At 61.3% G+C, this 122,864-nt stretch overlaps 5 protein-coding genes and 1 long non-coding RNA gene across 10 annotated transcripts; 2 read left to right on the forward strand and 4 right to left on the reverse strand.

Moving 5' to 3' along the window:
• Window positions 1-16,619: 16,619 nt before the first annotated feature.
• Window positions 16,620-17,922, reverse strand: LOC308653793. Its single transcript, XR_014023113.1, has 3 exons — window positions 17,718-17,922; window positions 17,455-17,638; window positions 16,620-16,800 (listed from the first exon to the last, which is right to left on the reverse strand). It is a non-coding gene; the product is annotated as an uncharacterized lncRNA (long non-coding RNA).
• Window positions 17,923-27,745: 9,823 nt separating this feature from the next.
• ICOSLG (inducible T cell costimulator ligand) lies at window positions 27,746-36,333 on the reverse strand. Of its 3 annotated transcripts, XM_081302681.1 has the most exons (8): window positions 36,219-36,295; window positions 36,163-36,188; window positions 35,251-35,291; window positions 34,158-34,508; window positions 33,043-33,327; window positions 30,864-31,031; window positions 30,082-30,117; window positions 27,746-29,236 (listed from the first exon to the last, which is right to left on the reverse strand). In XM_081302681.1, exons 2-7 carry the CDS (start codon window positions 36,171-36,173, stop codon window positions 30,098-30,100), a joined length of 876 nt encoding a protein of 291 aa, XP_081158807.1. In that variant the 5' UTR covers window positions 36,174-36,188; window positions 36,219-36,295; the 3' UTR covers window positions 27,746-29,236; window positions 30,082-30,097. The 3 variants fall into 3 exon arrangements, with proteins under 3 accessions (XP_081158807.1, XP_081158806.1, XP_081158808.1); XM_081302680.1 differs by having other exon boundaries at window positions 36,163-36,333; XM_081302682.1 differs by lacking the exon at window positions 30,082-30,117 and having other exon boundaries at window positions 36,163-36,332.
• A 4,563-nt stretch (window positions 36,334-40,896) lies between these two features.
• Window positions 40,897-54,999, reverse strand: DNMT3L (DNA methyltransferase 3 like; the record flags this gene model as incomplete). The annotated part of the gene is given in 13 exon segments (XM_081301994.1): window positions 40,897-40,922; window positions 40,925-41,061; window positions 42,970-43,055; window positions 47,139-47,278; window positions 47,755-47,830; window positions 49,084-49,172; window positions 50,223-50,310; window positions 52,549-52,720; window positions 53,281-53,393; window positions 53,466-53,545; window positions 54,096-54,140; window positions 54,414-54,503; window positions 54,903-54,999. Coding segments are annotated over 13 exon segments (1,239 nt in total).
• A 7,300-nt stretch (window positions 55,000-62,299) lies between these two features.
• On the forward strand, window positions 62,300-74,076 carry AIRE (autoimmune regulator; the record flags this gene model as incomplete). Its single annotated transcript, XM_081301995.1, is given in 15 exon segments — window positions 62,300-62,449; window positions 62,739-62,913; window positions 63,156-63,253; window positions 63,257-63,311; window positions 63,672-63,743; window positions 66,097-66,210; window positions 67,322-67,470; window positions 67,680-67,760; window positions 68,711-68,826; window positions 69,802-69,901; window positions 70,491-70,676; window positions 71,295-71,416; window positions 71,534-71,636; window positions 72,817-72,879; window positions 73,848-74,076. Coding segments are annotated over 15 exon segments (1,662 nt in total). The 3' UTR covers window positions 73,926-74,076.
• A 10,284-nt stretch (window positions 74,077-84,360) lies between these two features.
• On the forward strand, window positions 84,361-107,400 carry PFKL (phosphofructokinase, liver type). Its single transcript, XM_081301316.1, has 22 exons — window positions 84,361-84,576; window positions 89,440-89,513; window positions 92,507-92,584; window positions 93,240-93,429; window positions 93,919-94,084; window positions 94,510-94,554; window positions 94,714-94,822; window positions 96,922-97,017; window positions 97,839-97,931; window positions 99,492-99,617; window positions 100,649-100,713; window positions 101,392-101,455; window positions 102,641-102,787; window positions 103,140-103,210; window positions 103,736-103,823; window positions 104,311-104,463; window positions 105,405-105,569; window positions 105,693-105,754; window positions 105,845-105,956; window positions 106,323-106,422; window positions 106,512-106,617; window positions 106,925-107,400. Exons 1-22 carry the CDS (start codon window positions 84,492-84,494, stop codon window positions 107,070-107,072), a joined length of 2,343 nt encoding a protein of 780 aa, XP_081157442.1. The 5' UTR covers window positions 84,361-84,491; the 3' UTR covers window positions 107,073-107,400.
• A 2,836-nt stretch (window positions 107,401-110,236) lies between these two features.
• CFAP410 (cilia and flagella associated protein 410) lies at window positions 110,237-118,606 on the reverse strand. Of its 3 annotated transcripts, none has more exons than XM_081301330.1 (8): window positions 118,394-118,531; window positions 116,883-116,901; window positions 116,009-116,055; window positions 114,940-115,067; window positions 114,591-114,820; window positions 113,729-113,900; window positions 112,969-113,059; window positions 110,237-111,477 (listed from the first exon to the last, which is right to left on the reverse strand). In XM_081301330.1, exons 3-8 carry the CDS (start codon window positions 116,045-116,047, stop codon window positions 111,349-111,351), a joined length of 789 nt encoding a protein of 262 aa, XP_081157456.1. In that variant the 5' UTR covers window positions 116,048-116,055; window positions 116,883-116,901; window positions 118,394-118,531; the 3' UTR covers window positions 110,237-111,348. The 3 variants fall into 3 exon arrangements, with proteins under 3 accessions (XP_081157456.1, XP_081157455.1, XP_081157457.1); XM_081301329.1 differs by having other exon boundaries at window positions 112,969-113,062; XM_081301331.1 differs by lacking the exon at window positions 114,940-115,067 and having other exon boundaries at window positions 110,239-111,477; window positions 112,969-113,062; window positions 118,394-118,606.
• Between the last annotated feature and the right edge of the window lie 4,258 nt (window positions 118,607-122,864).

Below are 122,864 nucleotides of genomic sequence, written 5' to 3' on the forward strand. Positions count from 1 at the left end.
CCTTGGGAAAGAAAGTGACCGGGGGGATTCCTTTTTACTTACATCATCTCGCCAAACTTCAACATCCTGCTTGAACCTCAGGCCGAGGTTGACCTTGGCCTGCCCCACGGCTTGTCCTAGAGAAGCAGAGGGGTTCCGGCTCCGCTGACCTCTGCCGTGAGTCCGCTGATTTGCGACGGGTCTGCCCTCAGCCCTCGCCAGGCCCCTGGCTGCCTCTTGCCGCTCTGTTCTTGGGCCCTGATCTTGAGTCACCTCCTGTTTTCCTGGGGTAGTTAATTTTGAGTTGTCTCCTCAGGAAGGGACGGTCCCTCGGGCAGCTTCTGAGCCACTGTGTAGCTGAGAATGTCTTTCTGTGGCTGGACACACCACAGTGACCCACCGTGACCCAGCAGGAAGCAGAAGTCCCGTGTGCAGGGGTGGGGGGCTGTGGCCTGTAACGGGGGAGCCCCTGGGCCCTCGAGTCCCCTGGGCACTTGTCTGAGGCCCCCACTGGAGGGGGTGAGGGGTCCCGGGCTGGTCCTCCTCACCTTTGCTGAGACCCAGCGAGCCCCATGTCCACTGGAGGTTTCCTCCGTGGCTGAGTGTGGGTGGGCTCGCTTCCGAGTGTTCCTGTCTCCCTGCTGGAGTCCACTCTCTACCCTGCACTGTCCTCACCCGCCAGGGTAGGGGACGGTGGGCTTGGCCATGAGGTGCCATCAGGAGCCTGGTCGCCTAGGCAACTAGTCGTTGGCTCATGGACAGCGAGCAGCCACTTCCTGCCTCGGTCTCCCCACCTCTGTGACAGCCTCCCTCATGGCAGGTGTGAGGAGAAGGCCCCACACACACACGGGCACCTGGTGGGCAGGTGTGAGGAGAAGGCCCCACACACACACGGGCACCTGGTGGGCAGGTGTGAGGAGAAGGCCCCCCACACACACGGGCACCTGGTGGGCAGGTGTGAGGAGAAGGCCCCACACACACATGGGCACCTGGTGGGCAGGTGTGAGGAGAAGGGCCCACACACACACGGGCACCTGGTGGGCAGGTGTGAGGAGAAGGCCCCACACACACACGGGCACCTGGTGGGCAGGTGTGAGGAGAAGGGCCCACACACACACGGGCACCTGGTGGGCAGGTGTGAGGAGAAGGCCCCACACACACACGGGCACCTGGTGGGCAGGTGTGAGGAGAAGGCCCCACACACACACGGGCACCTGGTGGGCAGGTGTGAGGAGAAGGCCCCACACACACACGGGCACCTGGTGGGCAGGTGTGAGGAGAAGGCCCCACACACACACGGGCACCTGGTGGGCAGGTGTGAGGAGAAGGCCCCCCCCACACACGGGCACCTGGTGGGCAGGTGTGAGGAGAAGGGCCCACACACACACGGGCACCTGGTGGGCAGGTGTGAGGAGAAGGCCCCACACACACACGGGCACCTGGTGGGCAGGTGTGAGGAGAAGGCCCCACACACACACGGGCACCTGGTGGGCAGGTGTGAGGAGAAGGCCCCACACACACACGGGCACCTGGTGGGCAGGTGTGAGGAGAAGGCCCCACACACACACGGGCACCTGGTGGGCAGGTGTGAGGAGAAGGGCCCACACACACACGGGCACCTGGTGGGCAGGTGTGAGGAGAAGGCCCCACACACACACGGGCACCTGGTGGGCAGGTGTGAGGAGAAGGCCCCACACACACACGGGCACCTGGTGGGCAGGTGTGAGGAGAAGCCCCCCCCACACACGGGCACCTGGTGGGCAGGTGTGAGGAGAAGGCCCCCCCCACACACGGGCACCTGGTGGGCAGGTGTGAGGAGAAGGGCCCACACACACACGGGCACCTGGTGGGCAGGTGTGAGGAGAAGGCCCCACACACACACGGGCACCTGGTGGGCAGGTGTGAGGAGAAGGCCCCACACACACACGGGCACCTGGTGGGCAGGTGTGAGGAGAAGGCCCCACACACACACGGGCACCTGGTGGGCAGGTGTGAGGAGAAGGCCCCACACACACATGGGCACCTGGTGGGCAGGTGTGAGGAGAAGGCCCACACACACACGGGCACCTGGTGGGCAGGTGTGAGGAGAAGGCCCCACACACACATGGGCACCTGGTGGGCAGGTGTGAGGAGAAGGCCCCACACACACATGGGCACCTGGTGGGCAGGTGTGAGGAGAAGGGCCCACACACACACGGGCACCTGGTGGGCAGGTGTGAGGAGAAGGCCCCACACACACACGGGCACCTGGTGGGCAGGTGTGAGGAGAAGGCCCCACACACACACGGGCACCTGGTGGGCAGGTGTGAGGAGAAGGCCCCACACACACACGGGCACCTGGTGGGCAGGTGTGAGGAGAAGGCCCCACACACACATGGGCACCTGGTGGGCAGGTGTGAGGAGAAGGCCCCACACACACATGGGCACCTGGTGGGCAGGTGTGAGGAGAAGGCCCACACACACACGGGCACCTGGTGGGCAGGTGTGAGGAGAAGGCCCCACACACACACGGGCACCTGGTGGGCAGGTGTGAGGAGAAGGCCCCACACACACACGGGCACCTGGTGGGCAGGTGTGAGGAGAAGGCCCACACACACACGGGCACCTGGTGGGCAGGTGTGAGGAGAAGGGCCCACACACACACGGGCACCTGGTGGGCAGGTGTGAGGAGAAGGCCCCACACACACACGGGCACCTGGTGGGCAGGTGTGAGGAGGAGACCACACACACAAACACACACGGGCACCTTCTGCTCACTTTGCTGGTGGTCATGAATCGAGGACAGCAGACAGTCCTGTGCTGCAGGCCCACCAGGTGTGACGTGCCCGTGTGCTGGGGTGACACTCCCTGCCTCCCCTGAGAGGGGGGCGGATATGGGGAAGAGGGCTGTTCCCTGACCCACGGCTCCTGTCCACAGGATGCCGTCCCTGACCTTGGGCCCGGGTGGGCGCCAGGCCCAGGAAGGCTGGTCGACCCCTTCCTCAGGCTGAGAATCTGCAGCTGAGCCCACCTGCTCCAGGCCTCTGCTGAGGGACTGGAGGTTCCTGGCCACTAGACGGCCTCAGCCCCAGTCCCAGGGACTAGATCAAGGGGACTGGAGGCAACAGGGTGGTGTCCAGTCTCTGGGGAAGCAGGGACAGAGTCCAGGTGGGTGGTTGCTCCTGGCCTGGGCTCCGACATAGGCTCCCTGCTGCCCTCACACCCCAGGACAGGTCTTTCCCTGCCGTGGGAGGCCTCCGACAGCCTGGTGCCCAGACTGTGGCAGCCCACCCTCCTGGCCTGCCAGGCCCGGGCTGTGCAGCAGGCAGCCCACTACCAGAGCCCCTGGACCTTCACTGCTTTGAGAGCACCCAGGTGTCATGAAGGTCCTGCCGTCCGCAGCGTCGGCTCGCCGCCTGCCCCTGGGTTTGGCTTCTGCCTTCGAGCGCCCTGCAGAGCCTGCCCGGCTCACGTGGAAGGGGACGTGCCGCCCAGATCTCTCCAGCTTCCCCAATGGAACCCCGCCCCGGTTAGTCCACCTTACCTCCGCCTCCCTTGGCCCCTGGCACCGTGACCCTGTGCTGTGGCTCCGCCTGCTCGGGACCTGGTAGGTGGTGTCCTGTGCTGCCCTGTGGCTGACTCCCGCTCGGCCTGGGGTCTTCGGGGTTCATCTGCGCAGTAGTGGGCGTTAGGGTCTCCTCCCTCCCGTGTCCCCTCGTGTGTGGCCTGCTGTGTGAGCACGGGGTACCCGTGTCAGCTCCGTCTGTGCCTCCCATCCTCTTAGGTTGGACCCACCCACGTTGGGGAGCTTCTGAGCCCCTTCCCCACGGCCGGCCACGGCACCTCCACGCAGGAGTACAGGGGTGCAGGGCCCTGTCTCCCCACACCCTGGCCAGTGCTGGGTTGTTTTGGTGATCACCCTCCCGGTGGGTGTGTGGTCTTGGTTTGCACTTCCCCAGTGATGAGTGATGCTGAGGGTCTTTTCCTGTGCCTCTTGGCCACGCTGTGTCTCCTCTGGGGCAGTCTCTGTTCAGTTCCTTGGCCCGTTTTAACCCTCATCAGAGATGTGATCGGCAAATACCTTCTCCTCTCTGTGGGTTGCCTGTCCACTCTGCTGAGAGCGTCCTTGGAGGAACAGAAAGCCCGCATTTCCCTGTCGTCCAGTGTTTCTGGTTCTCTCTTTTGTCGCATGGGCTTGGCCTCACATCAAGAAATCTCTGCCAAGCCCGGTGTCAGGAGGTTTCTGCTCCATGTTTCCCAGCCTCCCTTTCCCCCTCGTCCTAAAGAGGGTCTCTGCTCCTCTGGAGTTGGCTTTTGCACTTGGGTGAGGCGGGGGTCCAGCTCCACTCCTCTGCCTACGGGTGGAGAGTTGAAGGGCTTTCGAGGCAGAGCCAGCCATGCCTTGGTCCTGTGGTCTGTGCTTGTCTTGTTCGGCCCTGGCTGGGAGGTGCTGGCGACTGTGCAGACGGAATCCAGCGAAGCGGGAGTGCAGTGCATCTGTCCAGCTTGCCTGCGCCCTCAAGTCAATGCACTTGGAGATGGCCGACGTCCAGACCGCAGAGAACCAACGTCTGACCCATAGAGGGTCCTGCCCCCTGCTCCTCCTCTCCTCAGTAAAGACTGGGGACCTGGGGACAGTGCCTGGGTCCTGACTTTGCTGTTGTCCACAGTCAGGCCGTAGAGCCGTTCCTCCCGCCCTGGCCTGCCTGTCCACGAGCTGACTGAGCTGTGTCCTGCTCTCCCAGGACAGTGGCCTTGGAGCTGCAGTGTCACATGGCTGCAGTCTCCACGGTCACCGTCAAGAGGGGCCTTGTGTCCCTCTGCCCTCTACCTTCTGAGCCTCCCTTGGTGCAACCCCATGTCCAAGTGCGGACGAGGCACCTCCCGCTGGAAACGTCGGGAGGGCTCTACCTGAGGGCGGGGGCTGGAACCCCAAGGCTGTGAGGTGTGGACCTGCACCGGAGTCGACGGAGAAATCCACTTGCCCTGGGTGAGCTGCTGACCTGCTGTTACCCGACGGCTTCCCTGGGGACAGGGGTCTTCCTCAGGCCCCGAACCACGAGTCTGAGGTCAGGGGGAGGCTACGCCCCGATGCCCACCTGACTGCGGCAGAGACCTTGTCACCTCCATCTCTGAGCTCCCTAGCAGCCCGACTGCCCAGGGTGAAGCTGGGTGCCCGTCTCCACACTGCCCCCCAGCCCTGCTCAGGCCCCCAGACTCGGTTCACACACCCCTAACTGAAACCCCGTGGCCCAGGACACTTAATAAGCAGAAGCAAAGACCTGACCAGAGGCTGGTGTGCAGAGCCGCTGGGGAGTGGAAGCTTCCTGGTGGGGAGGCAGAGGCCCAGGTGTGGCTGGTAGAGACTGTGGGCCCGTGACACTGAAGGCTGCTGCTGATCAATTTGAGGGATGTGTCTGGCTCCTTAGAGTCGCCCTAAGATGGAAGTGGGGACAGAAACCAAGAAAGCTAATTAATTGCTTTTATCCATTATTTCATTTACTGATGAAGTGCCTGCAGTTGGGCCCGTTGTGACAGGAGCACATCTTACTGGGCTGGCCGAACGGGGGTTGGAGCTCCTAGGCCTGACTCGGTCGGCAGCCTGGGCTGGAGATGGGCTGGCTTCTGGGCTGGCCAGAGGGGAGGGTGGGCTGCTTCCTGGGCGCATGGGCCAGTGTGGTCGGAAACCGTATTTGTACTTTCAGATTCTCACAGCTGAATTTTCCCATCATCAAGTAGTTGTAAAGGACATAAATTCTGACATCTTGTGAAATTCGGCATTTAAAAAGTGATTGTGATTTCACACTTGTACACGTGTCCCAATGCCTCCGAGGTTTGACACTCAGAAGCCGTGAGCCAAGCTTCCTCGCCCCTCGGGCCTTCTGTCTCTTCCTCTCCTCACCTCATTCTCTCCTCCCAGAGCTAGAGTCACCCTGATATATTCTAGTCTTGAATGTGTTTTCCCGACCGCTGTCTTACTTTTCTGCAACAAATTACACACTAGGAGAACCAGAGCCAGAGACGTTCACTGTCACCACGAGGCTCTGGGTGTAAGATTTTTTCTGAATTATAAGCAGTGCAATAATTAATATGCATTTGATGAGAGCAACCAGCAAATATCAACATTAGATAAATAACCCCCCACAGGGGATTGAGCTCAGAGGTGCTTAACCACTGAGTTGTATACCCATAATACCCAGTCCTTCTTAGTTTTTGAGACAGGGTTTTGGTTGCTTAGGGCCTTAGTTGCTGAGGCTGGACTTGAACTTGTGATCCTCCTGCCTCGGCCTCCCCAGCCCCTGGGATTACAGGTGTGCGCCTCCACCGCTGGCTAATGTCTGAAGGTGAGAGGCAGATTGTTCGGGAAACGTCTCCTAGCAAGGCCTGTTTTCCTTACTGTCTGGACTTGGTTATGGCTAGAATCACCGAGCTCAGCATGGCTGGTCTCTCCTTGGTTCTGCAAATGGAAATGAACGGAGTTCTATGGTAGCAGAAAAAGAAAGAAAGAGAAATCAAGCCTCTGAGTCCTTTCCTAGCCATGTTCCAGACACCCCGTGACAGGTGACAAGGCGGATCTGCCAGGTGGGCTCAGCTGCCCTGTCCTCAGAGTCCCTGGGAAGTTCCTGACACATGTGTGGCCGTGCAGCGGGCGTGGTTTCCGGGAAGCCCTCCAGGAGCCCCCCCCCCCCCAGTGGCCACACTGTTGGGGCCCTGCCCCCGCGGCAGCCGGCTTGCCCTGACTGCTCTGCAGTGCGGGGAAGCTCATGGTTTCCCAGGACGGGCGTCTCCCCTGGCATCGCCGCACAGTGGCACAAGGCCATCCCCTGCCTTGAGTGCTCCAGGTTCCACCGCCTCGCGAGGGGCATGTCACCATGGCACTCACCGACGCGGTGGACACTCAAGGTTTCTCTCAGAGAAGCTGCAGATGGGCTGTCTGCTGTGTTTGCGTGGGAGGTGGATCCCAGGAGCCGTGGCGGGTGTCTGGCAGCACCAGGCGTCACCACGTGGCCAGAGTGAGCGGAGCTGGCGGTGCGCTGTCCCCTGGCTCCCTCCCGTCTTCAGTGGCAGTGCGATGAGTGTCGGGGTCCTGGGGTTCAGTGTGTGAGAGTGTGTACATGTGGAGGGGGGTGTGAGTGGGTGCACTCTGGCACCCTGCTTGGGAACGTTACTAAGACCACGCGCGCAGCCCCATGAGGGCGGGGCTTTCCCAAGTGTCCCCTGAGAGTCTCCCAGCGGGAGGGAAGGGGCTGGCGGGTTTGTTAGTGGACTCTCTGAGTAAGATGTGGGTTTTGTGCTGGGCAGCTTGGGACCTCAGCTGAGCAGGTCACCTTGTCCCCACACCTGTCGGTGCCCGAGCTGCTGGCCTGTGCCGTCCCTCCCTGCCCATCACCCTCAGCTGCAGCACGGTGGAGAGGAGTTGAGGTGGCTCACCTGGTGCGTGGGAGGCGGGGCCGTCACACCCTGCTCACCTGTGGCTCGGGAGCCCCACTGCCCCTCTGCAAAACCCCACCCTGTCACCTGGGAACCCGTGATACCCGCTAGGACCCACAAAGCCCCATCCAGGGTGGACTCATCCTTGATGAGGACGTGTACTGTGGCCAGTGCTGGTCACTGGGGGGACCTAGAGATGGGGCTGGAGCACCGGGTGCCACAGGCTCTTGGCAAGGCCCCTCAGGAAGCTGAGGCTCTGGTGCCTGGTCCCCAGCCTGCCGGGGGGAAGTGCTTGGTACTTCTCTGCCCCCATGTCAAGGCCACCAGCCCAGAGCCCCCTCCAGCCTTGGATTGAGCCCCTCCTCCCCACGCCTCCACTCTGCTCACCTCACCTCAGCACAGCCTGCCGTACGCAGGGTCTCCACATGACAGCCTTTAAACTCAGGCACACCCCCAGAGGGGCCAGGGTCTTGGGCACCTGAGACATTGCAATCTTTTCTTAGTTAATTTAATAAGTTATTTTTTGGTGGCACTTGGGATCGAACCTAGGGGCACTCTTGCACTAACTATGTCCCCAGCTCTTTTTAATTTTGAGAAAGGGTCTTGTTAAGTTATCCAGGCTGGCCTTGAAGTTGCCATCCTCCTGCCTCAGCCTCCAAAGTAGCTGGGCAGGGGTGCACCACCACACCCAGCAGCCGTCTTTTCTTTGTGGTAATCCAATCATTGATTTAATGAACTAGTAATGATAACGGCGATTCGTCTCTAAAGACACGGTGAGGAGCTCATGAAGAAAGCTCTCTGTAGCTGCACCCACTCCGCCCTGAGGGGGCTACTGCCAGGTCCTTGGCTGCGTTGCCACGGGTCACCTCTGCTATTGTTTATTTTCTTTGATTCTCAGATACTTCCCATTCCACTAGAAAACTTTGATATGAGTTAACAAGATCTATGTGTAGTGGGCTGAATCATGGCCCCAAAGAGATCCACGGCTCCATCCTGGAACCTGTGAATATGGGCCCCACACCTTGGGACGTCTTAGCAGGTGGGACTGACTTAGAGACGGAGATGGGGACATTGGCCTGGGTGATCCTGGTGGGCTGAAGTCATCACAGGGTCCCTGTCAGAGACTGGGACTCAGGAAGAAGATGTGAGGCAGGAGCAGAGGCCAGAGAGGGGGAGCCGCACTGCTGCTGTCGTGATCAGGATCCGGAATGTCCTCGGAGTCTCCTGGGTGCAGAGGGGGCTTTGGGGAAGTGACTGGATCGCGGGGCTCTGACCTCAGCAGTGGATTCACCACGGATGGCTGAGAGAGTCCTGGAGCTGGGACCTGGTTGGAGAAGTCAGCCTTGGGAAGCCCTAGGAAGTTCCGTCTTCTCCGCCCTCCCCCACTTCTCTCCTTCCCGCGGCTCTTCACTAGAACCTTCTGCCTCACCTCGGGTTCAAAGCCATGGAGTCATCTGACCAGAACTCTGAAGTCATGAGCCATAATCAATCTTCCCTCCTCCAAGTTGTTTTCATCAAGTCTCTTGGTCACAGTGACCCAGTGTTGACTGATACAGAAAGTTGGCTCCAGAAGTGGGGTCATTGTTGTGACTCTGTGAACCCCTGGCGCTGTGGTTTGGAAGCCTTTGGAACTGGTTTGTAGGAGGAGTTTGGAAAAGTCGGAGATGCAGGCTGGAGATTCTCCTTCGAATGTAAGGAGAACTTAGTGGGTGATTGGACGGGATCCCAGAATCCAGAATGCCAGTGGGAACGCAGACAGTAAGACCATGCTCAGGAACCTTCGGATGGGATGAGGTCTCTGCTGGGAATTGGACCAGAGGCCGTTTGTTACATTCTGGAAAATAACTTCTCTCCATTTTGCCCGTGTTCTGAGACTTCCTGTGAGGCTGAATTTAAGGTGATGGAATCAGTGGAGGAGATTTCAAGGCGGCACCCATTGAGATGTTGGCGTAGATATTGTGGGCAGCTTTGGGCCAGATTCACTATGAGAACTGGAAGCAGAAAACAGAGGGGAAGGTCTTAAAAACTAGCAGTTTGGCCAGAAAAGCATGTAAAGTCAGAGCCAAGGAGAAGGCAGGTGCTCCAGAGAGTAGATTAAAGAGAAGCCGAGAACGTGGCACAGGGACGGTGGGAAAGTGGCCCCGAGGGCAACTCAAACACCAAGGCCACACCCACTGGCTCCAAAGTAGAGAAGGGTCCGCTGGTTTGGAAGGCTCTCTTGGAGAGGAAGCCATCTCCCCAGGCACTCAGAGGCGCTGCAGCCGTGGCCCCAGGGGTGACAGACCTTGGCCTTGCCCATGTGGTGCTGGTTCTGCAAGACGCTGGAGTTCGGGGGTCATGAAGGCTTCCACTGAGATTTTAAAGGAAGGTCCGCAGGGGCAGACACCGTGTTTCAGGGTCCTCGCTGGCAGTCCCTGACAGGGTGACAGGTGAAGCTGAAAACTGAGGCTGGGATGGAGAAGCCAAGAAGTTAGGGGTGCGGGAAGGCCGACTGTTTGCAGAGGAGAACCAGGCAGTGAGCAGAGCCAGCACAAGAGAGCCGCCCAGGCAGGGCTTCCCCAGCCCCGTGGGACCCACACTCCACCTCCCCGGGTCGTGGAGCCGAACGTGGAGCCACAGTGTTTGCCTGCTGAATTTTGGTGTGTTTTGACCCCGCCCTTTCTGACTTGCCTCTATTCCTTCCTTTTGGAATGGGAATGTTCTGTGTGCCGTTTTATGTTGTATCTAAGTAATTTGCTTTGGATTCTGGGGCTCACAGCCAGAAGTTTGCCTTGAGTCTCCGAGGAGACCTTGGACTTGGGTTTTTGAGCAGTGGAGGAATTGTTGAGACTGCGGGGACTCTGTGGATGGACTAGACACATCCTGCACTGTGCGATCGTCGGGAGACTCTGGGGCCAGGGATGGAAGGTTATGGGTTGTATCTGGAATGTCCCCCAGAGTCTCAGGCGTGCTGGGGACGGGGGGAGTAGTGACTGGATCACGAGGCTCTGACCTCAGCAGTTGGCTGAATGGATGACTGAGCCCAAGTGGAGGGAGGATGTCACTGGGTGTGCCTGGGAAGGGTCGTCTTCTCTCAGGCCTCTCTTAAAAGCCCACATTTAAAGAAAGCTAAATAAGAACCAGAGTGATTCGTGATCCAAGTTGTGTCCTAAACCACAGCTTGCAAAACGCATCCTGACAGATGCCATGGCCCCCAGCCAGGGCTTTGAAGCCCATATTCATTTGGTCACTTGAGAGGACAAGAGCCCTCTTTGGCTCCCTGCAGAGGAGGTTTCGACACGGCTCTGCTTTCCTGGCAGCTGTGGAGCGAACCCTCCTAGCCAAGCACTGCAGCCTCTGCTTCCCCGTGGTGATGGCTGCCCTGGGAAGGGCCTGAGACCAGGCAGGGGGCAGGCCCGGGCGCCTTCCACCACATCACTGGGGCTTGTGGAATCCCCGCAAAGGAGACCAAAGCCTTGCAGGATGTGTGTGTGCAGGCGGAGGGAGCCCCGAGAAGCACCTGGGTGTCACAGTCCCCTCCACGCACAGCCTCCCCATGCCCCTCAGGCCTCTCAGCTGCAGGAGTCAGTGGGCAGCCGCAGGCCTGGGTGGAGCTGAGCACTGCTCTGGGTTTGCTCCTTCTCAGCGCAGGTTGGGGTCACTGTTACCATTCTCGCTGCCTCTCACAGCCAAACAAAGTTGACCCATGATGGCCCGGAATAAAAGACTGACATCTCCCACATGGTGTCCGGCGGGAAGGTTCCCAGGCCAGGCCTAGACAGAGCAGCGCCCACGGAATGTCCCTGAGCCTGACGGGGCACTCGGCACCATCCTGAGCGGCTGAGGAGCCAGAGACCCTCAGAGCCACTGACAGCCCCCTTCTGCCCAGGAGCCTGGGGTCATGGGGCCCTTCTCCTGTGGCTGTCTTCTCCTCTTCTGAGGACGCCAGTTGTGTTGGACCAGGGCCACCCTGATCCTATGACAGCGCCTAGGTTGATGGCGTTCCCAAGACTCCACCTTCCAGGAACTCAGCCTCAGGCACGGCATTGGTGACCTCAGCTGATCTCGGGGGGCACAACTCCACCCCAGCATGTCTCTCACTCATTGAGGGTTCCCTCTCCAGAGCCCTCCTGCTGTCCTCTGGGCTGCTGGCTCTCTGCAGCGGTGAAGGGGGCCACCAGGCTTTCTCCCCTCGTCCTGAGAGCTGGAGAGCCTGCTGGGGCCCAACCCCGCTCAGCTCCTCGGGGTCCTCCTCATTTTGCTGAAGCATGTCCTGAAGGAGGCACGAGGGCGTACCTCTCCCAGTCCCCGGGAGCCTGAAGACCTCCATCCACTTCCATGCTTGGTGGACACTTTGGCTGGGGATGAAATCCTCAGCAGAAACCCTTCTGAGGGCACTGCTGGGGCTGCCCACCGGCTCCAGCAGCTCCACCTGCCCGTGGGGGGGCCTGATGGCAACTTCGTTCTCAGGGATGAGGGAGATGTTCCTCAGAAATATTTTAAGAGTCTCCCTTTTTTCCCTTTCATGTTCTGAAATTCACAATATTTTAATTCATTATTACTATTCATGGTTGTGGCTCCTTTTCAACTGGACCTTTTGGCCTGAAAATTCACATCCCTTCAATTCAGAAACTTCGGTTCTCTGGTTATTTCTTCTGTGTCAGGCAGCCTGGTGTTACTATAACAAAACCACCAAGGCAGGCTGTTTTATAAAACGGTTTATTTTGGCTCATGGTTCTGGAGGTCCAAGGTCAAGGGCTTGCCTCTGGTGATGGCTTTCCTGTTGGCAGAGTCCGGAGGCAGCACAGAGAATCCCATTTCGTGTGTGTGTGTGTGTGTGTGTGTGTGTCCGCCCTCTGGTCTCCCTCCCTATTTTATAAAGCCACCAAGACCCAGTCATAGGGGCCCCAGCCTGTGGCCTTGTCTAATCCTGATCCCTCCAAAGGCCCCACACTCAACACCGGGTGGCCTTTCCATCCTCCTGACACCTCACGGTGGTGACTGAATCTCAGCAGGGTGCCATGGGGGACACCCAAGCCCCCCAAACCACAGCGCTCTGCCCCGTCCTGCCTGGGTTCTCTGGCTGGGGTCCCGCTGGCCACACACCCAGCCTCTGCTTGTCTGGCTTCCTGTCCTCTCTGTCAGAGCCCTTGTCCCTACCTTCCCACTGTCCACTGAGTTTCAATGGTGGCTGCACTTGAACCTCCAGCTCTGTCCTGGGCCTGTGCTGCGTGGTGGGGGCAGCCTCTCCTCTGGGCCGGGAGCAGCAGGGGCGCTACGGCCAGCACTGTCCACCCATGACCTGCCTGTTTCTTCCAGGGTCCATAGTTTCCCTCTCGCCCCGTCTGCCTCATGTCACCAGGCACTCACTGGTGGCCTGCTCTCTGGTAACCACCCACGAGGATCTCCTGAGACTTAGGGACACAATGCTGGGGTGCAGGAGAGGCCTCAATTCTAGAACCTGGGTGGCCTCGCAACACGTGTTCCTTCAACTCAGAATCAGAACCCGCCACTATAGACTGAAGGTCTGCATCCCCCGTCCACATACGGGCATCTATGCCCCCAGGGGCTGGTGTTGACGTGGGCCTGCAGGAGGTGACGAGGTCACAAGGTGAAATCCTGATGGGAGACCCAGAGCTGTCCTCTCTCTGCTGAGTCAAGGCACAAGGAGAAAGTGGCCATCCACAATCCTCCCCAGACACGGGCCTGCTGGCACCTCCACCTCGGACGTCCAGTCCAGAACCAGGAGAAACAGTTGCTGGTGTTGAACGGGAGGGGACAGGCGCCGGGGTGGGGGCAGGAGGGAGGGACTCATTCTATGAGTGGCCCTCGTGCTGACCCACACAAGCCTTCTTTGTCAGAAGCACTTCCCTGCAGCCCTGCCTGGCTGGAGTGGACCCATGAGGAGACACAGTCCCCAGCACACTACCTGTTATCTGCCGGAGAAATGCAGGCGCAAAATCATGTCGATAAGCCTACCCTGAAGGGCTTTTGTGACCAGATCTAGGAACTCAGGATATTAAGGATCATTCTTCCTCACCATAAAATCTGAAATGATTTATGTTAAGAATCCAATTAGAGCCAGGGACAGTGGTGCACGCCTGTAATCCCAGTGGCTTGGGAGGCTGAGGTAGGAGGATCACAAATTCAGACCCAGCCTCAGCAAAAGTGAGGCACTTAGCAACTCAGTGAGACCCTGTCTCTAAATAAAATACAAAATAGGGCTGGGGATGCGGCCGAGTGCCCCTGGGTTCAATCCTCAGTACCCCGCCCCAGAAAAGAAATCCAGTTACTACTGGTCAGTGTGAGACAAGGTGACTAGAGTTGTCATGGCAGTGGGGACTTGAAAGTCTGATGTCATCCTGCTGTCAATCAAAAGTCAAGAGGTGGACCTGGGTGGGACTTTCTGGAAACTTCTCTGGACTGCAATAAAACTGGAGTGCAAGAGTGGCATGCTGTCCCTCTCCTCTCTGAGAGGACCCCCTCTCCCTTGAGAGTGTCCCTGCTCCCTTTTTCTGCCCCTTTGATAAACTCATGCCCATTACTCTGAGTGACAAGCCTGAAATCTTTCTGACTTGATCACAAGACTCAGGGTTTGAGGCGGGGCAGGGGACAGTCCTTGAGCTGCCTCAGTGTGTGGAAGACCCCTGCTCTGTACAGAACCACCCACGTCACCATGCTTTGTGACAGCCACCTGAGCCGGGCCAGGACTGTCGCCTCTGTAGCCACCTGCAGAGCCTGACAGAGCAGGCGTCTGGAGAAAAGACCCCAGGCAGAGGGGGGGGGGGGTGTGCCAGAACCCAGAGCGTCCCTGTCCCTTGGCCTCCCACCAGCCCCTTTGCCCTCTGGCCAAGCTAGACACCACCATCTGTGCGGCCAGCACAGGAGGCCAGAACACAGTGTGGGCTCCGGGCCGCAGGAAACGTCAGGTAGGGGTGTGGCGAGGAGCGCTCCCAGTGCCTCTCTGCATTGGCCGGCACAGACACGGCTGTCCAGCTGCCAGGGCTGGAAGTCCTCACTGCGCTCCACCCTGGATCCCTGGCGGCCTCCAGCTGGGCTGCCCTGCCCTCCCTCCTCCCCTCTCCACCAGGGTGACTAATAGCCGCTCCCCTGGGTGTAGGCCCGGTCTGCTCCCAGGCCCTCCTGCCCCTGCACATCTGCATTGAATCCAGCATGACGCAGCGCAAGGGGGGCTGAGGGGGGGGCCGTGGCCGTGGGGGCTGAGGGGGGGGCCGTGGCCGTGGGGGCTGAGGGGGAACATGGGGGCTGAGGGGGCCGTGGCCGTGGGGGCTGAGGGGGAACATGGGGGCTGAGGGGGCTGTGGGGACTGAGGGGGCCGTGGCCGTGGGGGCTGTGAGGGAACATGGGGGCCGTGGAGGCCGTGGGGCCGTGGGAGCCATGGGCGCTGGGTCAGTAGCAGGGGCTCTTCAGCTCATCCTGGGACCCAGCGGCTTCCCTGAACCAGAGGGATGATACACAATCTGCCTCTAGCTCTCCCTGTGGCACATGTAGTAGGTGCCTAATGAATGCTGAGAGATGGATGGCCAAAGCCCTCAGGACCTCGGCTGGCAAGTGCTGGCCAGGTGGACATCCCGTGCCGAGGGGAGGGATTGCTTCTGTTTGCTTCGCTGGGAGCCATGGACACAGGGCTTGACCCCTCAGCCACGGTCAAGAGTGCAGACTTGGAATGTGCTTCTCTGGAAAATAAGCCCCAGCGTTCCCAGCGTCTGGGGCTCCTGCCTGCCTTGCAGATGTTGGGGAAGAAGGAACATACATGGGTGTCCTGAAAATCCCTGGGTTAGAGGTCCCAGTCCACTACAGCCCAGGCCCGAGAGAATGCCCAGCCCCTGGGGCCATGGCCGACCCCAGCCAGACTCTGCTGAGCCCTGAGACCACGTGAGTGCCCAGCAGAGGGCAGGGGCTCCAGCCTGGGCCACGGGGTTTGGGCCAGTGTCAAGACACTGCCCACTGCCCATTGAGGAGGTGCTGCAGGCCCCAGGGCTGCACCAAAGGAGGATGGACTTAAGGACGGGTGGAGAGGAGGCTTGTGGGGCCACCAAGAGGGGCCACACTCCAACCCAGACCTCCAGGCACGTGCACACGCTTGGTCACACACAGCAACTGAGTCAACCACGAGGCCTCACGCCCAGGAGCACAGAGCGACTGTGTGCGCAGAGCAGGACGCATCAGCAATGAGGAAATCAGCCCTGTGGTCAGCCTGCCCAGTCGCAGCCCAGGGGCGGGCTGGAAACACCCCTCCGCCCTCTGTCTGCCAGGCTGATCTGACAGCGCCACGTGCCTGGCCCGCACAGCTCCGCTGCCCGACGCCCACACTGCACCCTCTCAGAGCGGGCTTCCTCTCTCAGGGAGGTCAGCCTGGCCTCGCTTTCACCTGTCCTGAGATTCCTTTCCGAGATGACGTCAAGGACCCTTATGGCCTGAGCTGACCCTTGCCCCTGGGACACAGCTGCTCCTCAACAGCACAGCAGAGGGCTGGGCCCTGCTGCAGAGTGGCCAGGAGGTGGGCACCGGCTGCCCAGCACCACAGGACAGAGGGTACCCAGTGGGGGAGGGCCAGCCCAGCGTACCTGCCCACATCTGCGGGATCCAGCTGCTGCCCTTCCTCTGATGCCATCCTTCTCCATAGGTGACTCCCCCACCACATCACGCCTGCCCGGCCTCCCTCCTGCCCCACCAGGCTGCCCCCACCTCTGCCCTCTACAAACCTGGGGTTGCCCCCGAGCCCGCACCCTGTGGACCTCTGTAAAGTGGGCGGCTCGATGCCATCCCTCAGACCCGGGAGGCCTGCCCTGTGCCGGGCTCTGCACCCCCCACACCCTTGACCCACCGTCCCCAAGGACAGAGTCGTGGGTCTTCGCTGAAGGTGCACGGTGGGGTGGGGGAGGGGCCCCCATCATGGGCACGTCGTGGACAGTGGCGGCTGCAGAGGATACAGGTGCACAGGACAGGTCCTGGCAGTGCAGCACACCACGCCACGGCGGCCACCGAGCAGGAGGGCGTGGTGGGCAGCGGGGACCCCAACGTGAGCAGGCACCCCATCCCTGAGGGGCCATTGCTCCAGGTACGCTCGTGCCTTTTCCTTCTCCCTCGAACCTCACCAACCTCTGACGGATTTCCCCCCAAACACGTGCCATCCTTTTCTCTGTGTGCGACAGTCATGACTTGATCCCTTCACAGGTCACCTTTGAGCATGCGTGACTTGGGACTGCAAAAGCCCCTGGGTATGAGGCGGCCCCTTGGAGCAGATCTGCGCCCTACCCAGTCCTACTTACTCATGATTTCAGAAAGTAGCAAGTCAGAGTGCTCACAGAGGAACAGGCTCAGGTCCCACAAGGCGCGTCAGCGTTAAGCCAAAAGGGAACTGGCCCTGTGAGCAGGCTGGCTCTGGTCTGGGGGCCCCGGATGTGCGGCCTGTGGAGGAGACACACACGGGTGAGCTCAGGAAACAGCCGGCACCGGAAGGCCACTGCAGATGGGGGTCAGTCCGAGTCCCTCCAGGATGTGGCTGTGGGTTTACCCTGCGCCATGGCTGCCCCCCGTTTCCCCCACTGGCTGTAGTCCTGGGCAGTGGCCAGCCGAGGCTCTGCCCCCTGTAGCGGTCATCCCCAGCCCCCCGCCTTGTGCCAGCCGGCACATCCTCACGCCCACAGCCAGCCCCCACCCCTTCCCACCAGCAACAGCAACAACAGCAGTCACCATTCTAGGGTCCAAGTGACAGGCGGGGCTTGGGGGGCCCTGCAGGCCTGCAGAAGCCTCAGCGCCCGGGGCTGTGCCCTTTCCTCTCAAGGTCGCCTGTCCCAGGCTGTCCAACTGACTGCCTCGGTCATCCTTACAGCTGCAGGCCTGGTGTCCTGAGGCCGATGAGCAGTTGCTCACCCTGACCCCTGCCTCCCGAAGCCCCACCGAGCATCCTGGTCAGAAAGGGACTGGCCACCCAAATATCTAGCAGTTGCTGCTCTGAGCCCAGCACCCCTGAGCCTGCAGGGGGTGGCCTAAAGCAGTGTGCGGGTGGCTGGCCAAGCACCTGTGCTGTGGCTGCTGTTTCCCCCTGAGCCGGCCACACACCTGCCCGCTCCGCTCTTCTGGGGGCATCTCCACAGTGGGGCTCCTTCACCCCCAGGAAAGGATGGGGCGGATGGGGCTCTCTGAGCAGGGAGCTGTGGCTGGGGAGGTGTCGCTCCTCCTGTCCTGGGTCAGGCTTAGGCTTGGGAGGCAACGGTAGCCAGGCCACAGGTAGAACAGCCACCACCTGCAGCCCGGGGACAGAGGGCTCAGGCACAGAGTGCATCCAGGGACACAGAGGCATGGCTCAGACCAGGGCTTCTCACCTGCGGTGACTGAATTCCAGAGGATACTTGGCAAACTCCAGAGAACTTCACGTTGTCACTCTAGTCCGGTGGCAGTGGGGACGCTGTTCACACCTGCATGCACTTGTCCTCTGTGCCCCTCCTCCATCCCTGCTCCGTCTCCTGCCCTCCTGTCCTGGCAGGCACAGGTTTGCTCCTGGAGTTTAAGGACGGACCCCAGAGGACACAGTGCTAGTGACCACATCAAGGGTGCACACCCAGCTCAGCGCCACACCTGCTAGCCCTGAGGACCTTAAGGGTGTCAGGCTGGTGACTCATGGGGCTCCCGGAGTCCTGACACCAAGCCTCGGGCCTGGAAGGGCTGGGGCCTCAGGTCAGGTTTGCTGGAGACAAGGGCTTCAAGGGGCCTGAGGCCCTGGGAGCTGGGTGGGTGCCTGAGAGGAGGGGCCACCAAGGCTGGTGAATGGACACTGAGAAGGGCCAGAACAGGGCCTCTCAGAGAGCCAGAGAGGGAGAAGGGAGGGGCCAGGAGGGAGCAGTGGGCATGGACCAGTTGCATGACCTTGACAGACTGGCCTTGTCCTGCCAAGAATGATCCTGGTGGGTTTGGGATGGGCCCATACACAGCTGGACTGAGGAAGGGAGGGATGGGGCCCACCTTGGGCAGCTGACCTGAGGTTGGAGCAGGCAGGTGACGAGGACCTCATCTTGATGAGGTGGCAGCAGAGGACTAGGAATGAGGAAGACAGCTGGGATCCTCAAGATGGAGGCCGGCTGTGGAGGAGGCCCAGCCGTGGGAGGCCGGGGCGTACGGAAGCCCTCCTGCACACCCGGGCTTCCCAGGACGGACAGGCTCTGGCAGGTCGTCTGGAGTTGTGTCCGACCACTCAGGAGTCAGGAGATCGGGGAAGAAGGTTCCCCATCCTGTTCCACCTGCAGGGTCAGCCACCCACTCACCTCCAGGGGAAATGGGCATGACTCAGAGCCCAGGCCTCTGCCCACAGCCTGCAGCTGACAGCTCTCAGACCGCTAAGAATGGAGCCCTTGGCTTGCCCACTGGCTGGGAGTAGTGGTCACTTCAGGAGAGGATCCTGCCCCCAGGCTGCTCCTCAGGACAGCAGGGCTCCGCTTGCCTGGCACCCTGTCCCTTGGCCAACACCCTTCCAGGATACACCCTTGGTGCCCGTGTGGCCTGGGAAGTGGGACCTGTGCAGACAAGTCCGAGGGTGGGGCGAGGCCCGCAGGAGCCAGGGCCTGGCAGCCCACGGCAGCATCCTCACCCGGAGAAAGAGTGTCTCCAGGTGCACCCCCCACCCACAGGAAGTAGAGGACAGGAAGGAGCATTCCTTGGTAATGGGCACCTCCATCAATTCAGGGAGGTTGAGATTTCTTCCTTCCGCTCGTTTACTTATTTGCTTTGGTCGGTGCTTTGCAGATGTGCATGAGGGTGGGCGTCTACACAAGCACAGCCAGGTCTTGTCACGGTCCTCTGCATCTCCTCCCCTCCCCTGCCCTCCACCTCCCTCTGTCCCCATGATCTCCCCTCTACAGTGCCACTCTGCCCACTCTCCCCTTCCCTGGTCAGCCTTCTGCCCGGCCTTGACTCTCCGGGTCTGGCTTATCTCACTCAGCATGACCTTCTCCAGCTCTGTCCATCACCGGCCACAGACCTTAGGAGGAGCCCCTGTCCCCATCTGGGGCATGGTGGATGGGCCCATGTTCCTGCCTGCCATGGGAGACTTCGCCCTGGCTGCCCTCCCACCCTCCTCCATGGGCCTGCCCTGCTCTGGGGAGGAACATTCTGGTGTCTCATCAGCCCCCGGGCCACCTCTTCTGGTGACGACGTCTGACATGCCATGTCCATCTCTCTTGCAGGCGAGGAGTGTGGATGCTGCCGTCACTGTGTTCCCGACCCCAGACGGGGCGTGTGAGTGAACGAGTAGTGAATGAAGGAGGGATGCGGGGGACCTGCGCGCAGCCCGCCAGCTGTCTGTCCTCTTCCAGAGCCTGGTCCCCAACAGCACCTGGTGTGACTGACTGCTGCCTGGCTCGACCCGCCCCCGCCGCCTGCTCGGCATTCTGAGTGAGGGGTGAGCGCTGCATGATGAATGGCTGCAGAGCAAGGGGCACTGGCCAACGAGGGGCAGCCAGGTGCCACGGCAAGATGATCAGAGAAGGGAGGTGTGCCTGGTCCTGGGCCCATGTGACCAATGTGGGGGCCCCAGATGACAGTGTTGACAATAGACACCATTAACAAAGTGTTTTAACCAACCAGGCGAAATTCTCTTTGTTAAAAGGAGCCATGTGATCCAAGCCACAAGATTTACATGTCCAGAGCTGAGGGCTGCTAGGCTCTGGCAGTTCCCTCAGGGGACTGCACAAGGCCAGGGAGCTCTTGGAGGCTGGCTGATGCGGCACAGCTTTGGGGAGCATTTGGAAAACAGTCACTCAACAGCCACTAACACAGAGACTGCCAGGCGCAGTGGTGCACGCCTGTTACCCAGTGGCCTGGGAGTTGGGCCAGCTTCAGCAACTCAGAGCCCCGATCAAATTAGTGAGACCCTGTCTCCAAATTAAAAACAAATAAGGGCTGGGGACGTGGCTTAGTAGTAAAGCACCCTGGGTTCAATCCCCAGTACCAAAAAAAAAAAAAAAATAATCCCACAGATGTGGACACCTCCCTCGCAGACCTTGCCCAGAAGCCACGGCCCTGTGGAAAGTTTGCTGTTCACGGAAAATGCCCTCAGCCGCCTTGTGCTGGGGACTCTGGACAGACAGTGTTCCATGAGGCAGGACTTACTGCAGGTGACCTGGAGAGGTCCAGGGCTCAGAGTGGGGCCTCAAGGCCAGGGTGCAGCCTGTGCTGGACCCTGCTCTCCAAAACCCAACCTAACACTGCACCCTGCTTGCAGGGTCTGCGGGTCTGCCAGCCGCTGTGGGCCCCTCCCCAGGGTCCTGTACTGCATTTGTGAGCTGCCAGCTGTTTCAGGAACACACGGTGTCACCGTGTCACTGCTTGGGCTCTGGGCAGGGCAGGACAAGGTGACACGGGGAGAGCACACCTGGTTTGTAGCAGGCGCAGGCTGAGCATGGCAGGACTCCGGCCTCGCTGGTCTCACACTCTCACCGAGCTCTGGTCTGACCGGATTCGGTTCCTGCTTTGGGTCACAAACGGGTCAGGTGAACTCACTTCTGGTCAGTAAATTCCGGGGTGGGCCTACGCTCGTCGTGGGAAGTGGCCCACATGGTCATGTTGTTCTGGGTCTTCCAGGAGTGGGCACAGCGTACAATTCCAATGCCCGGCTCGCACTCGGGACCTTCAGTATTGTGCAGGGGTGAAACTTTGCTAAGCCCCCAGGTTGTCCTGAAATGACCCCAGTGTGTCCTGGCAATTTCTCCTGCTCAGAGCAGGCGGCACCTGGAGCCAGGCCGAGCAGCAGGTGGACCTAGCAGGGAGAAAGGACTGATCCCACTGTGCCACGGGGCATGGGTGGAGCATTTGCCCTGGTGCCACACCTCTGTGCCTCCCAGCCTGCAGAACAGGACCTGACACCATGCCATGCAAACCAAATGCTCACGTTGGCGTGTGGCTGAAGATCTGGAGGCTCGGTGGAGGAGGCTGGGGCATCCACAGGGACACAGCGGTCAGACTGCGTGGGGAGGAGGGGCCGCCTGCCGCACGGCTGCCCTGGCAGGCCTGGGCACAGTTCTCGAAGGTCCTTCTTACCTGAATAGCTCCGTCTCTTGTGAGAAGGGAGATCATGGTGGGTCTGTGGACATCAGGGGGCCGTCGTGGGGCTGCAGGCTTTTCTGAATTTGATACAAACAATTAAAAAGCCAGTCTGACTGACTCAGCCACATCCTGTGACGGGCCATGGTCTCCTCTAAACCTTAACCCACTGGGCAGCTCTGCTGGGCCCTGGCTGGCGGCCTGCTTGCTAATGCACACGGTCTGTAGGTGACCCTACGGACAGGCTGACCCACCGACCCGCCCTGGGAAGCGGTGTCTCCCCCACACCCCAGAATGTGGCTGGACATCCTGGACAGGCCATCCCTTGGGCCTGTGTGGGCAGCCCCAGGGCATCTGTCCTCTGCAGGCCTCAGTAAGGGATGCAGAGACAGCCGGTGGCTGGGAATGTGGCCACTGCTCGGCCGTCAACCCTCCATAGCCACCGTCACTTTGTAGCACCCCCTCTGGAACCCTCCCTGAGCTGGTCAGTGTGGCCCTGCCTGGTCTGCACAGAGGGGCTCTTCCTCTTGGGGTCGTGGGGTCCCTGTCCCTGCGTGTGGGAACTGGGGCTTGCCTGTCTCCCCCTCTGCTGGCTTTGGGGCCCTCCATGGGAACCTTCTCCACGGGGTCCTGGGGTGAGACCGCTTGGGCACGACCGTGTCGGTTCCTCTTTTAGGCCCCTAAGGCAGACAGGAAGTCAGGACGTCATTTTAACTAACTGTCTGCTGCCTTTTCCTCTCAGAGGTCGGGTTCTGTCGCGGTTCTCCACGGGGCGGCTGGTGGGTGCTTGTCAAGGACCACTCTGGTCCACACGAATGTCCACCAAGGGTAAGGCCCACCCAGAGCAGCCTGTGCCTCCCGGAGGCCCAGGACCCTGCCCCACAGGCAGATGGGTTGGTGCTCGTTCCTGAGTGGACAGCCCAGCTGTGCCGGGGACGAGGCAGCGGCCTGCCTGGAGCAGACCCACGTGAAACGCCAGGCAGGTGCCACGCTCATGGTGCTGAACTTCAGTCCTGACTCTTCATCATGAGAACCCCAGCCAACTCCCTACACAGGGCGTGGTGGCCTCCCTGTGACCCAAGCCTTGGCCCTGCCCCAGCCTGGCCTCCGTGACTGAGGTTCTTCAGTGTGCCTTCGGGGGCTCCTGCTGCCCCAGGGAGGCTCAGCAGGCTGTGACTCCGTCAGGGGTGGCGCCCTGCCAGCCGTCCCCTGGCCGTGTGCTCCGACTGCCCACAGGAAGCTCCAGGCCTGGTGTTCCAGGGCCCAGCTGCACTCCACACACCCACTCTGTCCCCTTCCCTCCTGGTCCCCGCAGAGGACAAATTAAGGTAAAGACTTGGACTCGGTTCCCCTCTTCCTAAACAGGCGCCATGATGCAGGGGAAGCCTTTCTTTTCCTTTCAAATGAGGTAGTTTTACCAGAAAGCGAACAGAGAGGCTAAGCATTCATGAAAGCAAAAGCCCAGCCTTCCGGGTTTGATGAACCCGCAGGTGGAGACCGCAGCGTCACTGGAAGTCTGAGGTGCTGCACCCTGTGCCGATGGCCTGGCGGGACCTTGGCGAGGCAGCAGTGGGGGAGGGCACCATGGGAAAGTCCCCAGTCTCACACAGCAACACAGTAGCATCGAGTGACCCTCTCTCCCATAGCAGGTGGTCATAGCAGCCAGACCTGGACCTCCAGAGCTATGGCCCAGTCCACCAGAGCCACCAACCTGGTAGTCCTGGTTTCGGGTGGTTGCCGTAGCATCCCAGGGTCACAGACCCGACACAGCACACCCCTGCCTTGTGGCCCCTAGGAGTGCAGCTCACAGCCCCAAACACGAAGCCCTCAGGCTCCGGGCCTCCAGGGCCCCGCAGCACACCCGCCCTCCTCCCAGGGGCTCCTCCCCGCACACCCACCCTCCTCCAGCGCCCTGCAGCACACCCACCCTCCTTGCACACCTGTCCTCCTCCAGGGGCTCCTCCCCACACACCCGCCCTCCGCCAGGGGCTCCTCCTTGCACACCTGCCCTCCTCCAGGGGCTCCTCCCCACACACCTACCCTCCTCCAGGGACTCCTCCTTGCACACCCACCCTCCTCCAGGGGCTCCTCCCTGCACACCCACCCTGCTCCAGGGGCTCCTCCTTGCACACCCGCACTCCCCCAGGGGCTCCTCCCCACACACCTGCCCTCCTCCAGGGGCTCCTCCCCACACACCCGCCCTCCTCCAGGGGCTCCTCCCTGCACACCCGCCCTCCTCCAGGGGCTCCTCCTTGCACACCCACACTCCCTCAGGGGCTCCTCCTTGCACACCTGCCCTCCTCCAGGGGCTCCTCCCCGCACACCCGCCCTCCTCCAGGGGCTCCTCCCCGCACATCCGCACTCCCCCAGGGGCTCCTCCCCGCACACCCGCCCTCCTCCAGGGGCTCCTCCTTGCACACCCACACTCCTCCAGGGGCTCCTCCCCGCACACCTGCACTCCCCCAGGGGCTCCTCCCCACACACCTGCCCTCCTCCAGGGGCTCCTCCCCACACACCTGCCCTCCTCCAGGGGCTCCTCCCCGCACACCCGCCCTCCTCCAGGGGCTCCTCCTTGCACACTCGCCCTCCTCCAGGGGCTCCTCCCCGCACACCCGCCCTCCTCCAGGGGCTCCTCCTTGCACACCTGCCCTCCTCCAGGGGCTCCTCCCTGCACACCCGCCCTCCTCCAGGGGCTCCTCCCTGCACACCCACACTCCTCCAGGGACTCCTCCCTGCACACCCACACTCCTCCAGGGACTCCTCCTTGCACACCCACACTCCTCCAGGGGCTCCCCCCCCCGCACACCCGCCCTCCTCCAGGGGCTCCTCCCAGAGCCTGATTCCTAGGGTGCCTGGTACCCGCGTCTGTCCTGACGGTCCTACTTCACTGACAAGAGTGGAGGGATGGTCAAATCAAGGCCCTGTCCTCCTTGAGTCCATGTTGCTCTGACAGTTGGTCTAATTTCCAAAGTGACCTTTTCTCTGAGGTCTACCAGGGGCTCTACGCCTAGGCTCTGCGGTCTGCAATCAAGTCTGCATCAGACTCTCCCTCGGGGCCAGGGCTGCTGACCCCTGTGGCCGGGGTGCAGGTGGCCTAAGGCTCCTTGCTGTTGCTGGTGTGGGGCTGTGGGGGTGGGTGGCCGTGGGTGGGAGGTGGTGGCATCGGACAGAGCAGGGCTGGACGGGGCTGGATGGGCCCTTTGGATCTGAGGCCGGAACCTAGCCGGGGGGCAGAGCTGGGAGCCTGCTGCACGCGGTATTCCCCAGCTGTTTCCTATGGATCGTGCCTGGTCAGCGTTTTTGCTGCTGTGACCAAGAGACCTGACAAGAACAGCTGTGGAGGAGGAAAGGCCCATTTAGGGGCTCAGGGTTTCAGAAGTCTCCGTCCACAGACAGCAGGCTCCATTCCGTGGGGCTCAAGATGAGGGGGACATCGTGGCCGCAGAGTGAGGTGGAGGGAAGGGGCTCACACGATGATCAGGAGCAGAGAGAGGCTCCGCTCGCCAGATACAAATCTATACCCCGTGGCTCCCCGGGCCCTCCTCCTGCAGCCACACCCCTGCTCCAGTGACCACTCAGCGAGTCCCATCAGGGACCAATCACTGGTGGGGTCAGGCCCACAGCCCAGTCATCTCCCCCAGACCCTCCCACGTGTTTCACACACAAGCTTTTGAGGGACCCTCACATCAAACCATAACAGATTGATTGATCATTGATACTGGGAAGTAAGCCTCGGGGTACTTTACCCTGAGCCATGTCCCTCCCCCTGGCCCTTCTCAGTTCTGAGTCAGGGCCTCACTAATTTGCCTCACTCAGTTGCTGAGGCTGGCTTTGCACTCGCGATCCTGCCTCAGCCTCCAGAGCGGCTGGGGTCACAGGTGTGGGCCACAGCACCCGGACGCCATCTGTTTGAGTTGGCTTCTTCATCACGGTGACCCAAAGGCCCAGGAGAGCCCTGAAGGAGGGAGACTCATCTCCGCTCACAGCGTCAGAGGTCTCCATGGTCGGCTGACTCCACGGCTTCGGGCCTGACCTCGTGGCAGAGGGTGCGGTGGGGACAGCAGCTCAGGACATGGCCACAGGGGACAGAGCGCTCTGCCCACCAGGGACAAAATACAAACCCCAGAGCACACCCCAGGGACTCTCCAGGACCCCACCTGCCTGCAGCGCCCACCCAGCAGGTCCTATGGGGTAACCCGGGCGCCCCGCCCTGACGACCTGCCCGGTCTCGCACGGGCTTCCGGGCAGCTCACAGCAGCACCACACGCCTCACGTTGTGTGGCCTTCGTGGCCAGCACTGGTGTAGCAGGCCTCGCTGCCTGTACTTCTCCCGCAGGGACTTTCCTCTGAACCTCAGCTGGCCACGTCCATCTTCCCTGGGATCAAAGAAATCTCCTCACAACTCTGCACTGTGGTTCATGTGCTCAGGTGGAGGCTGGCCCTGCAGGAGGCCTCCCCAGGGTGAGCACTTCCCCTCCCAAGGGGGATGGTGGCAGGAGAACCCCCTCCCAGGACTTGGCCCGCCCGTGGCACTGAAGACAAGCTGACCTGGAGAAGCAGCTGCTGGATTCTCGTACCACAGACCCGCCTCCCCTGGGACGTGGGTCATTCTCCACCACAGCTTCTCACAAGAGCCCAGTCGTCACTCCCCAGATGAAGACCACTGGGAGACTGTCCAGGAGGCGGCCAGCAGGGGCACCTCCACAGCCACCCCAGGGACCCCAGGATTTGAGAGCTCCCTGTGGATGTCTACCCCAGGGGCAGGGCAGCAGGGATTTCTGACCCTTGGAGTTGGCACAGTGCTGACCAGAGTTCCACAAAAGGCCACAACCCTCGGCTCCTGGCATCGCTGGCTGATGGAGGTGGCCGGGGCGGGTACCAGGACAAGATCACTCCCTCATCCAGCAGCGCGGCCGCCTCCTCTTTAGCAGCCCTCTTGTTGAAGGACGGCTGGAGGGAGGTAAGGCAGGCCCAGAGTGATCCCCAGGGAGCCAACTGCGGGAGTCCCAGCCCACCTATGGGCAGAGTCAGGAGGGGCAGAGCCCTCTCTTGAGATGCCAGGCCTGGCCAGTGTACAGAACCACGCGGGGTGCAGCCTCTGTGCCCACACCCAGCTCCAGGACCCTGCTCCATGACACTGGTGGGTGGCACACTCAGGGCCATCAGGGCTGGCTCCGTCTTGCCCTGGGCTGGACCACCCTGGCCCGCCGTGGCGCCACCTTCCTACTGTGTGCTTCTGCACCCCTACTGCGGGCAGGGCAGTGCGGCTGGCGCAGGAACCATGGACGTCCTCCAGGGGTGGGGCTTTCCAAGGTAGAGGGCAGTGGAGGGCCCCGGGGCCAGCTTCTTTCTGAGCTCCACACGATGATGCCAGGGGCCCAGGCTCCAGGTTCCAGGCAGGTCCCAGGACGTTGCCTGTGCTCGGCTGTTAACCATGCCCCCTCCCCAGCCCCAGCGCTGGCTGTGGCAGGTCCTCTCCGCCAGGCCCCTGAGGCCGCAGGGCCTGCCTGCCCTGCCCACCCCGGCAAGGAGACCCGGGGAGCAGGGACTGTGCTGTCAGAGACAGTCGGGCTGCACCCCAGCTGCTGCCTCAGAGGCCAGCGACGTCCCCGTGTGACCACCCACTGTCCCCTGGAGCAGAGCCACAGTGCAGGGGCCAGGCCCTTGGAGCAGTGACAGGGACACAAGGCTGGCCCTGCCCAGATTCAAGACAGCTGGGCTGACAAACGCTGTGGGCGAGGGCACAGTTGGCACCTCGCATCCCTGGTGTGGGGTTTCTGGAGGTCAGGGCACCGGGACCAGCCTGGCGACCCCAGAGGAGGCGCTAACAGCCATGTTGAGGCCGGGAGGGGCAAGGGTGGCCAGTGGCCTCTCACAGAGTGCTGGGCCATCCCCAGGCACCCTGGGGCAGCCCTCGGAAGATGAGAGGAGAGGGAGGGCTCAGGTGGCAGGGCCTGCGGGCAGCAGGGAGACAATGACCACTCTGCCCAGAGCCCAGGGTCCAGGCAGAATTCAGAGGCTCGGGCGAGAGCAGCCATCGGGGCCCAGCTTGCCATGGTGAGGAGGCAGGAACACCCAAAGCCAGACTCAGGCTCCCTGCTGACTGTCACCATCCTGTCCTTGGCCCTCAAGCCTCTCTAGGGACGCCCGGGTCTCCTTCGGAACAGGCCAGCGGGGCTCAAGGCTGAAGGGAGGCCCAGCTTCCCAGAGCCCTCGGTCACGCACGGGCATTGCGCCCAGCTCCCCACAGCCCTTCCACCCCCAGCAGCTCCTGTGCTTCACCCCGGAGTCGACCTGCCATGATGAAGACATCGTCACCTCTTTTTGCAATACTGGGCAGGTGCTCTGCCCCGAGCTGCACCCCAGCCCGTTTTTATTTCATTTTGAGAGAGGGTCTCACTAAGTTTCTGGCCTGGAACTTGGGATCCTCCTGCTTCAGCCTCTGAGTCATGGAGCTCAAGGCGTCCCACCGCACCCGGCTACCTTATTCTTTCACAGTGGACACACACTCCCTAATGCTTCTGGTGAAGTGTGGTGGCTCTGTCACCATGCTCTGTGACAGGCCTGCGAGCACAAGTGTGAGGTCTTGTTCTGCCTGGGTGAGAAGTGCACCCCTCACACACCTGTTAGCACCCGGCGACCGTGGACGTGACACACAGGCCCTGACCATGGGGGCTGTTGGGGGGCTCTGGGCAGGAGAAGGGCAGGCATTTGCCCACAGCCAGGGGTCAGACCTGTGTCTCAGGGGAAGCTACGCCTGGCTCACCTGGAAGGGCACACGCCCCAGCAACAGCGGCCTGCTGTATCCATTCTGGACAGCCACACGGAGGCCGCCCTGGGAGGCTTGGCCAGGGCTGATGCCTGTCAGGCTGCAGAAACTGGCACTGGACAGGAGGCCTCACACTGTGGAGTCCTGGGGGGGGGCGGGGGGACTCTGAGGGGATTGCTGCTGGAATGTGACAGACCTCGTGGCTGGCAGGGGACCTCGGCCTCCACTGGGCAGCCCCTCCTACAGGACTCTGATGGTCACTGGGGTGCAGCCCACATCTGCTGCTCGTGTGTTTTTAGTGCTGAGTGGGGAGAGGAGAGGGACAGGTCCCTGTACCCAGCGTAGCAGCAGGTCCAGGAGGCCCCTCGTCCGGGCAGGTGGGCCCTGGAGCACACCACCTTTGTGTCTCTTGAGGAGGAGGATGGCGCCTTTGACAAAACAGGCCAGAGTCAGTGTGCTTTCTGCAGGGATCCCAGGGGAGAGCGAAGTCCAGTGGGTCTCCCGGGGCTTCCGGCATGGCCACTTTCCGCACGCACACACACAGGTGTGCACACACAACGCACACTACACAGGAGCTCCTGGCAGGGTGGCAGCTGGTAGGCCCTGGGTCAGGTCTCCTGCAAACACCCTCAATGCTCCGGTGGCCACAGAGGTCATCCTGGAAGGGCAGGTGCGCGTTCCTCCTTCCAAACCAAACGCCCTTCCTTGGCTCTCAGGAACTCCTGTGCCCCGCGAGGCCTGTGCCTGGTTCCTGGTTTGGGAGGAGCCTGGTGCTGAAGCGCAGAGGCTCAGTGGGCTCCTGGGCACCTGTGCTGCTGCCCTGTTGGGAAGGACCTCGCTCTGGGTGGGGCAGTGTCTGAGGCGTCTCCCCAGGGTCAGCCTCTTGGGCCCCTCCTGGCCAGGTGGATCCTGTCCTGGCAGACAACATGGGCAGGTGGCTCACTGTCCCCTTTGTCACCAAGCTGTGTATGATGTCCACCCAGTGGCACCTGATAGAAGCCCTGTCCCCGTCCTGGGCAGTGAGTTCCTGTCAAACAGGGTCTTGGAGGGAAAGAGAAGAGAGGGACGTGAGGCGCTGGCACCTCCTTTGGTTTCTCGCAGTGCTGGGGACAGAACCCAGGGCTTCTACGAGCCAGGCAGGCACCCTGCCACCGACCCGGGCCCAGCCTTCCTTCTCCTCCTGGAGGCAAAGAGACCCATGTCCCCAGGACCCAGGAAGACCCTGGAAACTGAGGACGGCTGCTTCAGGAGGCAGCTAACACCACGGGTGGCCCTAGAGTTCTAGCAAGTTCTGTTCCAAGATGACCTGGAGTTGCTTGGCACAGCCTGGGGTTCCCTGCAGAGCCAGCCATCACACAGCTCAGGTCCCTGGGCCCCGGGTAAGAGACCCAGGTCAGGAGACCTGCAGCCACCGCCTCAGGTAGAGCCCTTGGCCCCTGGCCCAAGCTCCTGCCTGGGGCTGTAGCCCACGGCACCGAGCTCTTTCTAAGTCCGGAATCCACCTCTACTGCTGCTCCTGAGACCAGGGTCACCAGGTCCACAGGGCCACAGCGCTGCCTGCAGGCCACGGTCCCAGCTAGGGAGGGGCCAGGGACACACATACTCCAGGCAGTGCAGGGGGTAGGGAAGGACCCAAGGTCATTGGCTGGACCCTGCCGTGTGTAGTTTGGAAGTTTCTGTCACGTGTGGTATCAGGAAGCGCACACAGGGACAGGTCCTGGCGCTGAGGGAGCCAACAGGAAATGCCAGGTGCACCTTTGGGATCTCCCCGCATTTCCAGGACCATCAGGCGCTAGGGCAAACAACTGAGGTTCTGAGTGCGTGAAGGTGCCCCAGCCGTGCCCGCCTGGCGGCCCCTCGAACTGTGTTCTCTGGGGGCAACTCACCTGTGGGCTCTTCCTCCTACTGCACGAACCTTGCACCTGTGGGAGGAGTCAGAGAGACGCAGGTGGCGTGGAGGTCGGGCAGGCACTCTAAAGACCCCCGTGGCCCGAGCGCACAGCAGCCCCACCCTCTGCCCAGACATTGCCCCAGGTCTTGCCCTGGGCAGGGAGTGGACTCCCAGGTGAGGGGCTCCTAGGCCTCCTGCTTTTGAGGGAAGATGCTCTTTCAGGGCACGTGTGTGTCCTGGCTCAGGGGCCCTGTGACAGCCTGCCTGGGACAGCAGGGGGACTGTGGGCATGGAAAGTGTTTCGGGTGGCCACACACTGGGAACTCCTGGAAGCAGCTGCCAGGAGGCTCTGCTATGGGGCTAATACTGGGCTCCACTAACCATCTCCCCTTCCTCTGCCCTCCTGGGCGAGCAGGCAGGGCCTCTACGTGGCCATCGGGGCAGTACTGTGGCCTGCAGCTTCTGCGACTCCATCTCACCCTCGGGATCTCTCCTCCCGCAGCACAGGACCCAGCCAGCCAGCCTGGCCAGTGACTTGGTAGCCGCGGTCAGCCTTCCCAGAAATCAACCCCATCGCACTCTCTAACTTGGAATCCGTCATTCCCCATGCAGCTGGGAGGGGGCGGCTTCCAGGCTGCCCCTGGGGTTGGCCCTATCAGGAACACAGCCCCTGAGAGATGGCCGGCCTCTCACCCACCTCCTGGGGGCTGGGTAATGCTTTTAAATGAAACCCACATTTCCGAATTCTGGAAGTGGACAGCTGGGCCTGGTGCGCACCTGTGTAGCTGCGACGGGGACACCTGGTTCTGCACAGGCAGCCTGTGGCCACAGCCACGATCACCATCACCAGCAGGATGGCAAGGGCGCTGAGGACGGCCGCACTCCCCGCCTGGTGGGGACGCGCTGGGCTGTCTGTCACCATGGCTTCAGGTCCAATGAAGGTTTCTGTGAGGAGGACAGAAACAGCCGTGGCTGGGGGGTCCCAGAGGAGACACTAAGAGTGAGCCCTGCAGGGGAGTGCTCCCAGGGACCGGCACTGGGCGGTCAGCTGTTCCTTACAGTGGGGCTCCCCGGCAGGCCCAGCCCTGACACAGGGCCCTAGAGGGGCTTCTTAAATGGAGGTGAAATTCACGTTTCACGGACCCTTCCACAGTGGGCGGGTCAGTGCTGTCCAGTGCTCATGGCAGGGGGCAGCAGCCTTCCAAGGAAACCTGGTACCCACAGGCAGCCCCTCCTGCTTTCCCCTGTGCCCCACCCCTGGCCCCTCCACTCCCCTGACGGAGCACCGCCTGCTCTGGGTCCTTTCTGTGAACGGACCATACCACGTGTGGCCTCTGCAGACCAGCTTTGGCCACTCGGGCACGATGTCCTCGGGGTTCACCACATGCAGACTGTGTCAGCACCTCATCCTTTTGACAGCTAAGTGACACTCCGTCATGTGATGGCCACAGTGTCGAGCCAGCCATCTGTGGTGGGTGCTTGGGGCCCTGTGGCTGTTGTGAACATGCTGGGCATCCACAGGCACTCGCCTGAGTCCCTGTCCTGGGCAGATAGGAATGGAACCGCTGGCCACCAGTCTGCCTTCGTCAGCAGTGCATGAGGCCCTGCCCGCCGTCCTGGCCCGTCAGAGGGTGGTCCTCACGGGGAAGTCAGCAATGCCATCCAGGGGCGCTGGATACAGATGCCAGTGTGTCTCCAACACCAGAGAACAGTGCCCTCCACCACAGGCTGCCCTGAATGTGACTCGGGGTCACCTAGAAGCTTTGCAACACGGTCTTAGTGGGGTGGCACACTCCTATAATCCTAAAGACTGGAGAGGCTGAGCAGGAGGGTGGCAAGTTTGAAGCCAGCCTGGGCAACACCCTGTCTCACATTAAAAAATAGAGTCTATAGTCCCAGCAGCTCAGGAGGCTGAGGCAGGAAGATCACGAGTTCAAAGCCAGTCTTAGCAACTTACCGAGTCCCTAAGCAACACAGTGAGATCCTGTCTCTAAATAAAATACAAAATAGGGCTGGGGATGGGGCTGGGTGGCAAAGCACCCCTGGGTTCAATGCTCAGGACTATAAACAAAACAAAACAAAAAAACATTGTCCTGCTGCCAGATGCCAGGGTCCGGGCTGGGCTCCAGGTGACCCACTGTGCAGCTGAAACTGAGCTTTCGAGAACCCTGGGCTCCACCTGCCCGGGCTGCCTGGCAGGAGGCAGCGGCCAGAAGCTCTTGGTGCTGCCCTCATCCTGCTCCAGGGGGGCCCAGACCGTGCGCATGAGGCAAGGGGCTGCAGCCGGATTCTGAGGGAGGAAGGAGGAGCCTGCTGGGTGCTGGTGGTCAGGGCCGCTCCACCAGCTTGGGCCTGGGCAGCCCAGGCCCCACTCAGCGGCCTGCACTGCTCTGACATTCACCTGCGTTTCCACTTTCACTGATCCTGCAGGTTACGTAGCAGATCCTGTGGGTGGCACCCCTTTCCTGCAGCTGGCAGGGCCCACAGAGTCTAGGCTGCAGCATCTCCCACCTCCACCTTCTGTGTCCCATCTGACAGTGGTAACAGGGACACAGACTGGGAGAGCCTGCACTCCAAGCACAGGAGGACCTGGCCAGCAGCGAGGCCCAGCCCAATTCCCCGTGTGGAGGCTCATTCTTCTCAGGGGCCTCAGGGGCATGTGCCCGGGGCAGAGCGCTTGGGGCTGCACAGGGGTGGCTCCACCCTGGCCAGCTGCTGCCTAGTTTTGTGGCTACTGAATTGTCACACAGTCCTTTCGGAGCCTCAGTCCCGCTGGCCACGCAGCTCTGCAGGTGAAGCTGAAGCTGGGGAGGACGGGGCAGCGTCCTCTGCTCTGAAACCGTGGGTTTCCCAGTCACCACCACCTGCCCTCACCTTCCTTCCTCTCAGCCACCTTTCTGACGCCACTGCACGGTCCCTGTAGGGCCTCTCCAAAAACCCCCCGCCCGGGCCTCACCTGTCCCCGTGAGGTTCTGGTGCAGAAGCGCATTCTCTATGCAGCAGCCGACGTTCACGCTGGGCGCCCAAGGGATCCTCAGGACGCTGACCACATCGTACAAGCCCCGCTGGTTCAGGGAGACCGTGTCGTTATGCAGGGCCTTGTCCAGCTGGCTGTTGTCCGTCTTGTTGATCCAGTACACGCTGGGCCTCGGGTAGCCGTCTGTAGACACGCAGGTGAAGGTGAGCTCCTGCTCTGCAGAGGGGCGGCTAGGCGTGCTGACCACCGGCATGCTGTAGTTGGCTGCAGGGGAGGGAAGGGGGGTGAGGGAGGCCAGCTTCTGCACCTCAAGATGCGGAGGGTGCAGGTGCCAAGGGCCAGGGCCGGGGAAGGTGGCCCCTGTGGCCCACCCTGGTAGAGCGGCCAGATCAGGGCTGTGGTCTGAGCTGCCAGCACAGGCCTGCATGGACACCCAACTGGGGAGCCACTGAGCCTAGCAGGCAGTATCCTGTACCTAGGGCCAGTTCGTACCCCTCATTGGATCTAGTATTTCTCACAAGTGACACTGCCGTCTCCTTGCTGAGCTGTGCCCTGACCGTGGTTATCTTTAAAATTTCCTTGAATTCTGCTGGACGTAGTGGCACATGTCTATAAGACCAGCAGTTTGGGAGGCTGAGACAGGAGGGTCACGAGTTCAAAACCAGCCTCAGCAACTTAGTGAGGCCCAAAGCAACTCAGTGAGACTGTCTCTAAATTTTATATACATATACAGAGAGTTCAGGGTTGTGACCAGGAGTTAAGCACCCCTGCGTTCAACCCCCAAAATCCTTAAATTCTCATCTCATTTTGTGTTTTATAGCACTGTCTTCTAATTCATTTTGAAAAATCTAGCTCGAGCTGAAGAGTTCAAGGCAGCTGGCAAGGCTGGGGGTTCTGTGAAACCAGGAGGTCTCAGGTTGAAGTCCTAAAACTGACCAAGTTTTCACCCACTGCCTCACAGGTGGGAGAAACCCAGTAACCAAGACAGGACCTTCTTCCCTGAAGGGAGCAGGCTGCTGGGCCAGGGCTGGGTTCTGGGAGCACCTTCTCCAGGACGAGGTGGGTGAGACCTGCGCTCTGCTTTGCAGCCTCACCTGCCACGTGCAGTGTGACCACGGCTTCCAAGATCCTTCCCAGCTCTAAGGACTTCCGAAACACCAGGCACTTGAACTTCTGCTCGTCCTGGGGGGTGACATTGCGCAGGTGCAGGGAGAAGTCCCCCTGCTGCATGCTGTCCAGTGACAGGTGTGCCCTGTTTTTGTAGTGGCTGTCCTCGAGGCCTGTGGAGCTGTTCTCGGGGAGGTAGTAGGTCACCACTGCGTTTGACTCGCTGACTTGCCAGTAGACAAACAGGTCGTCTAGGTCGAAACGATCTGTTCCCGGGTAGACGCAGCTGAGTTTGACGTCACTGCCCACCAGGGCCCTGACTTCCTCTGCTTCAATAACTGCAAGAGTCCAAAGATGAGATGGATATTCTGAGGGTGACTCCCAGCCCATGGAGTCACCCAGACTTCTGGGTTACAAGGCTCAGACACTGATCCTGACACATTCAAGCAGAAAAGGAATGTGTTGATAAGCTCCACCCAGGAGGGCCAGGGGCCCAGGTGGCAGCTCAGATGCTGGCTCCGACAGGGCACAGCTGGCATGCAAAGCCACCACTGGGGGAAGCCAGGAGGGTGCCTGGGCTGCTCTGCACTATTTCTAAAATCTGGCATGCAAAACAGAACGATTTCTCGACATTATAAAGTCATTGTGCTCATGACAAAAGTTCACGAGACATACAGAGGTGCTACCATTTGCACAATCACTTAACTGCCTGGCTTAGACTGGAAGGCTTGGTGGGCCTCGGCTCTCTGCTGCAGGGCCACATCATTGCTTCTGGCTCTTTTCAAACCTCAGAAAGGCTGACTGGGACAGAGAGGCTGGGGGACAAGAAGCCCCTGACTCAAAGGAACTGCATCTACCTACCCTGAGCATGAAATCAAAGAACTATGGCCTTTGGAAAGGCAGTGTCCTCTGTGGCCTTCTGTCCTGCACCAGCCTAGGTGTGAGGCCCAGAGGACCCTGGCAGGAGGTGGTGAGGACCTCCCGAGGCCCTGGGTGTGAGGCTCTCTCAGCTCGACATGAGGTCTGGAGGCTGGGTAAGGCTTGGCTGGGTAGAGCACCCTGCATTAAGCACTGACTCACCAGCTTGCAGGCCACTGAGGAGGAGCAACAGCAGGCCAGGACTGGAACAGAAACGAGGGAAGGCAGGTGAGCTGCAGGTCTCCGCTTCTCCTTCCCAGGAGCAGGGGTCCGCCCCGGGGAGGCCATCACAGAAATGTGAATTCGCTGTCTGGAGAGGTCCTGGGCTTCCCTGCACGGGGAGCTCAGGGAGAGGGGCCTGGACCACACCTCCCTGCCCCGCAGAGCAAGACCTCAGGGCTTCCAGCCCAGATCCCCCAGACCACCATGACAGTGGGTAAAGAAGGCTTGGGAGCCGCGGCCAGGTCCAGGCTTCTGCCTCCGGAGCCGCCTTGCTGGGGAAACCACAAGAAACCGCGGAAGGCCGAGCGAAGCTGCTGCCGTCCCGGCTCCCACCGCCCCCTGCTGCGCGGCTCGCAGCACCCCCTTTTCTGGTTTGGAACTGTTAACGCGGAGGGGGGATCCCAGGTGTGTGGGGAGAGGCCGTGTCACTAAACAGTGGGCACTTGCTGGCCTCCGAGGTGTCACAGGGTGTCACATCCTCCCTCCTTCTGGGAAATCAGCGGAGCAGCGGAGAAGGGCGGCTCGCGGTGCCCGCGCCGGGGTGCGCCTCCCGCTCTGCGCGCAGCCTACTCCGTCCCTGCCTCCGCACAGCCGCCTGGCACGCCCACGCCCCGCCCGCGCGCCGGTGCCCGCCGCCGGCCCAAGCCGCCCCCTGCCGTCTACACCGCAGGTGCCCGCGCTTCCCTCCTGGGCCTGCAGGTGAGCCCGCGAGCCCCGTGGGAGCCGCCCGGAGCTGGGGACGCGCGGGACCGCTGCCTTCGGGGCGCTGTCGGCCCCACTTCGGGCGGGGACACCGCGCCCTGCCCGCGCTCCCTTCCCCGCACCGCAGGGCGCGGCCGTAGGGGGGCTCACCTCAGCAGCATGGTGGGCACCGAGACCTGGGGCGCCGAGACCTCGGGCGCCGAGACCTGGGGCCGCGGAGACCTGGGGCCGCGGAGACCGGCTCTAACTGCGTTCCCAGTTCCCAGGGCGCCGCGGAGGCTCTGAGCGCCAGCGCGCGTCCGCCTGGGTGCAGCCCTGGTCCCCGCCCCCGGCCCGGCCCTCCCGGACCGTGACCGCCCCCGGGAGGAGGCGGGGCGCGGCGGAGAGGAAGGTCGCCCTCTGGCTCCACAAAGTTAATCTCTACCCAGGCCCGCGTTCCAGTCGGCCCCAGTGCTGGACAGGGCCAGGTCCTCCAGGTCACGGGAACACGGGCCAGGGCTGTAGGTGCCCGGGGAAGTCCCGGGAGAGTCCCGGGAGGGTAGCTGGGAAAGAGCGGCCAGAGATGTGGCGGTTGGGCCCTAGGACACCGAGCTTTCCCCACCGCTGCGCTGCCCAGACTGGTCCACACCCTGGCCCCCACCCTGGCCCAATGTTCTAGCCCTGCCTTCCCTGAGGGTGAGTTATGAGAAGCCCCAGATCTGAGCCAGGGGCCCAAAGTAGACTTCTCCAGGTGGACAGTAGGTGAACCACACCCAATGACTGTTTAGGACTGGACCAAAGGTAGGGAGGGCAGGCCTGAACTGACACCCCCTGCACACCCAGTTTGTTCCCCTAACCTTTGTGGGGTCTGATGCGCCCCCTGGTACAGCATCTTTGCATAGGAGAGGCTCTGAGAAGCCCACTGCTTGGACCTGGGTAAACCTTGAACTCCTGTGTTGGCCAGTGTTGTCTGGCACCTGGTCTGCGGGAGACTGTGCTGAGCTCTGGGCTGTGGTGGAGCCCACTTGCTCCCCCCCCCCAACACACAGTACTGGGCCCTCCTCTCTGCTGACTCAGTGCTCCCTCCTCCTTCCCAGGCCAGGTACAGAGGTACTGCCAGACTGGTGAGGAGGTGGGCCAGGAGGGGACAGGGTTCCCTCCCTGTAGGTGGCAGGTCTGAAGGTCCTGATCTCCTGGGAGCAGCCGAGGGCTGTAGCCTCTCTATTCAGTTCTGCCCCACCCCAGGCCTGCTGCCCAGGCTGATGGTGGAGCAGGGGCAGCCTTTGTGAAGGCAGAAAGCTGGGAGCCTGTCCCTGTGCCCAGTCCCCATGCAGATTTCATTCATTCAACGAAGACCCGATGAGCACCCAGCACTGGCTAGTTCTCAGAGAGCACGCGGTAAAGAAGGCTCTAGTCTCTGCCAGCTGGACGAGGACGTCCCCATGCAGCTGTGGGACAACCAAGTGAAGACAGCCAAAAGGTGAGTGCCAGGTGGTGACGGAAGTTCCCGAGGAAAAGAGCAGGGACAGTGAGCATGTGGTCCCGAAGTCCCCAAGTCGGGAGTGGAGTGGGCATTTAGAGGCACTTCTTCAGGGAGGGGCCATCTTCCCTTTTGGTCAGGAAGCTCAGGGACTAGAGGACCCCTGCCCATGTTCAAGGGTCCAATGAAGGGGTCTGCTCTTGGGGTGGGGATGGGGAGCCAGAGAAGTGTCCTGAAGGAAAGGTGAATGTTGTCCCTGGACAGCAGGGTGCCCGCATAAACCAGATCGTGTGCCTCGGGATGGGTCCAGCTCCAGGAGCCAGGAACCAGTGTGGGCTGGAACACACGTGGCCAGGGCCTCTTCAGGGGCACACGGTCCACACACCCAGCATAGAGAGGTACATGATGTTGGTGGCCTCAGTCCCCTCCCCCGCCCCAGCTCGGCTCCAGCTGGCAGAAGACTGAGTTTGGGGAGAACCAGCCCAGCATCACTGGCCGGATGAGCAGAGCGGTCAGCCGGGCTGGGCAGCTGGCACCACCCATGCCTTCTCCTCCCAGGCCAGACTGCTGCCACTCCCCTCCCCTTGGTTAGGTGAGTCCCTGAGGCCCACACAGGGCTGTCTCTGATTGGGCAGGCCTGGGCTGGGTGCCCACCTCTGGGCCTATCACTGAGGCCCAGGGGCCTGCACTGTACTGATTGGCTGATGCCTGGGTTGGGGCAACGCCCCTTTTAGCACTACCCAGATCCCCCTCCACCCTGCAGCTCTCCAAGTCAGGCCTGGGCGCTGTGCTGCCTCACGGCAGTGGGGCAGTGGTAGAAGATGCTCGGGTGGCACAAGCATGGCTGGCAAAGGGGTAGGGGCTAGGGCTCACAGAGGTCTCAGAAACCACTTACTGCTGCTGGACCCACTAAACAGCAGAGACTCTGGATGGAGGGGCCTATTGTTCCTTGGGAACAGTAGGGAAGTGACACGGAATGCAGCTGGACTACAGGGGGCACCGTTGGGCAGCACCCGGGCAGCTGTGGGGGAAGGGAAACAAGACCAGAGATGGTAAGCTCACGATGGGTTGAAATCCCAGCCTTGGAACTGTGCATCACCAGGCAAGTTAGTCAGCCCCTCTGTGCCTGTGTTTCCCATCTGTGAAGTGCAGATAATCACACCCTTGTGGCTCAGTGACCAGGTAATGCCTGCGAGTACAGTTGTGCGACTGTCCTAAATTAATGCACGCCCTACAGGCAAAGGGTTCCAAACCGGACTCTGAGATGAAGGAGGCATAGGAAACCCTTTGGGAGGCTTCCTTCCTGTGGCTGTGGCCCCCTTGACCAGGACTGCAGGCGGGCAGGGAAGCTTGGTGCTGGGGTGGGGCAGGCCCAGGCCATCAGGACTGGGAACCAGAGGAACTGCAGTCCTGCAGCCTGGATCCGAGGTTCCCGGGCAAGGTATGGAATCGCCTGGATGCCCCAACTTGCCCCCTGAACCCCAGCTGCACCCAGGAGCAGCAGGGCTCTGGGCCCCAAGTCCCACTGATGGGGGGCCTGCCGCAACCTAATTTCAGGTCTTTCCCCCACACAGGAAGCACAGTCCCCTGAGAGTCACAGCACAGTGTGCCTCTGACATCCCAGATGACACTCGGAACCTGACTCCGGGCTGGGGAAGCCGATCTTTTCTCTTGGGGGTCTGCTCATTTCCTGAGTCTGCTGCAAGGAGTCAACGCAGACTTGGGGGCTTAAAAACAGCAGGGGCATCGTTTTTCCACAGTCCTGGAGGCCAAAGTCGGAGGTCACTGCTTCACCTGGAGGCTGAAGGGAGACGCCTCCCTGCCTCCACCCCCTGGGGTGCCCCTTAGCTGAGCTGCAGTTCTGGAGCCTCTCTGCCTCTCTGGTCAATGGCCATCCCCTCTGCATGTGGCCAAGACTGCCTCTGCCCCACTCTGATTGCAAATGGGCCCACCTGGGAAACCCAGGAGGCATGTCGACTCAGGCAGTGGGGTCCTTCTCTGCCGTGTGAGGTAACACCCACAGCTCTGGGAGTCGGTCATGGGCATCTTTTGGGAGGTGATTTACAGCCGACTCCAGGGATCATGAATGGGGCCTTTGGGGAGGGTTAGAGTACACAGGAGGAGCTCCAGGTGGGGACGATTCTGTGTGCACGTTTGAGAGTGCGGAGAGGATGCGGAGCGTGTCTGGAGACCTGAAGCCTGGCTCTCCTCCTTGCTCTAAAGCAGGTGGAGAGCAGGCCCTGGTTTTCTCTCTGCCCGTGCCACCAGTTATCTGGGTGGACGCAGCCTGGCCGCTAGCAGCCCTGCACAGTGCTGTCATTCCCCACTGGGCAGCTGTGGTCACAGGTTCATGTGCACGGCTCAGCCAGCTTTCGGGATCAGTGTGGGCTGCAGAGCCTAGGCTACCAGGAGGGGTCTGTCTGCCCCTGGCTGAGCCCAGCTCTGTTCTCCTGCGGTGTCTCTGGCCCTCTAGCCTGGTTCTATCACAGCCCTCCTGAGTCAGCCCTGGACACGATACCAGTGCTGTCCATGTGCAGGGCTGTCCTCCTGGACGGAGAAAGTGCCTTGTTACACTGATCCAAGGGTGACCTCACTCTACTTCAAGGTGTTTCCAAGGATCTTCAACAGGTCCAGTTTGAACCCCCCTTTCTTCCTCAAAGCATTGTACAGACCACGGAAAGCGTCCCCAAGTCCCAGTTGTGGAGCCCAGGACAATCTGACTCTGTTTAGTTGCTGTGTCTGGACTCAGGGGATGGGATGGTTCTAGCTACCTGGGAAACAGTCCTGTGAGATTCCTCACTCGTGTGAGGCTGGGTCCAGTCGATGCCCTCCGTTGGGTTAAACTCCTCTGGGATGGGCACTGCCCAGGGCCCTGGGGAATCCTGCTTCAGCAAGCCATGCCATCTGGGTTAGGAGCCCAAAGGTCACAGACTTTGCAGGTAGATCTGGGTGGGCCCGAGCACCCTTGGCTCCGCTGGCTCTGGCTTTTCTACCAAGTGGGAATGTTCTATACTGGGGCGCTCGGGGCAGCCTGATAGGTGAGTGATTTCAACCATCAAACCAACGAAAATCCCATCTACAGGGGTGCACAGGGTGGGCACCTGGTACCTGGGGGGCTTTGCTTACACACAGAACACCAAAATATGACCAGCAGTCCTCCAGTGACACATCTATTGAACCTCTCAGTGGGAACACAGGTGTGCTCCCGGTGCCCTGTCACATCAGGATCCCATCACCACACAGGGCACCTGGCTCCTCTCCCCAAACCCAGAATGGAGCCCAGGAGAGCCTGCGACTTGAGCCAAACAGGAGGTGGATCTGTAGCATCACAGGACATCCAGAGCCAAGCAAGTGAGAGTAACTGGAGAACACAGGTACAAGAGGGGAGTCCCAGGAGAGCCCTTTGTCGTTGTATAACGGCTCATTTATAAAGAGGAAGTGCGTTCTGAGGGAAATACTTGAAATACTCTCGTAGGGGAAGAAAGCAGCTCTTCACCAGCGCAGATGGGCCCTGGGCGGGCAGTGTCCCTCGCTGTCCATCTTGAGCCAGCAGCAGGAGCTCCTCTTCTGAAGCCAGGGCCGAGTGCCTGCTGCCAGGGAGAGGGGCACAGTGAAGGCCAGACCCAGAGGGGCCCGTGGTGCCTGGCTCAGGAAGGGGCCAGGCTGGGCCCAGGAGGGAGGGAGCTGTGTGTCCATGGCAAAGCCTGGCCGGCGCCTCTGGACAGCTTGGGAAGGGGGCCAAATGCCGCAGGTTGTGGGCCAGGGTCAGGAGCACCTGCCACAGGTTACTTCTGTTTTGTGGCGGGCTGGTTTTCCGTTTGGGTCCTCCTGTGTTCAGTTGGTAGTGGGAGGGACTGAACCAGGCCTCACGCCTGCTGGGAAAGAGCTCCACCCCTGAGCCACATCCCCAGACCTTTCTACTTTTAATATTGAGACAGTGTCTTGCTAAGTTGCCCAGGCTGACCTGGAACTCGCAATCCTCCTGTCTCAGCCTGACTTCCGAGTCACTGGGGCTACGGGCGTGTGCCACCATGCCTGGCCACATGTGACTTCTAAGGTGTCATTCCTACCCCACTGCTGCTCCCTGGGTGAGCGGCTGGCGAGGAGTGCAGCCTGGCTCCCCCTGCAGGCCATTCTGGGCCCGAGCGATGCCTGTGCCCTGCTGCTGGACTTGGACCCACAAAGTCACACAGATACCAGGGAGGGACCTTCTTGGCCACCACCAGATATTGATGTGGTGTGGTGGACGGCATGCAGGCGGGGCTGTAGTCAGCAGGCTCCCGAAGAAAAATTAGTTTAAAAAAGTGGCTCACCTCACTTTGGCACCAAGCCAGGGAGGGCCAGGAGGGCGTGGGGTGGGGAGGGGCCACAAGCACCTCCCTTGACAGGCACGAGCCCTGGGGCTGTGCAGGGGCTGGGAGCCAGGAGAATGCTGAGGCTGGAGGGGAGTGGGGAGAAGTTCCCAGAAACTCACTCCTGGGCAGAGGAGAATGACTTAGCAGTCCTAGGAGGTGTGGTCCCATTGGCTGAGCACGTTTGAGCCTGCGTGAGTGTGCAGGTGTGCAGGCTGGTCCACCAGGAGCACGTGTGAGCCTGAGTGTGCAGGTGTGCAGGCTGGTCCTTCAGGAGCATGTGTGAGCCTGCGTGAGTGTGCAGGTGTGCAGGCCGGTCCACCAGGAGTGTGTGTCTGTGAGCCTGTGTGAGTGTGCAGGTGTGCAGGCCGGTCCACCAGGAGTGTGTGTCTGTGAGCCTGCGTGAGTGTACAGGTGTGCAGGCCGGTCCACCAGGAGCGTGTGTCTGTGAGCCTGTGTGAGTGTGCAGGTGTGCAGGCCGGTCCACCAGGAGTGTGTGTCTGTGAGCCTGCGTGAGTGTACAGGTATGCAGGCTGGTCCACCAGGAACATGTGTCTGTGAGCCTGTGTGAGTGTGCAGGTGTGCAGGCCAGTCCACCAGGAGCGTGTGTCTGTGAGCCTGTGTGAGTGTGCAGGTGTGCAGGCCGGTCCACCAGGAGCGTGTGTCTGTGAGCCTGTGTGAGTGTGCAGGTATGCAGGCTGGTCCACCAGGAGTGCGTGTGAGCCTGTGAGTGTGCAGGTTAATCCCGGAGCGCGTGCCTGTGAGCCTGTGTGAGTGTGCAGGTGTGTGTGTCTGAGCATGCACAGGTGTCCTGGGGGTGGTGCAGGGTGCGGGGCTTCAGAATGCGGGGCCACATGGGGCACATTCTCGAGGATGAAGCAAGTGCTCTGCCCAGTATCAGGCTTTGCTCTGGGGCCTGGGCACCACCTTGAGGTCCTGAGGCAAGACCCTGGGAAGTGCTGGGGTAGAGAGAGACTTCAGCCTGTGGAGACCACCCAGCGGCTTGGGCGTGTGAGGTTTGCGGGTGGCCCCAGGGCTGCTCAGCTTGGCTCTGCTGGTAACCCACTGACTCCAAGCCCGTGTCCCCCGTGAGCCCTGTGCCGGCTGTGTCCCTCCAGCCTGGAAGCCTCACGGCCCAGGAAGTACCTCTTCACAGCGGGGATGTTGGTCCACACACGCACGGCATTCTGCAGGGCGCTCCCGCGGACGTCCTGGAGGATCACGGGCTCTGTCTAAGGGACGGAGGGTGACACCAGTCAGCCTGACAGCCAGTAACCTCCTCCCCGTGGGTCCCCACGGTCTGCAGGTCTAGGCTAGCACGTCTGCCCAGTGCCTCCTCTACCTGACAGACCTTTGTCCTTACAAACTGCCCTCTGAGAAGAGAAGCAGGGTCATCGTGTTCTTAACCGGCAGATGTTTGGTCCCACGGGCCAGTGGCCTGCAGTCCCTCAGGGATCAGGAGGATTTGCTGGCCAACAAGGGCTCCCCAAAGCGTGTCCACCCTCCTATTCTTGGCAGCAGTCCCACAGGCTGTCTCTAAGGCTGGTCACGGTCTCTGCAGAAGCCCAGAGAGGGGGAGGCAGAGCCGGCGTGTGCCACAGTGCGGGGGAGCCAAAGAAGGGAGAATCGGAGGCGGGAGGCCCTTCTGGGTGACCTGACTCCACCCCCCTGATCCGACAGCTCCCCGGGGGAGCAAGCAGCCCACCAGGGTCACCAGGGTGCACAAGCTGGCCAGAGCCACACTTAGGTTTCTTGCCCTCAGCAGAATAAGGCCCACAGCCGGGTGGGGATGGCAGACGACCCAGGACTTTCCTTCCGTGCTACTTTGGAGTTGGGACCAATTAACTCTGAACTCCCAACCTGTGTGCCAAACAAGGGAAAGCGGTATTGTTGCAGCCCTCTGTCTGTCCTGACGGGTGCCTGGCTTAGCAACGTGGTGTTTCAGTTGGGCCCACAATTACTGACGGCAGGAATAGGGATTTTTTTTTTTTGGTAAAACAATGCAATGAACCAATCTGATCCCAACTGCTGATATGTGACATTATGTTGGTGTTTTTTTAAATGCTCAGATTTCCTAATAAAGAAGAAAGCAAGCAACAGGGTCGTGAGGCCACTTTGCTTAACTCTGTAGAAATAACCTAAAAGTTTAAATGGATCATATTCTAGGAAACGTGACGTCCCGACACCGACTGCTGAGACAGGAGATCTCCACGGACCGTTCGCACAGCAGCTGTAGCTGTGGCACAGAACGCCGTCTGCCTCAGTTATTTTAGGGAGCAGGTCCCACATAGAGACCACAGCCCGCCAGGGGCCAGGGGACAAGGGAACCGCCACGACCCCTTTCCCGCTGTGGGTGGAACCCTGACGGCGTGCCCTCCCACAGTGCAGGCGCTCACCACTAGGAGTCTGCTCTACACTGTGTCCTCTCAGTCGCTCTCGAGGATAAGACTCCCCAGGTAACCCACAGACACCCGAGACCACCGTTGATAAAAACGCCTCAACCAGCGAGAGTCAGCAGAAACTCCCCTCAGCCTACAGCACGCTGCGCCTCGGCCTCAGAGCCAGGGTCCCTGCCCTGTGGAGGGCAGGGGGACACGGGGTATCCCCATCACGGCCAAGGTCCCCGAGACTGGCAGCTCCATGAGAGAAGAGAAAGAGATCGCAGGTTTAGGACCAGGAGGAACACTGTCTGAACACACACAGCAAGTCTCCTTGAATCGAATGAAAACCCTCAGCCCACGCGGCCATCCAGCCACCGGGCAGCGGGGGCCATCAGCACAGAGGCCAGTTCCACGTGTATAGACCAAGCCAGTTGGAGGGCCAAGAGGGAGGTGGCCGCCAGGAGCAGCAGGCAGGAGACCCCGGGGTACGCTAAGGACTGCGGGAGCGCTCTCACACCGTGCCCACTGCTGAGGGACCGCTCCACGAGGGTGGTCGGTGACACATGTGGCAGCCACATTCACCCTCTGACCAGAGAGCCCCTCTGGAGTTGGCCACGGACGGCACCTCTGTAAGAGCCAGAGGCAGGAAGTGCCTGGTCACCCACCCACAGGGAGCGGCCACATGCGCCCACCACCCCAGGAATCCACGCAGCACAGGGACAAGACGGAGGAGTGCTGCTGCCAGGGAAGGCCACTGCAGCTGGAGGCCAGGTGCCAGCAGCAGGGCGCTACAGGGGGCTTTTCCTATCGTGTTGGACCTTGGACGAGGGCAGGCGCCCTGTGAGAGGAGCACCAGGCTGGCCAGGCTGACCCGTGAGGAGGGGTCCACGGGAGGGTCCGGGTGTTAAAATCCCCACTAAAGCAACACCTTCAACTTGAGTCTGTGCTTCTGTACATCCTCCCCCTGCCCCAGCCGAAGCCCCAACACTGGGCGCCACTCCCTGCCTGCCTGGCTCACCCTCAAGTCACCCGCGAAACCCCCGGCAGTGGGGGCTGCCCTCGCTGCGCCCGTGGCTGGCCACACTGTCCCCGCCCCATCGCGTCCCTTCTGGGATCGGGAGCATGAACCCCTTCCTGGGTGAGGTCAGGTGGCCGCGACTCCACTGCACTTCCCCTGCCAGAGCCATTCCCAGAGCTCCGCCACGTCTGGCCGCGTGGGCTCGGCCACAGCCCGCGGGGCTGCTCTGGTGGTGCCAATTCAGACGCGTGGACAGAGGAGCAAGGCCGTGGTGCCCCTGCCTGTGTGGGTGTGTGGGGTGAGCACGTGCGTGAGGCACAGAGGGAGCATGCGTGTGGCGTGTAGTATGTGGCACGTGTGAGTCCTGGTGTGTGTGTATGTGTGCAATTGTGTGTGTGAGTCCTGGTGTGTGAGTGTGTTTTTGTGCAGTGTGTGTGTGAGTCCTGCTGTGTGTGCACTGTGTGTGTGTGTGATTCCTGGTGTGTGTGTGTGCAGTGTGTGTGTCTGTGTGAGTTCTGGTGTGTGTGTGTGCACGCAGTGTGTATGCAGTGTGTGTGTCCTGGTGTGTGTGCATGCAGTGTGTGTGTGTGCGTGCTGTGTGTGTGAGTCCTGGTGTGTGTGTGCAATTGTGTGTGTGTGAGTCCTGGTGTGTGTGTAATGTGAGTCCTGGTGTGTGTGTGCAGTGTGTGTGTGTATGAGTCCTGGTGTGTGTGTGTGTAATGTGTGTGAGTTGTGTGTTGTTTTAGTGTGAGTGTGTGAGTCCTGGTGTGTGTGTGTGTGCAGTGTGTGTGTGAGTCCTGGTGTGTGTGTAATGTGTGTGTGTGTGAGTCCTGCTGTGTGTGTTGTTTTAGTGTGAGTGTGTGAGAGTCCTGGTGTGTGTGTGTGCAGTGTGTGTGTGTGTGAGTCCTGGTGTGTGTGTGTGTGTAATGTGTGTGAGTCGTGTGTTGTTTTAGTGTGTGTGAGTGTCCTGGTGTGTGTGTGTGTGCAGTGTGTGTGTGAGTCCTGGTGTGTGTGTGTAATGTGTGTGAGTCCTGCTGTGTGTGTGCAGTGTGTGTGTGTGAGTCCTGGTGTGTGTGTAATGTGTGTGAGTCCTGGTGTGTGTGTGTATGTGCAGTGTGTGTGTGTGTGTGAGTCCTGCTGTGTGTGTGCAGTGTGTGTGTGTGTGAGTCCTGGTGTGTGTGTGTGTAATGTGTGTGAGTCCTGGTGTGTGTGTAATGTGTGTGTGTGTGAGTCCTGCTGTGTGTGTTGTTTTAGTGTGAGTGTGTGAGAGTCCTGGTGTGTGTGTGTGTGTGTGCAGTGTGTGTGTGTGTGAGTCCTGCTGTGTGTGTTGTTTTAGTGTGAGTGTGTGAGTGTCCTGGTGTGTGTGTGTGTAATGTGTGAGAGTCCTGGTGTGTGTGTGTGTAATGTGTGAGAGTCCTGGGGTGTGTGTGTGTGAGTCCTGCTGTGTGTGCAGTGTGTGTGTGTGTGAGTCCTGCTGTGTGTGTTGTTTTAGTGTGAGTGTGTGAGAGTCCTGGTGTGTGTGTGTGTAATGTGTGAGAATCCTGGGGTGTGTGTGTGTGTGCAGTGTGTGTGTGTGTGAGTCCTGCTGTGTGTGTGCAGTGTGTGTGTGTGTGAGTCCTGGTGTGTGTGGAATGTGTGTGAGTCCTGCTGTGTTATTTTAGTGTGAGTGTGTGAGAGTCCTGGTGTGTGTGTGTGTAATGTGTGTGAGTCCTGGTGTGTGTGTGTGTGTAGGTACCAGTGTGTCCCATGTGCCCGCTGGGAGGCAGGGCAGGAGGTGGCACCCCGGGGGCATGTGCGGAGAGCACGGTGGTGGCGTGGGGTGGGGTCCAGCTCCTGTCTGCGCCTCTGTGCGTGGCCCCCGGGGGAGGCCGGGCCGGGAGCTGGGTGGACGTGAGTCCCTGGAAGCCGGCACGTACCTCCAGGAAGCGAGTGGCTATGGCCTGCTCGTCCCCAGTCAGCAGCAGGTTGTCCACAAACATCCAGAAGAAGGTCTGCGCGCTGCCCGGCCGCGGCCGCGCGTACAGCAGGAGGCGGTGGAACTGGAACAGGTACCACCCTGCGGGGGGCGGTTTGGCTGTGAGGTGGGCGAGGGCTGAGGGCCTGGGTGTCCCCACCCCTCACACTCTGTCCCCCTCCCAGGAGCAGCACCTGGCCAGGGCCGCAGAGGCTCACAGGTCCCGACCTTATCCAGAGAGGCCAAGGTTCAGCAAGGACAGGGACAGGGGCCCACACTGACCTCGGACTCCAGAGCCTGCATGACCTGGAGGCCACCTGGTGGGCTGGAGGGCCTAGAGCCGGGCACGAAGCGGCCACTCTCTTGTCATGGCAAGGCAGGTGACCCGCTGTACGTGCTAAGGGACGTGCTATGGGACCTGCCATGCGTCAGTGACAGCCCTCCACTGTTTAAACACACCACAGTTCCCGCCCTCCCTCAGGCGCTGCAGTGGGTGGGAGAGAGGAGAGGTGACAGGGCTGGGCACAGACGCCCTGGTGAGTGGAGCAGACCCAGCCCTTTTCTTGAGGGCATCTTACCAGGAGAGTGGTCACAGGCGTGGCCCAGGGCGGGCGTCGAGCCGTACACGAGGTCGAAGGGGCCCCATTCCTCCACCTACAGGACACGGGCAGGACACGGCTCGCTGGAGAATGTCCTTATTTAGTGGGACGCTGGTCACTGTGAGCCCCAGCGCTCAGCCCTGGGGCCGAGATGCCCTGTCCAATAGGATGTGGTGACCCCTCCCAGGATCCCTGGGGGCAGAGGAGCCCACAGAGCTGAGTCATCAGCAGCCACCATGCCCTCTGGGGCACACCCGGCACAGGGGCCATCTGAGAATGGCCACTGCTCCTGTGTGGAACCTTGGGCCCCTGGGACCATGGACTCCCCGCCACGGGTTGGTGTGCTGCCTGGGAAGCGGCCAGTCCACACAACCCCAGCACCCCGACAGTCAAGCCAGCCACATTCCTGCCCCCTCGGGAACGAAGGAGTTCTTCAACACCCACAGCCCCAGGTGCCTCGGCACCCAGAGGGCCACTCACGGTCAGCGACAACCCAGCCCCGGGTCATTCTCCTAGAAGTTCAAGAGACACCGGATACTGGACCCCACTTTCGATAGCCCAATCCAGAGTGGACCCTGAGCTGGGGCTCAGCTCAGCAGTGAAGCGTTTGGGGCAACAGGTGGGGTTCAATCCCGGCACCCCCAAGCAAACAGGAAGACGCTCCGGCAGCTCTGGGCAGCAGGGAGACCTGAGCCCACCCTCCTGCTCCTCTTGCCTCTGTCCTGGGCCCCGCCTGGTGGCTGGGGTGTGAACAGAGGAGGGCAGGGAGGCGGGACAGCTGGGTCTGCTGTGGCACCCAGCTCTGTGGCAGGAGGCTGTGCCCTGCTTTAACGACCACCCAGCAGGATGGGGTGGAAGGGGACTCAGCTCTGGGGAGCAGCCGCCAGCGCAGAGTGGGACTCACCCGGAGAGAAGCCCCTGCGTGGATGCCCAGGTCCCACCGCCCATGGGAGGTTTTCAAATGATGGGCGGCCGTCGGGTCCCAGACCCTGCCTCTTTATTTTAGAGGGTGGAGAGGGGGTCAGGCCCCCTGGCTGGGCAGCACCCCATCATGGGGCAGAAATGGGCCACTGGATTTCAGGATGTCTGGCCGGCTGCCCGGCTCTGTGCTGAGGGCAGTGCAGGCCCACGGAGCCAGGGAGCACCGTTCACTGGGCCCCACGCCCTCGCTGGCCTGGAGGCCCCAGAGTGGCATCCAGGAGGCTCCCCTGACCCTGGCCTTCCCCACCCCCTACCTGGCCCTGTTGTCCCTGGCCTCAGTCCCCTGTCCTCCCTGAGCCGGGGTCTGGGAGCGCAGGGCCTACTCACATCTCTGCGCACAATGTCGGTGACGTCCTCCAGGTGCCTCAGTCTTCCCGCCTTGGAACCGGGTTCCAGAAACCCCAGACTGGTTAGCTCTGGAGTGGGACAGACAAGGGCACAGAGGAGCTGCAAGGAGCCGAGTGGGCCAAGGTCCCACCCAGGATGTTCCTCTCAGCCCAGCCACGTTGTTTCCATCGGCGGGCACCAGGAGAGGAGGGATCTCTCCTGTCTGGTGACCGCGGAAAACAGGCAGGCCTCAGAGTACCGAGTTCAAGGCCAGTCTGGCGCAGAACCAGGCACTTCTGCCACGCTGTCACTTCCTGGGCAGCGTGTCCACACGGCACCACTAGGCCAGCCAGTAACCCTGGGAGCAGGCCCAGCCCCTGTGGCCCCACCAGCAGCGAGAGCCTGGGCCAGCCAAGCCACTGCTGGTCTGTCTCAGGTGCCTGTCCCCAAGGTCAGTGACAGGATCACCGCCAGGGCACAGGCCCCCGAGGCATCTGTGCTGCTCCTATCCTAGGGGCACCCACCCACCACGACCCGTCTCTGGGGCTCTCCCGCACCTGCCAGGTGGGACTTCCAAGGGCACCCGCTGGGGGGTTGGCAGAGCTGCAGCCAGAGGGGCACACCCTGACGAGGGCGGGCGGGAGGGCTAGGAGGAGAGCGCAGGGAGGGTCCCACGAGGCTGGCTGATGGGTCCTCTGGGTGGCAGGCTGGCCATCTGCCGCTGGGCGCACTGCTCATCACAGCACTGGGCATCCGTCATGCTCTGCCAGCCGCCTCTGTCCCCGCACCCTCCCTCCCCACCTGCCTCCACCTCCTCCTGGGTGGGCGCCCTACCTGGCCCTGCTGTCCCTGGCCTCCTGACCACTGTCTGGCCTCCCTCCTGGCCTCCTGACCCCTGTCTGGCCTCCCTCCTGGCCTCCTGACCCCTGTCTGGCCTCCCTCCTGGCCTCCTGACCCCTGTCTGGCCTCCCACCTGGCCTCCTGACCCCTGTCTGGCCTCCCACCTGGCTTCTTGACCGCTGCCCTCACTGGAGGCCTCCCCCTCCTTTGCTCAGGGCGTCCAGGAATGCGGCAGGCTGGGCGCTGCTGGTCACGCCACCTCCCCCACCTCCCCCACTTCTGCAGGTCAGGGCACTCACCTTTCCCGATGTCCCCAAAGAGGGACAGCACCCGCACTGGCTCCCTTTTCCAGGCTGGCACGGTTTTATAGATCTCCTGGGGACTCGCCTGGTAGAAAGGCCGTCATTCAGCCCCTGGTCCCAGAGCCTTGAGCCACAGGCTCCGGGTGGAGGAGCCCCCTGAGACGCACCTGCCAGGTGGAGGCTGGCCCCAGGAAGGCCTCCTCTGCCGCAGGCCTGGTCCTGCCCCCTCGGTGGGGGAAGCAGGCCTGCGGGGCTGTCCCTACCTCAGAGGAGGGAGCCGGGATCCCAGCAGAGATCGCTCTAACTCTTAGGCTCCAAGACCCGGGAGAGTGCACAGCAGTGGGGACCCCGGGCCAGAAAGCCCTCGGAGGGCTGGGCAGTGTGACAGCTGCCCGAGGTGAGGGGTTCCCCAGGCCCAGACCTGCTGCCTGTGATCTGTGGAGCTGAGAACTGGCACCCTGAGTCCAGACGCAGAAGAGCCATGCTGGGGACCCAGGACACAGACGTCTCTAAACTCTGTGTGTGGTATGTGGGGCACAAGGCCTGCCCACCCCTTCCAGGATGCCGGCCAGAGACGGACAGGGCCAGTGGAGACACCTGGCCAAGGTCAAGTGCACGACTCTCAGGGACAGGATGGAGCAGGGACCAGGGGCTCCTGTTGGGACATCCAGGAATTCGGACATCCGATCAGGCAGGAAGTAGGCAGTGGGGGTCTGGCTGCCCTTGGAGGAGGAAGGGCGGCCAGGGCCAGGGTCCCGGCTCAGCTCTGTGTCTGCGCACACAGCTGTGGCAGCGGCTGGGACCCTGGAGGAAGGGAAGGCCTGGGGGCCTGCCCCCTCTGCCCAGGGTTGACCCCAGGAGCCACCTCCGCCTTTCCCTGGCTCCACGCCCTAGGTGGCATTTTATCACATTTCTCAAGGTCACTTCGTGTGTGTGTGTATGTGTGTGTGTGTGTGTGTGAAATCCCTCCTGCAGCCTTGGAGCCCAGGGGTCTCCATCGTAGGGACAGGAAAGCTTTCTACTCTCAAGGTACCAAAGGGGGGCTCCATAAGGCACACGCTGGCCTTGCTTTCTGAAAAGCACCTAAGACACCTGCTCACCACTACGAGCAAGGCACACCTGCATCCACATGGCGTCTGTGAGACTGGAACATGTGTGCCACTGGTGTGCACGCACGTGGGCACGGCACAGGGCAGCTGGCACCTGCAGAGCCTGGTCTCAGCTGGACAGCTTCAAGACCCTCGCAGAAAAGAGCCCCAAGGCCAGAGTGGCCCCTGAGAGGAGGACCCCAGGGGAGGCAAGGCCACCCCGATTCAGGGTACATCCCTCCTGGCCTATGGCACCCCAGCCCACCAGCGAGCCCGAGGCTGGGCAGGGAGATGGCGGCGCCAGCCTGGGGCTGCTCCCAGGAGCCCCTGCTCCCTGTCGCTTCCATAGGATGCGCCTGGCGGGCAAGCAAAGGCGGCCTCAACCCCGAGGAGCAGGAATGAGGACCCGAGGTCGGTCGAGCAGCTGGACGGCACCCCGCTCTCTGCTGGCTCCCCGCGAGACTTTCGCCCCTTCCAGGGAAGCTTCTGGGGGCCAGCAACAAACCAGGACAGACTGCAGGAACACAGCTCAGCAGGGAGTCCTGCTCAAGGTCCCAGTGGGGCTGGCTCCCCCTGGAGGCTGGAGGGAGGGGCACCGTAGCCCCCACCTCTGCTTCAGGAGGCTGCAGTGGCCCTGGGCACACCTGGGCCACGGACACGGGCACCCGCCTCTGCCTCAACCTCACGGGGCCTCTTCCTGTCTTTTCATCTCTGGAATCTCCCTCCCCTTTAAGACATCATCAGTCTATGCGTTTGGGGCCTCCTTGAATCCACAAGGGTCTCATCCTCAGATCCTTCCCCAGACGTCATGTGCAGAGACCCTATTTCTGAATAAGGCTGCGTTCAAGGCACCCAGTTTAGGACTTTGAGGACATAAGTCTGCACCTTCCATGAGCCCATGGTCCTGTCTGCTTGGTGTCTCTGGCCTCAGCTGTGGGAAGTGCTGTGTCTGACTCGCTGTCCTGGTTGGACCAGGAGCCCACGTTGGCCCAGAGCTGGCAGCCACTGTGGGGCTCAGAGACTGCAGAGGGCTGCCAGTTGGCTCTCTGGGTCCCTCCTTCGTGACTGTTGATGAGCAAGGCTCATCCTTGCTTGTAAGAAACAAAATCACCGTGCTTCACTGATTCTGAAGAAATGGCCCGTCTGGTGGCACAAAGCCTGAGCCCTGTCCCTGTCCCTGTCCCAACCGATGGGCACCGTGGAGCCAGTGGAAGCCACAGCGGCCTGCTCCTTACCACCTCGCGATCCTGGAAGGCCTTCAGCCGCTCACGCCACTTCCTCCTGCGCTGCAGCAGGCCACTGCGCGAGAAGGGCAGGCACAGGAAGCACACCCAGCTGCTCATGGCGTGGATTCTGCCCGCAGTCCCGGGGCCCACCAGGGTGTCCACACACTCCAGACAGTAGCACCTACAGAAAGCAGAAAACCCAGGTGACCCAGGTGACACTGCTCCCGAGGGCCTTGGAGGGACCTCCCTCCACTCATCTGAGAAAACAAACGGCCCTGCCCTTCTGTGCTGCGTGGGGGAGGTGAGGCCACAGGCTAGAAGGGACCCTGGTCCTCTCGGAGGATGGCAAGGTCCAGAGACAATGACAGTTATCTGAGGATCCCCTAAGCCGCCTGGCCTCCCCAAACTCTGCAGGAGCAGCCGCTGGAGCAGAACTCAGGGCCAGGCTGTGAAGAGCACCTCACGGACCCGAGTGGGGAGCAGTGGATGCAGCCCAGGCTGGAAGGGCAGGGGTGAGCGTGCCCCTGTGCGGCCCTGGTCATGACCCTCTAGACGGTCAGTGGAGGAACAGCAGTGTCTTGGCTGGGACAGAGGCCTCCGGACACCAGTCCACGTGCCACGGCTGCTCGCCATGGAGGTGTCTGAGAGGGACATGGAGGGGGGGAAGCATTGTTTTGGGAGGCCCCATCCCCCCACGGGAATAGTGGAGAAGAACAGGTGCCACCCCCGGGCCAGCCTCACCGTGGGCAGTCCGGGTTCTCGCAGATGAGCAGCGTCTCCCCCGAGCCGCAGATGGAGCAGGAGGACTGGTAGCCGTCCTGGTCGTACTGGAACAGGGCCTCCAGGAACCTGTCCTGGGCAGGCAGAGGTGGCTGTTGGCATCCCCCTCCTCCCAGAGGTGGGGCCCCTGCTGGACCCCCGCTTACCTTGCACGGGGCACAGATTCCCCCCTCAAACAGGGGGTGCTGCGTGTGCACCTGGAAGCTTCCACAGCAGAGGCAGATGTCTAAAGAGAAACAGAGCGAGGGGCTCGGCCCTCGGCAGAGTGAGGACTCGACAGGGTAGAGAAAGAGCTGTGGCGCCCGGTCAGGGGGAGAGACGGCAGGCCCGGGGGAGGGCAACCGTGTTCATGGATCGGACGCCTTAAGGTCACAAAGAGGCTAGGTGGGAGCCCGTCTCAAGACCCCAGCTGGCTGCGCCGCAGAGTTTGACCCCTGATCCTGAAATGTGTACAGAAATGCAGGAAATCTGCAATCGGCCAATCCACAAGGCCAGAGGTGCCGGGGACAGGGAGGGGACAGGGAGCGGGGACAGGTTTTCTTTGGGGATGATGAAGATGCTCTAAGATTAGGCAGTGGGGAGGCTGCAGGACCCTGCTCTGTCAGCACCCTCAGAACCACTCCACTGTGCGCCTTCACCAGGCGCAGGAGTTGGGGGGCAGGTGGGGGAAGCACGCAGCACCCGCAGAGCGCCCAGCCTTCTTCCGGAGGCCCCAGAGGCCGAAGCCGCCTTTCTCCATCCTCCCTGCGGCCCGCGGCAGGCATTGGGGAGCTCACCTTCTATGTTTCGCTGGTTCACAGTGATTTCATAGGCAATGAGATCTGCAAAGAAGGCAAGAGTGGCCCCTCCCTCCTCCTATCTCCTATGGGATACCGCCACAAAGGAATGCCACTCATGTGTCTCCTGAAGTCACAGGGGCTGGGGACCTCACCCCCTCCCCTGCCTTACTGTGGCCACCTTGCCCCCCTCCCCTGCCTTACTGTGGCCGGGCCTGCCCAGCTGGGTGGAGGAACCACAAGTGGATATTCCAGATGGTCCAGGCCTGAGGGCAGCACCCTATGGGGAGGGTCCAGTAGGTGGACGAGAGCCCTCACCTCTGCCCAGCTGGACTGAAGAGGGGGATGACTGCCCGCTGGAGCCCACCAGGATGACATCCATGCTGTGCTCAGCCTCCAGGTCCAGGACTGGGGCCACCGTGGGGAGGGACACAGGACGCCAGGCAGAAGGAGAAAGCCATCAGCTGTGAGCCTCTGACGGGAGCCCAGTGGCCCGCCCAGCGGTGGGGAGACAGAGCACCAGCCATGCCAGCCACCCCCACTCCGTGACCCCTACCCACCCAGCCAGCCAGCTGGGTGGCCCCTGGGTGCCCCTCACTGGCCCAGTTGGGCCAATTCCTCACAAGGGACCAAGGGACCAAGGCACCAACGTCCCCTGCAGCCCCGGGCTGCCTCTGACCCCTCAGGGACCCCACGCTCCTGCCTCCCAGTGTCCCCACGCCCCAGCCAGGGGCCCCTGGGACAGTCCTCCCAGCCTGCACCCAGGCCTGATGGCCGCCGGGAGGAAGAAGGGCCCGCTGGTCTCACAGGGCTGCTGCCACTGCGCCCCGTCCAGGAGTCTGTCTGGGTCCAGGTCAGAGCCCAGGCTGTCTGCAGTCAGGGTCCCAGAGGGGGAGAGGGCCATGAGGTGGGGCCACAGCGCCTCCCAGTAAGTGGGGGACTGTCCAGGACCCAGGTCCAGGGGCGGTGGGCAGCTGAGAAGAGGTGTGAGGAGTAGGCTCTGGCCTGATGCGGCTGGGGTATGGGGAGGGGTGAGGGGCTTCTGCAGGGCACAGAGGACCCTGTGGGGAATTAGGGGGCAGGAGAGATTCCTGGGGGGAGGGGTCTCCAGAGTGGGTGGGATTAAGAGCTCAAGAAGAGCGGCTGGAGAATGGGGGTCCCCGGGCAGGATGGGGGTGATGGTGGGGGCGGGGTGCTCAGGGGCGGGGCGCTGGGGGCGGGGCTTGGGCAGCTCAGTGCGTGGGAGTGCTCCAGGGCAGGGTGGGCTGGAGTGGGGGCAGCACGGGGGTGGAGCTCCGGGAGCAGGGCTCAGAGCTGGGTGGAGGTGGGGGGCTAGGGGAGGGGCGGGAGGGGGTCCGCAGTGGGGGCTGTGGAGTGGGGGTTGGAGCTGGGGTGGTGCTGGGGGTGGGTTAAGTTGGACTGGGGCCAGGACAGGGGAGCCAGGGGCGGGGGCTGGGCGAGTGGAGGGAGGCCTTGGGAGGGGCCTCGATGGGTCCCGGTTGGGGGTCAGCGGGCCAGAGCACCACTTGGTGGTAGCCGCAGGTAACTGAAGTGGCCCTGCAGTGGGGGAAGGTCCCGGCAGCCTAGCGCCCACCTGAGGAGGGCTGAGCCGTGACTCCCACCCGGTACCCATGGTGAGAAGGCCTGTGTGGGATGTGAGAGGGGGCCCCTCCCTGGTGGGCCTCCCCACAGCCCTGTCCCCCGCCAGTCCTGAGAAAAGCTCGAAAATCCCAGTGAGGGTCCTTTGAAGCCAAGGTCCCTGACACAAACGTGTCTGAGCAGCAGCCCCAGCCAGGAGCAGCCACACGGAGACCTGGCAGGTCGTGTGGGTCCGGGAGGGGACGTTAGGGGGAACCAGGAAGTCCACGTGAAATCGTGACCGTGACAAAGTGAGTGAAGAGATACTGCTTCCAGAGGGCGTCTCCGACAAGAACCCAGTGCCACCTTCAACGATGTCCCCCTCTCCTGGCTGGAATGGGACTGCTGCCCTGGGCGAGACCCAGGATGCAGCTGTACAAAGGCCCTTCCCACCGCTGGCCACCTGCAGCTGCCCCAGGCTGGGGCGCCATCAGACCAACTGGAGGCGCCTTGCTGAAGCCCCGAGAATCCTGCCACCACCCCTCATGACAGAACCCAACCAGAGCCTACCGGGGCGACCTTCCTGGTACATTTCACCAGCACCAGGTGGGGCTGTTCTATGAAAGGCCAGTTTCATTATTTGAGTTACACCATTCCATAGTCCAATAATCAAAACTGGGAAAGTAGAGCCCTAGAGATGGTGTTGGATTCCAGCCCCCGAGCCTCTGCGCTGTGGAATACAGTCAAGTCTCCAACTAGGTGGTGCCCACCTGCGATCCCAGCTACTGGGAGGCCAAGGGCGGAGGATGCAAGTTCGAGGCAAGCCTGGGCCACGTAGAAAGACCTGTCTCAGGCCAGGCACAGGGGCGCAGCCCTGTAATCCCAGCAGCTCTGGAGCCTGAGGCAGGGGGATGGCGAGTTCAAAGCCAACCTCAGCAAAAGCGAGGCCCTAAGCAACTCAGTGAGACCCTGTCTCTAAATAAAATACAGAATAGGGCTGGGGATGTGGCTCCGTGGTTGAGTGCCCCTGAGTTCAATCCCCAGTACCCCCCCAAAAAATAAAAAATTAAAAGGACTGGGGATCAGTAGAATAAAATGGACAAAACTTTCCTATGTTCATATATGAATACACATTGTGTACAGCGAGAATGGGAAGTTATACTCCAGTACGTATAATAAGTCAAAATATGGGCTGGGCTGGGGCTCAGCGGTAGAGCGCTTGCCTAACATGTGCGAGGCCTTGGGTTCGATCCTCAGCACCACATGAAAGTAAAATAAAAATATTGTGTCCATCTGCAACTAGAAAATAAAATATTTATAAATAATAAGTCAAAATACACTCCACTGTCATGCATATCTAGAAAGAACAAGTAAAAAATAATTTTAAAAAAAGGACTGGGGGTGTAGCTCAGTGGTACAGCACCTCTGGTTCAATACCCGGCAAAAACCAAACACACATAAACTAAGTCTCTCTTCTCTATTTCTTTTTCTTTTTAAGCCCTTGAGTATTTGTCTTTTTTTTTTTATTGATTTGAAAGTGCTCTTTATGTAGTAAAGACACTAAGACATATAGTTCTGACATCCGTGTCACCAATACTTCCTTCAGCTTGTCAGCCCTTTAATGTCTTGTGGTGTTTAAATGGACGTATGCCTCGTGTTGCTCTTTGCTCCCATGGTTTCCACCCTTCCTGTCAGATGGAAGAAGCTTCTCTCCACCCCGAGGTAATGGGCGCACTCACCTTGGGTCAGCTTGGGTCAGAGACCCGTCTCAGCGCCCTTCCCGCTGCGCTTGCCTGCTCTGTGCTGCATCGGGCTATCTGGTGCAGTTTTCCCCAAGAATGAGAGAATCACATGCTAAAGACAAAAGTGTCCTTGTTGATTTGATTGGAATTGCATTTGCTGTTTAGTTAGTTAAGAAATAACCTGTGTTTTGAGAAGCTAAGTCCAGGACTGTGGTATTTCCTTCTTCTTTTATAAAAACGTGAGTGCTTGGCCTGGTGAGGCTTGGGGCTGAGGGCAGGATGGCTTGAGTCCAGGAGTTTAAGACCAGTCTGAGCAACATAGTGCCTTAGACACATCCCAGGGATTCAGGAGGCTGAGAGAGGAGGATGCCAAGTTTGAGGCCAGCCTCACCAACTTAGTGAGACTCTGATTCAAGATAAAATAAAAGCCAAGCACAGTGGCACAAACCTGTAATCCCAGTGGCTTGGGAGGCTGAGGCAGGAGGATCACAAGTTCAAAGCCAGTCTCAACAGTGGCGAGACACTAAGCAACTCAGTGAGACCCTGTCTCTAAATACAATTCCAAATAGGGCTGGGGTGTGGCTCAGTGGTGAGTGCCCCTGAGTTCAATCCCCAGTACCAGGAAGAGAGAGAGGGAGAGGGAGAGGGAGAGGGAGGGAGAGAGAAAGAGGGAGAGGGAGAGATAGAAGGGTTGGGTTGTAGTTTGGTGCCAAAGTCTGCCTGGGTTCAATCCCAGTACTTCAGGAAAAAGAAAAAGAGCCCTGCAGATTTCTTTTTATCTTTATTCCTAGTTATTCTGTTTTGATTGGCATTATAATATTTTCCTTTTTTTTAGTACTTATTTTTCGTTTTAGGTGGACACAATATCTTTATTTTACGTTTATGTGGTACTGAGTTTTGAATCCAGTGCCTCATGCATGGTAGGCGAGCGCTCTACCACTGAGCCACAACCCAACCCTTATTTCCTATTTTTAACCTGAAGTTAGTATACATGTTGTTGACGTTCACACCCTACTTTGTGTACAGATTAAGGTGCCCGTCGTGAGAGAAGAGGCCAACCTGGCCTCCTCCCTGGCCTCCACCCTGGCCTCCACCCTGCCTCCTCTCTGCCTGCTCCCTGCCTGCTCCCTGCCTGCTCCCTGCCTGCTCCCAGGGGTGTTTTGGTGTTTTCCACCCCAACCCTCAGGACCCCAGGGCCTTCCCTTCCAGCCCTGAAGCCCTTCTTTGTTCTCCTGTCTTCATGGGACGAGAGCAGGTGGGACCTCCGGTCCCTTCATGCTGTCCCCTCCCCCAGGTGAGGAAACGGAGGCTCTCATTGCAGCCCACCTGCTCTGGGGCCTCTCAGAAGACCTGAGGCCCCGTCCCACGGAGGCCCCGTCCCACGGAGGCCCCGGGCGTGTGCCGGCTGTGGTCTGGGTCACGAGGCCTCCTCCCCACGGCCTTGGAGGCTTCCAGTCCTGCCGTTGGGGCTGGCGGAAACCCCCACAGGGGAGTGGAAAGTCCAGAATTCTACAGGGGCCGCTTGCTGACCCCCACCGGAGGCCAGGTGGCACCTGCCCACTAAAATAGGCTCCAGGCCCGGCTGCCGCACCTGCGGGGCCAGGGCTTCCCAGAGAGCCAAGGCAGACTGGACTTGCGGCAGTTTCCAGTTCTCCTGTCTGCGCCTCTGGCTGGGGCGTCCTCACCTGGGAGGGAAACTCCACCAGGCTGAAGGGTGGCCTTGGGGGTGCTGGTGCTCGCAGGGGGCCGGGCTGAGCCCGCCGAGTCCCGTGGTGCCTTCCTGTGTGAGGTCTGGGGCCCACGGGCCCAGGGATCCCATTAGTGAGCTTTGCTGTGGCCGGACCTGGGCACACACTCCAGGAAGTGAGCAGAAAGTCCCAGATGGGCAGGAGTCACAGGCCACGGGGGTCTGAGTGGCCTCAGCGCATGCTGGAACCCTTTAACCCAGTGTGCCCAGAGGAGAGGGCAGGAAAGGCCAGCAGGCAGCAGCCTCCGCCCCGGCTGGGGAGGAGAACCTGGCTCTCGGAGGGGCAGCCCAGGTGGGCCACGGCCAAGCGTCCCCGGGTGTCTGCGGCAGGCACAGTGCAGGGTGTCACCCAGCTCCACACCACAACCCAGAGCACTGGCCTTGGGCTCAGAGCCCTGAGGTGGGCGGCAAAGGGCCTGTTCCCAGCCCAGACTCCAGAAGGGTCTCTGGCTCCAGCCCTCCCTCCCTCCTTCCTTCCCTCCTTCTTCCTCCTTCCACCTTCCTTCCTCCCTCCCTCCCTCCTTCCTCCATCCTCCCTCCTCCCTCCTTCCTCCCTCCGTCTCTCCTCCCTCCTCCCTCCCTCCCTTTCTCCCTCCCTCCCTCTCTCCCTCCCTCCCTCCCTCCCTCCCTTTCTCCCTCCTTCCTTCCTCCTCCTCCCTTCCTTCCTCCATCCCCCTCCTCCCTCCTTCCTCCTCCTTCCTCCCCTCCTCCTTCCACCTTCTTCCTCCCTCCCTCCCTCCTTCCTCCATCCTCCCTCCCTCACTCCTTCCTCCCTCCTCCCTCCTTCCTCCCTCCCTCTCTCCTCCCTCCTCCCTCCCTCCCTTTCTCCCTCCTTCCTTCCTCCTCCTCCCTTCCTTCCTCCATCCCCCTCCCTCCCCTCCCTCCCTCCTCCCTTCCTCCCTCCCTCCCTCCTCCCTTCCTCCCTCCCTCACTCCTCCTCCCTCTCTCCCTCCTTCCTCCTCCTCCCTCCCTCCTTCCTTCCTCCTCCCTCCTCCTCCCTCCCTCACTCCTCCTCCCTCTCTCCCTCCTTCCTCCTCCTCCCTCCCTCTTCTTCCTTCCTCCTCCCTCCTCCTCCCTCCTCCTCCCTCCCTCACTCCTCCTTCCTCCTCCCTCCTCCTCCTCCTCCCTCCCCTCCTTCCTTCCTCTTCCCTCCTCCTCCTTCCTCCTCCCTCCCTTCCTTCCTCCCTCCCTCCTCCCTTCTCCCTCCTCCCTTCCTCCTCTCCTCCTCCCTCCTCCCCTCCCTCACTCCTCCTCCCTCTCTCCCTCCCTCCCTCCTCCCTTCCTCCCTCCCTCACTCCTCCTCCCTCTCTCCCTCCTTCCTCCTCCTCCCTCCCTCCTTCCTTCCTCTTCCCTCCTCCTCCTTCCCCTCCCTCCCTCCTTCCTTCCTCCTCCCTCCCTCCTCCCACCTCCTCCCTCCCTCCCTCCTTCCTCCCTCCCTCTCTCCTCCCTCCTCCCTCCCTCCCTTTCTCCCTCCCTCCCTCTCTCCTCCCTCCTCCCTCCCTCCCTTTCTCCCTCCTTCCTTCCTCCTCCTCCCTTCCTTCCTCCATCCCCCTCCCTCCTCCTCCTTCCTCCTCCTCCTCCTCCCTCCTCCTCCCCCTCCTCCCTCCCTCACTCCTCCTTCCTCCCTCCCTCCTTCCTCCTCCTCCCTCCCTCCTTCCTTCCTCTTCCCTCCTCCCTCCTTCCTCCTCCCTCCCTTCCTTCCTCCCTCCCTCCTCCCTTCCTCCCTCCTCCCTTACTCCTCCTCCCCTCCCTCCTCCTCCCTCACTCCTCCTCCCTCTCTCCCTCCCTCCCTCCTCCCTCTCTCCCTCCCTCCCTCCTCCTTCTCCTCTCTCCCTCCTTCCTCCTCCTCCCTCCCTCCTTCCTCTTCCCTCCTCCTCCTCCCTCCTCCCTCCCTCCTCCCTCCTCCTCCCTCCTCCCTCCTCCCCCACTCCCTCCCTCCTTCCTCCCTCCCTCTCTCCTCCCTCCTCCCTCCCTCCTTCCTCCCTCCTTCCTCCTCCTCCCTCCCTCCTCCCTCCTCCCTCCCTCCCTCCTCCCTCCTCCTCCCTCCTCCTCCCTCCCTTCCTTCCTCCCTCCCTCCTCCCTCCTCCCTTCCTCCCTCCTTCCTTCCTCCTCCCTCCCTCCCTCCTCCTCCCCCCTCCTTCCTCCTCCCTCCTCCTCCTCCCCTCCCTCCTCCCCTCCCCCTCCCCTCCCTCCTCCCTCCTCCCCTCCTCCCTCCTCCTTCCTCCTTTGTCCTCTCCCCTTCACTGAGGACAGGAAAACGTCTTCTAACTTGCTGAGGTTCACACTGACGTCAAACCTGCCATCCTCTGGACCCAGCCTCCTGGTCACTGGGATTGCAGGAGGGTGGCCTGTGTCCACCCTCTTGTTTCTTCACTTTTGCTGCTCAGAGAAGGAGTGGACTATGCCTGGAGTCACCCCAGGGAGGGTGAAGCTCAAAAGCCCATCCCACTCCTCCATCAAACTGGGGCCCTCCACCTGATCCCCACAGCCCCAGATCTGGAACACTGAGGAGGGACCCTCCACCAAGTGTGCAGGTCCCCCAGGGGCCAGTGCCCCCATCTAGCACCAACCCCTGTGGACGTTTCTCATTAGTGCCACTTGGAGGTGCCACCATGTCTGGCCAGCTCAGAAGAGGCTAGGGGCACTGTCCTGACTTCTCACCCAGGACAGAAGGGGGAAGCCGGAGCCCTCCCCTGAGCTCCTCTGCTGCACCGGGCCCCAAGGCAGTAGCCCTGAGGGTCAGTAGGTCCAGGGCTTGGCCTGCAGCTCTCCAGGGAGAGGAGGAGGCGGGGCAGGCTGGCTGCCTAGGGCACCTTCCCTTATCACAGGCCAATTTGCAATCCTTGCAGCAAAAGCCCCTGCCCTGATTGGCTCCTGGGCAGCGGCCTTTGCCCTTCCCAGGGTGGGCCAGTATAACAGAGCCCCTGGGCCGGGCCTGCCAGGCTCTCTGGAGCTGGCAGCTCTCCCTGCCTGACCACAGGGGCTTCTCGGCAGGGAGCGCAGGCGGGGCACGCAGACGCCTCTGACAGCCCAGGAGCTCAGAGGGACTCCAAGGCAGAGGGACCCTGAAGTGGAGGGACACTGTGGTGGGGAGCGGGGCTGCCAGCCTCCCAGCCCTGGGACCCCCACCCAGCCCTATGGCCTGCGACACTCGGGCTGCTGGGGACTCGGCGCTGCGCCGCCTCCTGAGACTGTACCGCACCGAGATTGCCGTGGCTGTGGACAGCGCCTTTCCGCTGCTGCATGCGCTGGCCGACCATGACGTGGTCCCTGAGGACAAGTTCCAGGTGGGCCCCGCCCACAGGCCAGCGGATGACCCCAGGACTAGTGGCCAGGATCGCTGTCCCAGCCCTCCCAGCCTCCCCTTCCCCTGCCCACAAGCCAGGCGTGGACCGGCCACAGCCCTCCTGCCACCTCCCCCAGGAGCCGGGAGCTCTCCAGGACTAGGTGCAGGTGGCCCTGCCCCCGGGAACCGGGGGAGGGGCCCAGGGGACCAGGCCTCCTGCAGTCCGCGGCTGCCTCCCAGCTTGGTGGGAGAAGCCACCACTCAGAGGCCCCACCTGGCTGTTGCTGCAGGAGACCCTTCGTCTGAAGGAGAAGGAGGGCTGCTCCCAGGCCTTCCACGCCCTCCTGTCCTGGCTCCTGACCCAGGACACTGCGGCCATCCTGGACTTCTGGAGGGTTCTCTTCAAGGACTACAACCTAGAGCGCTATGGTCGACTGCGGCCCATCCTGGACAGCTTCCCCAAAGGTGTGCCCGGCCCTGGGCTGGGCTCCTGGTTGGGTTCAGCCTTGTTGGGGGATTGGGGCAGCTGGTGTGAGGTGGAAGGTGTGTGTCGGGGCGTCTGGGGAGGCCCCTGGTGACCCCCCAGGACTCTTGGATTCTAAGAGGCAAAGGGCAGAGGACTTGTCCACCTTGCTCTGAGGATGTCCAGTCCTATCCTCCATACCAAGGAAAGGCTCTAAGGCCCTGCTCCTGCCCATGAGCTGCAGATGTGGACCTCAGCCAGCCCCGGAAGGGGAGGAAGCCTCCTGCGAGCCCCAAAGTCTCAGTACTGCCACCCAGAGCCCCCACCAAGAGGAAGGCCCCATAGGAGCCTCGAGCTGCCCCATCAGCAGCCCTGACCCCAAGGGGCACCTCCAGCCCAGGTATCCAGTGGGAGATGGCCATGGTCACAGTCTCCCCTAGGAGTCCCACCCCCCTCCCTTTCTGGCTCCAGGGTGTCTGTCCCACCTGCCTGGGCACAGAAGCAGCCTGTCCAGGCTGCAGAGGCCTCTGGGTGCTGAGAGCGATACCCTGGACAGGTCTGTCTGAGTTTTTAAGTGGTAAAGGGGCAGGAGGGCCCCATTTTCCTTTCTACTGCTGAGGAAACCAGAGCCCAGTACCATGAAGGAGCCCACAGGGAGTCAGGGCCAGCACCTGACTCCACCTGCTGCCCTCCCACCTGGCCACCAGCATTGTCCCCCCCGCCCCTGTGGAAGCCCCCTGCCCCCAGCTCTCCCTTCCAGGTTCCCACGTGAAAGCCAAGCCAAAGAAGGCAGAGGGCCACGTGGAGCCACAGCGCCTCCCGCTGGGGAACGGTGAGAAGGCCGGGCCCAGGGAGCTGGGGACACAGGGAGCTGGGGACACAGGAGCCGGGGACACAGGAGCCGGGGACACAGGGAGCCGGGGACACAGGGAGCCGGGGACACAGGAGCCGGGGACACAGGGGGCCGGGGACACAGGGGGCCGGGGACACAGGGGGCAGGGGACACAGGGGGCAGGGAACACAGGAGCCGGGGACACAGGAGCCGGGGACACAGGGAGCCGGGGACACAGGGAGCCGGGGACACAGGGAGCTGGGGACACAGGAGCCGGGGACACAGGAGCCGGGGACACAGGGAGCTGGGGACACAGGAGCTGGGGACACAGGAGCTGGGGATACAGGGGGCAGGGGACACAGGGAACTGGGGACACAGGAGCCGGGGACACAGGAGCCGGGGACACAGGGAGCCGGGGACACGGGAGCCGGGGACACGGGAGCCGGGGACACGGGAGCCGGGGACACGGGAGCCGGGGACACAGGGAGCCGGGGACACGGGAGCCGGGGACACGGGGGCAGGGGACACAGGGAACTGGGGACACAGGAGCTGGGGACACAGGAGCTGGGGACACAGGGAGCCGGGGACACAGGAGCTGGGGACACAGGGGGCAGGGGACACAGGAGCCGGGGACACAGGAGCCGGGGACACAGGGAGCCGGGGACACAGGAGCCGGGGACACAGGAGCCGGGGACACAGGAGCCGGGGACACAGGGGGCAGGGGACACAGGGAACTGGGGACACAGGAGCCGGGGACACAGGAGCTGGGGACACAGGGGGCAGGGGACACAGGGAACTGGGGACACAGGAGCCGGGGACACAGGAGCTGGGGACACAGGGGGCAGGGGACACAGGGAACTGGGGACACAGGAGCTGGGGACACAGGAGCTGGGGACACAGGGGGCCGGGGACACAGGGAACTGGGGACACAGGAGCCGGGGACACAGGGAACTGGGGACACAGGAGCTGGGGACACAGGAGCTGGGGACACAGGAGCTGGGGACACAGGGGGCAGGGGACACAGGGAGCTGGGGACACAGGAGCTGGGGACACAGGAGCTGGGGACACAGGGAGCTGGGGACACAGGAGCTGGGGACACAGGAGCTGGGGACACAGGGAGATGGGGACACAGGGAGCTGGGGACACAGGAGCTGGAGACACAGGGAGCTGGAGACACAGGAGCTGGGGACACAGGGGGCCGGGGACACAGGGGGCCGGGGACACAGGGAGCTGGGGACACAGGGAGCTGGGGACACAGGGAGCTGGGGACACAGGGAACTGGGGACACGGGAGCTGGGGACACAGGAGCTGGGGACACAGGGAGCTGGGGACACAGGAGCTGGGGACACAGGGGGCAGGGGACACAGGGAGCTGGGGACACAGGAGCTGGGGACACAGGAGCTGGGGACACAGGGAGCTGGGGACACAGGAGCTGGGGACACAGGAGCTGGGGACACAGGGAGCTGGGGACACAGGGAGCTGGGGACACAGGAGCTGGAGACACAGGGAGCTGGAGACACAGGAGCTGGGGACACAGGAGCTGGGGACACAGGGGGCCGGGGACACAGGGAGCTGGGGACACAGGAGCCGGGGACACAGGAGCCGGGGACACAGGGGGCCGGGGACACAGGGAGCTGGAGACACAGGGAGCTGGAGACACAGGAGCTGGGGACACAGGGAGCTGGGGACACAGGAGCTGGGGACACAGGGGGCAGGGGACACAGGGAGCTGGGGACACAGGAGCTGGGGACACAGGAGCTGGGGACACAGGGAGCTGGGGACACAGGAGCCGGGGACACAGGAGCCGGGGACACAGGAGCCGGCGACACAGGAGCTGGAGACACAGGAGCTGGGGACACAGGAGCCGGGGACACAGGGGGCCGGGGACACAGGGAGCTGGGGACACAGGGAACTGGGGACACAGGAGCTGGGGACACAGGGGCTGGGGACACAGGGGGCCGGGGGCCGGGGTTGGATGGAAGGGCTCACACCCGTGGAGGGCTGACTTGGGAGCAGGGCCAGGCTGGCCTGACTTCTCGCCCCACGGGCCAACCTGTGCAGGCACATGTCGAGAGAGGGGATGCCTGGGGTTTTAGTGTGACCTCCAGGGACTCCACACTGTCCTGCACTGGGACCTCTTCAGCCCCCTCTGCCCTCCTGTGATCCCGGCCCCAAGGCCCAGGCCATGTGTGAGGGAAGCATCCTGCTCCTCACTGGCGCAGCCTGCACTGCTCTCCCGCTGCCCAGGACACTGGCCCACAGACGCCCTGTGCTCAGAGCTGCCCAGGACGGAGTGGGGCTCAGGAGCCATCTTCCCAGGCGACAACCCCCATTTGGGTGGTCCCTTCCCCAGGAATTCAGACCCTGTCTGCTTCAGTCCAGAGAACTGTGGCTGTGTCCTCTGGGGACGTCCCAGGAGTCCACGGGGCCATGGAGGGGATCCTCATCCAGCAGGTGTTTGGGTCAGGTAGATGCACGGGGTGGGGAGAGGGTGGCAATGGGGACCCTCCCCTCTGCTCCCTGGTGGTCCCAGAGTGGAGGCAGCCAGCTTCCTGCACTGGCTCCGTGGGCTTTGGAGGGGCTGAGACGCTGAACTTCCCTGAGTGGGAGGGATTTCTGCCCAGCCAGCGGTCCAGGCCACCCCAGCACAGGATGCCCGTCGCCCCAGGTCACCTGCTCTCCACAGATGGGACGGCTGGGACACAGGTCACACCCTCAGTTTACCCTTCTCTCCACTGGGGATGGCCTGCAGCCTCGTGTCCTGCTGCCCCCGGTTCCATCCCTGCTCTGGTGCCGCCGGTGACGAGGTGTCCAGTCCCCCCCCACCCTGGCCAGGCCCTTCTCCTGAGCCCCAGGAAGCTAGCCAGTGACCTACCTACCAGGCAGCCAGTCTCTGACTATCGGGAGCCAGTGTGTCATCTGACCAGGACCCAGCAGGGCCTACTGGTGGCAGACCACCAGCCATCGCATCATCCACTCCACTGTCCCTGCCACAGAGTTCTCTCTGAGCTGGACACGGACTACACCAAGGACGGCCAGAGTGGGCCTGGGAGCAGATGCCAGCCCTGGTCTCCCCATCAGGGGTGGTCCCCAGGGCCCTGTATGAGTGAGCTAGGGCTGTTACCATGACCGCCAGACTGGTGGCCTCAACAGACCCCCAGGGGAGGTGTGGGCAGGGCCATACCCTCTGCGGGCTCTGGGAGGTCCCTCCTGTCTGGGGCTGCCCGTACTCCTGGGCTATGGTGGCCTCACCCCAGGTTTTGCCTGTCTCACATGGCCTCTCCACACCAGTCATTGGGTTTAGGGTCCAGGGTGACCTCATGTTATCAATTACATCTACAAAGACCCTATTTCCAGATGGGGTTCTATTGTGAGGTTCTGGGGGCGAGTGGATTTGGGGGCCTGTCGAGTGTGGCACAGTGCCCGGCACCTGGACCTGCCTTGGCTGGGATGGGAGGGGGGTGACAGAGGGGCAGCAAGTCACAGCTCTGCAGCCCGTCTCTGCCACACACCCCACCCCAGTAGTGGCTGGGGCTGTGGGAGGCTGTGAGCCCAGGACAGCTGGCATCTCCTCCCAGGGGGCTCCAAGAAGTGCATCCAGGTTGGGGGGGAGTTTCACACTCCCAGCAAGTTTGAAGACCCTGGCGGAGGTGGCAAGAGCAAGACGCGCAGCGGTGGGGGTCTGAAGCCTCTGGTCCGAGCCAAGGGAGCCCAGGGCTCTGTCCCAGTAAGCACTGCCTTGACCCCCTGAGGAAGGCTGGGCCCTGGGGAGGCTGGGGTGGAGCCCCTCCCCCTCCCCACCTGGCAATTGTGCTGCCCTGGGCCTGGGCTCTGCTAGGAAGCTGGGGGCTGCTGTCAAGACGCACCTGGTGCCAGTGGCCACAGGTGCCCCTGAGTGCCCAGGGTCCCTCCACTTGGCCCTCTTCTCCCTTGCAGGGTGGAGGTGAGCAGAGGATTATCCAGCAAGACAGGATCCCAGTCCTTCCAGCCCTCCCGGGTGAGCCCCAACTGCACCAGGTAACGCCCTAGGCCGTGAGAGGAGACCACCTCCCCTGGCCCCAGGCAGGTCTTTCTGAGGCCTCTGCGCTTGTCCTGGGCACTTAGGTGCCTGAAGCACAGAGGCCAGAGCTCCTGCCCAGGCCAAGCATCTCCTCCCCCTGCCCCTCCCCTTCCCGGCTGCATGTTTTTCTGATAAAACACAAGTTTCAAATGAGTCTGAAAAGTGAGATCCTCTTGGACTTTTGAAATCAGTGTTGGTCCAGGCTGAGTGAGCGTCTCTCGGCTAGGGGGTGGCGGGGACTGTTGCCAGGCAGAGCTGGAGGATCCTCAGGGATGTCCAGCTGTCCTTGGCTCCCAGCACTACCTCTTGGTGAGGTGGACAGTGTCTGCCATCCTTGGTTACAAATCCCAGCACTTGGTTCCAGGCGCTCTGCTGGCCTTGGGCACCCAGGGTGGATAGTCCTGTCCTGCTCTGTAGCAGTGTCCTGGCTGTCCCATGCCATGAATATTGCCTTGAGTGTGAAGGTCACTGCAGGACCAGCCTGGTGGCCTGGTGCTCCTGGAGGATGTGCTGTCCCGACTCCTGGCTACAGGATGCTCACTACCCAGGCAGAGGCCCGGGAGGGTGGAGGCCCAGGGGAGGGAGCAGCAGGTGCCTGGGGCTGATAGGAGACTCCTGGGGGCCCCTCCTCAGGGGCTGCCTGAGGGTGGAGTACAGGCCAGGGGGCCACCAGGAACCCAGGGGCCACGAGTGAAAGGGCTTCTTCTATGAGGGATGGCCTGGCAGGTCTGTGCCAGAGCTAGAACCCTAGAGGTGGACAGGCTGTGGGCCAGCAAGAAGGCTGGGAGGGCCCTGGGAGTCCAGGTCCCCAGAGATGAGGCGCTGCAGGCGGGGCCATTGCAGGGGAGGGGCTGTCGGGGAGGGTGCCCCCTCCAGGGTCTGCATGGCTCACTCTTGCCTGCGCCAGAAGAACGAGGACGAGTGTGCCATGTGCCGGGACGGCGGGGAGCTCATCTGCTGTGACGGCTGCCCCCGGGCCTTCCACCTGGCCTGCCTGTCCCCTCCACTGCGGGAAATTCCCAGGTGAGCGCGTCGCCTGGCATCATGGAGGCTGCCATCCACTGACCCTGAATGAGAAGACACCCAGAAGACTCTGGATCCAAGGGGGGAGTTGAGGCCCTCCTGGGGGGCTTTGGTTCAGGGGCTGGCTGTGAGCGGGGCCTGGGTTCTCACCCCAGGTCACCTGCCTCCTTGCTTGTCCACATAGTTTACCCAGGTCCACAGGACCCCTGAGGGCAGCAATGCCCCAAGCACAGAGGCCCAAGGCAAAGGTGGCCATCCCATGCCCTCTGGCCTTAGGGACATCCACCCCCTTCCTAGGCACCCCAGAGTCCTGCTCCCAGGTGGGCTGGGGGACACAGAGGCTACAGAGCCCCAGTCCCCAAGGGCTGACACCACCTCCAAGGGCTGGGGTCACTGACCATGCCGTGAGACCCTGACCTTGGTGGGGTGTGAAGCCTTCTCAGTCCACATCTGAGCAGGGCAGTCTGTGGGAGGGGTGGCCGAGGGGACCCAGACCCGTTCTGCCCTGCGCTCCCGCTGGGTCTCATCTCTCTGAGCCCCTCTGACTCTGGAAGGAAGGTCCAGCCAGGCCCTCCCTCCACCCCTCTGGTGCTCACATTCTTCCTCTCCCCTTTGCCCTAACCGTCGCCTAGTCCTGGGCATCATTCCCTTGTGGAAACGTGGGTGGACCAGCTGAGGGGGGCCCACCAGCTGAGCACCCTGTGACAGACAGGCACAGACCACTGCAGGGTACTGGGCACTGGAAAGTATGGGGGTTCATCCGAGAAGCACTCGTAGGGCACCCTGACCACGCTGGCCAAGGCTATCCCACTAGGGGTCAATATCCCACGTCTGGGCTCTCCTGCTCCACTTCCCCACCTAGAAAAGGACATGGTGGCTTGCAGAGGGCCAGGCCTCCCTTGCCTGTGGATCTGGGAGTCCATCTATAGTCTCTGCTTTGTCTTGCATGCTTCTGACTGGTGGCCACACGAGCAGCGGCACCTGGAGATGCGCATGCTGCCTCCAGGGGAGAGTCCAGCAGGGCCTGCCCCAGGCTGAGGAGCCCCGGCCCCCAGAGCCACCTGCAGAGCCCACGGTATGCCCAGGCCTGCCCCCAGGCTGGGTGACCTTCCTGTGTCCTGCCCCTCTGGAGTCCTACCTCCTGGCCACCCCTGCGTTGGGCCTGCCCCAGGGTAGAACTGTGCCCATCCCCTGCCTGATCAATTTGACCCTATAGTCGGAACTCTCCATGAACTTCCTGCAGGGTCCAGGGTGTGGGAAACTACCCTTACCCTGCTCTGACGGGGGGGCCTCAGCTCTGTCCCCCAGCACCCTTGGGGCTTCACTGTGACCACTGATAACACTCTCCAAAGGTGCTCGGAGCCTTCTGTTGCAGCAAAGTCCTGAGGCTATGACCGTGCCCTGTGCATGCCCAGTGTTTTCTCTGGGGCCCTAAGGCTACGGGGCACCCTGTTCTCAGGTGGGGAAAGGGCCAAAGACCTTGTGGAGGGCCCCGGAACCGGGACTTGCATCCAGGTCTCTACATCCCAGAACCCACTATGGGGTTCTTCCCACCACGTCACCCCTTCCCCAGGCCCAAGTTCCAAGATCCCTCTGGTCACTGACTCCAGGAGGGGCTGAGCAGTGTCTTGCAGCCCCTTGGAGTGCTGACTCTTGGGTTCCAGGCCCCCCTGGGACTGCGGCCAGCAGGAGAGGAGGTGAGAGGCCTGCCCAGGGAGCCACTCCCTGCTGTGGACACCACTTTCGCCCACACACACCTGCTTGCCCCGACTCCCATAGTCACCCTGCCAGTGCTGGACCCTCCTGCCCTGTGCCCCTCCCTGATGAGTGCCAACCCAGAGGGGCAGCAGGTGAGTGAGGGGGCAGCACTGGGGGCAGGGCACTGTCTTGGGGGGGCTAGGAACCTTCAGGGCAGTCGGGTGAACCTGAAATAGGAGAGCCGATTATGCCAACAGTGAAGCCAACCCTCCACACCTGAGAGAACTGGAGTAGGAATCAGAGGGGTTCAGGGTTTGGGGAGGAAGGAGGAAGCAGAGCGGCTAGGGGGGGACGATGGAGGAGGCTGCTGGGATGTGGAAGAGGGGGTACAGCAGGGGCGACACATTCCCTGCTTCCAAACACCCAACCCGGGAGCCGGGGCATCACCACCTTGAGCCCTCTGAAGGCAAGACAGTAAGGACCCAATGGCTTCTCCCCGCCATAGCCCCTCTGGCACCCCCCCCCCCTCTGGGCCAGCTCAGGGGCTCTGTCTGCAGGGCACAGCCTGAAGGTGCTGAGGTGTTCCTGCGCTCTGGGGACTTGGGAGCCGCCGAACTCACTATCTTCCAGCTGCCACTCGCAGCCTTGCAGTTTCCCTTGGGTGCCCCGGTCCCCTGGGGACTGACCTGCCATCTAACCCTGAGGTGGTCCCGAGGCAGGGTGCGGAGGGCCCGGGTTCCCAGCCACCCCGCTCTATCGCTCTTGTGCAGGGTCCCGCGCTCGGCGCGCGGTGCGGAGTATGCGGGGACGGGACCGACGCGCTTCGGTGCGCGCACTGCGCCGCCGCCTTCCACTGGCGCTGCCACTTTCCGGCTGGAGCCGCCAGGCCGGGGTGAGTTGGGGTGAGTGGCACGGCCGGCCCGGACGCGAGGGTTGGGGAGGGAGGGCCGGTGTCCCCACCGCAGAGGGAGCTCCGGATTCCACCCAGGCCTCTCCGCCCCTCCGCCAGCACCCGCCTGCACTGCAAATCCTGCTCCGGAGACCCAGGCCCCGCCGCCGGGGAGGGAGCGCCAGCCCCCAGCCCCGCCTGCCAGCCCGCTGGGCCGGCCAAGGTCAGTGGGTACCGGGGCGGGTCTGGGGGGGCGGTACCTTGCGGGGAGCGCATCTCAGCGGAGACGCTGTACCCACTGACCGTGTGTTAAGTTATTTTCATAAAGTATTTTTCATATAAATCGACTCTTTTGATAATTTAAATCTACTTAAAAAGGAAACGTCCTAAAAAATAGCAATTTTGAAGTCCTTGGATGCAGAGCTCGCCCATGGGCCTGAGGAGCCCCCGGCCCCCAGGGCTGCCCGGGGCAGGGGTGAAGGGACAGAGGGAGGAGGTCGTGGGTTGGGGCTGAAACAGGCCGCGAATCCGGTGCTGACCCCGGTCCTCCACGGAATCAGAACGTGGGGCCTTTTGTAGCCAGGGCGCTCAGAGGGCACAGTACCCGAGGTCCCAGCCAGCAGCTCTTTCTTCCAGTCCCCATGCCCGGCGTGATGTCAGACGCACAAGGAGGCCTACACAGGAGCCTGCAGTGCTTCTGCCCTGACCCCCAGGGGCTCCAGTGGAACCCCGGCCTGGGCCAGCTCCCTGCTGTTTTACAAGTCTCTCCTGTCCCACGGGTGGGCACTGGTGTATTCAGGGACACCACAGAGCCTGCTGGGCCCTTGCTTCCTGGTCCTCTCCCACAGGGGAAAGCAGCAGCACCCACAGTCCCCAGGCAGACCCCTGGGTTGCTCCTGCTCCACCACCCAGGGCCAACCCCACCTCTGGGGCCTGTATGCCCAGACCAGACCAGACAGTGTGGAAGACCTGAGATTCAGCGATTTTGAGCTACAAACCCAGCAATTTCATGTGATTCAGCATCATGTGGGGCCCTCTCCTGCCTCACCCATAAGCCTGGGGATGGCTGGGGCCTCATCCCCGCGGGCCTGGCATGCTCGTAGGCCACTGACCGGCTGGCGCCAGACCCCACCTTCTCTCTCTGGGCCTTGGGTCTCCTGGCCACTTCTCAAAGTCCCAGAGGCCTGTGGAACCCTTGGGGGCAGGCAGCCCTGAGCTCACTTCTGCCCACCCTGCCGCATGCTGCTGCCCCAAGGGTTCAGCATTAGAATATGCTCTTGTGCCCGCCGGCGGCAGCGCCCCAGGCCCCCAGGCCTGCCAACTCTCTGAGGAAGCCTGTTTCTGTGTTCCCAGCAAAGCTGCAGGGTGGGGTTGACTCTTCCCTCTCTCGGTTCCAGGCGGGAGATGACTCTGCAGGTCAGGAGCCAGTTCTACACAGGGATGACCTGGAGTCCCTCCTGAGTGAGGTAATGGTCACCTGGCCTGGGAGATGCCCACTCCTCCTCCACTGCCCCCACCTCAGCCAGGACCTCAGTCCCCACGTGGGCAGTAGGAGCATTGCAGGCAACAGGGCTCCTCAGAGGGGAGGTCAGGGCCGTCCCTGCCCCTGCTCCTCCAGGAGGGCGCTGGCCCTGCCATGCCCACACAAGAGCCCCAGGGCTGCCACCCCACACTGAGCCCCTCCCACTTCCAGCAGGCACACTAGGTCATCAGAGCCAGGACCCCAGAGGCCCAGGGCCCACGGGCTCTCAGCACCAGCTCACAGTGCTGCAGCCCACCCTGTTCCCCAGGGGCACTGGGGTAGGTTGGACCCAGCGCCTCTGTCCCTCTCTCTCCCCTCAGCCCGCTGCTCCCTAGGAGGAGCAGGTAGGTTTCCTGGGAAGAGCATCTGTTTTTCAGGTGCCTCATTGTTTTACAGGAGGACAAAGTCCTCTAGTTGCTCCCACGCCACAAGTGGCCAACATGGCCTCCTCAGTGTCAGCCTGGTCCTTCAGGTTTCCACCACCCACCTGCCCTGTGTGGTGGGTCAGATACAGGCAGACCCCCAACACTGCAGATGTCTGGAGACTCCAGGTCCTGAGAGGGACAGGTGACTCAGGCCCTGGGTGAGGGTGTCATAGTTCTGAGGCGGGGCAGGTATTTGGGGCACTGGAGGGCCTCCCCGGACCCCCCAGTCCTGTTGGAGCATCAGACCCCTGAGCGGAATGAGGAGGGACTGGCCCCGCCTCACCACAGGGAAGAAGCCACCCAAGAGGCAGAAGAGCCGGGGAGGCCCTGCTCTGAGCTCAGCGAGGAGCACTGGACAAGGAGTCTCCTGCTGCCAGTGGTCCTCCTCCCTGCCCTTGACCCCGAGGGTCAGAGGGTGTGACTCGGGTGGGGCGGGGCGGGGCGGGCAGTCCTCTCTGAGGACCCACCAGGGCCTGTTGTCTTGCAGCACTCTTTCGAGGGCATCTTGCAGTGGGCCATACAGAGCATGTCCCGCCCGCTGGCCGAGGCGCCCCCGTTCTCCTGATCCAGGGAGGCCCAGGACCCCGAGACCACGTGGCGGATGATCTGAGCCGGCACGCACACCGTGGGGCTCTTCTCAGAGGACAGAGGGGCACATGTGCAGGCCGGGCTGGGGCCAAGAAGAACTGGAGAGCTCCAAGTGCTGGCCGTGCTGGCCTATGGGGGACACAAGACCATCACGTGTCCTGAAATTAAAACCGCTTCTGTGGGGCTTGGAGGTGCTGCCCTGCCTTGGTTTGTGGGGTGGATTCCTGCTCCTGCAGTGCGGGCCCTGCGGCTGGAAAGTCCCAGCAGAAGCCCACAGGGAAGGGAACAGCTCCTGTGTCCCTGCAGCAACGTCAGGCCCTGTGTGGCCCCCGAGGCCCGTCACACCTCTACCTCACCCCCAGCACCCTCCCGGTGCCCCAGGCCTCCCTCCTAAACTCAGATGGCCAAGCTCAGAGCAGCCGGGGAGGGGTGTGTGTGTGTGTGTGTGTGTGTGTGTGTGTGTGTGTGGCGCTGCTCTCCGCAGGGTCTCCTCCCTTGGGGCTTGCTCGCTGGCTCACTCGTGCGAGAGGCCTGTGTGCACACCTTCTATGTGCAGAACACTTCCCAGGCCTTGGGGTCCCAGAGGGGGTTCCGGTGGAGGGCAGTGACCTCACCCGGGGTGACTGCTGTGAAGCACAGACCAGGGCAGGGCCAGAGAGGACGGGGAGCACAGCCAGGAGGGGGCCTGCCCTGCTGGAGCCAGCATGGCCTGTCTGCAGGACAGACACGAGGTCATGGGTTGGGCCCAGCCCGCCACCATGGGGGCGGGGACAAGGGGCCGTGCTGTGCCTTATTTTATCACAGTGCCTGCCCTGGCACTTGACTTCAGTCCTGGTTCTGACTGACTCCTGCTGGGAATGTGGCTTGGGACAGGACCTCGCCCAGTTCCGGGACACATCCCAGGTGGAGGTGATGACAGGACCTTGGTAACATCCCACCTGAAGACCCTGCGACAGGATGCCCAGATGGGGATCAAAGACCCTGGGAGGGACGGGAGGGCCTGCAGGCCTCGCTGTGCATGGCCTGCAGGGCTGGGACACGTGCCCTGACGTGGGCCACACGGCTTGTGTCCTCGTGCCTGCCCTGGAAGGGCTCAGGAAGGGAGCCCCAGCTAGAGGTGAGAGCAAGGACACTCAGTCCCTGAGTGAGCCAGGTCTCTCAGTCCGCCACCCCCAGGGGCCACCTCTCTTCACAAGCCTTGGGGGCGAGATGGAGAGGCCATGGAGAAGGTCGGAGCTATGTAGTCCTGTCCACCAGTGTCCGCACTACCCTCCCTGGCCCAGGAGACCCTCCAGCCCGTTCCCAGGAGTGCCTGGCCCTCCTCTCAGCTCAGGGAGTGCTGGCTCCACTGGGGCTCACTTGGGGGCCCTGGGGACACCAGAGAGCTGGCTCCCCGAGTTCCTCTGTAGGTGGGGGCTAGGTGGGCCTCCCCGGGCCCAGTGCTCCCCTTTCTTGGGGCTGCTGGTTCCGTGCGCCTGCGCTGTCTCCTCCATGCAGTCTGCTGCTCTAGGGGACCAGCAGAGTCCCAGCCTCTCTGAGTCCAGCCGCAGTGGGCTCCGCGGGCCAGCTGGGGTTCCCCACCAGCACTGTTCAGTCCTGTGAGAAACCCCAAGAGTCCTGCTCAGGGTAGGCGTGGGGGGAGGTGCAGGATGACCCCCGCCCCTCTGGATCCTGGGCCAAGGAGGCTGCAGTGGGCCTCTCATGGACTTCGCTGCTCTTGGAAGTTCCCTACTGCTGGTGGCCAGTGTGCCTCATTTCATAATAGTGTCACCTTAGCACTTTAAGAAGAAACAAAAATTGCCAAGCGTCCTGAGGGGGCAGCTCAGCAGCAGAGCACTGGCTAACATCTGCAAGGGCCTGGGTTTCATCCCCAGCACTGGAAAAAGGAAAAGAGAAATCAAAGCCCCCACCCCCAAGCCTCCTGACTCTGAGGCAGGACTGCAGCTGGGCAGCCCTGGCTCGCTCTCCACGCTGCAGCCCCTGGTGTCTGGAGTCTACTTGTCCTGCCTGTCCGTCCACCATCCAGAGCCCAGAAGGAGGTCTGCTCGTGACAGCCCCCGGTGTCTGCGACTGAGCCCGGGGCAGGTGCCGACGTGGTAGAACCAGCTGGACCTGCAGGCTGTCCATCTCAGAGCCACCCCCCACCTGTGGCTGGGCCCACTGTGTTGAGCTGCCCAGGGCCTCAGGGCCTCGGGTCCCAGGTGCCCATCTCTCTCCATTCTGGAGGCTGCACTGGGAAATCAAGGTGGGGGGGCGGCCTCTCTTCCTTGGCTTGGAGATGGCGTTGTCCCCCTGTGCCCCCACAGGATTGTCCTTTCTGTGTCCTGATCTGTTCTTAAAAGGCCTCCGATTGGATTAGGGCTCACCTGGTGACTTCATTTTATCTTACATCTTCCATAGTTGCATTCTGAGGGGCTGCAGGACTCTCTTGGACCACACCTGAGTCAGGTGAGTTCTTGTGAGTTCTTGACTTGGCCTTGATCTTGGGCTCTGTCCTTGGCCCTGTAGTCCAGTTTTAGCGAGAGCTCTGCACAGTCAGTGTGGAGTCTGTCACCAGGAATTTGATCCACGGCTGATCACCAGCTGCCTTCTGCAGGGGCTGTCAAGTGAGCGTGGTCAGAACCCTGCCCTTGAGTCTCTGCTAAGCGAGCTCCCGCCACGCCCCCTGCTGCTGGGCGGAGAGTCCTTGCTGGTCCTTGGTGTTTGGAGCTGAGGGTCCTCCCCTGTCTGTGGCAGACACCACTGCAGTAGTCCCAGGGCTTGCAGCCCTCATCATAGGAGAAATGCCTGATCAGAGCAGCGTAGAAGAGGAAAGATCTGATTTGGGTCAAGGTTCCGTTCATGGTTGGCTGGTGCATTGCTCTGAGGGAGGCAGAGCTTCAGGGTGGAAGGTGCAGAAGGAAGCAGCTCACTGTGGGCTGAAGGGGGTGGGGGGAGGAGGCAGAGGTGAGCTACCTCCAGGTCTCACCTCCACACAGTTTCCACTCCTCCCCAGATGCCATCAAATCATGATCCATCAATGGATCACTCCATCCATGAGGTCGGAGCCTCAAGACCCACACTTCCCAAGAGCCCCCTCTGCACGCTGCTGCCATGGGGACCAGCTTTCGACACACGGGCCTTTGGGGATCTTCCAGACCCCAACCATAGTATCCCTCTAGGAAAAAGTCTGCCTGGTCCAGCACTGTGAGTGCTTGTGTAGCAGTGGACACAGTTCAGCCCACGAGGCCTACAGGACTCCTCTCACCCCAGGAGACCCCTGTGAGCTAGGCCACGGGCCCTCAGCTGTCTCAACCCAGAGGTGTCAGTAATCTATGAGCAATTGTCATCCTGCCCAAGACACCGTGTGGGATCGTCAGGTTCTGGGTTTGGAGAATCTGGAGGATGTCAGCGAGCCCATCGGGCTCAAGGAAACTCACTTATTTCTGGAGATCATTAGAGTCAAGATGGCAAAGCAGGGCTGGACTCTTGGCTAAGAAGGTTGGCTGCACTGAAAGCATCCCTGTCAGCCCCGCCCTGTAACTGAGCTCCCAGATCCTCAGTCTGTTAACCTTAAGGCTGTTTTGAAAGAGGCCTCTGCCAGGTCTGCCCAAGCCTCTCAGGACCAGGGCCCCCAGGGGGCAGACTGAGCCTCAGGTTCTCATGTCCATCTGAGTTTTCCCTACATCTGCCCACCCGCACCCTGGCTCTGAGCTGCAGGGTGGGCAGAGCCACTGGCCCACAGCGAGGCGGCCCAGGTGAAGGTCATCCTTGGCCCTACCCTGAGGAAGTCCCCAACAGGGGACACCCATTCTCTGGACGCTGGCCTGAGGAAGCACTCCCAGGTGACCCCCCGTCCCGCCATCTTTCATAGTGTCCCCCACTGTTGTGGGGTCCTGCAGGGACCTTCACAGGTGCTGGGTGGGGAGGGGCCCTGAGCCCTCTTGGGTCCTGCTCGACTTGGGCACACACGTGACATTCTCCAGAGCAAAAGGAAAGACAGCCAAGAACAAAAACAAACCCGTGTGTGGGCGTTTCCATGTTGCAGGGGGAAGGGCAGAATCCCTAAGGCGCTCACAGCCCCTCCGGCTCCTCCCCTCAGCAGAGCCCTGCCCGACTCTGCCTGTCCTCCAGTGTCCCCACCAGACCACGAGCCAGGGGCATGAGGGCAGGTTATCATGGGCCCCCGCCCGAGAGAGCGTTCCTGGTGAAGCCAGATTTAAAGTTAGGTAGTCAGTGTAGTTAGGTAAATCGGGTCTAATATCAAGTGAAATCTAAAATGGAGGCCATGCTGGGAATGACTCAGGGAAAACACAGGACAACTCGTGGAATGTTAATGAAGTCCCGAAGAGGCCCTAGGCCAAAGTCCACCTCAAAGAAACAGCCCCCAACAGATTTGGAGATGGCCCATCCCAGAGAAGTGATAAGCCCATCCCAAAAGTCCTTCCTGCCCATTTGGCCCACCTGTGTCCTAACCCTTCCCACCTACATTCCATCACCAAAACTACAAAAAGGGGAAACAACCGCACTTCCACGGATTCTACCTCTTGGGTCCCCTTCTTCCTCCGGGAGAAGTCTTTTCTGCTGTCCTTTAATAAACTTCTAATTTCTACTCTGACCTTGCCTCGGCGTGCTTCTTTGGTGTTATTCTTCAACATCGGGGAAGCAAGGACTCGTCACCGGTCAACAGCGGTATCACTGGTGGATGAGAAGCTGGTACACAGGACATGTCCCAGTCGCAGGCCAAGCTGGGTAGAAGGCCGAGGTGCCCAGTCAGCACTGGGAGGCAGACCCCCACATGAGGCACTTGGTTGTGTGCTGCAGTCTGGCTGGGCACAAAATCACGAGCCACTCACACCTTGTAGATTCAAACAGCAACTCTTTATTCTCGAACTGTCACCGGCACTCCACACACAGGTTCTGGGGAAAAATCACGTTCTGCCAAATCCACGTATTCCACCAGGCTTTGAATCCCCAAATACTCTCTGAATCCCACGAGAACTCAACGGGAACTCCAGGATCCGGCGTGCCTGAGGCAGCAGGATGCGCCCTATTCCCAGCAGGGTACACCTTAAACCTGGAACCGCCCTAAACCCAAGGACGGGATACTCCCTAAAACCTGATCCGCCCTAAACCCGGATCCACCCTGGTCCTTGAGCAGGGTCACCTTTCTCAAACATCCATGCAATGTTACAGCAAGTGTCCAAGGCAAGTCCATTTCCATGAGTCCTTCCTCTAAGCAACATGGGGTACGCTGGCGAGGAATCTCGATGCGTCATTCCTACTTGGCTGTGGCCCTCAGCAGTTGTGGGGTTCACACATTCTGAAAAGTTGGTTCTGCCACTTATTGAAAAAAATTTTTTGATACTAGGGATGGCACCCAGGAGCGCTAAACCACTAAGGCACCTCCTCACCCCTTTTTATTTTTTATTTAGAGACCAGGTTTCAGTAGGTTGCTTAAGGACTTGCTAAATTGCTGAGGCTAGCTTTGACCTTGGAATCCTCCTGCCTCAGCCTCCTGAGCTGCTGGGATTACGGGTGTGCACCACTACACCCAGAGGTTCTGCCTCTTTTGGAAAGGAACATCAAGTTGTGTGCCAAAGCCTGGGGATGGCTGTGACTCTCAACAGCAAGACGGCAAGCAAGGGGAGGGAGGCGGAGCCCTCGCCTCTCTGCAGGCCAACATGCCCAACTTGAAGGTCTGCGAGCAAGCATCAGGGTGCAGTCAGGCAGGGTTTTTAAAAAATGCTCCTGCCAGGGGGCTGCTGAGTTGTGCCGGCCAAACCTGGAGCCCTGACTGTGAGCTGCAGGGAGGAAAGGGTGGTGCTAGGGTTCCACAGAGAGGCTGTGCACGCACCGGGCAGGGCCAGGTCCACCCTGGGCAGCAAGCCTCAGGGCACTGAGGTCCAGGGCTCTTCCACATTCCAGCCTTTGTTCTTCTTCTACACCTGAGGTTGGGAGTGGCCCAGATTCTTATCTGACTCTGACAGAAGTTCCTTTTCTACCTGTCCTGCTGTGTGGTGAGGACAGCTGGGCTCTGGCCACCTCCTGGAGCTGGGTGGTCCTTAGCTGCTAGGAAGCTGGAGGTGCAGGACAGCGGCTCCCAAGTGAGCCCACCTGACGCGTGGCCTGCATCTGTGGGGTTGAACCCTAGGAAGGCTGGCTCACAGGCTCTGAAGACAGGGTGACTGCAGGGAAGGACCAAAGGAGGGAGACAGCTCAGCAGGAGCACAGGTCTACAGGACTAAACTGCCTGCCCAGGGGCCCACGAGGCTGAGCCCTCTTCACTTTGTCTCTGGGGTTTAGGCCCGGCTCAGTCAGAGTGACTCTGACGTGACTCTTGTTCTACAATGGAGGACGTGTTTCAGATTGGCATTGCCTGTCAGAATTAATATTGTCCAAATGGCCATACTACCAAAAGCACTATACAGATTTAATGCATTTCCTATAGAGGTTCCAACAATGTTCTTCAGAGAGATAGAAAAAGCCATCATGAAATCCATTTGGAAAAATGAGAGGCCCAGAATAGCCAAAGCAATTCTCAGCAAGAAAAGTGAATCACAAGAACAGACTTTAAACTACACTACAGAGCTATAGTAACAAAAACAGCATGGTATTGGCACCAAGACAGACATGTAGACCAATGGAATAGAAGACACAGAGACAAACTTACACAAATACAGTTATCTCATACTAGACAAAGGTGCCATTAACATACATATGTCACAAAATGAAATCAAACCCCTATCTCTCACTCTGCACAAAAATCAACTCAAAATGGATCAAGGACCTAGGCATTAGACCAGAGACCCTGCACCTACTAGAGGAAAATGCAGGCCCAAATCTCCATAATGTCAGGTTAGGAACTGACTTCCTCCTCAACAAGACTCCTAAAGTGCAAGAAGTAAAATCAAGAATCACTAAACAGGATAGTATCAAACTAAGGAGCTTCACAGTCAAGGAAACAGAGTCTACAAAATGGGAGCACGTCTTTGGCACCTGCACCTCAGATACAGCATTATCTCCAGGAGACATGAAGAACTCGAAAAACTCAACACCAGGGCTGCGGTTGTAGCTCAGTGGTTGAGCGCTTGCCTTGCATGCATGAGGCACTGGGTTTGATGCATAGCACCATAAAAATAAATAAAAATAAAACAAAGATATTGTGTCCATCTACATCGAAAAAAATAAAAATTAAAAAAACCCCCAAAACCCAATCTATAAATGGACTAAGGAATTGAACAAACACGTCACAGAAGAAATATGAATGGTGAACAGATATATGAAAAAGTGTTCAACATCTCCAGCAATCAGAAAAATGCAAATTAAAACCACACTGAGATCCATCTCACTCCAGTCAGAATGGCAACAATCACGCATACAAGTAACAATAAATGCTGGTGAGGACAATAAATGCGGAAAAGGCACACCCATACACTGCTGGTGGGACTGAAAATTGATGCAACCACTCTGGAAAGCAGTATGGAGAGTCCTCAGAAAGCTTGGAATGGAGCCACCATTTGACCCAGTTATCCCACTCCTCAATTTATACATAAACGACTTAAAATCAGCACACTGCAGTGACGCAGCCACATGGATGTTCACAGCAGCTCAGTTCACAGTAGTTAAACTGTGGAACCGACCCAGGTGCCCTTCAACAGATGGCCGGGTGAAGAACATGTGGTGTACCCACGTGATGGGGTGTTACTCAGTGATGATGACTATGACTTTTGCTGGTAAATAGATGGATCTGGAGACAACTATGTTAAGGAAATAAGCCAATCCCCCCAAACCAAAGGCTGAATGTTCTCTCGGATAGGGGCTGCTAACACACAACCGCGGTGGGAGGGGAGATGGAAGTTCAGTGAATTAGACCAAGGGGAATGAAGGGAAGGGAGGTGTTGTGTTACTGAAAGCTCGTCCTGGTCCCTGACGCCAACCCAATAACGAGGACACAGTGTTGAGAAAAGTGAAAAAGAAATCTTTATTGCTTTGCTAGCAAAGGAGAAACACGGGGGACTCCTGACCCATAGGTGGGATTCTGCCCCTCAGCAGGAGCAGGGGCTGTTAGAGAGGTGACTCAGGCTACCTTCCACGCGCTCTCTGTTGGAGTGTGACTCACTCCTTAACTTGGGAAATAGTCTTTTCTGAGATCTTTTGGTGCCATCCCCAAACCTGGATGACTTCAATCTCATGGGGGTGTGTGATCAGGGACAGATATTCTGCCTAGGGTGGGGAAGGTCACCCTGTTTCCCCTGACATCAGGGAGGAGCAGGGAGAGAGGAAGAGGAAGAAATGACCTAGGGATGTGGCTCAGGCGGTAGTGCGCTCGCCTGGCATGCGTGCAGCTGGGGTTGGATCCTCAGCACCACATACCAACAAAGATGTTGTGTCCGCCGAAAACTAAAAAATAAATATTAAAGTTCTCTCTCTCTCTCTCACAAAAAAAAAAAAAAAAGAAAGAAAGAAAAGAAAAAAGTTGCAGTGGCCAAACAGCAAGGGCTAATTCAAAGCCTAAAATAGACCCCTGTTACAGAGGGGGACAGGAATAGGAAGACAGTGGAATGAATGTGACATAAGTTTTCTATGTACATATGTGAATGTACCACAGTGACTCTTCATAGCATGCACAACAAGACTGGGATCCTAATAAAACATATTCCATGTTTGTAAAAAATTTGTCACAATTGGGCTGGGGATGTGGTTCAAGCGGTAGCGCGCTCGCCTGGCATGCGTGCGGCCCAGGTTCGATCCTCAGCACCACATACCAACAAAGATGTTGATGTTGTGTCCGCCGAGAACTAAAAAATAAATATTAAAAATTCTCTCTCTCTCTCTCTCTCTCTCTCTCTCTCTCCCCTCTCTCACTCTCTCTTTAAAAAAAAAAAATTTTGTCAAAATATACTCTATTGTCAGGCTGGGGCTGGGGCTCAGTGGTAGAGCACTCACCTAGCGCGTGTGAGGCCCTGGGTTTGAGCTTCAGCACCACATAAAAATAAATAAAGAAAACAAAGGTACTGTCTCCAATTACAACTAAAAAAAATAGATATTTAAAAAAATATACTCTGTTGTCATGTATAGTTACAAAGAACAAATTTTAAAAGTGAATGCTATCTTCAAAATAACACTGGAAAAGGAAAAACACAAACCAAAACGGCTTGTGTGTGTCAAGTTCTTCATGACGGTAGTGAAAGACCTGGAGAGGGCAGCTGGCCACTTCCTGTGCCTCCAGTCTTTAGGTGGGTCACGGCAGAACATTAAGTAAAAGAATGTGCTGACCAACTGGGCACGGTGGCGCAGGCCTGTGATCCTAGCAACTTAGGAGGCTGAGGAAAGGGGATTGAAGTTTGAGGCTAGACTCAGCAACTTATGATGCCCTATTTAAAAAAGAAAAGAAAAGGGCTGGTAATGCAGCTCCGTGGTGAGTCATTGCCCTGCACGCACCAGGCAAACAGGCTCCAGGACTTCAGAGCTCGGGAGTAAATAAATACATAATAAACAGAAATATGCACCGCACACATTGTAGATCAGCCAACAGTTCTCATTAACGCTACATGTAATCATCACCCAGAGGCAACCCACCGTCCCCAGGGACTCCAGTGGTGTCTGGCCAACTCGCCTGCTGGCCCTGAGCAGGGACTCTCGTGGCATGGCCACCTTTTCTTAGCACCCTGGGTTTGGCTGCAGTTCACAACTCTGAAGGCCCTGAGGGCAGGGGCCTGTCTGCTCTGCCGGTGGCTAGAAGACCCCCTACTCCATGACTGACCTTCCCAGCAGGGCCAGACCTCAGCCAGGAGCTCCCCAGGGGCTGCCTGGTGGGCAAGAGTCCTCCAGGGTCCTGCAAACTCCCTGAGGTCGTGAAGGCTGCTGGTTTTCTTTCAATTCCATTCTGCCACTGCGTCCCCCAGCGGCCAGCTCAGCCACAGCAGGAGGGCCTCTCTGAGCCCACCTCATGGGGGCGGGCAGATCATGGCCACCCCAAAGAATCTGAAAAAACACACTCTTGTCCAGCCCGGTCGGGCAAGTGGAGCCCCGGAATCAGGCTGGGCAGGGAAGCATTTGGGCCCCACTCAGGCCCACTCCGTGCGGCCAAGCCTTTGTAAGACACCGAAGCCTTTGCCACGGGTTTTAAGACACTGGCACAGCAACGCAGGGAGCACTTAAAAGCGCCAGCGTTTGTTAAAGGGCACCGGTTTGGAAACAGGCGGCCCATCGGGCCCTGGTGGGACCCTGAACCCAGCTGCTGTGTGGTCAGGCACCGAGGGCGCGCCAGAGCACCCCAGGGACTCCGGGATCGGACAGGCACTTCCGGAGAGCGGCGCGCTGGGTCCCTGCGCGGGCCGGTTCCCCGGTTGCCGCGCTCCGGGCCCAATCCCGTCGCCCCACCTGCAGAAACTGGGCAGCGGCGTCCCCGCGCCTGTCACTCAGACATAGCGCTGGGGGCGGGGCCGGGGCGGGGCGGGCACCCTGGCGCGGGCGGCGCGGGGCGGGGACCCGGCTACAGCGACCGGGCACGCAGAGCCAGGCGGGAGCGGAGCGCGGGTCCTGCGTCTCGGCCGCCGCCATGGCCACCGTGGACCTGGAGAAGCTGCGGATGTCGGGGGCCGGCAAGGCCATCGGAGTGCTGACCAGCGGCGGCGACGCGCAAGGTGGGCGGCGGAGCGAGGGCCTGTGGCCGGGGGAAGCGGGGTGCCCACCCTCTCCGGGCTCCCCCGGAGCGCCCCCCCTCGCCCCGGGGTCTGGGGACACTGGGCCAGCTTGGCCTCCGCTCCGGGCGCCCGCCTCTGGGTCCCGGTCCCTGGACTCCGCCCCGACGCGCTCTGGGTCGCCCGCGTACGTGCCGCGGGCCACGGGCCTCCTGGCGCCCCGCCCTCGCCCGCCCCGGTCCACTCTGGCCCCGGGGGTGTGTCCGCGCAGCCGGCCGGGCCGGGACCCAGGCGTGGATCGCAGAGCAGTGGCCTTGGCCCCCGGTAGCCACTGGCCCTCAGCGCCTCTTCTGGGCAACACGTGTCAAGACCTCTGTCTCCCAGAAGCCACGTGGAGCGGTGGTCTTTGAGTGGGCAGTGGGACCCAGTCCAGCCTGGAGCCTGAAAGGAGCAGGAACCAGTGTTCCCCAGCCGCTCCCAGCTGCCTTCGCGGGCTGCCACCCTGACAGCACCTCCACCTCCTGGTTCCTCCCCGCTCCTCCCCGGGCCCTTTGACTTGGGGCCTGGCTGGGGAAGAGGGTAGCTGTCCGGAGGGGAGCTTTGGGGGCTTTGGGATGCTTCTTATCCAAGTCCTCTTCTCACCTGCTGGGTTTCAGACAGGCCCCAGATGGTGCCCAGGGTCTGTAGGGTCTGCCTGGCCTGGGAGGGCTCGGTAAGTGCACCCTACTCTTGGCCTGGGGTAGAGGGGGATGTCTGTGTCCCTCAGTCCCTCTCCTGGTGGACTGGTCCTGCTCTGACTTCTGGTTTCCAGTTGTCTAAGTGGCCAGTGTGTCCCCTGTGGAACACGGCCACTTGGCAACACCACCCACCCTAGTCCTCAGGAGAGAGGAGAGGCCTTAAGGAGGTGGTGGGCTGGGCGGGGCTGCAGTGGGCCTGGTCTGTTTCCTTCTGGAGAGTTCAGAAGGGGCAGACCCACACGCCCTCCCTGATGCACAGTCCTGATGTCTGATCCCCCACCAGGAGCTGGGGAAGAGGGGAGAAAACAGATTCTATCAGGACATAGCCCAGGAAGGTGGAAGTCTTGCTGATGAGACAGACTGAGGGTTCAGGTGGAGCTTAGGGCCTGGCCCAGGCTGCCGGTCAGTGTGCCCTTCTGCCTGTGACATGAGGGTGTTTGCTCCTGGGCAGTGGTGGCTTCCTGGGTGAGGAGACCGTGAGCTTGGAGGGGCCCTCGAGAAGCATCATCCCGTGAAGGTCAGCAGTGGGAAAGGCCCAGAGGGCGGTGGACAGACGCACTGTGGTACGGCTGGACTTACCTACCTGTCAGAGAGGCACTTTCTCCCTGAGCCTGGGGAAGCCCCCAGTTCTCCCTGGAGCCTCAGGGTCCCTCAAGCCCAGGAGGTCTCCATGGAGCTTGTCTGCAGGAAGGCCAGCTGGTGGGCGTGCAGGGCCCCTGGGGGTGCCCATCCCTGCACCTTTCCTCAGGAGGGACCTGATGGGCTGGGCCATCCTTAGGGCTGAGAGTGCAGACATGGGGTTTGTGATGCTGGTGAAGGACCCTGAGACCAAGGTCCCCCGGCCCAGCAGGGGTAGGGCAAAGCCGTCTGCACACGTCCGCTGCCCTGCGCGTGCTGCTCGGTGCCTCACCTGGAGTGGGCAGTGCTCTTGGACGTAAGGCAGCGCGCCCGTCAGAGCCCCTGCAAGTGTGTTCCCAAGCCCCGGAAGCCTTGCTCCTCTTAGGTGGGCTCTGGTCTCTGACTTACAGCCTGGGGACCTGCCTTTCTGGTTGGGCTGGCAGTGAGGGGGACTCTACTGCAGGCTCCCCCGGTTCAGAGCTTGGGGCTAATGCCGGGCAGTGGACAGAGATCACTGGATGAGGGGCAGCAGCTGGCATCTGGGCAGAGCAGCGCCTTTTGCTTTGTAAATCCTGAAAAGCCATCTGTCCTGAGGCCCCCCACCCCCCGCTCAGCACTGCTCCTGTGACCTGCCCGACGGTGGCCAGGCTCCATGTTCCCAGTGTGCCCTGTGTCAGCGCTGGGCTCTCGGCTGCTGGAGAATGGGACCCAGAGCCGTCTGGGTGTCAGGATGTGCCAGCAGTGAGTGCCTCGCCGGGGCAGGGCCTGAGTCCTGGCCGCTCTGAGCTCAGTGGCTCTGTGACCTGACCCAGCACTTCCCTCTAGCTGACGGTTTTCCTTATTTTAAAGGGGAAGGGGCCTGCCAGGCTTCTTCCAGCCGGCCAGGAAGTCCTGTCCTCGGCAGCTGTGGGTCTCTCCCTTCCTGTGGGCCGGGAGGCGGCAGCCTCGGGACGGCGGTTGCCCAGGGTGTCTGTCTGTGCAGAGTGAGGGAAGACTTGGAGCAGGCACACCCTGCCTGCCCGCCCGCCCGACCCCGCTGCCGCTTTGCCCTGGCACCTCTCCTTCCCAGGCCCTTCTAGCCCATGCCCAGTGCTGGGGCGCTGCCTTCCCTGTTGGTCAGTGCGGATTGAGTGTCCTGCCCTGCTCGTCTCTCTTCACGTGCTGTGCCTAGAGTTTGGGCAACCTGCTCTGGCTGGCCTGCTGGCCAACCGGGACTCCGTGGCCTCATCCCAGGATCCCTACCTTGTACGGGACCTTGTTTTCCCCGGACATAGCCGTGGTGAAGCCGCTTTAGGAGCAAATGCAAGCTTAGTCCTTGGAGCAGAGGGGGGCTGCTTGTCGGCTGAGGCGGCTCCTGCCTGCCCTTCTGACGGTGGTGGGGGGGTGGGGGGCGGTCTGCTGCCCAAAAGCAGGTTAAAGGGAGTTAAATACGCGTGTTTTTTATCCCCCTCCATGGGTTGAACCCAGGGTGCTTAACCACAGACCCACATCCCCAGCTCTTTCTTTTATTTTGAGATAGGGTCCCGCTAAGTTGCTTAGGGCCTTGCTAAATAGCTGAGGTTGGCCTTGAAGTTGCCATCCTCCTGCCTCAGCCTCCTGAGCCACTGGGATTATGGTCGTGTGCCACCACTCCTGGCTAAGTAGGCCTTTTGAAGAGCCAGCTTCTGTGAGGGTTAGGGATCCCTCGCCCTCAGGTGGCCGGCTCCATGGCAGCAGCCCTGGCGCAGCCTGAGATGAGCCGCACACCACGTGGCTGCCTGCTCCTCTCCCGAGTGTGGAACACAGTCTGGTTTTGGCTGCTGTTGCCTCTGGGTGTCATGAGGGTTTATTTCGCAGTGTCCTGAAGTCACTGCAAGCCAGGGGTACGGTCACACTTTACCCTAGCCTGGGCACTTTGCTGTCCCCAGTGGGCTTCTTGGGAGCTCACTAGGCTGACCAGTGAGCTGCTGACACCAGGCTGGCCTGGCCATAGTGCACGGGTCCCCCCGGAGCTGGGGTTACCTGAGAGAGATCTGCACTGGGCAGTGGGACCTGGCCTCTGCCTCGCTGCAGCCCCCTCGTCCTGTCTGAGCAGCTGGCTCTCTCCTTCTGCTAGAGGAGGGTCTGGACCTCTCTCTGGGGCTGGTGAGGGCTCTGGCTGACCTCCTCTCCCTTGTGTCCCCTGCTCAGTGAGGGCAGAGGGCAGGGGGAACCTGCAGCCCCCTGCCCAGCCTTGGCCCTGACTCCAGGCATTGATCTCCTCAGACAGTGCTCACGTCTGCTGGGGTGCATGGCTTTCTGGGTTTTGGGGTGCTTGCTGTACCCCCTCTTTAACCTTGGTGACCCCACTTCTGTCATCATGGGCTGTGAGACAGTTGATGTGTCTGGCAAGTGTGTAAGCTGGGAGTGCCCGCTGGCCCCTGGGCTCTGCCCACCCTGATGTCTGGGTGCCCCTCCACCAGCAGCCCTGGCACCGGTGTCTGCTGGGTCTGGAGAGGGCTGCTTGCTGTGCCCTGGGTATGTGAGTGGGGTGTCCAGGTGAGTCTGCTGGCCAGGGGCTTGCTCTCCCCCAGGAATGGGTTTCTCATCTCACCCAGGATGGTGGCCAGTGTGCCGCGGGGGGCCATGGACAGGGAGCAGGCGGTGTGCGGCTCTGCCCAGGGGGCTTCCTCGAGGCCTGGGGGGCATTGTCTCAGAACTACTCAGTCCTCCAAGCCCTCAAGCCAAGCTGGGACCTCTGGGGCCCCGGGGTAGGGCCATGGGTCCTCCTGGGGTCACAGTGCAGACCCACTCCATTCGAGGGACCTCCTGGAGCTTTAGAAGGGCACCCAGCAGAGAAGAACCTCAGGCCTCTAGAGGCTGGGGGCATGGCTCCCCCGGGCACAGCTTTCCTGAGGCCTGGGACGGGCGTCTGGGTGTGCATGTGTGCCCGGCTGGTAAGGAGAGGGGCAGAGGCTCCTTGGGGGAGAGCAGCGCCATCCAGCTGTGCGACTGCAGCTCGCTGCCCTCTGGGGCCGGATGGTCTCGCCTGCCCTGCTGTGCTGTGGGTCCGGGCCGCCTTGAGGCGAACCGCAGAGGCCTCCTGTGTGCTGCGTGCTCCACCTGGCCCAGGCCACCTCCCCAGAGGGACTCCTGCAGAGCAGAGGGAACGTGGAGGCAGTCCTGGGAGCCTGCTAGGGGACAGGAAGGAGGGGTGCATCCATGGGTGCTTCTGAGGGCATTCTGCCCATGTCCTGGCCTGAGACTGTACAGCAGGGGACCCTGCCCTTTCATCCTTGGGTCTTCGTGGTCAGCGCCTGGATCTGTGGGCCAATCTTGTCGCCAAGGTTAGGACTGCAGAGGTTGGGGACACAGCAGGTGGACGGAGGCCAGCGACCCTTGAGCAGCTGTCCCCGGCCTGCTGCTCCGTGGGGGTTTCCCTTGTGTCACTCCAGGGCTCTGAAGCCGGCCCCAGGCTGGTCTCATTTCGTGGGCCAGGGTCTCCAGTGTCCTGGAGGCTGGACTGATGCGCTTCGCCTCGACTCCCTTACAGGTATGAATGCTGCCGTCAGGGCTGTGACACGCATGGGCATCTACGTGGGCGCCAAAGTCTTCCTCATCTACGAGGTAGGGCGTGTGCAGGGTGCATGGGTGCAGGGCGGCCAGGTGTGCCCGGGGAAGTAGGGTGGCCCAGGTGTCCCCGGGGAAGCAGGGCGGCCAGGTGTCCCCGGGGAAGCAGGGTGGCCAGGTGTCCCCCGGGAAGCAGGGTGGCCAGGTGTCCCTGGGGAAGCAGGGTGGCCAGGTGTGGCCTGGGGAAGCAGGGCCTCTGCGGTGTGGACTGTGGCCTGCTGTATGTGGTCACCTTGGAAGCCCTCAGGTGGCCTGGGCTGTGGTGGTGGGGGCTGCCCCTGATACAGGGTGAGGGCAGTGTGAGGCAGGAAGTAGGGGCCTGGTCAAGGCATCTGCAGGAAGGAGACCTGCCCGAGGTTGGTGGCCTCCTGGTACCCAGGAACCAGCCCACTCCAGGCTCAGCGGCTGCCAGGGGGCTGCCAGGGGGCTGCGAGGGGTCCTCCCGGGGAGTTGGAGGGGCAGGGGAGCTGGCATTGTTGGTCTTTGTTCAGCCTGGAGGCCTGGCCCTGCCCAGGGGAGTGCTTTCCTGCTGTGAGGCTGCCTCAGTCCCCTTCTGAGGTCCTGTGACCCTGCCCAGTGACCAGCACAGACAGGCCCTGGAGGGTGAAACCAAGCAACGTCCTTGTTTGTTCTGTCACTAACTGTGGGATGTTCCTGTGTCTCACCTCCCAGCTCTGTCCTGGGTTTGGGGCTGATCCTGCAGCGGGTGCTCTGGTGCAGGGATGGGAACACACACACACACACACACACACACACACACACACACACACGGCCCTTGCATGCACACATGCCCTGTCCCTCCCTGCTCACAGATCTCTGGAATTCCCTCGCTGTCCTGTGGTTTGATGTCACCTGTGGTTATTTTGTTTTCACTGTTTACACACAATGTAGCCAAGTCCAGCCTGCCTTCTCCCAGGGCCTCCGCCCCGCCCCTCTCTCTGCCCTCTATTTTTTTTTTTTTTTTGTACTGGGAATTGAACCCAGGGGTGCTTCACCTTGGAGCCACATTCTCATCCCTTTTTTGTATTTTATGTAGAGACAGGGTCTCATTGAGTTGCTGAGGCTGGCTTTGAACTCCTGATCCTCCTGTCTCAGCCTCCCAAGCCACTGGGATCAGAGGCGTGTGCCACTGTGCCCTTGCTCCTGGCCCCAGCTGTGGCAGGCCCACCCCTCTGCTCCACAGGGTGTCTGATGAATGAACACACAGTGAGTGGGAGGAGGAACAGTGAGGGGCAGGCCAACATGGGGCCTGGAGCCTGCATGTCCTGCAGTGGCTTCAGAAGCAGATCTGAGTCCTAGGAATCCAAGAAGCTGGGCGCTGTGGCCCATACCCTGAGGACACAGGGCTCCAGGCAGGGAGGCTGGGTTCAAGTCTGAGTGCAAGTCCCTTCACCTCCTGGACCCTCCGTTTCTTCTATTAAGTGAGAGGTCTGACTCCTTCCTCTCCGGGGTTTAGGGACAGGAGCTAATTCAGAGGCTGCCTGGGGCCGGACCTGCAGGGTAGGGGAGGGCTGGTGAGTGGGGAGTGAGTGGGGCCTGAGAAGGGGCGCCCTCTCTGGGCAGAGACATCTGGGGGGCAGGGGTAGGAGGCCCTACTGGCTGCCTTGGGGTCTGCAGGGCCTGCCTGCGTGTTCCTCCCCACGGGGCGGGGGCCAGGCTGTGGCCCTGCACTGGCTCTGCCTGACCCGGCCCAGCAGGTCTGTGCCTGCAGCAGCGTCCTGGGCAGGGCCTGGCCTTGCTTTTCACACACATGGCTGCCCCCGAGAACCACGTGTGTCAGGCCATGGCAGGGTGGGCAAGTGCCCGCTGACTGGCCTGGCCCACGTGGACTTCAGGGCTGGCGCCAGCTCTCTGCTCTTGCCGTGGTGATCTCTGTGTCCTGAGCTGAACCATCTCTGTGCCCTGCGTGTGAACTGCTCCCCAGGGAGCATTACCTCCCACCCCTTGGCCTCGTCACCCGTCTGGAAAAGCCAGGAGGAGCAGGGGCCACGGCTGAGCTGGGCACCCGAGGCGGGGCTGCGGTGGGCTGCGTCACCCTGGGTCAGGGGTCAGTGGTGGCCCTGGAGGGCCGGGGGGTCACGGGGAGGCCTGCTCTCTCACCCCGTACATTGTGAAGCATACACGCTGCGTCCAGCCCGTACGCGGGACTCCTGCAGACAGAGAAGGGTGGCCGTGGGCAGACTGTGCTTGGCACTCGTCTGTCCAGATGGCCAGTGGCAGACGTCGTCAGGGAAATGCAAGTTGGATCTCCTCTGAGGGCTGGTCCGCGGCCAGCGGGTGCAGGACTGGTGCCCCTAGTGCTGTGGGGAGCTGGAGCCCGAGTTGTCCTCACTGGGGGGGCGAGGGACACTCACTTGGGGCACCACGGAACATGCCCCACGTCTGCCCACATGTTCCCAGACTCACGAGGACCTTCTCAGACACCTGGAGCACATCTCTGGGACCCCTCAGCAGCCTGGTCTCCACCGCCCCTACTGCAGACTTCGCTGTTCCTGGGGGGGGGGGATCTTCACACAGGGGCTGGCCCACTAGGAGGGGAGGACGGGGTGGGGCAGCAGGCAGAGGCCCTCTGCAGGGCCTTCCTACCACGTCCACTCCTGGCAGATCTAATCTGTGCCCCCAGGAGGTGGGGCGGTGGGTTCCCCGGGGTCCTCTGGGTGCTGGTCTCGTCTGTGCCCCTCTGGGTGCAGTGACGAGTGCTTGGCGTTGGGAATGCGCACCAGGTGGGCTCCTGCTCCATGAGCCTTTGCCAAGTGAATGTTCTCTGCACTGAACCGACTCCCTGGCTGTGTAGACGGGGTTCGGAGCCACATGCACAGTCCCACCTTCGTTACCCGAGGCCCTTGGGGTGGCTGGGCCTTGAGGTGGGGACCCTTAGGCTGGCTTCCTGCTGGTGAGGTTTTGGCCATGACCAGTTCCCGTCTCCCAGATGAGGGTGCTGTTGGCTGCTGTGCCACCCTGGTCTCATGCCCGTCCCACTCTGGTTTTAGGGCTACGAGGGCCTCGTGGAAGGAGGTGAGAACATCAAGCCCGCCAACTGGCTCAGCGTCTCCAACATCATCCAGCTGGTGAGGCTTGTGGCGGCCTTTCCTGCCCCGTGAGCACGTTGAGCACGTGGGTGCACTCACCCCATCCTGCAGGTGCCCACTCCAGGCTGCCCAGGCCTCCTGGTTGTGTGGTGCTGCCAGGAGTCTGGCTGGAGTCCAGGCCCACGACAGGGGTCTGGACAGGAGGCTCTGGTGCAGACTGGCGGGTGCTGCTGCAGGGCGTGGACGCAGCCCAGAAGGCCTCAGGAGTAACACAGAGGGGGATGGGTGTGGGGTCCCCACGGCCACGTGGGCAGGGGCACCCTGGCCCCGGAGTGCCGTGCACTGCAGCTGTGTGCCAGGGCTGGGGCCCTGAGGTGGGGGGCAGGCCGAAGCTGCCAGCGGGGGCTGCTGAGGTCTGTTCCTCGTGGGCCCGGCCGGCTCCCTGCAGCAGTGCACTGTGTGTGTGTGCGAGTGTGTGCGAGCGTGTGCAAGTGTGTGCTAGCATGTGCGGTGCTTCCAGTTTCCAGACCCATCATGCTCTGTCCCCTCCTGCTTGAGAAAGGCCTGGGATGTGGGGACCCTGTCCAGGCTTGGAGATGTCCCTGGACTTGCTGCCCAGTACTCTGGTCCCTCTGGTGCCCCCGGGGACCTCCACCACCTGCCAGCCCACCTGAGGCGCTGCTCTCCTCTGCAGGGCGGCACGGTCATCGGCAGCGCCCGCTGCAAGGCCTTCACCACGAGGGAGGGACGCCTGGCAGCAGCCTACAACCTGGTCCAGCGGGGCATCACCAACCTGTGCGTCATCGGGGGGGACGGCAGCCTCACGGGCGCCAACATCTTCCGCAGCGAGTGGGGCAGCCTGCTGGAGGAGCTGGTGGGGGAAGGTGGGTGTGCGCAGGAGCCGGTGGCCTGGCTGCCACCAAGGCAGGACGACCCTAGGTGGTTCCAGATATAGGGCTGCGGCGGCTGGTGGTGAGGGGTCAGAGTGACCTGAGGTGACCTGGCATCCAGGAGCCGGGCAGTGTTGGCTGGCACTCCAGCACGGCCTGGGCTTCATGGCAGTGTGTGATCGGCTCCCGAGAGGTTCTGGCCATGGTGACAGGCTGCCACAGTTGGCAGAAATGCGGTTAGAATTAGGGTGACATTAGACGCAGTGTCCCAGGTTGCTGCCTAGAAAGTAGCCTCTTGGAGCCTCGCCTGTGCCACTTGGGGGCCCTGGAGCGTGGGCATGGCCGCTCCTTACCACAGGGTGTTGGGTGGAGTGTGGTGGGCACCACCCGGTGCAGACAGCCCCGTCACCCCTCATGGTGGCCAAGGGAACCGTACAGACTCAGTACAGACTCAGCCAGGTCTTCCCGCTACTCCTGGCCCAGGTAAGATCTCGGAGACCACGGCCCAGACCTACTCGCACCTGAACATCGCCGGGCTGGTTGGCTCCATCGACAACGACTTCTGCGGCACGGACATGACCATCGGCACCGACTCAGCCCTGCACCGCATCATGGAGGTCATCGACGCCATCACCACCACCGCTCAGAGGTGAGCGAGCCCCACCAGCTAGTCAGCTCCCGGCCTCCCTGCCCCTCCTGGTAAGGCTGGCCTCCTGGAGACAGCAGGAGTCGGCAGGGGTCAGCCGAGGAGCTGGGGGTTGGGTTCCTACCCTGCCAGGTGGATCTGGGGCCTCAGCCATGTGGCCCAGCCCCGGTGGCTGCTGCCCTTGGGGGTCGTGGCACCTGCAGGGGCTCCTTGGGGTCATGTCGGGGACAGCCAGACCCTGGCTTGGCAAGTGGCCTTTGACCTTAGTGTCCATCAGACAACTGGACGGAGGCTGTTGGGGAGCCCGGGGTGTCTCTAGCCCTAGGGATGGGGGCAGGGCAGTGTCCTTTGCCTGTGCCCCTGTCCGTGGGCCAGTCAGCCTGGCACAGCTCTGCGGCCCTGACACACTGCCCCTTCCGTCTCCACAGCCACCAGAGGACCTTCGTGCTGGAGGTGATGGGGCGGCACTGCGGGTGAGGAGGGCTGTCCTGGCCAGCTGGGTGGGGCGGGGACAGCGGGGGTGGGCGTGGCACCTCTGTGGCGTCTGGCATGCCATAGTGCTCATGGAAGGCTGTGAGCTACGAGCGCTGGGGCAGGGGGACAGGAGAAGACGGCTGGACCTACTCCCGCAGGTACCTGGCTCTCGTGTCGGCGCTGGCCTCGGGGGCCGACTGGCTGTTCATCCCCGAGTCGCCCCCTGAGGATGGCTGGGAGAACTTCATGTGCGAGAGGCTGGGTGAGGTGAGCGGCTGAGGGCCCCGCTGCAGCCCTCGATGGCTCTGAGTAGATGTCCTCAGGGGACCCTGGGGAGTGTCCTCTGATTCTGTGGCTGTCCATCATGTCCTACTGGTTCAACAGCAGCTGTCGGCCCCTCTGGCGTGTGGTCACCTGCGTGCACCTGGGGTCCTGCCCCTGGTGGGCAAGGGCTGCAGAGAGGGGCACCCTGGCCGCTGTCCTGGGCTCGGCTCTGTGTGGTCAGCAGGGAACGTGGTGACCTGGCTTCCTGGGACAGTGATCATGGGTCTGAGCCACTGAAGCTGAGGATGCGGGTGCAGGGTGCAGCGCAGTCACCCAGGTGGCAGGCTCAGGGTGGCGAGGGGCTGGGGCTGGCCCCTCATCCCAGGCCTGTTCTCCCTGCTGAGGGCAGCTGGGCACCTGTCGGTGGGTTCTGAGCCAGGGGGATGAATGGCCAGGAGTGCCCAGGGCCAGAGTGGGAGCAGGAGGGGGCAGGGAGGCGAGGCCTCCTGGGAGGGCTGGAGCAGGGTGCCAGGCATGCAGCCCTGAGCTCCTGCTGGAGGGGGTTCTGGGTAGAATGGGCGACTCTGTCCTGCAGACCCTCAGGGCCCCCCACTGGGACGGCTGACTCTAGTCAGGCTGGGGCGCATGGTGGGTGGAAGGCCACGGAGCCCCTCCTGCAGCTTCTGCCCAGGCCTGGTGGAGCATGGTGGGCCCAGGGGCATGGAGGTTCTGGCTTTGGCTCTGGTTTCCGGGGTCCAGAGGGTCTGTATTCTGCGGGGGGCCGGGGGCAGGCTCACAGCTCAGGAGCAGCTGGCTGGCCTGGGGCTGGCACAGGTCCAGTCCCCACGTGAGTGTGGTGGCTTCACCCCCATTCACTGTGGCTCCTCCTCCCTCCGACTGTGCAGCCGCTGAAAGTCATGGTCTGGCTTCTCGAACCTTCCCCAGTGGAGGCAGAGCCCGTGGATGAGGCCGTGCCCCCCCTGGGTGGAGCCCTTCCAGGCTGGCTGCAGTGAGGACAGAGCTGGCCCTTGTGACCACAGCTCCTCTGCTCACTTGGCTCAGTGGCCTGGATCTGGGCTCTGCAGCCTCCTGCCTGGTAGGAGGCACCTGGGCCTCTCGTGGGCACCTGCTCCCCCGAGTGCAGGTGTTTCTCGCCTTGCCCACCACCCGGCCTTAAGGGAGAGAGAGGGAGGCCCCGGCTCTTGGATCTGCTCGCATCCCTGTCCCCTCTGAGCCCCCGGTACCAGCACTGCCTCCTCCGGGCAGCCCTCCCACCTGCGACCCCAGCTGACTGCACCCAGGCCGCACATGAGCTGCTCCGACCTGTCTCCATGTCTGAGGCTCTGGGGGCCCCTGTGGACCTGGGGGTTCCCAGGTCAGAGCGAATCACAGGACATCACTGAGGAGAGAAGGAGCACAGAGCACTTTGAACTTGTCAGGGAGCTGTGTGACCATAAGCACGGCCACTGTCCCATGGAGCAAGGCTCGGTGTGGGGTGTTAGAGGCATCGCGGGCCCCATGTGCCGTCTTTGGCCTGCCCAGTGGCTTCAGGGTGCAGTGTCCAGGGAGCCCTGTCTGGTGTCAGCTCTGTGAGGTCACCCATCTAAGGATGAGAACACAGGCTTAGAGGGGACCTGAGTGTCCCAGGCTAGCTACCGGGGATCTGGCTCAGGGACTGGGGAGGGCACTGTCCCTATGGGTTCCTCTGCCCTCCTTGCAGATGGCCCTGCCCAGGCCCTGGGACTCGAAGGCCTCACCTGTAGCATGTGCTGTGGCCCTGGCCCCAGGTCCTTCCCCACCCCACTTCCGCCCCATGTCCCTCCCCCCAGGAGGTGCTGGGGTCCCCCTCCCCCGCCCCGCCCCCTGCCCCGTGTTCCCTCCCCCCAGGAGGGTGCTGGGGTCCATGGGCCCTGACTCAGCTTTCCCTCTGCACCCTAGGCCTCCTTTCAGGTCCTGCAGAGCTGGGGGAGGTCTGCCCTGGCTCACAGGGGTTGAGGGTACCGTGTCCTGGTCCAGGACCTAGACCCCAGGGCGGCTCCAGGGGCCAGGGCCATGTTCGGTGGCTTTGCCAGTGGGTGAAGCCTGGGGTGTCTCTGACTCAGACTCGGAGCCGGGGGTCCCGGCTGAACATCATCATCATTGCGGAGGGCGCCATCGACCGCAACGGGAAGCCCATCTCGTCCAGCTATGTGAAGGACGTGAGTGTGTGGATGCCCTGGGGTGGGCCCGGCCATGGGGAGGGGAGGGTGGGGACGGGTCACGGGGCAGGGTGCTCCTGCTTCTGCACTCCTCCAGGGCTCTCACTGGGTCCCCGCCCTCGCTCTGTGGGGACAGCTGTCTGGGCCTGGACTGGCTTCCTCCTAGGCATCCTCGTCCCTGGTGATGCCAGGTCAGGATGGCAGCCTGGGCTCTCCCCGAGAAGCCCTGGCCTGACCCTGGGCACTGTCCCTCTCTGTGTTGGAAGCCCCCGTTCTCTGGGTTCCAGTCGTAATCCAGGACGAGCTCTCTTCAGGGCTGGGCCCCCAGCACCCCAGGGACAGCCCAGCTCCACCTCAGGGACAGGGTGCCCCTTGCCCCACGCTGGATCCGCAGCTGGACACCCCTGCCCCATGAGGAGGAGCCTTCCTATGACCCCTGCCCTGGGCTCCCCTTGTTGGAGCATGGTCCTGGCCCTTGTGCCCCCTCCTTGGGCTCCTACTGGGTGACCGTGTCCCCTTGCACTGTACCAGGGGCCCACCTGCTGTAGATTCCTCTGTCCCCATGCCCAGGGCCACAAGTCCAGGGCTGCGGTGTGCAAGCACGTCCCATGAAAGTGCACTCGAACTTCTGTACACACCTACACGCACACCTGGGAAATCTCACCTGTGCACACTCACATGACCCCCAGCTCAGAGGCAAGCCTCCTGGCTGCCCTGCAGGCTCTGAGGCTGGGCAGGGGTGAGCTCCGGGCCAGGCCGGTGGAGCGGAGGGCAGCGGGTGGCACAGGAGCCCATGGCCCCCCATCTCTCCCCACAACCAGCTGGTGGTCCAGAGGCTGGGCTTTGACACACGAGTGACCGTGCTGGGCCATGTGCAGCGAGGAGGGACGCCCTCAGCCTTTGACCGTGTCCTGGTAGGTGGGCGTCGCCCTGGCTGGGTGAGCAGTTGCCCAGGTGTGGGGTGAGTGGTGTGCACGTGACGGTGACGTGTTGGGCATGCAGTCAGCGTCTCTCTGCTGCCGGTCCTCCCTGGGGTGAAGGCTCAGCTCCCTGTCTCTGCAGAACTTGGGCCTGGGGTCCACGAGATCCCACCCTGCCTGTGTCTCCTTGCCAGTGCCCTCTGCACTGCACACATTGGTAGTCGGGGCTGCAGACCCCCTTGGTGGCTGTGGGCAGGTTCCTGGGGGCGGGGGGAGCGGGGAGTGAGCAGAGAGGGGCCTGGCTGGTGGCCTCCTGGCAGTTCTGGGCTCTCTGGGTTTGCTGTCAGTGGTGCTGATTACAGCCAAGTCTCAGCTCCTCCTCTGAGGAGTCATGCTGGAGTCGAGTGGAGCCAGTCCTGGGGCCAGGAAGGCCCATGGGTAGCAAAGAGCCTGCACGTGAGGGCTGGTCACCCTGGCAGGGGACCAGGCAGACAAGACCTAGGCTGGTTCGAGACGGCATGGTGCTGTGGCCTGGTCCAGTGCTGCTCTGAGCCTTCCCAGAAGAATGTCCGTGTGTGGGCTCCGCCTGGGCCTGCCAAAGACCTGGATGGCACTCACTGACCCTTGGAGGGGTCTTGCTGACCTGGCCAGGCCTCCGCTGCCCCCTACACAATACATCAGGTGCACATCCAAGACCCCACAAGGGGCCTGGGACTGGGGCCAAGCCAGCCACCACCCAGCTTGGTGGGGGGTGCAGCACCAAGAATAGGGAGATGCAGGGGTCCCTCCCTATCTGGAGGTCACAGACTAGCTGGCCTGTGTGTGGACACTGGTGGAAGACACTGGGTCAGACAAAGGACAGTGCATCACTCACATCTGTGGCCGCCCCCAGAGTCTCCATGCTTCTGGGCTGGTCCTGAGCCTGTGTCCCCACCGGGTGACATGAGGAGCACCAGGTGACACCTCCATGTAGAGGGAACCTGAATCTCAGCCGTGGCCTGCCAGCTGCTCCTGAGGCAGCCACCATTGCTTTTCTGGGACTGTCCCCTAATGTCCTGGAAAAGACAGTCCAGAGTAATGGCAGGTGGACCTTGCTGGCAACAGGCACAGGAGCCCAGGAGGCTAACTGGCCGCCTCCCTGTGCCTGTAACTGCCCAGGGGGCCATGGAGCAGGTGGTGCCTGCTTGGGCCCTGCATCGCCTGGCTGGCGCTCCTTGGCTGTGCCAGGACCTGCACTTGGGGCTGGCCCCAGCGGGCAGTTCTGGACATTGTATCCCCGTGCTCACCACCTGCACCCGCAGCAGGACGGTGGGCTCAAGGAGTTCTGTGGGGGAGGCACCTGGAGATGCCTTTAGCCCTCCCCTGCTGCCCTCGGGGCGAGGTCAGGCCCTCCTGGCAGGACTGTGGGAGGCCTGTGAAGTGGTGGCCGACAGCTGTTGTGGATGCTGGCCGAGTGGGGCTGAAGCTGAGGTGTGTGCGTCTGCAGAGGGCAGATGGGCAGGGGAGCTGCCGTGAAGGTGGGCTGCGCCAGCCTGAGCACCCCTCTCTGCACAGAGCAGCAAGATGGGTGTGGAGGCCGTGATGGCGCTGCTGGAGGCCACGCCCGACACGCCAGCCTGCGTGGTCAGCCTCTCGGGGAACCAGCCCGTGCGGCTGCCCCTCATGGAGTGTGTGCAGGTGGTGAGTACCAGCCCCTCCCTGCATAACGCCGCCCTCAGGCTGGTGCCACCTGCCCTGCCCTGCCCTGCCCTGCCCTCCTCCGACATGGCTGGTGTGTCGGGTGGGGTGGCTCTGCCATGCTGTCCCCCCAGCGCAGCCCGGGCCTCATGAGGGAGGGCCACAGTGGTGGGGGAGGGGTGTGGGCACAGCCCAGGTGAGACAGCCCAAGAGGGGCGTCAGCTGCAGGGGACCTGGGGGTTGTGAGGAGCCAAAGTCTCTCAGTGGCCTTGGGCTGACCTTAGAAGCCCAGTGGGGTGTGTGTTTGGTTTAGAATGGGAGGGACAGGGACTGAGGAGGAGCTGGGAGGGACAGGGACTGAGGAGGAGCTGGAAGGGATGAGGAGGAGCAGGGAGGGACAGGGACTGAGGAGGAGCTGGGAGGGACGAGGAGGAGCAGGGAGGGACAGGGACTGAGGAGGAGCTGGGAGGGACTGAGGAGGAGCAGGGAGGGACAGGGACTGAGGAGGAGCAGGGAGGGACAGGGACTGAGGAGGAGCAGGGAGGGACAGGGACTGAGGAGGAGCTGGGAGGGACAGGGACTGAGGAGGAGCTGGGAAGGACGAGGAGGAGCAGGGAGGGACAGGGACTGAGGAGGAGCAGGGAGGGATGAGGAGGAGCAGGGATCCAGGAGGGGGTGGGAGGGCTGAGGGGCTGTGAGGTCAGGATTGAGACCGGCTCTGCCCTGGGGCCTGCAGGGAAGGGAGGGCCGCAGGCGGTCATGGGTCTGGGGCTCTGTTCCCAGGGCTCTGGCCCAGGACCCTGGGGTCTGAGGCAGTGCAAGGCCTGGGCTGCCCCTGCTGGGGGGGAGGACAGGTGGCCAGGTCAGGCACCAGGGGAGCTCCCATGGCTGCGATTTTGGCCCCTGCTGAGGGACCTGCCGGACTAGGGCTGGGAGAGGGTGGTGGGTGGATCTCCCCTGCGGGAGCCACGGGGTGGGCTGTGGCCGTGAGGGCGCGCAGGGCCTCCGACAGCCTGTGCTTTTGCTTCTTTAAGACAAAGGAAGTGCAGAAAGCCATGGATGACCGGAGGTTTGACGAGGCCATCCAGCTCCGTGGCAGGTGAGGGTGCTGCCCGCTCGGCCCACGGTTGGGGCCGGCGTGGGCTGTGCTCAGCTGCAGAGGTGGGCTCTGCGGGCGCTCACCTGGGGTCCCCTCAGCATTCTTCAGGGAGCCTAGCTGGGGGAGCTTGGGGGCACTGGGTCTGCAGTGAAGGAGCTGGCTGGGGTGGACGTGGGCCTCGGCGGCCAGGACAGAACCTGTTGGACATACGTAGCCTTGCTGAAGGGCAGACCTGGGGTGGGTAGCACCCAATGCAGAGAGGTTCCAGCTGGTTTAGTACATCATGGCGGGTGGGCTGATGGGACAGCGAAGGCCAGCAGCTGTGTGGACTCCGGTCCTTGGCGGTGTGAATGCCCCCCTCCTGCAGGCGTCCCGGCCACTCTGCCTGGGCAGCTCTGACGGCCCCTTGCTGTGCTCCTGCTCCTGCCGGGGCTGCACAGGCTGGATGCTTTGCTGGTCACAACCCTGTGTGTGCTGGGGACTGAGCCTGCTGTCGAAGGCACCAGCCGGAGTGTGACACCTGGGAAGCCACGCTGCGCAGTCTGGCTGCCTTGTGGCTGTGCCGGGGTCCCCGCAGAGCCCCAGGGCGTGTGCCTGACCAGTTTTGCTGGGCGGAGCATGGCTTGCACTGCGTGGTGGCGTGGCTGGGGCTGAGCTGCATGACCTGCTTCCTTCCAGGAGCTTCGAGAACAATTGGAACATTTACAAACTGCTCGCCCACCAGAAGCTCTCCAAGGAGAAGGTGAGGCGAGGGAGCAGAGCCGGCCATGTTGCTTCAGAGGCCCTCAGCCCACCTGCTGCGTGCCTCCCCGCCCTGCAGCCTGGGGTCCGCGAGCTGGGGCTGGCCAAGCTGACCTGTGGAGCCCTTCTCCGCTGCCTGGGGTCTGAGCAGCAAGGGGTCTTACGTTTGGCTCTGCTTGTGGGCACAAGTGCCAGTTGGACCAGCAGGTCCCACAGCCAAGCCTGGGCCACAGTGCAGAGTCCAGGGACCCCACCAGAGTGGGCTGGTTCTTGTCACTCGGCACAGGGCACGAAGTAGCCCATGATGGAACACTGAGAGGGCAGCACCAGCAGGCAGAGAGCCTCAGGTTAAGGGGTGTTACAGACTCAGGGTGACAAAGGGCTAATTTCTTTGTCCCAGGATCAAGGAGGGGCCACCCACACACTTCACAGTGGGTTCTGGCTCATAGGCCTCTTGGAGGTGGCCACATTGGTGCCAGAGGCTGGGTGGGCTCCAGAGGCTGTGCAGCCTGGCCAGGGTGCCCACTGTCCCACCTCAGCCATCCCTCCAGTGCTCCTGCAGCCTCCTGGTGCCCACAGCATGTCTGGTGGAGCCATGTGGTCTCTCTGCCCCTCCCGGGACCTGGCTGGTGCGTGACCCCTTCTGGGGGCAGCAGGCTGGCTCGGTGGCAGGAACCACAGTTGGGCCATGCTGTCCTTAGGAGTTGGCTGCTGCAGAGCCAGGTATACTGAGGTGCTAGGTGCACGCTGGGTGCAGAGGTGGCGCGGGAGGGCGGTGCAGGCGTGCTGTGTGTAACACTGACCCCCTACTTGCATTTCAGGTGTGCAGGGTTGACTGCAGCAGCCAGTGGAGCTGGTCACTCACTCAGAGTGGCTGCTGGGGGGCAGGACGGCTGCAGCCCCCTTCCCCACACCCCTTGGCCCTGCCCTGAGAATGGGCCATTGCCTGCAACCTTACCTCTGCTTACCCCCCCCCCCATGCTGCCCCAGGAGCCCTGCTGGGTGCCAGCGGCCACTCCCCTTACTGGGGACTGCAGTATGTGCTGGTTGTACCATGTCTCCTGGGGTTTTTCTCAGCAGATGTGTTCTGCTCCAGGGGAGCTGGCGGAGTGGACAGCGCTTGCCTTCGCTCACTCCCTGTCCAGCTTTGTGTCTCATGCTCTGGTCCTGTCCCCTCTCTCTGCAGACCAACTTCTCCCTGGCCATCCTGAATGTGGGGGCCCCGGCAGCCGGCATGAACGCAGCTGTGCGCTCTGCGGTGCGGACTGGCATTTCCCATGGCCACACGGTGTACGTGGTGCATGACGGCTTTGAAGGCCTGGCCAAGGGCCAGGTGGGTGTGTTGCTGAGGGCGGGGGCTGGGGCCCAGCACTGCACCTGCTGTAGTTGGGTCTTGTTTGCCCTTTGGTCCTTTGTGGCCCACCCCTCAATTACTTAGACGGACTTGGGGGGCTCTTGACATGCAAACCTCAGAGTGGCCCAGTACAGGGGCCAGCTGTCGGGTTGAAGCTGAGGGACTGCATCCACTTAGCCTTGCCAGCCAGGCCTGGAGATCCCACCCTGGCTGTGTGGTAGTGGTCAGCGTGGCATGGCCTTTGTTCCTGGGCACAGGCCTGCCTTGCTGAGAAGGAGCTGGGAGACTCCACTCCCCTGAACCTGTACCCCACCCCACCCCCACCTGCCAGGTGCAAGAAGTGGGCTGGCATGATGTGGCTGGCTGGCTGGGACGTGGTGGCTCTATGCTGGGGACCAAGAGGTGAGCTGCCAGCACTGGGCAGTGGGAGGGGAGAGCCAGGGACAGTCTCCAGGGTCACAGAGGACACCAGCCCTGCAGTCCTAGGAGCCAGCCCTGTTGGCAGCTCTGGGTCAGCCGAGCTGACTGGGCCGGGGCCTCCTGGCCTGAGCTCAGCTGTGGCTGGCTGTGCAGAGGAGCTGCAGTGGGCGCTGTGTGGGAGTGGGCTGGAGCAGGGGCGCCTGTGCCTCTTTCTGGGGTCTGGACCTCTTTCTGGGGTCTGGCCTCTCCTGGCCTTATCACCAGGCATGCCAGCTGTGGCTGTGGTCTCCATCCCAGGGTCTGGTGGTCTCAGGATGATAAACGGGTGCACAGGCCACTCGTGGTCACCTTCCACATCTCTGTCCCTGCATGGAGCTCACTGTCTCAGGGAGGGGCGTTTCAGTGACTGATCATGGACTCTGGGATGGCCGAGGCATGAGCTTTCTGGGGTCAGACAGTGTGGACATGAGTCCTTGGACGCACATGTCCACATGGCATCTGCTGCAGGACCCTGCCCAAGGCCCACCTGGAGGCCATTGTGGAGAATCTCCGCACCTACAACATCCATGCCCTGCTGGTCATCGGGGGCTTTGAGGTAAGGGCTGCCCTGCCCAGAGTCCTGAGTGGGGCTCCCCTGTTTCAGGCCACTTGAGCAGCCCTGCCCACACACCTGGTGGAAGTGCGGCCTCAGGTCACCGCGCTGGTGGTGGGAGGTCAGGGTGCTCACTGTGGGGTCGGGGCTGGGGCAGTTATCGACTCCTGAAGACTTCCACAGTTCAGAAGGCCCTGGGCTGGCGAGGAGGAGAGGGGAGCCTGGGGAGCATGCGAGGTGTCCCCAGACGTCCCTGAATGATAAGCCAGCAGCGGGTGGATGTGGGCTTGGCAGCTCCACGGAGCCCTCTGGTCCTCAGCGGAACGCGGCTCCCCTGGAAGCTGCCGCAGGATGAGGCCAGGCAATGGGAGACTGCAGAGGCCCCGGCCTTCCTGGCCTCCGAGCCCAGCCGCATGCAGGTCACGCAGGTCAGGGAGGAGGGTGAGCCCGCACGCAGAGCACCCCTCTCCCCCTCCCGCCTCGCCCGCAGGCCTATGAGGGGGTGCTGCAGCTGGTGGAGGCGCGGGGACGCTACGAGGAGCTGTGCATCGTCATGTGCGTCATCCCCGCCACCATCAGCAACAACGTGCCCGGCACGGACTTCAGCCTGGGCTCCGACACGGCCGTCAACGCCGCCATGGAGGTGCGGGGGCGGGGTCCCGGGGTCCTGCCCACTGTGCCCCTCCTGGGGGTGACGCCCCTCCACTGCGGACCTGCCCTGGCCCTCCTTACCGCCCTCATGCTGTGGGCTGCCGGGCGCTGGGCATGCGTGCCAGTGCTCTGCTGCCCAGCCCCAGCTCCCCGGGCCCCTGGGGATGGGACCTCGCCCTCAGGCCCTGCACAGGGCACCTCCCATTGGCTCTTGATGCACACCTGGGCTTCACCTTGGCCCAGACCCCAAGAAACTTCCTGTATTGTCCCGTCTCCCTTTAAACATTTTTTTTCCTTGAATTTTCCCTTCCTTTCTTTTTTGGTACCAGGGATTGAACCCAGGAGTACTTACCCACTGAGCCATGTTCTCATTCCTTTGTCTTGCTGAGTTGCTTAGGGCCTCACTAAGTTGCTGAGGCTTTGAACTTTCCATCCTCCTGCCTCAGTCTCCCGAGTCACCGAGGATCAGGCGAGCGGCCCAGCGCCTGACCAATCTCCTTTCCGAACTCCGAACTCCTCGTGGTTGGCATTAAGCATCACATATCACTATGCCACCTGTTTCTAGCGTGACCCCGAGTGGCAGATTGTGACCCTGGCCCAACCCTGGGAGTCTGATGCCACATCCCCAACCCCACCCACGGGATGCTGGTGACACTGCCTTCCTGGCACAACCGGAAATGTCCCCAAGCCACTGTCCACTGTCCCTTGAGTGTCAACTCGTCCCAGCTGCCAGTCCCTGATTCTGTGTAGACCAGTGGCAGGCCGCCCAGCCTGCCCCTGCCTGGCTGTGGTGAGGTGCTATGGACACCCTGAGCATGAGCTGCAGAGCTGCTGCCTCCTGGTCCCTGTCCCTAGGGTCCCTTCAGTGTGGCAGCCTGTGGCCCACCAGGGAGGGTGGGGACACAGACCCCAGCAATCCCTTTGATCCCCCAGAGCTGTGATCGCATCAAACAGTCGGCCTCAGGGACCAAGCGCCGCGTGTTCATTGTGGAGACCATGGGGGGCTACTGTGGCTACCTGGCCACCGTGACGGGCATTGCTGTGGGTGCTGATGCTGCCTACGTCTTTGAAGACCCTTTCAACATCCACGACCTGAAGGTGAGCCTGCCCACTGCGGCTGCAGAGTGCCAGGGGTCCACCCAGGCCCTGCTGACCCCTGCCCACGGGCTGGTCTGCAATATCTCCACCCCACCCTGGGCCCATCCCTGTCCTCCTCCCCAGGCCAACGTGGAACACATGACAGAGAAGATGAAGACGGACATCCAGAGGGGCCTGGTGCTACGGTGAGCTGCTCCAGGGCTCTGGGCACCCGCCTGGGGGGCTGTGGACAGGGTGGGGCTGGCAGGACCGACAGCCGCCCTGTGCCCCTCCAGGAATGAGAAGTGCCACGAGCACTACACCACGGAGTTCCTCTACAACCTCTACTCCTCCGAGGGCAAGGGTGTCTTCGACTGCAGGACCAACGTCCTGGGCCACCTGCAGCAGGTCTGTGCGGGGGGGGGGGGGGGGCTGGGAGGACCTGCCCCCGCAGGGCTCAGGTGTGGGGAACCCCATTCCTGCAACTGCTCTGTGCAGGGCTGGGGCTCCCAGAGGACACTGGCATCCCCTCCACTTCACGGTGGCCCTCAGGCCTGTGGATGTGAGGCTTGGGGGCCACCCACTGCCAGCTCCTAGGCTGGACTTTGAGGCCCTCCAGGCAATGGGCACAGGTGTGGACAATGCAGAGGCAGGAGGCTGGGGTGGTCAGGCTCAGCGGGGCATGGTGGCCTGGATGTGTGGAGGCGTGTGCCACCTGGGAACCCAACTGTGGAGTCTCTTCTCCGGCCTGGCCAGCACCTTGTCTGTTTCCAGGGTGGTGCCCCAACCCCCTTTGACCGGAACTATGGGACCAAGCTGGGGGTGAAGGCCATGCTCTGGATGTCAGAGAAGCTGCGCGCTGTTTACCGCAAGGGTAGGTGGGGTGGCCCTGAGGCCCGGCTTTGCCCTTGGAGAGGCCCCGGCTGCACCCAGCCTGCGGCCAGCACATGCCTTTGTCCACAGGACGGGTGTTTGCCAATGCTCCAGACTCAGCCTGTGTGATTGGCCTGCGGAAGAAGGCAGTGGCCTTCAGCCCAGTCACCGAGCTCAAGAAAGACACTGACTTCGAGTGAGTCCCCCAGAACCACGTGGAGAAGGGTGAACTGGGGCCAGACCTTCCTAGGGCAGGTGTGCCAGCCTGGCCCCTGCAAACCCTGACCCTGTGAGCTGCCTCATTCCCACCCAGGTCCTGAGTACAGGCCTCACGTCCAGCACAGAGCAGAGTGGGGAGTGGGAGAGGGCAGGCTGGTCAGGCTGAGGCCTTGGCACCCGACCTCTGCATGTGCCAGCCCCAGATGTCACGTGGGGCAGTGGCCTTTGAGAGGAGGGCAGGGGGGTGGGCCCAGCTCCCTGGTCAACCCTGGCCTCTGACTCAGGCACCGCATGCCGCGGGAACAGTGGTGGCTGAGCCTGCGGCTGATGCTGAAGATGCTGGCGCACTACCGCATCAACATGGCCTCCTACGTGTCGGGGGAGCTGGAGCACGTCACCCGCCGCACCCTGAGCATCGACAAGGGCTTCTGAGGCCTGCCTGCCACCTGATGTGCCCACACAGTTGGGCCCAGTGGGTCTGCTCTGCTGGCTCTGGGGCCCTCTTGGCCTCTCCAGCCCCCGGTCAGGCCTCGGGGCAGGCTGCCTCCAGGACGCAGCACCCTGGCGCCCGCCTCCTCACCCGTGCCAAGTATGCACAGCCAGCCCTCACCCTCGCCAGCCGGCTGGTCACTGGCACCATCTCCCTGCTCCCGTGTATCTCACTGGCCTGCACCTGCCTATGCCACCAGTGTGGCTGAGCAACACTGCCACCTTTTCTAAAAATAAAGTCACCCACTCTGGAGTCTGATCAGCCCCCGGAGAGCATGTCCCACTGAATGTCTGAGGGGGTGGGCAGGACCTGGATAGGCCCCCAAGGTCATGGGGCCCCATAGCCCCAGGGCTGAGCCAGGACCCAGGAACAAGGGCCCCACCCACAGTTTTCTCCAGAATCAGCTGGAGAGTGACTGTCCCCAGGGCCACCATCCCGATCCGAGTTCCTCCCTAGCCCTGCCCCGGGGACAGAAGGGGCTGCAGCCATACCCTGGTCAGCAGTTTCTGATCCATGTAGCCCCCACCCCTGACCTTAAATGGTCCCCTAGACTTGGCCTATGCTCAGGTGCAGCCCTGCAGCTGCTGGGGGCTGGGGCTGGGGTGCCTCACCACTGGGGGCTCAGTAATCCCACCATGAGTCTGCTGCAGCCCTGCCCCTCGTGGACGCTGTGGGGGATACACACTGCACTTGGGGTCACCTGCTAGCCGTGCACAGGGCTGTTCCAGAGCCCAGCTCACTGCACAAGCCACATTTCAGTGCCCTGTGATGACAGGCACCAAGCCACAGACCAGGGCCACTCTGGAGTGCGTGGAGGCTCAGGCTGTGGCTTCCCTTTGGAGGGTCCGAGTGGACAGGGCCTGTGGTGAGGGTGCTGGAACCTTCCCTCAGGCTGCCCTTAGCAGGAGCCCTGGCCCTGTTCCTCCCACAGGGCAGAATGCCTAGTGGGCTGGCCCCATGCTGTGCTCCAGTCGGCCACCCATGTGGTCGCTGGTCTTAAGGGCCCAGGCCTCCTGGCTGCTCATTCCTGGACCTCTGCTGGAGAAGCCCATGCTGGGCCTCTGACTGTTCGAAGTGGGTAATTCAGGGGACAGGCTGGGGAGAGGACATTTGCCTGACCCTGGACCTGACCTGAGCCTGGGGGCCTCAGTGAATGCACAAGCACAAGGCAGGGGTCCCCACTGGCTGGGGACAGTGCTAGGTGGCATGCTGCAGAGCCTTCCTGGCAAACCTCCATCTGTGTGCAGCAGCTCTTCATGGCTGGGGCAAAGTACCTGAGACAATAACAACTCAGGGGACAGATGGCTGGCTCAGGGTTTTAGATGGCTCAGGGTTTTAGAGGGTCCCGTCTATGGGCAGCTGGCTCCATGGCTCCAGGCCTGAGGTGAGGGGGAGGAAAGCCACTCAGCTGGTGGCAGCCAGGAAGCAGAGGAAGGGGCCAGAGTCCCCAAGGCCACACCTCCAAGGACCAGGTCCCTTCAGCTAGGTCCCACCTCCCAGTAATGCTGAGGTCAGGAGCTCACCGACCTGTTGCTTCCCGAGAGCCCACCTGGGCACCAAGTGCACTGGAGACCTCCGGGACACTCCAACTCCCCATGCCCCTGCACACTCGTTCAGAGGTGGCTCGTGACATCAGGAGCAGCCAGAAATGCCTGGCCCTGGCTCCCAGGTTCCCAGGACTGCCTTGGCCTTGCCACTTGGAGCATGGCCTTCTCCCTGTGCTGGCGCAGCTGAGGGGACATCCATAGAGGGGACTCAGCAGGGGCTGAAGCTGAAAACAGGGCCTGCGGATGGACAGCACTGGATGTGACTTGAGGCTACACAGGGGCCACCCACGGGCCCAGCTTTGCTCCTCACAGAGGACCACCCTCCTTCGCGGGGGAGTAGCAGCTGGGTTTTAGAAGGGCCCCACAGGCACAGAATGAGGTGACTTCCCAGGGAACCTCTGAAAGCAGGCCTGCCACCAGGGCAGTGGACACACGGAGACCCGGTTCCACAGCAGGAAGCACAACCAGGAAGCATTTCAGGAGCAGCACCACATGCTCAGGGGTCCTGTGTAGGGTGCAGGTGGGAGGCAGGCGCACAGCCAAGACCATGAAGGCCAGCCCCGAGTGCCACACGGCAAGGCCACTGTGAGCCTCTGCCCCCTCCCAGACTGGCGAAGGGGATTCATCAGGTCTGCATGCCCAGCTGGCGACTTCGGAGCTGCAGGCAGTTCTGAGAGACGGTTCTGCAGCCCGGGGGGGGGGGGGGGCATGTCCTGAGCACGTGGCAGCCCTCACTGCAGCATCCCAGGTGATGGGCTCCAGAGTCCCCACAGATCCCCCGTGTCTTCGTGGAGGATGGCTGTCAGGGAACAAGCACGCACCCTCACCAAGGGCAGCCTGAGGTTTGGGGACAAAGCGGGACATGCCCCACCATCCAGGAATCCTTTCTGCTTCCTGCTTCTCTGGAGAGCTCCCTGTGAGAACAGCAAGAGCACCACAGTCCTGTCCTCCCCTGCTCAGGTGTGGCGTCCTGCCTGGAGGTGGGGGTTTCATGTCCGGACACTGAACCTGCAAGGCTCCGGCGGGAGCACTGGGCACTTGTTCAGGTCAGATGTGGTCAGAGCATTATGGTGGCTTGGTTCCATTAGTGCACGCCACACTCTGGGGTCAGGACTCCATTCTCAGAGTGGACCCCTTAGCTCATCCTGCCAGATGCAGTGTAGAACCTGCCCAAGTGTACAAAATCTTGGTGACCTGCCAGGGCCTTGGGTGATGTCAGATGTGGAGCCTGTCTCCTCCCCAGACAGCGCTCTAGGAGAGCAGTGGCCACCTCTGACTGTGCTGCATACAGATTCTCAGTGAATGGTACATCCTGGGTCACAGCCTTCACCTGCACAGGACACTGTCAGGTCAGTTCCTGCTTTGGGGTCATCTGGAGAGATTAAGTCCCACTGCAGCCTGGGGCCAGGCAATGGTGGAGGGTCTCAAGGGGTAGCGGAGGGGAGGGCGAGCTGGCAGCGGTGTGCAAGGACGTGGGGCAGGAGGAGGCTAGGGCAGGCCCACCCCACAAGGCCCCCGGGTGGCCAGGCGTGCGGGGGTGGGGAGGGCCTCCTTCAGTTCACACGACCCTCTGTTCTAAAGATGGTGCTTTATTGAGAGCCTCCGGCACCTTGGGAAGTCAAGTGTCCACACCAGACGTCCCCACACAGCGACTCCTTGGTTTCCACCCTCAGAGGTCACATCCGTCCTGAAGAATGCACCAGGTCACCCACCCACAAAGGTCCCTGCCTCTGCCCTGGCCCTCCACGAGTCCAGCACAAGGGCCTCTATGAGTTTCCAAGTAATGGCATGGCCATCTGCAAGTCCCCGGCCTTCAGGATGCTGGCCATTGCTGGCCCATGAGCCCAGGTGCTCTCGGTCGTGCAGGGACGGCTGCCTCACGGCTGTGGCCGCAGCCCCAGGCGGGAGACGGGCACACTTGCTCTCCACCCAGCCGCTGTCCCGCCATCTGGGCTGGCTTTCTACCCTGCAGCTCTTTATATGTGGGATGCATCCTGGTCCTGGGGACACCGGGCTGGCCCCAGGCTGTGGCATTCCCACTGGGCCCCCAGCAACCTGTCAGGCCTGGGACCCTTCCAGAGGGAGGCGGGGGTGCAACCTGCACCCACCTGCCCATGGCCACACTGGCCTGAGGCCATGTCCCTCACTCTGGCTCAGCATCTGCTGCCTCCTGCTGCAGGATGCTCAAAGGGGTCACAGAAAGCAAAGCGAAGGCCGTCCTGCCCGTCCTGCCGTGGGAACTTTTGGCCGGCAGTGGTGGCTGTGGTGTGGCGAGGTGCAGGGCAGCTGTCTAGGGGCCGTCACTCTGGAAGTCTCCCTGGGTGGCAGGACCTGCCCGGCGACTGAGGACTGCAGTGGGAAAGGCCCCAGATCGCTCCCTCAGCTGCCGAGACGCACTTACCTCTGAGGTCGAGGTCGCACCTGCCGCTCAGGGGATGCCGCTTCCAGGGCAGCTGGGAACAAGCTTTATTGGTGAGCACAGCCCGCGGAGGCCTCCAGACCCTGAGGCCCCAGAGCAAGTCCTGGACAGTCTGATGCAGCCGGGTCGGCCTGCCTGACCTCGCCTGGTGTGGCGAGCAGAGAAGACTTTCCCGGTGGGGCCAAGCTTGAGGGCAGAGCAGGGTCCAGGGGTGGAGTGCATGGAGGGCCCAAGCTGTGGCCGAGCTGGTGGTCACTCTGTATCCTCCCGCAGCTCCTGCTGGTGAGGGGCCTGGAGCCGGGTGCCCACAGCCTGCTGGATGGTCTCCAGCCCCTCTGTGTCCAGCTCCCGCAGCAGCAACAGGATGGCCGTCAGCACATTCTGGGGGCAGGAGAGTTGCTGACCTGGGGCCTGGCCAGCGGTACCCCTCATGGCTCAGCAGCTTGGGGCAGCTCCCTCCAGGCGGCCAACCGCACAGAGCATGGTGGGGAGAGTCCACAGAGGACACCAACGTGCTGCTGCACCCTGGCCTACCAGCCCTCGGTCTGTGCCCTTGCTTCAGTAGGGGACCAAGGCACAGAGGCTGAGGGTACCCACTGACCCACCCACAGCTGTCTGCATTCCCAAGAGGGGACAGGTCTGACAACAGAGGAGGGAGGTGCCTGCACACAGGGCTGCGTGGGGGCCTGCAGGCACATCCTGGATGAAGGACCTGCGCTGTCCCTGGCACCTGCACCACCCCATGTGGACCTGGGGCCATCTGTGTCCTTGCTGGACATGCTTGCAGGGGCAGGGCCACCTGAGGCAGGCTGGAGAGGATGAGGCCACCCACTTCCTCTCAGGGGCAAGTGTGTGACCCAAGGACCTTGCCATGCACTTGTGGACAGCACTTCTGTCACTGGCCTACATTGCAGGGAGGTCTGTGGGGACAGGCCTGGAATTGTACCCGGTGGCTCCCAGCCACACGTGGGAGATGGAGCTCACACGCAGAGTGGAGGGGGGGGTTCTGAGGGCTGGTGACCTGGGGCTGCCACTGGTCAGAAGGGTGAGTGCAGCTGAGCTTGGGGCCGTGGCCAGGATGACACCCCTGTTTCCCCAACTTTTCTCAAATAAACCAGGCCACAGGCTGGGCTGACCCAGCTGCCCCCCAGGCCTCAGTGTGTGGCCACATCGCTCTGTTACTTGGGGAGTGCTTTCCCAGGTGTGGACAGCGCCGTCGTGATGGTGAGCCCTGCAAGGAGGGGCCCTCGGTCTGTGTCTCTGCTCCTCCCACCAACTGTAGCTTGAGGGGGTCACTGTGACTGAGTGAAAGAGCCCTGATCTGTGATGTCAGGTGCCCTTGCCCTTCAACTGCCGGCCTCCTGGACAGGACATCTGTGAGCCCACAGGCAGACCAGGCCCTGCAGGGCTGACGCTGGGCATGGGGAGCAGTGCTGGCTGTCGCTCCCTCTTGGCCCCAGCTCTGCTCAGGTGTGGCTTCCTCATGACCTAGTTGTAGGCTGGGGCAGGGCCCTGGTCCTGGGCTAATTGCCCAGGGCTGGCTCGGGCTCCGCACACCACACCTCGGGCTGGTGAACAGAGCTGCTGGGGGCAGGGGGACCTGAAAGCTGCCTGTCCCTAATAAAATGACACATGAGGGAAGAAACACCTCTCTCCTCCTCGGAGTGGAGAGGGGAAGGAATCGGAGGAGAAGCCAGATGCCGTGGGTGGCAGGCGGGGACTGGCAGGAGCCCTGGAAGCTGCCTGGACTCTCACCATGTTGCCCACTTGACTTTCTTAGGTCACCAACCCAGGCTCTGTTACTGGAGATCGGGCACTGACACCGCATCCAGCCCCCCATGGGGACAGGCCAGGATGGTCTGTGTCACTCACCCTGTTCTTGTGACTGCTTGAAGTGTCCCTCTGTGAGAAGGAAGGAAACTGGTCCTTGGCAGAGGGCTTCAGGCTGAGGTGGCCCTGGCTGCTGCTGGTGAGAGGGGAGGGGAGGGCCTGAGGGGGTGGCACCTGTCACCTTGGCAAGCGTCCAGGAGACTGAACACAGGAGTGGGAGTCCCTCCGCCATAGCAGGAAGTGGAAGGAAGGCCAACCCCAGTCCGGGGACTTTCCAGGTGGCTCCTGTGCAGCTCCTGAGGTGGCTCTGAGGCAGCCTCATTACTGCACCTGGTCTCCAAACTGCCAGGGCCCAGGGCCGAGAGCCCAAGCCCACTATGACCCTGACCAGGGGTCAAGGCACCAGTGCTGGCCTGCAGCCGTCCACCACAGAGCTCATTCCAAACGCACTCACACAGTGGGGGCAGGGGCCTGGCCTGCTGAGTGGAGCTCAGCCTGGGCCACTCTCATAGGACCACAAGAGCAGCAGGCTGCCCCCCGGAGCCCCTAAGTGCCATAGGTCAGGAGAGCCGTAGGCCAGCAGGCCTCCCAGGAACAGTGGCCTCCTGCCGGGTGGGTGCCTCCCCTCCTGCTCCTGGCATGTGTGAGTTCTATGAGTCAGCACTGGAAGTGACGGGGAGTCACTCCAGAGAAAAGAGAAGCCACCCAGAAAACCCCCTCCCTCACTTTCCAGACAGGAACCACAGCAAGCCCCTGGGACTCCTGAGGACCCGGGAGGAGGCCCACTCCCCTCCAGCCTCACTCTGCCTCCTCGACGTAGCTCAGCAGGTCCTGGCTGGTCTCCTGGCTGGAGCTGATGGAGCTCAGCGTGCAGGGTGGCTCCGGGTGGCCATTGTCCATGCCCTCTCTGTCTGGGGCAGCGGTGATCTCGTCTCCCTCCGTCAGCGCCCGGGCCAGCTCTTCTTCAGTCACTGCTGCGGGATGAAGGACAGGGAAGCAAGGGCATCAGACAGCCCCCTCCCCAGTCACACACACCGCAGGCCCTGGGCCCACTGGGGCCTCCAGCACAGCCTGCTTCTGATGCAGGCAGGCTCTGTCCACTGACGGTCAGCCTTGCCCTCCGCACCTCAGTCAGTGGCCAGGGACTGCTTGTGTCAATTCCAGCATCTGCTGGGAGTAGAAACCCCTATCAAGACAACAGTTTTTTTTTCATTCTTTTTGCGTGTGTGGTGCTGGGAGCTTTGCATGTGCTGAGCAGGGGCTTTGTCAGAGCTGGCCCCCAGCCCAAAAGGCAGGCCTTAAGAAAGAACAGACTGGGCTGGGCACAGTGTGCACACCTGTGACCCCAGCTACCTGGGAGACTGAGGCAGGACGATCAGAAGTTCAAGGCCAACCCGGGCAACTTAGCAAAACTGTCCCAAAACAAAAAATAAAAATGGACGGTGGTGTGGCTCAGTGGTAATGCACCCCAGTTCTCAGATGGGCACCTGTACTGCATCCAGTCAGGTGACACTGACACCTGAGAGGGGCCAAGCAGTGTCAGAGCTGCCGTGTGACAGAGGAGACCAGAGTACCGGGGTTACAGAAGACAGAAGGAGGCAGGCAGACGCCCCCCAGGGTCTGCTTCCTCATGCTGTGTGGCGGCCACAGGGCGGGACACTCACCTTGGTTGTCCAGCTTCTGCAGGCCAGGAAGGTTGCGCAGCACGGTCATACGGTAGAGGTGGGGGCTGGAGCCGCAGCACGGGTTCTCGGCCAGCCACAGCACCCTGAGGTGCGGCAGGCCCTTCAGGTAGAAGAGCTCGTCCAGGCTGGGGATGCGGTTCCGCCTCACGTACAGCTCGCTCAGGCGCCGGCAGCGGCTCACAGGCTCCAGGGTGGAAACGCTGTTGACACTAAGGACCAGGACAGGCAGTGCCCTGAGTGGGCTGGCTTCCAGGCAGGTAGGGGCCTCTGTGGCCATGGGTCCCACCTCGTTCATGAGCACCTCCTGGGGCTGCAGCCACCCACCTACCTTACCCCTGGAGTCAAGGTCAGCGAAGACCCCAGCAGGGAAGAAAGCTTTAGGTACAAGGCCCCTTCGTGGGGGCACAGTGGTGGCTGGCCACGCAGGAACTGCTCCTGCCGCCCTCCTCTGCACTCCTGTGGGAGGAGAAGTGCTTCGCCTTCCTCTATAGGTGAGGACACTAAGTTCCCAAGGGGTCCATCACTTAGTCCCAACGCCAGCAGTGGCCAGAGCTCCTGGCAAAACCTACACATGGGCTCTGAGCCACCCAAAGCTCAGCAATGAACCCCGGATTAAAGGGAACAAAGGCGTGGGCGTAATGTCCATTCCCTCTGGAATGGACACATCAGAGAAGCAGAGAACAGAGCAGACCCCTGAAGGTGTCCACCCCACCTCTACAATTAACAGTGCCTTCGCGCCCAGGTGCTCAGCTAAGGGTGGCTGCGCATCCTCCTGCATCCCGAGCAGGGGCCCAGCCTGATGTGCCAGTCCTACCTGCAGCACTCCTTCCTGGGGGCTGCCCTGTGTGGGGCACACCCCAGGAAAGGGCAGTGGCAACACGCCAATCACAGAACACACCCAGTGTCTGCAGGCAGCCCCTCTAAAGTACCCGAGTGGGCAGGAGGGAGTCAGGGGCCACGAGGAGCTCTGTCCTTCCCTCAAGCACTCCCCTCCCCGACTGCCTGAAATGCCAGCAATGACATTTGGCTTCAAGGTTGTGATAGTCAAGGTTTCCTTACTCAGCTGGAATCCAGTGCCTGGGAAGAGGGAACTCTCACCAGGGAGAGGCCCTGGGATGCAGGGAAACTGGTGAGCTCCTGGAGGTGATTCAACCAGGAAGGCAGAAAAATTGGGACACTAGGTCCCTGGGGGTAGACCTGGCCATGGTGAGGGCAGGCCAGGGCAGGCAGGGCTCATTATCAGGAGGCGCTGGGGGTGCACGGGGAATCTGGCACCCTCCCCTCCAGAAGCCACCCTCCCAGACTGTGCTGAGTTTCCAGGTTGTCCCTCATCACTTGGTCCCACAGGAGGCACATGAAGCCATCCCCAGGGACTAGAGCAACGCAGGGCCAGGTACCTGAGCGTGATCACCTCCAGGCTGGGCATCTCCCGGCATATGGAAATCTAGGGAGGAAATGAACACGGCTGGCGAATAGCACTTGGCACTGGTGCCTGATGTCACTTCTCCCAGGCCAGTGGAGAAATCTGTCAGAGCCTTGGTCTACTGCACTGTGAAACCCAGGGTCCATGACCGGGCCCAGCCAAGCTCTCAAAAGGACTTTATGGGGCATTCTGGGCTCAGTGTCATGCTGTCCTGTGCTGCCCAGACCTTCCTAAAGGGGAAACTTGTGCTGTGACATTTTAGAACAATGTCATTGACATCAAATGCTAATGGCTGTAGAGACAGAACACTACTCATTTACATGCCTCAAAGGTCATCAGGTCAGGGGACCTCAAGATACCTTCTACTGGGTCTGAGGACCTTTCTACTGACTGTCCCTGGGGTAAAAGAAAGGAACGAGCCCCTCCTGTCCCCAGAGCCAGCCCTGAATCTGGGTCTCAGACCACAGCAGCACCATCCACCCCAGGGAACTGGGCAGCTGCTGCTCGGCTATATGCCAGTTGCCACGTTCAGGTCTTCATAGACCCACAAGCTCCAGCTCCCCACCCCTGGCTGCTCTCGGCCTGCTGTGGAGTGGGCTGGGGGCCTGACGCAGGCACTGACCAAGAGGAAGCCATGCATAGAGCCCCTGATGACCATACGTCTCCTCAGAGGAAAACCAGTCCTCCCAGGACTGCTTCCGAAAGTACACTGTGACCGCTCCTCTGATTGGACCAGCAAGGGGTGGGACGGAAGGACAGCCTCAGCTCTGCTGCTTTAACAATTCTCTAGTGGAGAGTTTACAGCTCTGGGGAGGGGACCATTTGGAGACCATCAAAGCAATACTCACATCAGTGAGACGGCTGCCCCTGGGGAAAGAAAAGACATACTTTAATCTTATTGGAGTTGAATATAAAAAACAAGAATTTCAGGCTGGGGTTATGGCTCCATGGTATAATGCTTGCCTAGCATGTGTGAGGCCCTGGGTTCAACTCTCAGCACCTCATGTAAAAAATAAAGGTCCATTGACAACTAAAAATATAAATAAAATAAAATCTGTATTCTGCTCTTTAGAGGCGAACAGTTAGTACCAGGAACCTTCATAGCCTATTCATGGGTTGCTACAGCTAAAATAATCTACATATTTTTTAAAAATCCAAAAATTGATGACCACTAGCCTTAAGATTCTATAATTTTAATGGCACAGTAAAAAAGAAAGTTTACCTAGATAACTGGAAAATGTGTCAAAACGATGAGGTTGGTGCTAGGGAATGTTTTTCAGACTAAGAAGCAGTAGGAGTTGCACCCATTATAAGACACAAAAAGATTTACTTAGTGTTCTCAGTGGCTGAACAGCAGAAGGTTAATGTCCCTCACTGGTGTACACAAGGGAATCTTCATGAAAGGCCACATCTAAAGGCTAAACATGCAACTTATGAAGCCAGTGTCAAAGGCCTGCAATGGGACTGTTGTTTCTCCCACACAGAGAAAGCATTGACCACCACGTGCCAAACAAAGAAGGGTATTGCTGAGAGCCAAGGGCAGAAGGGAAACTGTGGCCAAAGCACCAGATGTGCCTGGCAGAGAGCAAGACTTTAATTAACACAGCAGAGCTGAACCACTCCAGTTGGTTTGCTGACACCACCAGGAGCAAGGGTCTGCCCTTGCATAGCCCCCTCCCGGCTGCATTGGGTGGAGGAGTCTACCGAGTCCCTAGGGAACACCTGTAGTTCTCTCATGACCCAAGTGCAGGCTCCTGCTCTGGAAGCTCTGGTCTTCCTTGGCCAAGCCAGACTCAGCTGCCTGCCTTTAAGTCCACATGAACCCCATCGCATCTGTGTCCCCCCCCCCCCGCTGCCACCCCCAGAGAGGGTCGCTTGGGCACAGCATTCCCCCAGTATCTAGTAACCAAGGTGCTCAGTGACTTTACAAGCTCAGTTCTCTCCCTCCCTCTAGAAAAGGTAGCAATCATCTTGGCCTTCCACCTCAACAGCAGATCTGGTACTCAATGACTGGTGGCACCTTCCAATATCAACACATCTACAGAGAGGCCATGTGCCCCTAAAGCCACCTGAAAGTTACTCAGCTAGTCCAAAGGGCAATTTTGGCGGTGTCAGGCTAGGGCAGCGTGTGGGGAGTGGGGGGCGATGCAGACCTGCTCCAGGGGGTACAGGGGTGGGGGGGCGGCTGAAAGCTCTGGAGTGACCTTTGCCCCTGATCACCAGGGCTTGCGCCGCCACGGCCGGGCAGGCTGCGGCGGATACTCCGGGAGTATGTCGCTGACGGCCAGACTTCCCGCCCCCCGCCCCCCGCCCCGGTGGACACGCCGCACGCGGGCGGCGCCTGCGGCCCCAGCCTCACCAGCAGTTGAGCTTCCGCACGCTGTGCAGCTCCGAGGCCTTGGCCCGGGACAGGACCATCTTCCGGGTCAGTTTCATGGCGGCCGCGCGGCGCGAACCAGGTCCCGGCCGTCGCCCCTCACCCCTCACCCTTCCTCGGGTCGCTCCTAGTCCCTCGCCCCCAGCTCCTCGCGGCCGGCGAAGACGGCTCCGTGGCGGCGCGTCTCCAGGGGGCGGAGCCTGCGTCGTCAGGGGCGGATGCTGCGAGCCTATTGGCGACGGGCGAGTGGGCGGTCCCGCGCCGGCGCAGTGAGGGCCCCTGGGCTCCCGCGGAGCGCGTGGCTCCGCCCCCCTCGTTCACCCCGCCCCCTGGTCACTTGAGGATCCGGCGTGTGTGAGTGGCGCTGGGTTCTGACGTGTTCTGACGCGGTACCAGTGCGCGCGGTGGGCGGCGCTCGGTGGGGTGCTTTCCGGTTGCAGAACCGCGGCTGGGCATGGAGGGGACGGTCCCCTCGCTGCTCTGACCTACGCGACTTTAACTGTGAAACGAGGCCGGGGCAGCGCGGCGCTTTGCGCAGGTTTCCTCCCCTTTCAGGAAAGGTGCAGACGCCCCGCGGAGGCGCAGGTGCCCTGCTAGGGCGTCGGCTCCGGCGCGCTCCCGCCTGGCCCCGCTCACTCTGTAACCGGGAGATTTGCTGCGAACACTTCGCCTGGATTCTGGTGTTGAGAAGCCTTTCCTCGGCCGGCCCCTGGGATGTGCCTAGCAGCTGTCCAGCGCGCCTCTGCGGTTGCAGTCAGGCTACCGCAAACTCGTTTATTCTGGAAAGCCTGTCTCAGTTCTTTTTAGGATGACAACTTAAATAGCGTCACCTGGGCCATGGGGTACCGCCCTGCGGCGTCTAGGTGGCTGCTTGAGGGCGTGGGATTAGAGGGAGGAAGTCCTGGTGAATTCAGGTTCTGTTAGAGTGGACTCTTAGCGTGTTGAATAGAACACGCTTTGGGTACTGTAGCTGGGGATCCGCTGCGTTTTGCCGAACCCCTTCCCTATACAACTCCAGGCTAGACTTGACCCCCGAAAGGTTGCATGAGATATGATTTTTTTTTAAACCAGAGACTGAGCCGAGGGGCGCTTAACCATTGAACCACATCCCCAGCCCTTTGTATGTATGTATTATTTTGAGATATGTGTTATTTTAAGTTGCCAAGGGCCTTACTAAGTTGCTGAGACTGGCTTTGAACTTGCCATCCTCCTGCCTCAGCCTCCTGAATTGCTGGGATTACAGGTTGCGTCATATTTGGAGGGCGCAGGAGCAGCAGCCTTGGTCACACAGGAAGGCCATCATGGTTAGAGATAGGGAGAGGCATAGAATATGTGGTGTGCTCCTTGATCTGCAGCCACTTCTCCCCTCTCTGTGGTCCTGCTGTCCACTAGCAGTGTGGCCACCAGCATCCTTTACTGCAAACTCAGGCACAGATGTCCTCACCAGGCCCCGTGATGGTCTTTCCTCCAGAGTTGGACATGCCCCAATCCCTGTGTCCCTGCAATTGCTTCCAACCTGCTTCCTGCTTCAGGAGGGCTGCTTAGGGACTGGCCCCACATTCTCCAACTTCTAGCTTCCTGTTTTCCTATCCTGCCACCCTCATGATGTCCAATTCCTGTAATAAATGTCTAATGTCAGAGTGCTGAAAAGGGATTTGTCTCTCTGAAATAGGCAGAAAAGTGACCCAAACTTGCCTAAACCAAAAATGAAACACTGACTCCCATGCCTGAGATGTCCAGGGTTGTGGCTTCAAGCATGGCTCCATCCAGGGTCTCAGATGTTGTGCTCAGTGCCTGGGCTCTGCCCACCCCTATGTTAGTCCCATTTGATGCTCCCTGCCCTCCAGATCCAGGCATGCATCCTGACTGCTTTGGGTACAGCAGAAAGAATGCTTTTCCCAACTTCTCTACTCCAGGTTTGGGGATTGGTCCTATCTGAGTCATGGGCTGCTCTGAACGGGCTATGCCCGACTTGGAACATGAGGCTTGGAACACGAACAGGAAGCGGGTATCAGTGTGCACAGCTGTGTGCCAGCTGAACTGCTTCAGGCCCAGTGTGTCGCCCACCTCCCTGCCCAGGAAGCTCCTGGCAGCTCAGAGCTGATATCTTCCCTGGACCTGCCTTATTCCTAGGATGCTGGCCCTGGGTCACACCCTTCCCACTAATCACTGGGTGATAATGGGAGGGTCCCTGGGTCAGACTCCAGGTGTCAGGGTGGCACAGCTATAAAGGCTCCTGGCCTCAGAGGGGCCATGGCCACACTTATGTCATGGGACATTGCCCCTGCTCCTGTGTCCTGTTCTGGTGGTGACCCTGAGCACCCTCCCCCCTGCCCTGTAACCTCCCAGTGTAAAATGCCTGCTTCCCAGGGAATGAGGGCTACCTGAATGGAAGGCCACCTCTTTCCTCACCAGTTAGGCTGCCTGGACTCCCCTTGCCACTGAATGGGGTTCTGACACTCATGGCTGGGTGCATTTGTTTTCTCCCAGTTCTGAGGGTTAAGGACTCTGGGGCAGCAGACCTGGGTGGCCTGGCTTGGACCTCTCCTAAGTATGCCTGGGCAGTGGTCTCATCAGATGGAGGGACTCCGTGCATTGCTGGCCCTACCTCCCACTCTCTCTTGCCACCACCTCTGGCTCTTGTCACCACCCTGGCCTTCCTGTTGTTCCCCAAGCGCAGATGTGTGCCACCCCCAGCCTGTGCCCTTGCTTTGGCCTGTGTCCAGAGATATTCAGGCAGTTCTGTGGCCATGCCATCACTTCCTCCAGGTCACTGCTCAGAAAGGCCTCCGGCCAGGCCTGGGACCACGCCTGCTGCTCTCCAGCTCCTCTGGATTCTTTATGATATCTGTTGCAACTGGAGATGATTCTCCCGCTTGTGTTCTGTTCACGGTGTCTCCTGTGGGCTGCAGGCCATGATGGCAGCAGCCTGTCTCCTTCCTGAGTTGGCACAGGGCTGAGGCTTCGGGAACTGCTCCCCCACTGACCCACTGACAATGCAGGGTCCACAGCTGCCTTCAGGTGCAAGCTGGATGGGTCACCTGACAGTTCCCAGCTAGGAGCCTTGGGCAAGTTTTCCATTTCTCTGAGCCCCAGCCCCTCCTCAATGGGTGGGGGATGTCAGTTTGTTCAGTTCACTTTAACAGAGTGCCATGGACTGGGGGCTGAAGTGACAGACAGTTATTGCTCAAGGTTCTGGAGGGTGGAGTCAAAGTCAAGGTGCCAGTAGAGCTAGTGTCTGGTCCACCTGCTATCTCTGTCCTCATGGAGAGGAGAGAAAGACTAGCAGGACATCTGTGTCTCCTCTTATCAGGATGCTAATCCCACGTTGAGGGCCCCACTCTCATGACCTAATATCTTCCAAAAGGGACTCAATGCCATCACATGGGGAATGGGGAGGCACACACACACCATCGTTCATCACGAGGGATGAGGTTCCTTCTCGCCACGCGTGGTGGTGAGAACCACAAGTGCACCTGGAGAGCCCTGCAGGGAGGGTATGCTCAACCAGCTGTGGGCCTGCCTGCCCTCTGCTGCCAGATGACCTACACCAGTGGCCACAGAGTCAGGAAGGAACAGCAGTGTTTTAGACCTCCAGGGCAAATCCTAGTTGTGGTGGGAGAGAAGAGCAGCTCAGATTTGTTGATTTATACTCAGAGTGTCCTCAGAGATCTTTCTGGCCTTGGGTCACTCCCAGATCTGCTGTCACTGTAGTTATAAAGAGGTTCCACCTGTTATTGAAGTCCAGAAAACATGCCGTGAGCTGACTTTGAACCCTTGTGGGGTGCTCTTTGCCACTACACATTGCAAGAGCAGTTCTCTTTGCTGAGATGTTTCTGGAATGAAGTTGACTTGCTGATCACAGAGATGAAGGAAAATAAAGATGTTCCAGACTGAAGTCCACTTCTTTAGACCATGGATCAAACCCCAATGTGGTTCTCCTCCTGTATTTGTAAATAAAGTTTTATTGACACACAGAGGCACCAATCCATTTTTTGCAGTGCCTATGGTTGCTTTACTGCTGCAGAGGCAGAGGGGTGAAGCTGCACAGAGATCATAAGATCTGCTTGCAAAGTTTGCAGTAGTTATTACCTATCCCGACACAGGAAAAGTTTGCTGGGTGCTCCTTTGTCCTCAGACCCCACCGCCTTTTCCCTCTGCTCTGGTCTCAGGACCCAGCAGCCTGCTTTTCCTTGCTCCTGTGCATCCACGTGACCAGAGTGTGTTAGATCACATTTTTTCCCCACCAGTTGTGGTTTTCTCCTTGCTGCCAGAGCAGGGGGCTTTTTATCTTGGTCATAATGTCCATGCCATGAAAAACTCCTTGTGCTGGACATTTCCTGCATCGGAACCTGAGGCAGCTCTCCACGCAGATCAGAACATGCTGCCTTCCTGCTTTATGGTTGGTGCCCCTTTTGTTTTTATGCGAAGAATGTTTCATAATTGCCATTGC

Source organism: Spermophilus citellus, assembly GCF_964194105.1.
Source record: "Spermophilus citellus genome assembly, chromosome: 7".
Classification (NCBI taxonomy): Eukaryota; Metazoa; Chordata; class Mammalia; order Rodentia; family Sciuridae; genus Spermophilus; species Spermophilus citellus.

Bases quoted from the DNA above. Each gene is read 5' to 3' on its own strand.
- ICOSLG (XM_081302680.1), bottom strand. The intron at 34,509-35,250 runs GTGAGTCAGTGC...GGACTCTTGCAG, and splicing joins CCTCAGTGGCCTGCAAGCTG to TTATTGAAGCAGAGGAAGTC. The intron at 30,118-30,863 runs GTGCGCACCAGG...CTCCTCCCACAG, and splicing joins TCCCCGTCGCAGCTACACAG to GTGCAAGGTTCGTGCAGTAG.
- PFKL (XM_081301316.1), top strand. From the start codon at position 84,492: ATGGCCACCGTGGACCTGGAGAAGCTGCGGATGTCGGGGGCCGGCAAG. The intron at 84,577-89,439 runs GTGGGCGGCGGA...ACTCCCTTACAG, and splicing joins CAGCGGCGGCGACGCGCAAG to GTATGAATGCTGCCGTCAGG. The intron at 105,755-105,844 runs GTGAGCTGCTCC...GTGCCCCTCCAG, and splicing joins CAGAGGGGCCTGGTGCTACG to GAATGAGAAGTGCCACGAGC.
- CFAP410 (XM_081301329.1), bottom strand. From the start codon at position 116,047: ATGCCGGGAGATGCCCAGCCTGGAGGTGATCACGCTCAG. The intron at 114,821-114,939 runs GTAGGTGGGTGG...CCTGGTCCTTAG, and splicing joins ACCTTGACTCCAGGGGTAAG to TGTCAACAGCGTTTCCACCC. The intron at 113,901-114,590 runs GTGAGTGTCCCG...TTCATCCCGCAG, and splicing joins GCAGAAGCTGGACAACCAAG to CAGTGACTGAAGAAGAGCTG.